We start from the raw sequence: 121,896 nt of genomic DNA, 5'->3' as shown, positions 1-121,896 counted from the left end.
CTGTGTATTTTTATACACTGAGATACATAAAAACTGCACTTGATAACCAAGCTATTAAAGCGCTGCTAAGATCTGATGAAACTCGCTCTATATTTATCCACTATGACTACCCTGAACCTTTTCTTGCTTTTGTTGGTCTCACCATTATTTAGAGTCCCAGTCCAAAGAAGCTCTCAGTATAGGATTGATTAAAACACACTGAACTAAATTCTTTATTCTGTAAAGCAACTTTTTTCTGAATAACAGGCATATATTTTTACACCGTAGTAACAGATTGGTATGATAACTATGATTTTTTCAAAAATGACTCCACTACAGCCTTTTTTATATCTGAAAATAAAAACTTAGATACATTTTTGATAACGTTTTGACCACATTTCATCCCAACCTACTTCCATCTCATATCCCCTAATCGGTGCATATATTTTTCCAGGTAACTGAATAATTTGGTCCATTATGGATATAAATAATCAAAAAATATTAATAAAGGTTATTACATACATATGCTATTATGTGTATATTATATTGCACTGAGGTTCAGTTCATTGCTTCTCTAATTTCCATTTGTGCCAGTTGAGTGTTAATAGAATATTATGACAGCTATTCAAAGTGCAATAACTTCGATAGACCCTGCTGGTAGATATTTATTGCAGTTGTTTTTATAGCACACTATGAGTAGATTAAAGAAATTCAGATATAATCATTAGTTGTCAAAGCTAAATGAATTGATTTATGCCAGGCAGCTACTGTACCAAAACAACCTAAACTGCAAAATCATAAAGAGTCAAATTACCTTCACCTTCTTGGATTCACTGAGGAACTCATAAAAATTTCGACATAAAAAGGGGGCAGCAATTGTGTTGGAATTATTAACTATGCTTTAATATTGATTGACTTATTTATTTTTTTGTGTGCATTTTTAAAGGTAATTCATGTTGACATTATCGCCACCTGCTGGCTTGTTTGGGTATTTTGGCAGTTTAGAGAACTTGTGTTTTCTTTGATCCACCGAGAGAAATAGCCCATATGCAGAGCAGTGTTATCAGGTTAACTCTAAATGTTAAAAAGTCATTTAAACAGCTCTATGGACTGGACTCTATGCTCAGTTGGACGGGCAGTTAATTAGGCTGAGGTAAATTTAAGTGCTTTTTTTTTGTTCTTTAAAATTGAAAATGTTACAACACAACATTTGGCACTTAACAACAAAGTCTGTGAATGAGAAATGATCCAAAAAAGCCAGATCTTCCTCATCAACTTATTGCACGAGCATTTCATAGCACAAAAAGTACATATAAAGTCACGTTTATCACACTAATCTCGCGGCGACTACACCATAAGAAAGGCGGACAGAAGCACTTTTACATAGCACTGGACCAAGTCAGTCCACAGAAAAAGCTGCAGTACATAATATATTAATATATTTGTAGATTTTTTTTCTTAAATATACTCTTAAATATGAGATTTTACAGGAAAAAGAGAGAAAAGAAAATGGTTACCGGTACATTCATGACAAACATTTCAGCCATCAACAGGGAAAGTACAGGAGGACCTGGAGAGAGGAGTCTTATAGATCGTGGCCGAGTCGCTCGATTTCCTCGATGAGGAAGTCGATGTCCTCAAAGGTGGCAGCGGGGTTGGAGATCACCATGCGGAAGAAGTTCACCTTGTCCCCTTGCGGCTGGTAGCTGACCATTGTTGTGCCATACTCCATCATGCGAGCTTTTATGACTGGAGCAACCTGAAATACAGATTCAAGCACACTGATCATCAACTTCTTCTATATATGTACCCTATAGTACTAGGAATAGTTTTTTACCTTTACATTTGCATGAGCCTGAATGAAAACCAATCTTGTTAAAGACTTTAGGACATTGTTATACCAGCTTTTAATCTCTGCGACAGTCTCTTACAGAGTAAATTAGGGTGATTTGGAAGGTAAACCTCTTTTATTTCTTTTCTTAAGTTGTTACTATTTTTTTTATAAATTTCAACAGGACTGTTAATCCACTGTGTAAAGTTTTTAGACCTAAACACTATATGTTTTTTTTCTTTATTGGTCGACAGTTCAGTTTTTTTTCTTTTAAACATACTCTGCACATACTCAACATACAGGTCAACATACTCTGTTGACCTGGTCAGTGACAGATGATTGGTTGGTAAGATGAAACAATGCCTTTCATGTGACATTTCACCTGCCAGGTGATTCACCAAATTCTCCAAGTTTTCTAAACCTGAAATAAGGGAAACCCTGTGTTTTCCGGTTCACAGAGAGAGTTTATTCAACTTCTGTTTCAGTCACTGTAGTAAAATTCTCCCCAGAGCTAACCTACAGCAGGTTTTCTTCAGTAAACTCAGAGCTCTGTCCTCTGTCTTCGCTCTCCTTACAGCCAATCACACTGTTTTATTTCCTGATTTAGTCCAATTTTTGTTGTACTTTTATGCAGAGGCAAAACAAAAAAAATCCATTAGACACATTAGGTGTTACAAGCAAACATTGCGAGTCCATTTGTTCCATTTCTTATTAAAGAACGATCAACATTATTCCACAGAGCAGGAAATATTATAGGGAGGATTCGACAGCTCGGATGACAGGATATGAGATTTATTTGTTTTTGGTTTGTTTAATATGAGTGACATGGGGATCATTTTTATTGTTATTTATTTGTTTTTACAGTAAGTGAAGAACTATTGAAATAATTTTCAGATTAAATGTAAATAGATTAATTAATGCCGCGATGGGAAAGGGAAATACTTTAGGGTTAGGATAAGGATTAACTCGGCGATAACATCCTAATGAGCCTACTTGCACAATCTGAAGCCATTCTATGGGACTGATAACTGCTAATAATGACCATTTATTGGAATGATAACATCCAAAGCTGATACATGTCAAAATACCACTTAAAATGTATAAACATTTCTAGTTATATAAAATGTAATTCCTACTAGTATCATTTGGGTATTTTACTTTGGACTTCACCCTTCTGGAAAACATCTACATCATACATCCAAAAGTATTTTTGTCAAACTGTATTCCGTGGGGCTGGTCGTGCCTATATATCCTATCAGGAAAAGGATTGTGGGGAATTTGTTTTGATGCTCGGCATCAGACTGGAACATTGGGAGCTCCTTATGCAAAATGAACTAGCGATAGGAAGCATCCTGCTTTCTATTTTCTGTCTCCTCTTTTATAAACTCCCTTGGGAAAAAGCTGACTTGTCAGGCTTAATCAATTCCTTGTTTACTCATTGCATGCGCAGTATCTCCCAAGCGATCTTGTTCAGTAGTGTAAATAAAATGCTTTAATTTGCCTAAAAAAACAAAGTGTGAAACAGAAGTTAAACTTGAAAAGCCAACATTTTGCCATAATTAATTCAGAGAACCTTTATATGCAACCAGAGGGAGCTACTAGCGTAGTAATTAGTAAAGTCATAGTACGTGACCAGGATCCTTTGAAGTACAGAAAGGTTTGTTTAAATCATCAGGTTTTAGTTTGCTAGGCTGACGAATATATTTTGCAGGCGTCCCGTTGCAGTTGGCAAGGCCATAAAGTAATCAACTTGCAGCTGATTTTCTTCAAAATCCTCCTCTTTGACAACTTTCCAGTTCGCCTCATCAGAAGAAATCATTAAGGCCGAGTGGAGATGAAGACAAAGCTCCTCCAGCTCAGGTTTTCTCCTTAAAGCCCTAATGGTTTAAAGTTACGTCATCTGTTGAGTCACAAAGTCTGGGGAAAAGAGCAAAGATGCCAAAACAGTCGATCCATCCACTGACGCACGGTCTCGGTTTGATTTCAGCAAGACGTTAGGATATTAAACACCTGCAGATGGCAACAATTTAAGGCTGTAAGATTCAGAGGGAAAGAGTAGCAGAGTGATGGCTGTATAGTGGAAAGACAAGCCGTCTGTTTGCTCTAAGTGTCAGTTATTCATTCTTGATGCTGCTGTATTAGCTAACAGCCTCACCTCCATTTAAGGAGTATTGCAGTTTACTATCGCTCGTTGAAAAGTGTTTTCTAATGTTAAGTCTTTGCACTCCCCAATTATCGGGACATGTGATTGTGGCTGTGGACATAAATGACAGGCTTGTTGGCCACGTGGAAGGTGTGCTTTACAGATACCGCAGCCTGGCCTCTTATCTCAGCAAACCCACCTTGTGTAAGCGCTTCTTCTTCTCCTCTTTGTCCTCCATGTAGCGGATCCCAGGGGGGAGGTACCAAAAGCAGACGTTGGTGTGCTGAGGCTGAGGAGGCACACAGGAAGCAAGACAATAAGAGGTATAAAAGCACAAAAAGTAAAAAAAAAAAAAAAACATGCAGATGTGCATTTGTTCTGCGGTTTCTTTTTACTTCTCATTTTGCATTTATCCAGAGTTCTGAAACATTCTTCGTTATATTTTCACCAGACTCAATTCAGCAAAGCTGTTTTTACGTTTTTTATTGTAGCAAATACAACATTTACTGTGAATTAACCCTTCAATCAAAATTTCAAGCCAATGGTGTTACTGGAATCCAAGACCTTATTACTTTTGTAATTTTCCAAATATATGTATATTTTGATGGCAGAAATTACGATCTATGCAATAACGAGAAACAGCCACTTGCCCTAAAATGTTGAGAAAAATAACAAAAGTGTTTCTCTAAGAAATTCATGAAAAACACTCAGCTTTTCTTTTTTTTTGTTACATCATAACCTTAGAGCTTTAATGCTGTTACAATAACTTACATTTTTTACTTTTTAAACTTGGCTTATTAAGGTTTTAACTTTACTTTTCAGCTTTTCAATTAGCTATTCAGCTTTTTTGTAACTTGCTGTTTTTTCCAACTTAATTTACAGTAGGTAATAAATCATTCAAGGGTGCATCTAATTGGTCAAATACCAAAATAATACATACAGCTACTTAACAATATCTTTGCTAAATAGCTGGATATAGATCTTGTGCTTCTAGACCTCAATGAGAGACGGGGGGGACTCCATTTGTAAGGGGCATGCAAGTTATAAAAAAAAAATGGGGACTTGCCCTAAACTCCAACTTTTTCTACAGTGGTCAGGCTGATTTTATGTGGGTTTATAAAAAGAATGAAAGATAAATGTATGCATGGATGAATTAATGGACATAACTTTCGTAGAATGTGATCCAAAAATAAAGTGTGGAAATAATAATAATAATAACTTTTCATACAACATTTAATTCTTATCCAGGTTTTTCCAGATGGACTGTAGTGGAATCCTGTTTATCCTTATTAACTGGATTGAAGAGTTATCTAAAAATTTTACAGATGCTTTAATAATTCTGAAAGAATATTTAAGAGTATAGTTATGTATTCTGTTTGTTCTTTGTTAGGACAGTTTGGATTGTAAGAGAACAGTCAGCACAAGGAAATCATTTAAAGAAAATGTTTAACTAAAAAAAGAAATAGCATCGTAGTTAACGGGGCTGCTGGTCATTTCCCCTCTCGTCATTTTGTACTTAAGCTTTGGTCTTTTCATTCCCACCATGCATCAGTTCATCTCTTCTTAGATCTTTTTAAATCGCTTTAGGAACCAATGATTAAAAGTGGACTGAGACTACCTCCTTGTTTTGTTCCACAGCCGTGTGCTGTGTTCACAGCAAAACAAACAAACTGCACTAAGGGTGGAAACGACCACAGTTCATTTTAAATTAACTCAACACCTCAGGTGTGAAAACACCCTCAGATGCTTAGATGAAACTGGAACATCTGTCTAACTTGAAATTACTCTGCAAAAGGAGTAAAATGCAGAGTCTCTGGTTTAAGGCCACAGCAGGTTTCTTCTAAAATGTGCTTACAGAAACCAAATATACTAAACTCACCATCAAAAAGGAACCTTGCGAGCTTTGACAGAGCAGGAAAGAGTGTTTTGTCAATTTTCCTCACATGGGTTCTTGGGTCTTTGGGCACCTTTGGGCATCTTGAAACTCTCCAAACTTATCATTCCGTTTTGTTTTAGTTTTTTTTTTAGTTTCTTTGCGGCTGCTGGCAGAGCATTTACATCAAAGACCATGTTCTGGGTGATTTGTTTTACTGCCTTGGACAAAATGATCCATTTTTATTCATAAAAAAGATTCAAATAAATATTTATTTGTTTTCGATATTATTTAATAATGATTTAGTATTTCAATTTAACTATTATACTATGATTTAATGTAAGACTACTGTACAGTTTTTCCTTGATTGATAAACCTCTGTTCCTGAAAAATGGAACACTTGTCCCAAAATACTCTCTCTCTCACTGCTTCGACATTAAGTGTAAAAAATTATGTCTCCAAAAATGCAACTCATAATTGAGTCAGAGGGACCATTACAGCCCCTGACAGCCTAAAATACTTTGACATTTTTTGAATATCGTTTGCTCTGACTGAAATGTTTGTTCAGATGAGAAATTATGTGCAGTCTTTTTCTAACAATGAACCCTTTTTTGGGAGCAGTATATAATCATGAAATCTGTCCAATATTTTGACAACAGAGTTTTGTTTTTTGAGAGATATGTGCAGTTAGTTGAGTATAGTCGATGGAATTTAATGACTATAAATTCAGAAAATATGTATTGCCTCTGGGATCCCAATATAAATTCAGACCTGCAGTTTGCCTTTTTTTTTTACTTCTTGTCAGAAACTAACCGTTCATTTCAGCAACTGAGCATCAAACATAGTGGTGGTAGGGTGATGATATGGGTCTACTATGCAGTCTTGGGACATGTGTGACTAAACAGTTATTTAATGAGTTGTTTTATTGGGTAATGCAGCAGATTAAGGGTCAAAAGCACAGCAGCTCTCTGTTTTTATTAAAGAGGACTTTCAGTCCAGATCAGGGATACAAGCGGCTGAAATACGTTTTCTCTGCAGTGTGTCTGGGCTCCCCCTTAGAAATAGGGTGAGAAGCTCAGTCATCCGGGGAGGATGACTGAGCTCCTCACAGTAGAACTGCAGTTGTGCAGTTTTTTGATCGGGCTGACTTTCAGCTGGCGTCATGTTGCATAAATGGGAGTAACGAGGGGCGAGTACTGTAGCCTCCCACGACCACCTCCCTATCAGGAATCATGAGGTGGGGAAAAAATCTAACAAGTTTGAAATTCAGTCAGCCGTTGGACAAATCCTGCTGTTGAAGCAGAGCTACAAGCCGATTTACCAGAACCTCAAGCACTGCACATGTGCAGACAATGGAGTGCTTCTTCTTCCAGATTGATCAGTCCGACCAGCGGCATCTCTCTGCGCCGAGTCTACCTGTCTACGTCTGGTTTTTTGGTCATGCAATGTGAACAGGTAGATCGGATCAAAGCGTTGCGTCGCACAGTGTGACAACATGCATTGTGAGCCGTAAACTTTTAAACCCTGCAGTTTCATCATACAGTTTAAGTTGTAGCTGCGTGCAACAATTGAAAATATTAAACAGGGTATGCCTCCTGGACACCTCCCTGGTGAGATGTTGGATGGATGGATGGATGGATGGATGGATGGATGGATGGATGGATGGATGGATGGATGGATGGATGGATGGATGGATGGACGGACGGACGGATGGATGGACTTTCAGTCGTCCTTCTAAACCCAACTTAAATATGGTTGTGATGCTTCAGTTTGACCTGAAACAGCTGCTTATGCTTCATTTCATGCTGTCAAAGGTGGAATAACCCTGTTTTACACTAGGCCTGGTTGGTTTGGGGTGCTTTTTTTTGTCCTAATGATTTTTATTTTTTCAGTTCAATTCAATTAATTTTATTTACATAGCGGCAATTAAGAACACATGTCATCTCAAAGCACTTTACATAGACAATACTGTCAGATTGGTTAGAAAAAAGCAGTTGACTCCAGAACATTGCATTTTGTCTTTGACTCTTCAGCAATCCCTCACCATTTTTGCAAGAGATTAAAATCCATTTGATCATCCAAAGCATTTAAAAATGACAAAAACTACAAGACGCTCTCCATCTATTCTCGCAGTAACTGTATCTTCACTTTTGCTGTATAAAATATTACTACCGTGGCTATACAATAAAAATGTTTTACAGCTGCTGCAGTATAAATCACTTTCGCCTCTGAAAGCTGCATTCCCGGCGTCTGACAGGTAGAACCACTTGATGTTCCCAGAGAGCTCCTAACTGCTCTGGTTTTGAGCCGTTGACTTAGTGAAGGACTGCCTCCGGGTGGAAAAGCATTCATTACCGAGGGAAGAAGCAACCATGCAGACCAGCCTCATTTACACAGCTGGGCTGGTCCGGTTTGTTCTACTTTCAGCCTCTGATTGATCTAATGGCTCACCGGGGGCTAGAGTCACAATAAAACCTGGGTCAGTGCCCAACGGACAAGGCTTTTCCTGATAACACTTCCATGTTTTCAGTTTCTATTGAGGCTCAGAAGGCTGAAAAAAAGTCATGAAACAGTACAGAGCCTCCATTATGAATGACTGTGTGTCCAAAAAGCGGTTCTTTTAACAGAGTTTCACCTTAAAGTCCCCTGTCACCCCCACATATGGTTGTGTCATCGTTTGGCTTTCAGGCAGAAGGCTATTCATATGCATATCAGCAATTACAGACTCTTATGCTATTCATTAAACATAATAGCAGCACATTATACCGCAGGCTAGAAGTAACAATGGCAGGCATCCAACACAAAGCTAGAGCACTCAGTGTGCCAATCAAGTCACCCGTAATGACACTGAGGTAAGATCGAGCTACACGGACCAGCGCTTGCTTATTTCCCTCAGGCTGTGGATGAACGGAGACTTACTTTCCCATCGAAGACCATCTCGTATCCTTCTCTGTCTTTGATCTTGTTGTACAGGTACTCAGACAGCTCCAAGCACTTGTCAATTTGAGCTTCGAAGCCAATAGTGCCCTGCAGGGGAGAACATTTGGTTGTGTAAGGCTACTGTTCAATAAAGCATCTGATCGAACACTCATTTTTTGTACCATTTGATTATCCTTTTTTTATTTAGTTTTTAATCAAGTAAGAACTACAAAGAATGGGCATATACATGCACTCCTTTGTTTTCCAATCTATCTAAATTAAATTATATAATAGTCCTTATAAGCATCAAGCTAATTTAAATTGAATATATGTTGTTTTGGGATGTCTACAGATGGGATATCATCTTCTTTCTTGGCCCTTGCAGATTTTTATTTAATATCACTTTCATTTAACCAAGAAATATAAAAGCATCTCTTAAAAGACAAAATTTAAACGTAATTTATCGACTTTTATTTACTTCTGGCAGACAATGGCAGATCAAATTATATAACATCCTTTCTCATTAACCCATGCTAAAATCTTTATTGGCACTAAATCTATTAAATCATTCTTTTTTTTGTAGACATGTTTTTTTTTTCCAAATTACTGCTCTTATTGTCAGCATTTATCTTTAATGATGAGGTCCTGCTCTTTGTGACTGGAAGGCCTCTTTGCTATCACCCTGCTCTTTAGCTCCAGCAGATTCAGGTAAAGACTCTGATTGGACCGCTCCAAAATGTCTATATTACCTCCAGTTAAAAGAATTATTACAACATAATTCCAAACCTAAATCTACTTAATGATTTTAGGGCTTAATGGTTCCTCACTGTACCTACATAAATGTTTTATCATTTTTTTTCTCCACATTCCTTTAATATTGAATAGGATATTCATCAACTTGCTTCACTTCTTAAAACTCAGTGTTTTGTTTTAATAATTTTGTTTGAGGTGACTTAGTAGGTTTAAAAAAAATATATTGCTGATTTAATTAAGATAAAATCAAATAAATTACATTCATTAAACCCCCTGGTGTCTACTGTAATTGCTATAAATGCAGTACTACTTTGTTTATAATTGACTTTTATTATCCAAAAGTAATTATTTTACAATAGTACTGCTCTTCTAACACACCCACACACACACACACACACCTTAGCTCTCCACATGAGCCACAGCTTAAAGATGTCCACGTGGCGTCCACACTGCAGCGCTTTGTCCCCAGTGTCGTAGGAGAGGTCGTAGTGTTTGTCCTGCTGGAAGAGGTAGCAGGCGTGCATCTGGTTGCAGCTCTGCATCAAACCCTGCAAAGTCAAATCCAACAGGTTTTAGTTTAGCATCACCTAAAGTAACAGGAAGACCGAAAAATAAAGGCTAGTTTTAAGGGAAGCTGAAAAGAAGGCTACCTCCTCTCTGACAAGGAGAGCAGAACACTGCAGAGGGACGGACATCATTTTGTGTGGGTTCCAGGTCACAGAGTTGGCTCTGCAGTCAATAAGACCTTCAGTTAATCATCATGAAATATCAGAGAATTTAACATTTTGGTCAACAGGAAAAAAAGAGAAGCTCACCTCTCCACACCGTCCAGTTTCCACCTGTGTCTCCTGGACATGAGAAGACTCCCTCCCCACGCTCCCTGAAGCAAAACACACACTGATCATTGCTGATGCATTTTCTTCCTTAAACAGAATTGTTGTTATTAATTTGTCTCTCAAATATTTATTTTTATATTTTTTAACTACACAGCCACCAACTTCAATAATTAGGAATTTTTTGCATAATTTTTAGCCACACAGCCTCAGAAACTAACAAAAAACTGTCTCTAATCTCTGGATAAACGGCTGATAAAAGTGAGGCCTCCATCACATGCTTTCTGTCCCCATCAGCAGGATTCAGGTACAATTTCTACCTGGATATCCAACCACTTTAACAAGTGTTATAGGCAGGGTTTGTTTAAACACATTAGTTTTCCTGACACAGACTCAACTTTTAAGAACATTTCAAGCATTCTCATAACTTTAGAAGTCCAATACCGAAGGTTTATTATCCAGACCAGTTTAGATTTGAATTTGTCCTGTTGGAACCCTAAATATATCTTCAAGCAGGTCATTTAAAGTAAATTTGATTAATTTAGAGGTGGATAACTTCTATTCTGTGCAATAAACCAGTACATTAGGAAGCACAAACATTACAAACAAATAAAACAGAAAGAATTACAAAAAAGTTAGAAATGTGGAATAAAATACTGTAGTGCTGAAAATTAAAAATATTCCTGTATCTTTCCTTTGGCTTAAAAAAAATGGAACAGGTGAGTAACCGAGCTGCTTTTAGAGACTAGGTGATTCGACTGAGAAATCCCAGTCAGTCCAATGTTTATATTTAGATCCTGGAACATTTAAGAAGTACTTAGTCAATGACTTCGGGGATCTACCATGCACCCAGCAACTGAATCATATTAAAATGTATTAATATCTTGAAAAATAAGTAATAAAAGTCTAGAATCTGTTAGAGGATAAGAAGAATAGGAAGCTAGTGGAGAAACATTGACACTAGCGATTGGAGGTGTCAGTTCCGAGATGTCATTTTGAACCAATAGAAGCCACTAAGAGAGACCAACCTAAACAGCATTGCTTTAATCAATTGCTAAGTTTATCAAAGCATTTATTACCTTCTAAAGATCAGCACGGTTTCAAATGGTTTGTTCCAAGATTTGCTCCATTGTAACAAAATAAAAAAATTCAGAGCTGTGACAACAGCGAAGGTTTACTTACTGAATAATCCATTTAGTCTTTATTTATTGACCAACAGAAAAGGTTGGTTTAAAATTTTTTGACTGCAGAAACCTGATGAAGAAGGAAGTGATCAATTTACTGTCAGGTGATTTTAAAGAGAGGCATATTTGTAGATCACCTGTGTAGTCGTGGAGAAACAAGTGTTATATCAACTCCAAGAAAAGAAGCCTAGTGGCAGAATGATACTACCTCTACCATACCTAACAGTTAGGACCCAGGTCTTAGTTATAAAAGCCTCACTTTAACCCCTTGAAACCAAATTTAAATGATTATGTCCAAGTAGTTAAAGCTTTGTTTTATTTGATCCAAGAACCTTTTATAAAATATCAGTCAAGCTTCCAGTTTTGAACCTGGTGTGTCTTTCTGGCACAATTCTCTCACAATTGCACGCTTATCCACAGTTTCTTCAACAGTTTATAAAATGTTTGAACCTTGGTGGGTCATGGGTTAATTAGCTTACTTTTACCAGAATATAAGGAAAATAAAACTGAGACACAAATGGATGTTTTACCCATAAAGCATGATAACTTTCTGATTAATCGGTCCATAAAAACAAATAAATCAAGATTTGAGTGAAATGCATCAGTAACGCAAAGAAAATATTCAAATATCCTGGGAGGAGCTTTTGATGGACACAAAAAGCATGATATTTTTTTTCCACCTTTCCCACACTGCACAATATTGAACATGAATCCTTTTGCACACCATCCACATTTTTAAATGTCATTCAAGCTGTTTGGTGCGTCATCACTGCATTCAAATGCATTAAACAAAAAAAGCATTATCCATAACTTGGATAAACGCAAGTTTACAAATACCTTTACAACAACTACCATAATATTATTCTCTGACATTTTAAAGGCCTAACTTTATAAGCTGATGATAAAAGGATTTTGAGAACTTTTTGTTTAGATTCCTTTTCCTGCATTGTCTTGATTTGACAAACACCCTGATTTTCCTTCCTCGATTTCTTCAAGTTATGTATAAACATCTTCAGCTTAAAAATATCCTGCTTTATAAGGAGCTGTCTATAGGAATATATTGATTTACAAGGGTTGGAAAATCCAGAACTTGCAGCAGAATAACTGATTAAAACAGCATAATTCATATCTTCATGTGTCATCAAGGAGCTAGATTGGGTTCATTATAGTTACAGAATGATAGACATGACCATTTGTGTGTCTTAATAGAGGTGTCCCCTGTCAGGGCTACTTCACCTCCATTAACAGATAGAGTTCTTTGCAGGGAGAAGGCTGGTGATGGCGCAGTCAGGGGGAGGAGATGATTTACAGCCTCTGCTCCAGTTTTTCTAATCTGCAGTGTTAGAGAGGAAATGGCTTGCTGCCTATCTGGGTCAAACGCACGCAGACGGACATAATAGATTTGTCCAACTCCATGTAGAGCTGTGTGGCTCTGCATGTGCTTTTACTAAAATCCCCTCCTAAGAGCAGACGCTGTGCGTCACAGATGTGTGAGCGTTTCAAGGGTCTCTACAGAAGACATTAACATTTAAAAGTACATCTGTTTTAGACTCACATCCACATGAAACCAGACGTTGTACTTTTTGCAGATGTCGGAGATGGCGATGAGGGGGTCGAAGGCTCCATACACTGTTGTCCCAGCTGTTGCGCTCACAAAGAAAGGTACGAACCCCTGAGGTGGAAAGGACAAACAACACACATCTTGTAGAGCGCCTTATTATAACAATCTGAGTCAAAATTCCTCTCCACATTATAATCATCATCATCATCATTATCACCAGGGCTGTTTCAGTTCAACGGATCCCATAAAACCAATGCTGTATGAAGTCGTAGCCATCTATTTATAGCGGGGACGTAAACGTGTTACCTTCTGTTTTGCCTCCAGTATTCTCCTCTCAAGGTCGGCGGGGATCAGTTTACCGCTGCAAAGGACAAAAAGGCTTTAGATGTTTTTTGGGGGCTGCAGACTCATTGTGTAAAACTGATGTTTTATATGTGCAAAAATGCCAAATTAATATATAATCTTGAATAATAAAGGTAAAGTAAATTACAAAAGTGTTTATAACTCTTGAATTATAGTCTTTATATTATTATATCATATTAATTTGTCAAATTTGAAGCCTGTTGTCATTAATTTAGGTCTTACAATAGCGGCTACCTTTTAATGTAGGTTTGACAATAGCGATATAATGGTGTAATACTCCCTTTTTAATCTCTCTGAGACTGAGCCTCTCCTTTCCAGGCATAACTTGGAATCACTAATCATTGCTTTCATAACTTCTGGCTGAGTTATTTCAGTTGTTTATGCAGTCTGGTCAGTCTGTCCTTCTATCAAGTAATCCAAAAAGCAGCAGCACGATTCATAACAGAAACAAGAGCACAGCGTTCTGGTGAATCTTTGCTGCATGTCCTCTCCCTCTCTCTTTCAACCTCTAGTCTTGACAAAACTTAAATAAAAGACACTAATATAAAAAAAAGTTTTTTCTTAATTGTCAAGTCATTGGAGGCATGTACCAGCATGTTTGTCAAACCTGCTGATTTTTTTCTAAATGGAAAAATACAGTTTTTAGCACTGTGTGGGTCTGACATTTATTGCACTGTTTAGTCTGATTTGATCATACTATATTAGTGCTTTTAGGTTTTTAATTGTTTTTCCTTTTTCCCTGTGTTGTGCCTGTTGTGAAGCCCTTTGGTTGACTGTTTTATATAGTGCTATTTAGATTAACAAGTAATGAATTGGTAAATACAGTCACCAATCTCTGTATTTTATAAGCAGTTTTTATGAAAAGCAAACACAAAGTACTTGATACCCAAAAATAGCTATTTCTAGCTGTAAAAGCAAACACAAAACATACTTTTTGTCCCAGATTTATTTAACTTATAGCAGTTGTGTTGTGTTGAATATTTACACTAGCTTTAATCTAGTTGAATTGTTATTTTTAATAGGTATTATTTGTTGTTTCAATTTCCATTTTTTTAACCATACATTTGACAGGGCTTGAGTTCAATAAATAAAAACCTATGCAACTAACTGGTACCCCAAGTCACTGGGATAAATTGACTTTTTTTGGCCAACGGGAAAAAGGCTATGTGTGGAGGCAAAGGAAAGCATGGTGGAGGCAGTGTGATGCTGTGGGAAGGTTTATCTCTAACAAGAATAGAAGTTGACAGGAAGAGACAAGGAGCTAAATAAAAAGGTTGTAGCTGAAAGGCTTCAGACAGAGAAGGTTCAACTAAAGTGACTAAATTTCAACTACTGGGTAGTTTTTTTGAAAAGCAAGTCACTTCCAGACTGAGTTGTATGATTTGAATTGAGTTGAATGATTAATAAATAGATATTCATTAAAAAAAACATCCAAGCAAAACCCTAAAAATAATAACATTTCCCAATAAATAAAGTAATAAAGAGGTACACATTTGTGAGGTGAAATTGAATGCGCTCCTTGAATAAATAGCATTTTACCATTCATCAACCTTTATGCAGATCACGCTTTCAGTCCCAATGCCAAGAGCCGCCGCTCCTTTCTTGATGGAAAAATGGCTCTGTGAGATGACAGAAACAAAGCGGAATGAAAGCCCAGATCCCCACAGGTGGAATAAATCTGTGAAAACACACTCGTGATGACATATTTGTGTGTCATTTAACGGCTGTTGTGCTCACAGCATCTTTCAAACGGCCTTTAAAGATGAAAGAGGTGACATATTAAGTGACAGATGCACTCCCCACCTTGCGACCTTCTGTGTTTGCTAAACATTATGTTAGGTTATAGGACCACAGGACTGAGCAAGGTTTGTCGTTGCTTTGTAGAAAAGCCACAGTGAAGATGAGAACTGGGCTGGAAAATCTGACATTTGGTTTAAAGGAACAGTGTTCATTGTTTGATGCTGGGAGGACATTTATCTGAATCCTTACATGTTCGGATGTGAAGGCCACCAGTCTGGGGACAGATGACATTCCTTTCTCCTTCACTTCAGGGAACATCTTAAAACGGGCCAGCAGCATAGCATACATGTTAGAAATAGCACCACCTAGAGGAGACACAGACAGAATTGATGTTGGGCCTCCAGCTAAGACAAAGGGTAACTCCTTTGTTTTTTTTTTTTTTGTTCAATTAAAGTTAAATCATTATGTTATGATTAAATTTAAGCAACTTTTAGTATAACCTATTCCCTTCACTTCATTTATCACAACAGAATAGTTAAAACAGCCAAGTTGAAAATATAAAGAAACAGTTTTACATGTAAATAAATTTTACATTTTGATTGAGCTGAAACTAAACTTTAAAATGATGCCAGGATGAGAAATAAAGAAATAAGTTAAAGTGCAGTAATTGAATAAAGTGCACAAAAAATGTACAGAATGTGCTAACACAAGAGTCTAGGCAAAGACTTTCTCATGTTTTGGCACAGCTACAAACTGAAATGCATTTTATCAGGGTTTCATAACACAAACTACTGCTTAATTAAAGTTTAATTAAAGATGAATGTTTTTCACATTTTAACAATTTTTTTGCTCAGCATTTGAAATCAATTCTTCATAGAACTACCTTTCTTTGCAATCACAGTTGTTGTTTTTTTTACTAGCTTTGCACATTTCAAGACTCAAGAAATATTTATTTCTTCTTCTTTGAGCAACAGATCCAGCACAGATCAGATGGATAGCACACTAGGTTTAAAATATATTTAGGACTGTATTTTGTATCTTAAAGATGATTATGGGTTTGTTTAGCTGTTATTTTATAGGTCCAATTGAGCCACATTGCACGCAGGCAAAATGTTCAATTTTGTTCTCATAATGTTTGCCTGGTCTGCAGATTCATAAGCTAACCCTGATTTAATGTTGATTGGTCTTCCTGAAGTTGTTTATTCAGAAAAACTCTCTGATACACAATTAAACTTGTTCTGTATTTCCTATAAACAGTTATAATCAGCATATTTGTACATTTTGTATTTATTTATGTACATTTTATACATAAATAGTTGTCATTTTTGCTTTGTTAGTTAGGATGACTAAACTTATTTCTAATGGCTTAATTTCAGAATACTGAGCGAGAATGATTTAATTTTCCCTAAAAGGAAAATTGCATAAAGTCCAAGAGATTTTTTTGTAATTTTCAGAGTGCTTCAGTGATGATGTCAGTTTTTTTTATGCTTCTGAATCATAATTCACAATATTTGAGCTAAAAACTCTAAAACTATGGAACCTCAAAGCAAAAATATTTAAAAAAAAAACATCAGCCACAACATAAGGAAAAAGGTGTTCCATGTCATTTCATCTAGACTGCAGGGAAGTGACAAATTATGTGTCATAAAAGCATCATTTAAGGTGTAAAATGTGATGATCAAATGCAGAACAAAACACAACACTGACTGTAGATGGTATGAGAGTGTAACATCAAGACAAGTCATTTACCGACAGAAACTAAAATGCCACACAGGGAGGAAGAATCAAATTATTCCAAAAGCAACGTAAAAGGTTTGATTAGAGTTTTCCAGTACACTCAGATACAAAGATGTTAAATTTGGTAAACATGTCCTATGTTTTGGCCATAACCGCGGAAACAGTTCTGTATATATGATGATGTTTGAGAATTCTACAAATCAGTTTTTCATTACTCTGATACTTAGCAGAGATAAATAATGTTGGTCATCCTAAAAGAAATTTGCAATATTTAGTCTCATTTCATGTAAGTAATTTCTCTACTTATGTAGATTATGTGATTTATATTTGCTAAGTAGATACAAACCTAAATACATTTTTGCTTTGTTTTTAAATGATATGTTTGTCCTCATGACAAATGTACTTCAAAACAATTCTCATCAGCTGATGCCTTTTTCAAACATCCAGGTTCACATTAATGCCTTTGTTTAGTTCATCATTTTCCAGTTTCCATATAACATTTCTACTTTACATATATTTCATGTGCTGTAATTTATTTCTACTTCATCTAAAACATTAAGAGCAAAGATACAATATTTTCTTATATCTATTTTATTCAATAATCTATGGTTAGTTTGGAATAATTGCAGCAACAAGGATTTAACTTCTAAATCATGCTCTATCTCATCTCCTTCTATTGCATAAAATCTTAATAACAGTTAGCTTTGTAGACTTAGATTTAGACAACTTTTATAGTCTAACGAAATTTCATTTTGTACAGTTTTCAGAACATTTCCATTCCATAAAGTGCAGCTGTGATCAAATATAAATAGTGTGGTGCAAAAATGCATTGATATGAAAGTTCAGAGCATTAATACACGGTGTAATTATGCAGAATTTTGGTTTGGTGTTATCAGTGTGATTCAAAGTCTATGATATGGTTTGGAGTTTTCTCAACAGTTCAGCAGCCTTATGGAAGTGGGGAAGAAGCTGTTGCAGAATCTGCTAGCCCTGCATTAAAGGCTGCTAAGCCTCTTTCCAAAGGGCAGCAGGGAGAACAGTCCATGGTGGGGTGTAAGGGGTCATTGATGATGTTACTAGACGTTACATGTAGCTGTAACATGATGAGAACTTTTCAAATTACTCCATCAAATGCATTCAAGAAATCTTTTAGGAAAATCAAGCTGATTTGATGTCCAGCTTTGGTTTTTGAATGCCACCACCAGGAGTTATAGTCCCCTTCCCCTTCTGCTCCCTAAACAAATCATTCTGAAAGCTCCCGTCATCAACACGACAAAGAAGATCTGCTGTTTAGAGAGCAATCTAAGGGAATTCAGCGGCTCAGGCCTAACAGTTGCAGAGCTTCTTTATCAAACTACATCAGACGAGTGAGAGCGTGAGGAAAGGGTGGTGCATGCTAATAATAATAATAATAATAAAGATTATATGCTAATTGCCCTCGAAACTGGTTCCATTTTAATCATCAAAATTCAAATTGACACATTGCATAAGAACAGCAGGGTCCATTTTACATAAATAAAGAAGGGAAGGGGGAGGTGCTTCACATACCAGGTGAGAAAATGCCGTCTCCTCGCCCGTCTGGCCAGCCAATGATCTCCCTCATCTTCTTTAAGCTGACGTACTCCAGCAGCACGAACACGGGAGCCACCTCATAGGTGAACCTGTGTTACACAAGACGCGTCACAGGCGCACACAAAATATGGTGCAATTATGACTCATCAGCCCCCAAAAAATAAGATTAAATTGGCTGGAATTGTGTTTATTTTATAATCTCAAGATTAAAAAAAAAAAAAAAAAAAGGTAAAAGGATAAATTTAGGAAAATGTGAAAATTTGCTCTTTGCACACTATGTTATTTTCTGAGTTTTTCCATAGTGCAAGAATATTTTGTGTAAGAGTTGCATTTTTTTAATAAAACATTTTTTTCCAGATATAATTGGTACAATAAGAAAAGCAGCTTCATTCTGCAATCTGTCAAACCTCCCAGAGCCAAAGAGTTTATCAGCCTGAAAACACACACATCCAGAATTACCTTCTGATTAGTCTGAATTTAATTTCAGAGCTAATTTACTTCCTTTGAATCCCTATGAGGATAAGAGGTTAAGGGGGGAATAATAGGCAGAGTTGGGAGGGGTAAAAAAGGGTGAAAAGGGGGTGGAGGGGGTTCATTTGTCATGAATGGGTAAATAAAAAAGCTGCTATCAGCTCCTGCAGACGCAGAGCAGAGTGCAGAAGGATGCAGCAGGAAATGGAAATTCATTGTCATCACTGTGGTTATCAGCACTCTCCATCGTGCTGAGGCAGGCCACATATACTCACATGTTGGTGTTGGCCGTGGATGTCAGCCAATCGGCTGCCAGTCCGACCATGTCTAATCCTGTGGAGAGCTGATTGAAGTACCTGGGGTGGGCTGGAAAAGGGGAAGAAGGAGGAGGAAAGAGAGAGAGAGAAGGAGGGAGAGGAAGAGGAATGCAATTTAAAAAGGCTTTTGTTAGGAAAACTGCAGAGAAAGGAGCAGAACTGTCATTTCAGAAATGCTTTAATTACAGAGCAGGAGCTGAGATGCAGAGAGGCTTTCTAAATCATCTGAGCGAATGGTGAAAACATTCACTGGTGCAGCGGGTGCAGTTGGGATTTATTAAAGGGTAAACACGCCCAAAATTTGCATCGGTGTTTCATAATCACACGCTTTTTAAAGAGACAGGAAGAGCGGTTGAATTTGTCTACATCAACATGCACATTCCGCCATTTCTAATCATTATTCATCCTTTCGGTGAGCTGTAAGAATACTTGAAATATATACCTAATATATATAAAAACATCTACTAGAACTGATACATGCATCAAATGAAGCAATAATATATTATTATATGATCAAAACAGGCCATGTTCCTTATTTACAGTTGCTGAAATGTGTCTGATTCTGCTTCTATAAATGTGTCATCCGGCAGAGAATAATGGACTTGGCCTATGATGCCTGATTATTAGCCTATTATCTGCCGCCTGCTGAACCAGATTTACTGCGCCGCCGCATTTATCGGTCTGGTGGCCATGCAGCAGCAGCAGCAGCATGAGGAGGAGGAGGAGGAGGTGGAGAAGGAGGCGAGGGGGGGAGTAAGAAAAGGAGGACAAGTTACATGTCGTCTCTCCTTCCAACGTGATATTTTAGTATCTAAAGGCAGGAGCAAAGCTTTGGAAAATAAGGATACTTCAAATAATACAATTATAAAATACACACCATAATAACTCCCCTCAAAAAATAAAGTAGAAAATGAAAACAGAATGTATAGATGCAAGCCCTACCCAAAAGATTTTGTTTAACAAAAGCATATATCTTTGATATCATCTAAATCAAGCAGCTTCAGGAATGTCAAACAAGATTTAATTCATTGCCCGAATGTATTTAATTTATTTCCTTTTTTTCTTTGCTTCAACAAAAAAATTTTTCCTTGTTTTTGGATTCAAATAATAATGTCTCATTGTTACAATCTGCTTTCAGGCCTTAATCAATTAGCTACACAAATTAAAAAGAATTACGTATATTATGTGCATGTCGCTGAAAAAAATAATGCAACTGTTTTTGGCATTTACTTAATCATATTTAGTTACTTTAACACAATTTTTTTTATGTCCTACCCTGCTAAAATGAAACAGTTGCGTTAAAGTGAGGAAATATGATTTAAAAATGGGGGGGGAAAGTTGTATTTTTTTTTTTTTTTTTAGTGTAAGTGTTAATGGTTTAAGATGTAGCATAAAAAATAATTGAATAAATATATAAAGTGCTGACCAGTTTTGATGGCGTATTTGAGAGTCGCGCGGCAGCTGATCAAGATGTCATCCAGTGTGGCCGGCTCATCCTGCAGCTCCCAGTTGTTGAGCTGCAGCAGCTCGTTGGGATAATGAAAATCGATCACTTTAGTTTCCCGGTCGAAGGACTCGACTATGTAGGCCAGTAAAATATCCACGACCTCCTGCAGGAAGGTCATCGTTTTTGTGTCTCCGTCCGTTGCAGGCAGCAGGTCTGAGAGCATTGGAAAATGTAAATGAAATGTAACTTTATCTAAGACAGATTATATCTAGATGTGATGGAATTCGTGAGTTAAAAAATTTTCAAACTGGATTTTGTTGTTAAACTATCCACCTTTTTACACAACAAAACAATACAGACATTTGGGTTTCAAAAAGGTTATTTTTTTTATACCTCTTTTTCTTAACATCCTACAGAAGATCAGACTTAGGTGAAGGTGACCTCTGAGGGAAAAAAGAACCCCCCTCAAAAACTATTAAAAATATGTAAAAATACGTCCATTATTTGATTTTTAAACAGAAACATTTTTCATTTATTTATGTCTTTAGTACAATTATAGCTTTTATATTTTATTCAAACGAATAGTTTCACATTATTATAAAGGCCTGGTATTTTTTTAAATAACAAATAATTTCTTTTGAACCCTCTATAGACTATTATGGCTTGGAGGAAAAAAGGGCCTTGATTTTAAAATATTTGGCTTATTAAATATGAGTGACAGTTTAAACAAAGGGAATTGATTTTTCGTTGTGTAATTAAAATGCTACTGTTTTTCTCGGATTAGATTATTCAGTTTTGCAGCATTTGCAGTTTATACCTGTTGAATAGAGGTCTGAGAAGCCCACATCCACGCCTTTGGTGCAGGTGCAGGCTTTGTTGCAGCCGCAGCTACCCGCGGCGGGCTGCGGCGGCTGCTTGGCTGCCGGCTCGGCGGGTTTCTCCACCTCCCCGACATTCAGCAGCGCTATCGGCATGAAAATTATAACAAATAATATGCAAAATAAATAAATAAACGAATAAAAAGAAAACGGGAAAAAAAAAAAAAAACAACAACAACAGAATAAACACCCTATAACAGTCTGCAGGCCATGCATGAGATAAAAAAAAAAACACCAGATTCATTGCAGACATACCACATAATTTTGATCCAAACCCTCCGGGTAATTTCTGGGCAGCTGCTTGGCACCAAGCCCTTGCTGGAAGAAATATGAGAATGTGCACACTTCAGATTATTTCTGAAACTTTATTTTAAAGGTAAGAAAATAAAATGTTTAGGATCAATTTAAAAAGCGTCCTCTTTGAGTGCAAAAAGAAGAAGTGAAGGATCGGGCCTGTCTGCTTCTTTTAGACAAAGCGTTGGCATGACTGGTTCGGCTCCAATGAGGTTTCCGTGAAGCCCTCCAAAAAAAAATTAGACCAAAAGCCACTCACTGGTACTGGGGCTCTGGCTCCCGGTGTTGGCCCCCGCATTATCCCCGCCGAGGGACCAAAAGCCGTGTGAAGCCATTTGTCGCCGGTGGTTAGGAGCTGCAGGAGACGCGGGCGGCAGACGCAGAGCCCATCCACGCGGAGCTGTCCACGGCCGCTGTGGTGCTGAATGTGAGCAGAGAGCTCTCTGCGCGCCTACAGACGCAGCCGCGCATCCGACTCACCGCTCCGTGCGGCGGGGGAGAGCGTCAAAGACACAAAACACAAAGAGAGTCCACAGGTGCAGGAGGCATGGAGCAGAGTGTGCGCATAAAAATCCGCAAAAAAGCGCTTTTTTCAGTTGGCGCAGGCGCTCTCTAAATGCATAAGAAACAGAGGAGTAGCTATGAGGAAGTTCTGAATTCAGGAACTGTTTCAAGGTTACCTTACACCTTTTCAGACACAAAGAAAAGCACAAACAAACACACAGAGAAAAAAAAATCAAGTGTTGATGTGGAGAAAAACATCCAGAGCTGTCTGTAAATATGCAACACCAGCCTTGCCGAAAAAATCAGGTCAGCAAAGAAATCCCTGCGTGAATCACTTCAGGGTCATGACGAACCGCGTTGCGTCGTGCGTCGTGACTCCGTCCACCCCCAACATTTTGTCCCTCATGATCGCTTAACTTACCCTCCGCACAGGCACAGAATGCCAACTAATTCATCTGCCCGGCAATTACAGACCTATTTCTTTGGCGAGCGGCTGCTCTAATTGCCCGCCTCCAGAGGAGGAAACTGTGGGCGGGGAGGAGAGGAGAGGAGCTCTGTTCGAAAACACAAAACAGCAGGCTCATCCTGCTCTGTTGTTGCGAATTCGCGTCTAAAATATTCAGAACATATTTACTTTAAGAGCGGCCCTGATTGTTGCAGTTATTAATGCAAAAGATGTAATTTTTTCTTAAAGAAAACAAAATTTCATTTTTCCAATATTCCATATTCCATAGTTCTTCAAACTACTTTGAATACCCCTATAATATTAATTATAATCATAGTAAATCCAAATTACAAGCTGAGAGAAGTTTAAAAATATTGGTTATTTTTAGATGTAGAAACAATTCAAGTGGATTTTTGTTTTAAAGCTTTTATTAACTAAACCTGTCAGGTTCTAACATTTACAAATTTTGTAAGAGTTTTTCCTCTATTTATGGGTTCTTGTAATTCTTGAGCTTTTCTCTCAATTCAATCCCCTAACCTGTAAAAGTTCTGTGATAGCATTTTTCTTCATTATGAGGTTGTATATGACTTTTCCATGACTTTCACAAAATTCAACAGAAGAAATTAAATACTCATTTTTGGCTGTAATCCTGCTTTTTACAGTAAGTGACAAAACTGGTTTTCTATTTTAGAACTCTATTACTCCACAATGTGTTAAGGGAAATGCTCAAATAATGTTTATTCCCTTCAGTTTGTGATTTTATCTAGAAAGCAGATTAGGTTTTAATATGTTCCTTTTAAATTTAATTAAAAAAATAATGATAAGTGATAATATCCTGCACTTTAGGCTTCAAACACACACACTATTCCTAAATGTTCTAATTTTAACAACATATGTCCATAGTTTCATCTCTAGAAATACATTACAATACTAGCGAAACTTTGTCTACTTCTATGGAGCTTAAAATCTCATTTAAAATCAACCCATAATACAGAGTTTACACTTCCTCACTGCATTTAACCTGTGAATCTTTTGAAATTGCCATCAATGTTTAAATTTTTTTTTAAAGTAAGTATGTCCCAAGTGAAATAGACCTTGTCACGATTGCTACAATACACCTTATGTCCCCTCTTTGAAGTGTGTTCTTGGTAGAGTGCATTTAAGGGTTTCAGAATTGGGACAACAGGTTTTTAATAAACTTGCACCTCTGTCCTAACTGTGACATCCAAAAAGGTGGACCTGTCAATGTTTTTGCTATCCTACAGCTAGAAACTATTTTAAAACTACAAAAAGTTTGATATTTTCACATGCAAATATGAATTATTTCAATTATTCCAATGTTTTTCACATTTCTTCAGCACTGAACTTCCCATCACTGCCTTATTTTTGACTTTTTGCAACACACAACATAAGTGAATGGTGGGTAATATACTTTAACATATTTTGCTTAGATGCACTGTTGCAAATGTGTCTGGAAGAAAAAACACTATAGATAACTGAGACCGATTGTGCACTTGAACCCATTATTGGAAACATTCAATTTAGGGAAACAACGGTGGAAGTTCATGTATCAAAACATGGCCATAAAAAGTGGGAATCACCATAACAAAGAGTGACTCAGCATTTTATGGGATTCTAGTAATTCAAATACATTACAGTCCTATTTTTTGTGATCTTTTAATTGATTCCTAACATGGCTTTGTCAGTGACTTACTTTAAATGTTTTTATTTCAATTAAGCTTAGTAACATCTCAACAGCTTATCAAAATAAGAATTTAAGTCCAGAATTTAAAACGTAAAACAATGAACATCAGCAAAGACTACCATAACAATTATAACAAAAGAATACAAAGTTAATAACTTAACACTGAATCTAGACTAATTTCCTATTTAGGCTATCAATAGCACAATAGCACAGTTAGCAGATACAGGAAGTTAAAGTAGCAGCTTATAACATGGATCTATTACTTTAAAGATGAAAATTGCTATGGGATATGCATTTATGATATAACACATTGTAAAATGAAAAGCAATGTAGTTAAATAATATATATATATATATATATATATATATATATATATATATTTTTTTTTTTAGAAAAAAAGGTGATTTAGAAGATGAATTATGGAATTGTCAATGATCAGTGAATCTTTATCAGTATAACAAATGCTAATACCCTTTCTGTAGTTAACAATGTTTTTTTGGCATGTTTCCACCAGTGTTATAAAAGTTCATCTTTAGTATTAAACAAACAACAGCAAAACAAACTAAGAATAGATGACCCCTTTGCCATTATCCTCTGTATTGGGTTCTACAAAAATAGCTTTATCCTTTATAATCAACCAAAACTTCTTGGTAAAAGCTTCTTTTTTCTTCAATCTGAAAGCGATTTTAATCCTTTTGGCCAAACTTTATTCATTCTGAATAGCGCAATATTGAGTTTTCTGGCTTATTTTACTAAGCCTATTTAGTATCTAATATCTGTTAATCTAATGTGTGTTCTTTGTGTATTTCCTGTGAGCCTTTGTCAGTTATTGGGGGGTTTTCTGACTACCGCTGTGGGAGTGTTCCTTCTCTGAAATGTCACATAAAGGTTATGGTTTGAATCTGAGGGAAATAAATGCACGATGTGTAAAAGAGTAATATTACAAATCACATGGGCTAGGTTGATAGCAACCTGACATTTTCCACAAAGGATTATTTTTATATTTAGATAGTATATGTGAAGTAACAACAAAGGGAAAAAAGGGGATTGGCATAAGATAGTCTAAGTATATGTTAAAAGATAAAACACACAGGAAACGGGGGATTTTAAAATACTTTGTTTAAAATAGGACATTACAATAGGATTACACTTTTTCTTTAACATGACCAATCTGACGTTTATTTTCCAAAAGAGTATCTTTGAAAATTAATCAAAATGCGAAGTTTAGGAAAATGGACAACAGCTTCATATCTTTCCATGTTTAAAGAGACAATACAAATTCTAAATCAATGACTACATTACAGACAATATAAATAAATCTTAATTTACAGTAGTTTTATTACATGCAAGTTTGTTATTTACAATTCATTGCTGAACAAGAGCATTTCAAAAACCACTGAAACATTCTCTCTGCAGGAAGCATTACAGAGATATACCGTTAACATGTTTAATATCTCTGCAGGAATGCACTGCAAAGACTGTATCGGATTTTCTCCGTTCAGTACTTTTTAATGAGCCTTCGTCTCTGCGACGTCTTCCTCAGCAGGTGCCTGAAATCATACGGATTATCTCCACTTCGGCTTTCTGTGGAGGACATTCTGAGCATGGAACGCCTGTAACACAACAGAGATGTGGTGCTATTAAACATATAGGGCAGTATAGATGGGAAAACAAAAAAACATGCAGAGGAGATGCTTGTGAAGATTTAAACATAAAAAACAAAAAGTAAATAAAAAAGAGGGATATCCAATGATTGATGTTAGGGATAGTGAGGTTTTCATATTGTTTTTCATCTTCTACCATTCATCATCTGATCTATCTGAGACAACACAAGATAGATGTTCTCTTTGTCCTTTTAGAAGCAACTCAGAGCATCTATAACCTTTTTCAAAATGTACATTTCTGAACAACTTGGTTATGTAAATAAAAAAAACAAACTACTGTACTATGGAATTTGTTAAAAAACGGATAAAAGATTGCTGCAAATCTGTCAACACCAACATGAGACATCGTTAGGCTATACTGATGTGTTAGAGGCCTTTAAGTTGAAACATAAATAGAATTACAGAATCTGCTATTTTTAGTTCTCCTAAAACAGACAAAATAAAATTCACACAAATATTAAGAATAATGTCCAGTTGAATGTCCAAATGAACACCTTTTTATTTGCACTAATAAGGCAGGAATAGGAGGAGTTTGCAACCTACACAGAATAAAATGTTTGTTTTTAGAATTTTCAGAAATAAAACTTCCATAAAATATTAATTAAAAATAAAGGTTTAAGTTTAAAGTCGCTTAGGAATCTATAAATCATCAGTAAAGCAGAGACTAGATCTAACCGTGATCTTAGTCCTTGCATGTCATTTTAACAGTAATGCTTTTTTCCTTTACTGACAGAAAATGCTGAGGCCAGAATGGTGATACCCTCCTGCCATCCAGCAGGGATGGTGGCAAGAGTTATACAGGAAGACTTTGCACTAAAACTAACTTAACTGACCTCAGTGCTGTTTCAGAATATCTCAGACCAGTGGCCCGAAAATGAGATCCGGGATAGATAAATGAAAAAGTGGGTGTGCAGACTGAGACTTCTTTGTCTATGTTCACACAACAGGAAAATATGACCAGGTTGGGATATTTTTGCACACATGCAACCCCACTCCCCACCCAACTCTTCCTGGTTCTAAAGACTTTTAAATCTAAATCATACAGGCAGTAGCCTCAGGGTTGTTTAATATATTAGTAGTAAGACCTTGGAGAAGAAAATGTATTTTAACAAAACATCATAAATGAGTATCAAGACATGCTGTAAGTCTAATTCCAAAAAAGTCCTATATTTTGCACATTTAAATATGGAGTTGGTTAGATGGCAAATAGTTCAGTAGGGGACTGAGCACTCATCCATGTGGAGCTCCAAGGTTAACTATAATGAAGGAGGAGAGGCTTGACAGTCTGTGGTTGGTGGAGAGGGTGACATGGATCAGCTTTTTAATGAGGATGTCTGACAGGATGCAGGGGCACCAGATGACTTCAGTTATACACTGCATGCTACATAGACCTGTTTTTCACATATGCATGTTGATGATCTTTGCACTAATGACTGGATTATTTGTTAATTTCTTCCACCTGCTTAACTCCGCCCAATTTTCATTTGCTGTCATCTGATCCACCTGTTCCAGCTTCTATTTAAGCTGCCTGTTTCCAGCCATTAGTGCCAGATTATTTGAGCCGAGTGTGAGAGTTCTCTAGCGTACCCAGTAGTGTTTAAATAACCTGATCCTGACCTATTTCTGTCTCTGGACTCCTGCGTTTCTGTTTGCCCCTGTTCCAGTCTGTTTCTGCCTGTTCTGTGTTCGGACTGCTGTTTGTATTCTGCCTGTTATGACCCTTGATCTGTCCCCTGACCCTGGCTTGGATTTTCCCTTCGGTACCTCTTCGTCTTTCTGATCTACTGGCCTGGACTTTTGCTTCTGGTTCGTCACCTGCTCTAGATTCTAACTCCAGAATATTCTGCTCTTCCTCTGCCTGCTGGCTTCCGCTCATCAGTCTGCACTTCCCCACACCTCGAACTCTCTGGGAAACTCCTGCTGCATGCTGTGGAGAAATCATCCGACTGGTTTCCACTCCTTCCTCTGGACACGGACAGAACTTAATAACAAGAGATTCCAGTAAGCTGTTCCCTGCTGATGAGCCGCAGTACTCTGAGCTTTCAACAAACCTTTTTACTTTTACACAAACCTGTCTGCCTGAATTCTGGGTCCTACTTTCTAACCCTTGACAATACATGGTGATGAGAATCAAGAGATGGTGTCAAATGAGCCCTAATATGAAGGAAGTCAAGCTTTTTCAAAAGAACTTCATAATGACTGAGATCAATGTGACCAGACCTGTAACTATTTAGGTCATTGATTACTTTTCTTTAGGAATGGGTAATATAATGGATTTAACTTAAAACTTACGTTGCTCCAGATGTTTCTGTGTTTTTCTCCAGATTTTTGTCATTGGTAATATTTACAACAGGTTGGCACAAAAGGTGTGTCCAGAAGACTGGTGAACGTGCAAGGGGTTCAAGGGAGGGTTGTGGTCACAGCTGAGATCAACAGCGGCGCAGTGATGCAAATTTACCGTGCAGAGCTATCCTGACCACAACAGTTTGATTTCTGTCAACCGTCTTCAGCAGAGAAACAAGCAATGGCTGGAAGGGAGGAAGGCTTTGTGTAGGAGTTCACAAAGCTCTGGTAAGTCTCTGAAACGTACTAGTTTCAGAGACTCTGAGTAATTTCTCTCCTCCGACACACTTGCATGAGGACCATCAGTAAATATCTTAACTACACGCTCTTGATAGAAATAAAAAACTAATAATGTTCATGCCTTGTGATCAACTGGGACAAAATTAATGTTGCAATATTATTTTAGACGAGACCAACTGCTTTTTGTCACATTTTGATGCATTTTCTTTTTTTAATAATTTTATCTCTTTATATTAATGTTTTTATTTTCAATAACATTTAGGTCATTTGACTAACTGCCAAGGAACTAATGCAAAATTGTTTAACTTATTGTTCATCCCTAAGGGAACCACCACTCCCAAGCGTAAAGCTGCTGATATCACTTTTTCTTAATTACATCACATCCCGCGGTAAACCAATAGCAAAAATCAGATGTAGTGACCCCAAATCAATAATCCAAAATGATGATTAATAAAATGATCAGCCTGTTTACCAGGAAGTGGTGCATCCCTTGCAGTAAATTAGGGAGTTTTATTATTGCTTCCTAGCAGAATATACCTGTTGTCTTGCTTTGTGAGTCTTGGAGGCTCGGGTTCACTGACAGCCCTCTCTCTCATCTGTCGAGTAGAACCTGAAGATCTTTGCTCTGTGGACGTCCGCCTGTCCCCATGATGACTCCTAAGGGTCGATCGTCTCCTGTCCATGGACTGTCTTCTCTCCATTGACTGTCTCCTCTCTACAGATTGTCTCCTCTCCGGTTTCCCCCTGACAGCTGTGCTCTCGGTGGCCATGCAGGGTTCGGACCTGCTGGTGGACAGGGTGTGGTAATATTGGTCATCCACATCAAGCAGCTTTCCAGGACTGGAGATCAAAGAGAGAAAAATTGTGAGATTAGTGGATTTTAAAACCTTACCAATTCACAACTAAACCCAGAATAAAATAAAATGTTCTTATTATTTTTTTAACACAATAGATCTCTGCTCTTGACTGAGACATATTGGGAAGAGATGTTAGGTTGAGCATCGTATTGGAAACTCTCCCTTGTATCCACTAATCTGCAGCTGTTTCAAAACTTTGCTGTACGTCTATAAATCAACGCTAAAAACCCATGTTTTTTTGAACGGCCTTTGACTGTTAGTTTAACTGTTACCTGTTATGTTTCACTAAGTTAAAGTTTGTGGTCCAACTCTTTTTATTTGCTTTACTACCTGCTTTTATCTTTACTTTACTTCTCTTTATTTTTTTCCGCTTTTGTTTTATTCTAATGTTTCATTCATGAAAAGTACTTTGAATTGTCTTTGTACTGAATTAGAATATTAGAATAATTAGAATTGCCTTACTGAAAGGTGTCATGATCTCGGCACTGATGGCTGGCCTAATTGCTCATTTCATCCACCTGCCAAACTGTGCCTGGTTTCCAATTACCACTCATCTTATTCACCTGCTGCTGCTTCTATTTATAGTCCAGTGACTCAGTCCCAGTCATCGTGGCCAGATTATTGCTGATGCTCTTGTTCATGTTCTCTGTCTCGGAGGCCAGTGAAGAGAGGGTTTTTTGCATTTCCTAGTATTTTGGATTTCCTGATCCAGTTCTGCCTCTCATTTGAGCTTGCCTGTTACCGTCTGAACATCCTACCTGAACTATCTCTAAACTCCTGGAACCCCCCAAACCAGGCTGTTCCTGTTCCCATTGGCATCCCTGACTGGGCTCCGGACTCCTGGACCTCTAAGCCTTCCTGTTCTGATTTGCTTCCCTGACCTGCCTCAGACTCCTGCTTGTTCTCCAGGGCTGCAGCTTCTGGGACACTCTGGGTGGTGCCTGCCGCATCTCCTTGGTAGCCCACCGGCTGGATTCTACCTCGTTCTGTCCTTTTTCATGACAAAAAGTGCTACAGTATAAATGGGTTCCATGACTTTTACAAAAAGCTGTCCTGACTTGTATAACCAAAACTCATTCTTTACTTGCAGAAATTATAGTAAGAATATATTACATTTCCAACTGGTTTCTGGGTGTAACACCAGTGTTATGGAATAACTGAAAGTTTCCAAGATGTTCCAGGAGGCTGCATCCCTCCCATCATGATGTATACTTCAGAGACAGACTGAAAAGCAGCTGTTGCAATAAATTGCAGATGCCTGCAGTAAAGCCTTCTTTCTTGCTTTTCCTTCTTTGAGACCTTCCCTGAAATTTACTATCATTTATGCACAGTACATTTCACTTCTTATCACCAGTGCTTTTCTATCGTCTATCCTCCTTTGCCGTCACCTCCATCCGGTGCTGCCGTCGTTTCTCCTGACCTTCTCATCCTTAATGATGCATGTAAACTGCTCCTGTCCATTCCTGGCTTTATTTATTTGCTAACAAATTATTCCCTTGATGTTTAGTGCATCGTTGCATCGTGTGGTTGGTATGTGTGTCTTCCTCAAGCTGTTGTGATAAAGCACCCTGGCCTCTTACTTGCTCAGCCATCCCTATCTGTCCATCTTCACCCCCTCGCTCTGGGTGGTAAACTCACCTTGCGGCTTGTGCAGAACATACATATGCATGAATAAACACATGGACACACACTTTCACAGAGGTTCATCAACTTACGTCTTAGAAAAAAGAACTATAACACCCATTTTGCAGGTCTGATAAATTATCTAGATAACTTGAGAGAGTCAGTTAAAGAGAGGATGAGTTTGTTGAGACCATAATTAAGTTTAAGTCTGGAAACATTCAACATATCAGGCATTTGGCCTTCCTTCAGGCCAAGGTATAAAAGTGATATAATATCTTAAAAAAAGTGAATTGAAACAAGAGTAATATGCTTACTCTTCTTTTCTTGGCTTGCGTTTATCATCCTGGACAGATCTCTGTATGGGAGAAGAGAGAAAATCAAGTTTTAAAATAAAAACTGAAATAATATTTAAAAATAATAAATGTACAATTACTATCAAATTAAATTAAAAGTAGAAAATTACAAACATTTACAACAGAAATACTTTAAACTTTGTCCAAAATGGTGCCAGAATATCTTCTTTGGCAAGCATTATACAGCATTACACAAACACAATCAAATGACCGTTTTTAATGCATGAAAATAAGCTTTTAAAATAGAAAGAGGCACATATTACAGTTGTTGGCTCATTTAGAAAGTTAAAACTATTAAAAAAGCTGTTCTTATTTTGGGAAGTTTAAAGAATAGTTCTTATTTACAGAAAATTAACATTACAAATAGAAAAAATTATTTCTTGTAGATGTTCTTTTAGGCCAGTGGAACATTTAATTTTATGTATTATGGGAGCAGATGGAATGAGAGATGAGATGGAAGAGTTTGTCATTTAAAGTTATTTTTCAACAGCTGGCTTGAAATCCGGGGAAAAAAATTGTGTTGTGTTTCATCAGCTTTAAATAGTTTCACCAACTACCAATAAATATTCAAAAGATTATCTCTTTGTTGTTTTCTAGTTTAATATAATTGACAATATGAAAAGATTTTCCTGGAAAGATTTTAAAAGAACTATATTTAGTTAGGATTGATTCTGTATAACTGGATACAAACTGGACTGTGTTTTGCAAAGTACCCTGAGCCTTTTTCAGTGTTTTATCTTGCAAATATAATTTTCTCTTGAGAAAAATACACTAAAACATCAAGGCTCCTCCTAATAATAGAACAATACTAAGAAATCCTCTGGAAATTGATAACTGGGCTTCTAAGTGACCAATGACTAGACCAAAGATTTTGCTACAGTACATACATGTAAATGTAATCGAAACATAAAATTAATGGTGTTATCATCCATAAAAGCACTTTTGCTTAATTCAATCAAGAAGTGAATATATGAATACCTTAATAGGATCTCCAGTTAACTTTAAAGTTTTACAAGCTAGTTTTATAGAAGACCTAACATCAAAAGTACAATGCAGATTTAGGAATTTTGTTTGTTTTGTTTTAAGGTTTAAGGTTACTTAATAATTTGTCATACCACAGATAATGAAACGATTACAATATGAAAATATAGGACAGCAAAAAACAAAATACTTTAATTTCTAGGATGAAAACCATGTCCCATGTATGAAAAACATTTTTTTTCAAACACTTCAGCAACATTAGCAGTTAAAGCCCCACCAGCACAATCAAAATACAAACCAATCAATGGTGCTCTGTTAAAGGCAACAACTGGGAAAGCAATTACCGCTTTGAAAAGTTTGTTGACAAAAGCATCCTGAATCAATCACCATCTTTTCTGCTACTCACATGAATGAGCGTGTAATAAGTGGAGTCCTCCGGTGTGTTCAGGGTCTTTGGTTGTTGCGTTCTGCGGGGGGTTCTTGAAAATCTCTTATCAGCTGAAAAAGTAACAAAGGCATTTAAAAACATCAGGTGGCAGTTCTGCAGTTTGGAGCTTTAGCTCGCTGAAATATATATATATAAAAAGAACAGAGGCAAACACATTTCTACATCCTCTGGTAAAGGAAAAAGGAGAGACCCTCTCTCTGTGTGTGAGGGGCAGTTCGTTTCTGTAAGCTTAGGCTAATCAAACTATTATTAATTATGATTCCAAAGTTTGCAACTCAATATTTAGCTTATTTTCATATAGATTAATGCAGCTGCTTTTTTTCCCCACAAAGACATTCAAAATAAATTAATTCTAGATATACATAAGAATTAAGAAACATTTGAAAATCCATTACCACAAAAACAATAATTCAGCGAGTAGATACCAAATATCCAAAGATATTCTTTTCTGTTAGAAAGCTGGTTTACATAAGACATACAGTTAAAGAAAATACAACCAGGGGAATCTCTTTAATAGACAATATCTTAAAGTCATTTTTTTTAGTAATTCAGTTCAAAAAGTGAATCTCTGGTATTATATCAACTCATTAGACACAGATAGAAAGGGTAAAAAGTGTACAATCATGCCAATTTTTATCATTATAGATTATTGCTAATAATTCTAAAAATCTAATTGAAACCAAGGTTGCTTTAATTGCAGGTTTTAGTTTGCCAACTTTGTTGGATCTGTCACCTCTCATACTTATCTTGACAATACCGAATAGATTCTCTTTACAGTTAGTCAGGCGGTTTTGTACCTTAATCAAAGACAGCGTCACCATGGTCATTGAACCAGAATTTGGTTTCTTTGGCAGTGTGAACCTGTACCAAGATCAGTTTGATGACATACTTTAAATTTCCCCAGCTGCTCGTATGACTTTACACTTGATAAAACACAGTCAACCAAAACCAGCAGAGGACATGGATCCCTGAATCATCATATGAAAATAAGAATAAAGAAGCAACTTAATCTTTAATGGCAAGTGTGTATATATTCTATATTTATAAATCTTTACATCTGTACAGTTTTGTCTAAAATACTGTTCAGAGAAGGTCATTATTTCAGCAGATGATATGTTTTATAGTCAGTGTTCCACTACTCTAGATAATGATTCAGTTACGAAATAAGTTGACGATTATTTAAATAATCATTTAATCATGAGTAATGAATGCAATGAATTATTTCAGCCCTCGATGAACCTTAATAAACTTTATATTGTGACTGTTTTCTCTCCCCATAGACTCTGGGCCCATGTTTTCCCAATGAAATGTAAAAAGGTAGATGCACCTGTCTGCTTCAGGTGAGGCTAGGTATAATACATTTTAGAGTAGCGAAATTCTGAAACAAATGTGGAGTGTGGTGGCCTAGTGGTTAGGGCATTGCACTTGGATCCCATAGGCCCTGAGCTCAAGCCCCACTCCTACGGACTGCTACTCTGGATCCCTGAGCAAGACCCTTAACTCCACACTGCTCCCAGGGAGCCTCAAAATGGCAGCCAACTGCTCCCCAAGGGGATGGGTTAAATGCAGAGGGTTTATTTCATTGCTTTGTACTTGTGACAGTGTAATGACAATAAAGTTGAATTCTATTCTTAACTGTAACCATCAAAACTGAGACAAACACATGCAACTGAAATATAGGATAGTGTGATAAATAAATCAAAAAATTTGATTTAGTCTTCAACTTATCTAAATAAATTACGTTTTAAATTATATTCTATCGTTTGTTGAACCTTTCTTTCTTTTTTAACATGTCAAGAAAAACAGCAAAATTACAGCATGAAATATTCTGATTACTATATGCAAAACATAAAAGTATTGGAGGACATGCCTTAAAGCTGCAGTCTGTAACATTGAGGAGAGAGCAGACTTCGACTGAAAATTTGAAGAAAAACAGGTTTCACGCCACTCCCCCACCCTCTCTGCTTCACTCATGCCCCACCTCCAAGCTCCACCCCTCTCACAGCATCTGCGCGGCTACCGCATGCGACCAGAATGGGGGGGCGGGGGGGGGGGGGGGGGGGGGGGGGGCGGGGGGGGATTCAGCGTGTGTGAGCTGTGATTGACACTCCATCAGACGCTCCTCTGGCTGTGATTGGTTGTTTTGACTCGTCCCGAATTATTCTTTCCAGATTGAAATACAGGCAGTAGGCGGTACCAATTGAAGCAGTTTTTTTCACAGGTTACATATCACATGTACTGCTGTCTGGGCATAGGGACAGTTTTAGCCAGTATGACAAAAAAGTGATTTTTAAAAACTTACAGACTTCAGCTTTAATGAAGATTTCTGCAATGTTTGAGACAATTACATCTTGAGAGTGATCTTAGAGACAATTGGATCTTTTTAACCAGGAAATGACATTTGAGATGTATTTTCCCCACATTCATGAAGTATTTTTTTTCTAGTGTTTTTTTTTTACATAATTATGTGTGAAACAGCTGTTTAAAAAAAGCTTCCCATAAATTCCTTATCATCCATGTTGTGCCTGTCAAGATGCACGCCTTCTACCTGAGCTTTAATTTGTCATAATTTCCCTCATCGCTCTCCTAGACAGTATCACTCATCTATGTTATTGCAATTATAAACATATTAGACTGACCTTTGCTTGCTGTTTATTATTAATGTGCAAACTGGCAGAGAAATAATCCATCATATGCAGAAGCACCCAGGTAAAGAAGATGAAAAGTGTCAAATGTTATTAAACAACTCCATCCTAAAGGTCATTCTCTTTCAAACAGTCGAGTAATGCTAAGTTTAAACATCGTCATATTAATTTCTGCCATAATTGTTGGCTCCAAAAACATGATTAATTTTGTTGACCTTTTCTATGAAGAATAGTGGGGCAGACATTCCTCTGCTTTCATTGCATGTGGCGCTAATGATTCTGGCTGAGCTTTTTGTGTCACCGCAATTCATGTGGACAGATTAGCTCTGTGTTTGGGAAAAATATTCTTAAAGATGGAGACATGTTTTATTTCCTATGCTGGCCCCTAGAAGTTACAGAGATAACTGATTGTGTTTAACATCAATCAATGTGCTGTGCTGGAGGAATGTCTGTAAAGGGCAAAAATCGTAAAAAAAAGTCTTTATACCATGTGGGCTGTGAAGCAAACATCTGAGCTTACCCTAGCACAAACAAAAACACCCCCAAAAGAATAATTTGATGTGATAGTAGAAAAGTATGAAAAAGTGTTATTTCAAAGTTAAGTTGTTTAATAAAGAAAACTGAATTTGAATTTTTTTTGTAATTTTTTGGAAATTGTCAGGACATCTTTTTTTTTGGCAGTGGGTAACAACAGAAGCTAGGTTAATAACGCCACTGTGAAGTTTAGAGAAATTTTCTTCTGCTTGTGACATTTCATGGGCATTGCGTTATGCATAAGTTAGGCTGCCATTAGACATAAATTCTGGACTTGTTATAAATACACTATGTATATGCTGAAAATTGAAAAAAAGTGCATAGAAAGTTCAGCGTATGCCAGCCTTTTAGAAGATTCTGGGACGTCGGCATAAGCTGGCTAAATTGTCATGGTATTACAGCGCCATAACACTGACTGCCTGTAGCTCAGAGAATAGACTTTAAAATCCTTCTGTTAGTCTATAAATCACTGAATGGATCATAACCTCAATACATAACAGATCTTTCGTCAGTGTATGAACCTCCCAGACCACTCAGGTGTTCTAGTTCAAGCCTACTCTGTCCACACAGAACTACTGTAGAACTGTGGCTCAGAGCTTCCAAAGGAATTAGTAACAGCTGAATAGCAAGTTACATTTGTAATACTTAATTCAAAGTAGTTGATAGATTGTAATATTTCTGAAGTGCAGAAACCTTGATAAGACATTGTGAACAAGATTTAAATCATACAAACATCAAACAAATTGATAAAGATAGCAATATTATTCCATTATCTCCATCAGACACCCAAACCTATTTAAAATATCTCATTTGTGGTGCCAGCTAAATTTTTTTTAACAACAAACGTACCATTTTCTGCTTCTCTCACTCACCACAGTGAAACCAATTACAGTTATCAGCTGTGCAAATCTAATTTCACTTCAGATGACTCATCCAGTAGCAAGGTGCTTCCTGTTTTGGCACTTGACTTTCTCGGCTTTCCTGATCTAATGAAGTTGCATGACGGTGGGAATGGAAAAGGAAGCAGGGCCTTCATAAAGTCATTATTGGATCGAGAAAGGTTGCAATTACATTTCTGAATAGCTCAAGAGAAGAGCAAATATAGCTGGAAAAAGATCCAAAGGCTGATTGGATGAGCGTCTCTTCCTGTCTCAGATTTTAGACCTTTACTGTTAGTGTCTTTTGGGGTTTCTTAGGGTTATTTGATCTAAAGTCGTTACCACCTTGAGTTATATCTATGTAGTGTTGGCTAAAAATGCGTGGAGTGTAAAAATCTAAATTATTTGCCTCTAAAGTGAAAATATTTATTATCAGAAATAATAAAACTTTTAACAACAAAGCCCAACCTTGACATTAACCTGGGTCATTGTCTGCTGGCAATATGAATGATGTTTATTACTCAACAATCTGTTTCTTTCTAAGCCAATCTCACTTATCTTACCTGACTGGATCTGCGGGGTGTAGCCATTGATTGCTTTTCCTCTAAGAAACAATACATTGTTTTCCGAATTTGATTGATGCACCTGGATGATCTCGCTCAGCTTTTGCTGCAGGGTTGAAAAGTCCTGGGAAGTCTTTTCAATCTGTTGAAGAGATTAGAAAAGACATGACTAGAATAGGAGCAAAGTTTCATCCTGTAAGCAAACTGAGCTGTTGAAAGAAAATATGTTATTAGTATTTTTGTAGTTGTGATGAGAATTTTAAATACACTTATCATTGACCTTAAGTTTCACATTCATTTAGGGACTAAAAAACCCCAAGCCTATAATTAACTGGAAAACTGGAAGAAAACCAGTGTCTCTAGTTCCATTTCAATTACAGATGTTTGGAAAACTATGTCGATATTCTTTCAATGCAGAATATTTCATCTTTACACAAGGCAGTAAGGTCCAGTTGCAGTGACGTGAAGAAATGGTTTCTGCTAAATATATTTTTGATGCGACTGAAAAGTCAGCTCATCAAAGCATATTAACTTTTCATTAAAAAAAACGTACGTTTTTTCAAAATTGCAGCGTTTACATTTAGCAAATTTATTTTAATTTGTTTAATTACAATTTGCACAGTTTGATGGTTAATGGAAACCCAGCTGCTGTCTACATTAAAGCCAGCTTTACGTCTCCATGGACTGAGAGGAGGCAGCCAAGAGACCAGTTTGTGGAACAAGGGCCAAACCATCACGCTGGAAGAAAATTGTGAAGGATGCTCAGTTCCTCGTGTACTGACAGGGATGCGACTAAGACTGAAATCTTTGGTCCAAACTGACCACCTGCACCTTGCCACATGGAAAACATTAATACTTTAAAGAAAACATATTATGATCTTCAGAAAAAACAACTGAGTTGTTGAGTAAGATTAAAAAGAAAATATTTAAACATTTTAAACTCTTGTATCTATCTATAGTCTTGTGTTCATTAATTTATGAGACTTTATGCAATAGCAAAACATTTAAATTCAGTGAAATAGCCTGCTTGCTGTTTGACTAAGCTTTGTCTTCACAATGACAATTTAGAGCAGCAGATAAAGACCAGATCAATCTTTCCTTCCTAAACTCTGACCTTCCATCACTTCAGAACATGGTCCCAAGATAAACAAGCTCTTTTGCTTAAAATAGAGATGTATTCCCCACTAGCATAGATCAATTTACCTCTATGCATTTAAGAGGTATAGCATTTTTTAGACCTGAGTCTGCAAAATGATCAAGGGGAAGTTAAAGGTGGCACAGAAATGCCAAAATAAACACATTATCAGCAAAAAAAGCAAGGCCATGAATTACCAAAGCCATACTCTACTCTGTCTATATCTACAGGTTAAGAACGTGTTCATGACTCCTACAAACTGGATCTGTGGAGGAAACCAGCCAACTACAACTAACTCTACGAGTTGTAAGCTATGGTGAAATATTCAAGCACAATTGTGCAAGCAATGTATTGACAGATACAAAAAGCGTTTGGTTAATAGGCATCTTGGTAAGAGATTTTCAATCCAATTTCATCATGTTCCTAACTGGCACTGTACCTCTTTGGAGAAGCTCTCTAGCTGCTCGGCTTCACTCCTGGCTGCCTCCTTGTTGGCCTTAAGGTTCTTCCTGTCCTTGTACCCTCTGAAGTTACTCTGGATCTTCACAGCAGCATGCTCTTCCTCCTGTCTTTCTTTTTCAAGGTCTCCCTCCTCTTTGCGTTCAATAACCACATCTGTAACATCCAGTGCCTCATCCCTTTCTTTGGCATCCTGCGCCGTATTGTCAGGACTGGCACTTCCTTCGCTGACTTTCTGCTGTGCTTCTTTTTCAGCTTTCAGCTTCTTACGGTCCCGATGACCTCTGAAATTACTCTGAAGGACAGTTGCTGCTTTTTCCTCATCTGGTCCCTCTGGACTTGCAGGTAAAATGCCCTCTTGGTTGTCAGGAAGGGATTCCTCTATCTTTGCACCATTCTCCTCCTTTTTTGATTCCTTCTTGTTTTTCTTGGGAATCTTTCCTTCCTCCTCGAGTCGTTTTCTCTCCTTATGACCACGGAAGTTACTTTGAATCACTACAGCTGCCTTAGTCTCCTCTGGGTCATCAAGCTTGGCATCAGTGGAAGAAACATCTGCTCCAGGTAGAGCCTCCGTTGGTTCTGCCTGCTCCTCTTTCTGGCTGCTTCCTATCTGTTTCTTAGCTGGGACCTTCCCTTCTTGCTGTAATCTCTTCCTCTCTTTATGGCCTCTAAAATTACTTTGGATAACAGTGGCTGCTTTGGTTTCCTCCTCTAGATTGACAGCTTCATCTCCTGGAGCCTTTTCCTGTCCATCTACATTTCCAATGTCTGCGTCCTGAATTACAGCTTCATCTATAACTTCTGTGTTCTCCTCATCTTCTGGTACCTGAGTGTTATCACTATCATCATTTTCCTCCGCCTCATAGGTGCTCTCATCCTCTTCTTCATTGCTCTCCCCCTGATTATTAGCTGTGTTCTCCTCTTTGCCTTTGGCAGTGGTTGCCTCAGGTTCCTGTTGCAGATCCACAGCCTCATTTGGTATCTCCAACTCGTTGCCAGCCAGTGTCTTTTTCCTCTCTTTGAACTTTTTTCTCTCTTTGTAGCCTCGGTAGTTACTCTGAAGAACCACTGCTGCTTTTGCTTCTTCCTCCTCATTGTTGTCCTTATTAGAGCCTGTTTCATCAGCACTGCCTTTTGTGAGATCTGGCACCTGTCCCTGCTCTTCTTTAAGAGCCTTCTCTGCTCGCTCCTTCTCTTTGGCTTCCCTGCAAACAAAATCATGTCTTTGTCAGAAAGCATGGACAAGATCTCATTTGTTTATGTTACAACAATTGAAAAGGCTTATTCAACAATTCAGTCTGTCCATTTTTTGGATTACAGACCAAAAACTGTGGTTATTTTGTCTCAGAAAACCCTTTTGACCTGTTATATACATATGAAGAGGAAGGAAAACCATGCCTGGTATTTAAAGTTTTCTTCACATCTAGAATATAGATACTGTGGTATAGATTTGTATTTTGCCTTCTCTGAGTTTGATCTTTGAGCAGCTTTTCTGTGCCACAACATAAAGCTGACTTCACCATTGCTAATGTGGGGATGTGTTTAGGGTGTTATCGATCACATGTTGAACTTGTCCCCAATGTGAATTGCGGCAGGTTGCATAGGTGACATTGTGTGTCTTTCTTCACCAATGTAACATTCTAGATTTATTTAGGAAAATTACAGATTCTTAGAGTGAGTGGTCGTCTAATGGCTGTGTGGTAAAAAAGGTTTTCCTGCCTCAGCTTTGGATCTTTGCTACTTCTCCAGATCTACCACTGACCTCTTGGCTTATACTCTCATCAATCCCATTATAAGGACCATGTAGGCACCATTTTCTTTCCATGTTTAGATAGTTGGTCAAACAGAGCTGTGTAAAATATCCAAATCTGGGGATATTTTTTAATAACCATGGTTTAAATTTCTCCATATCCTATAGTTTGCTCCGTTACTTGGTCTTCATGATGCCGTTTGTTCCCTAAGTTTGTTAATAAACATCTAAAATCTTTACAGGATGGCAACTGGATTTATACTATTAGATTCAACACTGATGGACTACTTACTTATATGTTAGCTTAAATGTTTATATTTGTATTTTTTTATTTAAGGTTTGTAGAGCAGACTAAGCTCAATAGCATGCCTCATTTGAGATATCTACTGATGTAAAAAATCTGCTTCACAAGATTTTCAGCAAATCTTTATGTTGATCCATCACATAATTCCCAAAAATGATAAGATTTTGGTTTTAATGAAATGAAACAAAAAGAAGATGAGCAGGTATGAATCTTTGCGAGGGAATAATGTAATTTAAATTTCTTCTTCTACCGTTTTCGTTGGAAGCTTTTCCGCTCCTTGTGCCCTCTGTAGCGAGCCTGGATCTTGGTTGCTGCCTTGTTCTTCTCATCTACCAACTCCTTGTATGACTTTCTTGCAAGAAATCCCTTGCAAACTGAAGCCAGCAATTGACTGGTTTAGAAAGATCAAATTTACATGAACAAAAACCATATTTTTTGCCTCCATGAGTTACTTACCAGCCTGAAATTGGATTATAAAGGCTTCAAACTTTGCTTTGCTTTTATCGTCCGCTACCTTCTTCCGGACTTTTTGACCTCTGTAAGCTGCAGACGAAAGCATGGATCAGTGTAAATTCTAACAGTTGACCATGTTTTGAGTACAGGACCTTAGTGAAGACTTAACGGACCTGACTGAAGCACTAGAGCACTATGTTCTCGCTCTTTGAGCAGCCTCTGGTAGCGTTTGGCTCCCAGCCAGCCTCGGACAGAAGCTTGAAGAAGGATGATCCTTTGTGTTGCCTGCTGCACCATCAGATTCAGATGTTCGACGTGGTAGTATTTCAAGAACACCTTTGAAGCCCAACATAAATTACTTAGACATGGTTCAACAGTTGGAGAAAAGAGGAACGGTTAAGCTTTATTATTATTAACATTTGAGCAGGGATTCTGCTTTGATTTTTAAGTTGGGATCATCCAGATTGCAGTTTTTTTCCACTGAAATTGTTGATAATAGCCCTATATTTTCAAAAAACGTCCATTTAATTAGTTCATTCTAGGGGTGGGTAGTAACTAGTAACATTAAATTTTACATTAACTAACATTATGAAAAAAAATAGGAATAGTGTTACTTCTTGTGAAGTATCACTACTCCAACTTTGAGTAATTTGTAGATCAGATTGTTATAAAATAAACAGCAATTTTTTATCCTGTCAATGTATATATACATTTCTTCCTGTACAGATTTATTGTTAGTTTGTGTTAGTTTTATATTGAAAATATATGGATTTAGAAAAGTGTTTCCTCTGCGTATTTTTTACTATTTTGTACCTTGCACATAAAATCTGTTGCTCTACATAATTCTAAACATTATGAGCCAATAATATGCTGCTATCACCCAATATTATTCAATAATTAAGTAGCCTTTTCAACAAATACTTTCTTTACTTTTACTTAAGTAATTCCTTGGATAAGGATACTTTTTACTTTTACTTGAGTAAAAAAAAAAAATTTGAAGTAGTGCTACTCTTACTTGCGTACAGTTTTTGGCTCCTCCAACCATCTGCATTAACTTTGCAAATTGCCAGTCAAATGCTAAATCAAGGTCTGTTCCACAAATTCACATTCTTTCTATTTCAAGAAAATCTAGTTGATACATTTAAATAAAATATGATTATAATATATTTAAGTTATATAAATCTAAAACATCAGTCAAAGAGAATCTATCCCAATCACTGATAATTAAAACTGATCAACAGTTTAGGTTTTAGATGTGATGCATGCTAGTTTAGCTCCTAAATATATGATCTGTTCAGAGATTATTTTTGTGCACCTTAGTTTTCCCCATTGCCCAATTCTCCAGTTTAGCCTTCTCCAGTATTGCAGCGCACGTCTCTGGAGTCGCAGCCGGCTCCTCGTGAGCATTAAAGGCCAAGATGTAGTACCTGCAGGATTCAATGCATTTGTTTATTTGTGAGTATAAAAAGTGTAAATATTCAGCTGAGCTTCCACGGTTCTTTAGTGGTAGTCTGACCTCTTAATGAAATTAGCAAACAAGATGCGGTGAGAGTAGCCCTGTCGTCTGATTTTGGCAGTTTCCAGGACGCCAGTGTATCGCAGCTGGACCAGAACCTTCTCGCGGTCGAACTTGTTTGCCTGGCGATCATTGTTGGGTTTGAGGCAGCGGACAAAGTGAGGCTGCCCCGCCACCATCTTGGATAGGAGGTCCATCAGAGAGTACTGTGACAACATGACAGAGTTTAATGAGAAAAATCAAGAAAGCGAAAGAATCTCAGAAAGAGTTAGGAACATGTCACTTTTATCTACATTAAGCAGGTTGGTTCAACTTAAAAGATAAAATACAAACTAAAAATGCCAAAGTTACCATATTTTAAAGAACTTATTCAGAGTTTTAATGTCACATCAGGGATCTTGCCAAAGAACAAAACTTTACAACCAAAAGTTAGAAATATAATAAGTGTGTCCATATATTTCTACCAGATGGTAGACTAAATATAACAGACACTATAGCTCTTAAGTCCATCTGGCTTATTTGGTTCTATATATAACTATTTAAGCTGAGCTTTTTTTTATTTTCACTTCTATTTTGCTTTATTTGGGGCTTTTTTAAGTGGTGGTATTTTTAAAAGGACGTTGAGTCAAACACAAACAAAGGGTTAATTTCAAACCACTATCATGCATTCATTTGCACGGCAAAATGGATACTGTAGCACAAATCATCTGAGGCTGCAATAAATTGATTTGTAAAATTAATTTGTTTTAACTTCATATAAACTACATCTATAGTTCTGATCTACATAAATAAAAAACTTTATGATTAAAGGTACACTGTAGATGGTTTGACTGCAGTGGAAAATATTGATGGCGAAATTTTTATTACTTCACTGAAAACAAACAACAGCTTAAAGCTGGGGTAATTTCTTACTCTGAAGTACGATGCCACAGTTTGTGTCTTCATGTTGGTTGTTTCTCTTGGGTGGTAGGTGGCATCAGAAGGCTCTGATTTCTGAAAAACAAATGCAGCGAAAAAATTAGCAAATTGTATGCTGTAGTATATTTCCTGCTGCGTTTTCCAGGAGAAAACATTTTGCACACTGAGCAAAAAAAGCTGCATAACCTCCCCTTTCATCAGGTTCCTCAGTTTGACACCTGTTCTTCCTTTGATTTGACTTGGCTCTGGATAGATGTCGGTAACAGTGTACCTTTTTCCCCATCCAAGACAATTTGCAAGTGGTAAAGATGCAGTCACAAAGCTTTTTCAATCTGTTGTTCTCCATATGGCATTTTACTGCTTCTGCACTCAGATTATTTGCAACCACTGTTCTCCACTTACATTGCTCCCACTGATGAGCGAAACAACTTAAAATGAATTAATTATAATCTCAAGTTTTCAAGTAGTTTAGATTATAATAATTTTAGAAATTATTATAATTATTATAAATCTCAAGCAGTTGTTTTTAGGAATGCGAAAAAAGAATACTTCTCTGTTCTTCCACCACACATGGAGACGTGGACTTTAACAGCAAACGGAATAAGCTACAGATGAGACAAAGACTAAGCAAGAAAGGAATATGAGGAAAAAATCATCCTGCTTATATATATAAGCCAGCATGAACTCTTCAACAATCTGCACTGCAAAAAATAGAAACCTCAATAAGTTATTTTTTCTTAAAATAAGTGAATTTTTCCTTGAATTGAGGACGTAAGTAAGACACTTTGCCAATGGAACAAGACAATTTCCTTTTAAAATAAGAAAAAACTATTTTATCGTCTTATTTCAAGTAAATATTATCTAACTATCTTATTTTAAGAGTAAAAACACTCATTCCATTGGCAGATCATCTTATTTACCTGCTCAAATTAAGGGTAAATATACTTAATTTAAGAATTTTTTTACTTATTTCTGGATTGTTTTTGCAGTGTGGGCTTTTTTTTTCCTCAAAGCCACTTCTGATCAAGTCTCATACAAAATTGACTTCAATTCCAAGTGCCATATTGGCAAACAGGACATGTTGAATATATGAATAAATAAAAAACATCTAACAAAAATGAATACAAAAAACAAAAAGTGTGACAGTTTTTATAAAAATCTAAAGGCCTCTCAAATGATCGAGTAGTCACTGGATTATTTGGTAGGATAAGGATCCCTGACATGTTGATGGCATCAACTGTATCTTTTGTCTCTTTGGAAAATCACCAATCACCTTTTGAACTTGCACTGTGTCTTGAAGAGGCACATCGAGCAAGCAATGTTTTTCTGGAGTGTGCTTTAATATCCAAGAAGGCTGCAAGAGATACAAATGGACAAGTGCTAAAATGAACAGCACCCACTAACTGAACACAACTGGTTTACATCTAATGCTAATAAAGTGAAGTGGATACCATTATACATGTATTCCAAACTCAAACAAAAAAAATCACAAAACTTTTACAATTAACAAAAGGACACAGTGAATAGCTAGAGATTTTTGACAACTAACGGGAAGGATGTGATAATAAATCTACATCTAGATGCTAGCAGAAATGGGTAATCATTACTGAGCAAACCATCAGCCTGATACAGTTTGTGCTTTTTAAACTGTTCATTGTTGCCTCTTAAGAGGCGAGCTTTTGATGAGCTTTTCAGGCTCTAAGATATGCAAATGAATGGAAATGAATTCAAGACCTCGTCAAACGCAGTGCATCTAGCTTCTGTCAATTGCTTTGAGGTTAGTAAATCGCCTTGAGGCTTACATTTAGCAGACAGTGCAGCCGTGTACGAATGCAATCTAAAGCAAATCACACAAGTAAATACCATAATTAAGTTGCCTGGAGGGGTTTTATTTGGAAGATGCTAAACAACAGAGATGGTTATTGAATGCTTAGACTGAAAAATTGACATTTTAAATATTGTAAAGTAGATTTTTAGAACTTTGAAGCTTGTTTACCAAAACTACAATGGATTGCAAATGTATTCGCACTACCTCAAATTTTCCAGATTTCAAGTTCAAGTACATAATTTCCCTATGCACTGATCCACTCACCAGTGCATAGGGAAATTATGTAACAAAAAATTGTGCAGGATGAAATACAGAGAATAAATAGGTCAGAATCATTAAAATAGCCCTTGTGCATTGCATGTGGTTTGCTCCAAAAAATCTGGGTATTGATTAGAGTGACTGTTGTGTTTTAAAACCTGTTACTGAGAGCAAGTTTGTGACCCCTGTGCACTAGTTCAAACACAAGGTTGTTCTGGGTGAGTTCAGCCCCCCATAATACTGAGTGCTCCCTTGAGACAGAATGTTCTATAGAGGTCCTTCAGGGAGGGAGGAGAAACTATGTTGTCTTTGTACAGATATGCTGTAAATCAGCAAACTTTAAATAGAGCAGCAGTAGAAGACGTTCAGCAGTAGGCTCGGTTGAGCCTTATGGAAACCATCAAAAGTGGAGATGATGTTGAGCCTGATGGATGAAAGAGCACCAATGGAGGTCTGAATCCATGTCCACAGGCGTCAAATACAGGCCTTATTCACACAAGGCAGAGTTTGGGTGTATCTCACAAAATTCTTTGTCAAATAGTGGATCCTGTCCAGAAGAAGTGGCGGCAAAGCATCATCATCAGCAAACTTGAGGATTGTGGTGTTACTTTGGCTACTGATATATTTATAGGCTCACACAGTTTACCGGGGGCCAAGTACACAATCCTGTGGTGTTATCATACTGCAACCAAAGATTTTTGAAATTAAATTTATACATTTTTTAAAGAGCAGCATAGAGTAGCTCAATTACGTGACATGGAAACAAATGATGCATTATTTTCAAATGCTTTTCATGAACAGACATCTGAAAATTGTGGAATGTAAATTACATTTAGTCTAACTCAACACCGTGTTCAACCAGTGTTCTGTTGCTTTGCACATCTAAATAAAAAGGTTCAACTATTTTGTTTTTGTAATGCAGCTAAAGCTGATGTAGAATACATGAACTGTGTCTGTGAACTTTGAATGTCAATTCCTGTCACAAATCCTTATTTAGATAATCAGTTCCCAAATGTTTCAGCCTGTGACCCCCCCAAAAAAGGCCAAAAAGAATCAAGAACCTGTACAGAGTGTACAAACTAAACAAAATTCTCCAAAAGTCATAACCGTGACATTGAATAATAAGATATAAAATGTTACATATCAGACCAAAAAAGCAGTAAAACATTTTTAAAAAATTAAACGGTAAATTGCATTTAATTCTGAGCATTAAATGCAATATGACACATTTTTTACCTCTGTATTACCATAAGAGTATCCTTTTATAAGGATATTCACGTCTAATTATTTTGCAACATATCTTCTGTCCCTTTTGTCTCTCCATACCATTAAGCGGTCAAATCATGATGAAAATAAGCTTATAGCTCCGTCTTTGGTGTTTTGTGAACCTCTTTTTTGCGAATTGATCTAAATACACATCTGGACGTTGACTGGACCCTCAATACCAGGGGTCTTCGACGCTTTCCAGGCCAAGGACCCCCAAACTGATGGCGAGATTGAGCAGGGACCCCCTAATTATATATATTGAATGAAATTGTGTTATATCAAACTGGTCCGATAGTCACTCAATTAGATGGAGTAATGTAATGAAAGTAATTTCTCCCTGAGATTATTAAAGTATTTCTGATTCTGATTCCTCATTGATGGGACAGGTGTTGAATGAAATGAATGAAACGGTGCCCAGCTTGAAAGAGCTCCTGCGTGTTCCTGAATGTGTGCATTGATGACTGAAAGACATCTTCTGCCTCCATTTATTTGTTTACTACAGTGTGTTGAATTCATGTTAATGTGGAGTTAAAGACATTTCAATTAGTGGAAAAAATTGGAGGGGGGAATATATATATATATATAAAAAAGCCTAATAAACCAAAACTTTCGCAACCCTCATGCAGTACCTCCATGGACCCCCTAAGGGTCGCGAACCCCCTGTTGAAGACCTCCGCTCTTTACTATTCCTTTATACTAACTCTGTCTGTGTCTTTAGGGGGATTTCCTGCCGAAAGGTAAACCTCCACTCTAGTCCCAGTTTTTTTGCAGCCCCTAAAAGGTTTTCTTCCTGAAATATCTTGTATCTGACTCCATCCATCTGCCTAAAAGCTATCAGCCTCCTACTGTTTCAAAATTAGGCTTTTATGATTGTGGTTTTAAAGTTTTAGTTCTTCTAAACATTGTCCAAAATATCCTGTTATTGGAACACCCTCTTTCCCATCACATGTTCGCTGTGACCCTAGATGCCTTCTGATACACTGTAGTGTCCACTCTTCTGATAGGGCGATAACAATATCAATATGCTGGCTTCTCGGCTCAATGGCCAGGACATGGAAAGTTGTCACACACTCTTTCCATTATCCAGTTATGACTCTTAAAAATTGGGATATTCTTTTATAATTTAACAAGGCTTTAAATTCTTTCACTGCTTTCTTCTCAACCTTGTTTTCTATGTTGCTTGGTCTTCACAAAGGCACTGAATTTATTCTCAGATAAAAAGATGCAAAAATGAATTGCATTTACTAATAAGGGGAGTTCATGCCAGACTTTTGAAAATTGAGGAAAGAAACATTTTCTGTTCTTCCCCCTCAGAATCAGGCATGACATTGTGTTTCTACATCAACTGAAATCCAATTACTTTGATTTAAATTGGTGGCTGTAGAGGGTATGAATACTTAATCTTAATGCAGTGTAGTTGTTAGCCTGAGGCAGGGTGCTTTTAATGCAAATCTATCTCAAAGAGAGATCCAGACACCAGATAGTAGCTAAAAACAAATGTCATATCAGGAAGAAGGAAATGACGCTTCAAAGCAACAATTACAGGAGCAGCAGGTATGACTATGCTCAAGTGTATCGGTTCTAAGGAAGCGCTAATAGACCTAAAAGGGAAATCTGGATGTGTTTTGGAGATCTCTAAAAGGAGGAAAGATTCCTGCAAAGAAGGATATCCATAAAAAGTTATGTTGATTACCTCACTAATAGAAAAAGAGCTGTATAATGTAAGCATCCCCATCTTGAATGAAGGAAGAGCAAAGACAGAGAAAAAGATGGAAGAAAAAGGAGAAGGAAATTAATAAACCAAGCATGAAGCGACAGGAGAAGAAACAGATACTTCTGGACAAACCCATCAGTATCAACCATTAGTTTAGATCATTTATTGATTGTCATAGAGGAATAAAAATAAAATAAACCTAAAATGTATGCTTTAGTAAAAAGTTAAAAGAGATGATGCAGCAATAACATTTCAGATAATGTTGTACCTTGGCCAAGGTGATGGTCCGTGTAGGTGTCCGCGGGCCTTGCATTGTGTTTGTGCCTTTACCCTTAGTGTGGGCAAGGTTACCTGCAAAATAAACAGTGGATAAAGGAGGAGTGCATTAAATTACAGTTTCCCTAGAGAAATTACCCTCAATACCGTCCTCAGAGAGGGTTTAGTTTAAATGCACATATTTACTTTTTACAGCACCTATTCACTGAAAGTAAACTTTTATAAGACATTTTAGAAAATTTTTAATTAGGATAATCAGAAATTTGTTGTGTTTTTGTTTTTTTCAGCCACACCAAAAGCAACCCATGCTGCCAAGCTTAGGAGAACCAGTTTGAAATTATAACAACCTATTTTTATGTGTAAACATTTGACTCAAGCCACTTAATAAATCAATAGTTGGCCTAACACCTGTGAGTTTGTCTTAATGATTAAAGTGGGTTTCATCATCTAGTTTGATATTCTACAGTAGTAGAAGAGCGACTATTTTTGCTGCTCCCCTCCTGTCCATGTCCTATGTCTCAGATAAGGTCTCAAAAACAGCTGCAGAAAAATTAAGTATAGTCCTGTCTTTAAGTTTTATCATTCTGAATGCAAAATAAAAACATTTTGGAGGAATTTCAATCTTTACACTCTTACTTGTGACTGCAAAGAGATATGTCATGAAAGAGATAATCAAGTCTTATGCCATGACCTGTCAATTCTTGATTTTCATTTACTACAGGATGTACGTTTAGTGGCTTTATAGGCCACAATTAAAGAAAAAAAATGTTTCAAAAAGCCTAAATGTTCTAACTCATTATACTTGCTTCCTATAAAAAGATACTGCAGGCGACCAAGCTGCAGGATTGGAGGCCAGAGCCATTTGCCTTCACATTGCATTACAGATGGTAAACAGTCCACTGAGCTGCTTCTTAAAAAAAAATAACATACTGGTTATATATTTCTTTACTTCGTAAGTGATTGTTTTATAAAGAGAACTATGGGTAATATCCCTGCCATGTAAAAACAGAGACGACTCATTCTCATTTCTGCCTTGCTTTAAAGCACAGTGCCAAGCTTTGACATTTTGTCAGCTGAAGAAAGACGGAGCAAATAAATAGATAGATGGATTTTCTTTTACCATACTTATCAGAAATAAAGAAAAACAATCATAAACCAGTGGGAATTATTGTAGTAAAGCATGAACAATAAGCAGGGTGGTCTATGAGTCAGCACTCATTCTTAAAGACAAACAGCAACCCTCAAATAAATGTAAATGATTGTGTAATTTTCAATATCTCTGACTTCATTACTGCTACTGAGCTACAATTTAAACAGACTTTTTACCATTTTGGAAAACAAATTGTATTATATAGTATTAAAAAAGTTTGATTTATGTTATATCCCTAAAGAACAATTGTTGCGATGCATCTTTCAGTCTCATGAAATGTTTCTTCGTGTTAGAGAAGCTCCAAGGCTGTTATTATGACGACAAAGAAACTATTGCTGGATTCTTAAACTTCCTACAGAGTTCCCAGATAAATCTTTTATCTCACAACCAATAGTTGTCAGGTAGTTTTATTTAGTTTCCATAATGCTGCTATTAGTTTTACCCGTTATGGTGAGAGGATGAGTGACCAGTTTACGGATCAACTCGTTTTCTGATGACCTCAGGAGAAGGATGATATCAGCTGGGAGCGTCTCTCTGTTCTTGGCCAAGAAGCCAGATGCGTTGTAAATGACCTTAAAGTTCACAAGGTAGAAAAAAAATATTTTTTAAGACAGGAAGGTATCAACTACAAAAAAACAAAACTTTACAAAAGGCATTTTTAAGGTAACAAAGGAAGACTTACCTTCCCCGCATAGTGATGAATACCAAAGCCAAGATCAACCCTTTTAGGTCTCCAGAAGCTTTTTGTTTTCAGATTATCTTCAAATTTCTCTAAAATACAAAAAAGTAAAACATTCAACCAATTACATAACTATACCATGTACTACAATTTTTGCTCTTTATTTGGGTGTAACTTACAAAAAAGTTTTTTTTTTTTTTTTCAGAATATGAATTATTTTGTTTATAGAACCTCCATAAATGTAACACTTTAATAAGTTAATACTGTAAATAAATAAATTTTTTTAAACAAATAAAAAATAATTGCATGTAAAGTATTTGAATCTACACTAGACAGGAGCAAGGCCACACTCCTCCTGATGGACTCACCTACGAGTGTTTGGTCGGTGGCCTGTGGGAAGCGGCTCTCCTCATCCAGCAGGGACAGCAGCCCCATCGGCTTCTGCAGGAACAGGTCCAGGAGAGGCCGGTTGTCTTCATACTCAATCATCCGAGCATCAACCTCTTCATTCAGGTACTCATCCTGATCAGGAGGGAAAATCATTTAATTTAGGACTTCTTCTTTTTTAACTTTTTTTTTTTTTTTACTGTGTAAACTTAAATCACCTCACTATTTCAGTTTTTTTGGTTTTAGTTTATCTCTCTTTTTTTAATTTAAGCTCATTTCACGTATGTCAAGTATAGCCTAATAACCTGTAATTACCCTGTAAGGAAGTGCTGTAGACCTCATAAATATCCTGCCCCAGTTGCTATTGGAAAAAGTATATTTTTCCCAGTCTGAACATATAGATGTAAAGTAATGTGTCGGTGCTTTAAAAAGTAACAGAAAAATGCCCAGGACTGATCGAAATGGTAAGACTGTGGAAAGTTCCTCATTGGTTTGGAGTTAGTACCCTTTAAAAAGCATGATAAATACATGCATGAAATTACCCTGTAAATATGAATGTAGTTGTAGTAGAGGTAATCATAAGAAATTGTAAGTAATAAAAAAAATACCCTGTAAGCAAACTTTGGATAGCAAACAAGCCTCAGAAAAGTAACCTAAAAGCAACTTTAGCATCAGTTAGTACCTTCCAGGACTCTACAGGGAGCAGTTACTTGTAAGGACCTTATACGTTTAAGTAAAGTATCCCTTAAGACTAGGTGGTGAGAAAATATCTTTATAGTAACTCATAAGGAGCTTGTGAGCTACAGTACAATCTCATTAGGAAACTGTAAGCTGCAGTTAAGTACTCATTTAATCCCCTTTAAGAGACCTGTGGGTGCTTCATTGTGCTAGACTGAGCAGGAATGACTCAAACGACAACTCACAGTTTCCAAAAAAAAAAAAGCTGTTTAATGACAGTCGTAAGGTCGGAACACGGAGAATCAATCAAGAGGGCAGAGGTAACCAAAAGCACCGGGCTGAGGCAAAGTCGAAGCACAAAAGGTTCAAAGATCACTACAGGCTAGAAAGGTGGAAAAAGGGTTGGAAGACCTGCTGGAAGAAACAAAGATGAACTGGCATGGAGAGAGGGGATCAAACTGCCTAAATACACAGGAGGAGATGATTGAGGGCAGGTGTGTGCAATCAGGCTGGCTGGAGAAGTGCAGGCAGCAGAGCTGTGGCAAAACAAAGCTGCCACAGCACATTAAGAGACGCAATACCTGCTCTAGTCAAAAAAACATGCACTTATGTTAAGAAAAATGTACTTAGATTTCATTTGCTTGCAGTGTAAGTAGCAATAGGATCCTATAAGTAACCAGCTAACACCAAAAAATAACCCCAAAGAATTGTATAATGCTTAAGGTGAGTAAATTGACCTATAAATGCACTGTGAGTAGCCATGAAATCACATCAGTAACCTCTAAAAATCAGCACTTCAAAAATAGCAACAGATTTTCATATAGATCCTGTCAATATAAAAAAGTGGCTCATAAGTAGCATCTAAGCATATCTGGAATACCCTGAAAAAGACAAGGAACTCCATAAATATGCAGTATGCATCAGTAAAGTGCAATGCAATTGTATAATTAACCTGCAGGAAGCAGTACAGTAACCCCTGAGCACATTTATCTATAGCAACCCCTGGATTTCCTTGAAGGACACAACAATGTTGTTTGAGGGCCGAAAACAGCAAGAATGTATTTTGTAAAAACCTGTATGTAGCATGTTTGTAACTACAAGCTCTGTTAGTAAAAATCCTTATTCCATAATTAGGGTGAAACATTGCACGATTGCATCTGGCTTTAATTATGTTAAACTATTCAAAGATTTCATTTCAAAGGAGATCGCTTCAACTTAACTCCTCCATGCCAGTGATCGGTTGCCAGGGCCAGTAATCCTAAACCTTTCTTTAGGATTAGCAAACATTAACCCGCCAATAAGGAAAGTGGCAACTTCAACCCGTAGCTTTAGTTTCCCTTTACTTCCTTAAGTCAGAAGCAACGCTCTAAGGTTGGTTCATGTTCATCCTTCTATTGTTTACTTTTTGTTTTTTTGGCTAAATCTACCAGTAAGAAACCATTTCTCAGCTCTATTATGTGATTTTCGCTACTATTCCTATTTTTGTGGACTCCTTTTATGTCAACATGAAAGGCATCATAACCAGAAATAGATATTTTAATATTTTGGATCCGTCAAAATCTACAAAACTGTTATTCATATTTATATGATATATCTTTTCATTTTTCAATAAAATCAATAATGTTATTAAGCGCCACGCTAGATGTTCTGCTAATGTATTATTTTGAAAAATTAGGCGTTTTAATTGAAAAGTTGTAGCTACGACCTAACTAAATAAAACTTGATTCTGTATTATTTTCCTATATTTTAATCAAGTAAAGCACTTTGCATTGTCTTTGTACTGAATTGTGCTATACAAAAAAAATTTGCCTTGCCTCGCCTAACATTCCAGAATTATGAATCTGGTGTTTTATCCACACTTTTCAGCAAAATTTGATTGGGGCAAAGTGGCCTAAATCTCAGCTACACTCATGATAAAATACAGTAGCATTACTTTGGACACCTAGGAAATGCTTATTAATCTCAGTACTGAACATTTCACATATGCTCTCAGTGTACATTCAGTCGGCAGAGGACAATGTATTTCTGGGCCTGGTTCCAACAATCCCCAAGAGTGAATTTAAGTCCAACATTAAGTGTCTCCAGCTCCTAATAGACCCTCATTTGGGATGATTTACTGCCCCGCTCTGCGGGTAGGTCCAAATCGTTTAACATTAGCAAACCATTCTGTGACCCCCCTCAAGGCAAACACTCCCATGAGACATCACAAAGGGAGAATTGTGAAGCTCAATCTGCCATAAAGATAGAGAGCAGCAGATTTTAGTGAAAGCTCTTAAAGCTCAGACAGACAAAAGACGTGTTAGTGAGGTTTAGATGGAAATGACTGTGAAAACTGCAGACAGAGTGCTTTTAGTTGGAAGGATCCTCAGCTGTAGTATTTGATCTAACTGATGGGGTGTGTTGTTTAGATGTGACTCTACCTGCTCCCAAGCAAAGATGTGCTGGTTGAAGTAAAACTGGATCTGCTCATTGGCGAGGTTGATGCAGAGCTGCTCAAATGAGTTCTTCTTGAAGTTTTCAAAGCCGAAGATATCCAGAATGCCAATGTTCAGGCCCTTATCATCCTCCCTAGAGTTGAGAAGAACAACAAAGAAGCCGATTCAGCCCAGTTAGAACCATGCCTCCTTGTAAAGCAAACGCTGATCAATTCCGTTCTTCTGAATTTAACAAGGAACAAATATATTACGTTTTTTAAACTATTTACAATCGAAAACTTGTCTGAAAAATTCTTCTCACACTTTCTCTTTAAAACGTAAATTAAACTGATTCAACTAAAAAGAATACAGATTTTCTTACAGCTGCTATGATTCTGATTTAACTGTACAAGTTTAAAGTAATCAGAGTAATTAAAATATTCATTTTGGGGTTTTAACAATTTATTCTAACTGGTAACTAGTTGTTGTTTTTTTGTAAGGCACACATAAACTACTTTATATCTGCCCACAGAAACTGGTTAGTAAGCTTTATTGAAAAATAACCCATACAAACCTCATTTGTAGCAAAACATAATCCCCCAAAAAGTTATAAGTATTAGTAAAGTACTCAAATAGACTGCAGTAATGCATCCCATAAATACCAGTTATGAACTTTGTTTTTCTTTTAAGGAAGCAGCTATGTACCCATTGTGACCCTGACAGCAAGAAGAAATTATCATTGTAGTATCCTGTAGTGTTTCTGGGTTTTGAATGTATTTTTGTTAACAGTTAGGCAGATTGCTTCAAAAAATATTTTGTAATATATTAAAATCAAAATGATAAAACTAAGATTTCTATCAATCTCAATACTTTAATGGTTTGTAATACATTTATATAAATCTTAAAGTTTGGGTGAACTATACCTTTGAGTGCATTTTTTTAACATCTATTATTAAACTGCACAAGAAACACATATACTTTTCATTGGCACATAAAAACTTTTGGCACAATACTGGCTGAACATTTGAGCACTCTTATTGGTGGATTTGGCAGAGCTAATCTAAATTGTTTTTTTTTTACAGGTCTTTAAGCATGGTCCATTACTTTTGATAGGTCTGAGGTTTGTGCTTTTTGAAGTTCATTCAATAGCATTTTGAAGCTTCCCAAAACTAGTTCAGACCATTACTTGGAGTCATTTTCCTGTTGCAATGCTCAGCTGTATCCAAGTTCCACTCTACTTACTGTCAGTATTAGCATTTGGGATGTCTGTAAGCAGTCCTGGAACCACCAAGTCAACTATATGCATATATGATGAAATATTTACTTCAACACTATTAATTTGGAGTAGTCATTTATCATAAAATATTAGATTTTTCTTTCACCTCAGAAGAAAGATATTTGTATGTAGTATTTGGATGCTGTATCACACCATTTCTGCACATTAGGAACACTGAACATAGTCTGAGGCAACTGCAGCTGGATAATGCATTTTACCAACATACATTAGCTAAAATAATAGACAGTGGATACCACGCTGCAGGCTACATCTTCTCAACTTTGAGCATAAATGATCCCGGTCTGCCTCACATCACCAATTGCTGATCCAGGAAAGTGGGCATTTGTTTACCAGGAGTGGTACAGTAGGTACTTCCAGGATGGTACAAGTAATCCCTTTCCTACAAAAAACTGTGATGGTCTCTTTTTTCCAAAATTGGGAGGGGCTGTTGCTCAGAAAGCAGAACTCATGAGGATAACTCAGAAATGCATGAATTAAATCAAATACCACTTTGGGCATGATTGTGATAAAGGAATACCAAATTATGTTATTTACAAATAAAAAAAAGTTTGTTTTGCATGATGCAGCCCTTGTGTTTTTTTTTAACTGGTAATTAATGGAACACTTCATAACATGACTGAGGGGAACTAGAAAACTAACGGTTTCATAGTCAGATGGGACGGACAGCAAGCTGTCTGGTCACAGTAAGAAGAAGACAACTTGTCAGAGTCAATGAGAGGTTTTCTAAACAAAGTGTGCAAACAGTGTGCAAGCTGTCAATAGCGCCAGTGTCAGCTTAACACTGAGGAACTTTATTTTTTGCCACTGGAACTACTGGAATAGATAATAAAGAAGGACAATCACTATTTTTCTAAACTTCACCTTAAAATACAGAATTGGGTGAACAAAAAAAATGTTACAGACTGGTGTGATATTACACAAATGTAATCGTATTAATGTGTGTCTGTTCAGACAACAGGGTTCAACCATTTTTTTGGTAAGTGTGGGAGTTAAATAAAGCTTCCTGGTTCCAAAGCTAATTTGCTGTTGTTTGAAATAAAGTACCTGACTATTTTAGCAATGACTTTGATTCATAATTTTGTTTATGAGCCATGGACTATTTCCTGAAATTCACCAATCAATGTAAGCTTTACCAATTCTGGCGACAAGCGCTGTCATCTATCTCACCAGGACTACTATTGAGGCTTTTAATGGAAATCAGGGAGCTCTTCTGCAGCATAGTGAGGGACACTGATCTAAATGTTATTAGGGCTGTTTGTTTTTTGTTTGTTTTTAATAACTGAGCTATATGTTCAGGGTAATTAGAAGAACAGTTGCATTTTAATCAAACTTTTGCAGTGTTATTTTTGATAAATAATGAAATTTAACAGAACTAAAAGTTCAAAATAATATATTCATCCATATTACAACAAATGTATATGCTTATACTTAACCTAATAATTCTAAGGCATATCCAAGGCCCTTATATAAGTAAAATATTCATTAAATCATTCACGTCAACTAACAACAAGGTGTCCCTTTATAACGACTGCTTCAATGGGCTTCCGGGTTACATATCTACATATCTTTTCTTTGCATAACTTAATATATCAATTAAATAAAAAAACGCACAAAAAAAAAAAAAGGTATCCCTTTTTCTGCTGCTGGTCTCACCCTGGTTGACTGTCAGGCCGCAACAGTGTGTTGATCCGGTTCACGATCCAGCTGAAGAGCCTGGCGTATAGAGCCTTCCCCATAGCGTCCCTCACCTCCATGGCTTTCTCCACCGTGTTGGGCCTGACGATGGTCTCGCCCCGGGCCACAACACAGTGGGATGTCAGGGCTTCCTGGAGCTCGTCTGATCGGATACGTAGTAGGGATGCCACTGGCAGGAAACACAAGATAGGGGATGTTTAAATGTTTTCAGTTCAAAACTGGGTGAAGCAATGTGCAAATGAGCAGGAAAACATTGCTATTTAAAAAATGGATTAAAACATTTTGATATAACCAGCCTAGAACATGTGCTTCTATTTAGAAAAGATTATCTAAACCACGCAGTGCAAATCTAATTATTATAAAATGTGTTTGCAAATAATTTTCAGTAAATTACATGTCTCTGCTGATGTATAATTTATTCCTCAATAATAGTGTGCTATATTTATCCTAACTCCAAATGGAGCTCTGTGCAGAGTTAATGTAGGAAGGCGAAAGAGGGAGAGGGGCAGAGAGCAGAACAAATTTACAATCTCCTCATACATTTAGTGTTCGACTGTATTCTCACCGTTCTCTAGGACAGAAATGTTGGTGATGTTGCTCTTGTCAGTTTGGTGTTCTGAGGCGACAGCAGAAAACTCAATGTCTCCTGAGTTAAGGATGGCAGCCAGAATGCTGTAAACGCTGCCCAGCTCCTGTAAAAATGAAATATAAATAGCTGCTAAAAATTTAACTCTAGGTTTTTTTTTTTTATATACTACGTTCAAGAAGCCAACCCTTCTGGGGATCCTTTTATTTTAATTGGTTCCTTATAGATATACAGGTTTTCTGTAGTCCTTCAAAGCTTTCTTTGGAAGCTTTGTATTTTTTTTTTCTTTTTAGCTTTTTGATTTTTATTTATTTTTTGTTCCTCATTCAGCATATTTATATGCACACAAATCAGGATATTTCCCTGAGAAGTAAGACAAATTTATTGTAAAAACCAAAAACCTCTCTTTCCAAATGGGTACATTTTCAAACAAATGAAAATGGCAAAAATTGGATTATCATACAAAACCCACACACAATTTCACAAACTATAGGCCTTTTTCTCTTGTTCCATAGCTATCCAGAACTTTTGGAAAACGCTGACAGAAGAACTTAGCTGATAAACGAAAACTAGATTCTGAAAGTCTTTATGGATTTAGATCGCAGAGATTCACTTCTTAATTACTCCTGTAATTAATAGAGGAAGTCAGTAGCTACACAGATAAAAAGAAGTATGCAGTTGGTCTGTTTGTTGATCTAAATAAACATTTTACATATTTTATGACAATATCTCAATAAGGAAACTACAGCAATGTAATGTAGAGATGCTTGTTCTGGAGTGGATGAAGAGCTAATTAAGTAGCAGATAACAGTTTGTGAAAATTAGGTGATTAACAGTCATCATGCTTAGACTTGTGGTATCCCCCAGGGGTTAGTGTTAGGATGAATATTATTTATTTTTTCCATAACACACATATTAAAGTTTGCTTATAACACATATATTTTGGTTACAGGTGAGCGCTTACAGCAGCCTTTGGAGGATATCACACCAGAGTAGTATAGGCTAAAAAATCTGGTTTGAAAAAATAAACTCTCCTTGAACCTGGAAATGTTCCTGTTATTAGGAAATCATAAAGGAAATTAAGATGTGAAAGTCAAAATAAATGGGCTAGAGTTGAAAAAAGGAAATGAAATAAAATTCTCAAGCCTGAATATTGAATATTTTAAGATTGAATAGAAGCCTCATATTAAAGCTAATGATCTAAAAGCATTCCAAACACATCCTTTAATGTTAACAGATTTTAACACACCTGTGCAACACCTACCATATATTAATCAAACAGCTGTGCATGCTGCATAAAAGAGCCATCAGAATAAATCATAGGGCTGTGCTATCATGACCACACTAATCCATTATTCATCAATCCCTGCTTACTTAAATTCTCTAATCTCACAACTAATGTGTAAAGCCAGAAACAGCAACTGGACAGCATTAGAAACTTTTTGAGACAGAGTGAGGGTAAAATTATAGGGATAATCTACATTTCAAAATCTTAAATCCTCAACCAAACATGAAAAGAATTTACATTCCAATAAAGTATGGAACAAGCACAGTGTTGAATTAAAGCATTTCCAATACAAGACTGTTTAGTAACAGGCTCCAAATGATTTTCTTAAAAAGATATGCGATGGGCAAAGGGTGGTGAACATCAATGGGTACCCTTAGATGGGTTTATAATTTTTGTGCTATGATTGTGGTTGGTGAGCTAACAACTGTCAGAATGAGGCATGATGTGTGTAGGCATATGTGAATGCCTATATGTTTATATGTACACAACCTTATTTATTTGCTCAAAAAATTTACTTTTGGAGCAGCATGGATTAACAAGTTGTATAGGAATGAGGATTTTTTTTTTACTGGTTTGTCTGATATAGAATGATTCTCTCATTAAAGTACTGCATGCATTTGTGTTTAGCCAACCTAATTAGATGCTACTGGTTTTCCTAATGATTGTTCTGGATTTAGTTCCATTCTTTTCATCAGTTCTGACAAAAAAAACACATCTCGGCATTATGAGGCTCTCACTTCCATGTTTCACTAATGTTATGCTAGAAATGAGATGTGCTTAATATATTACTTACTTAAGGGTATCACATATATAAAAAAAAAGGCAAATGCATATACCCAAATTAGAGTGACTTAGGGACTAAGCGCTGCTTTATATAAATTAATACTCCTGGAAATAAGATTTATTTTTAGAAATAACCTTAAATAGTCTCAACCTTAAATTGTGTTTTCTGTCCAAATGCGTTATCTTTAGCATATTAAATAAATACATGAATAATGTTTTGTCATTATAGAAATGTACGGTGAGTTTATAGTTAGAAGGTGCCAGCTCCAGAGACAGTGCAGACAGTCTATGATATACAATATAGAAATACATATTGGGTTATTTACAACATATACAATACAAACAAACATAACCACCATAAAAACAGTGCATAGTAGAGTTCAGCGTGATTATTGCTTTCACCAAGAAGCTGTTTTCCATTTGACTAAACAATAAATTATAGCTTCAACTTCATGAAGTGGATCAACTTTTTTAAATGTAGGCTGTTGTAATTATTCCAAAAACTCTTTTACAGAATCCAAGGAATAGCTGCAAGTTTTCAAGGTATTTGCTGCACTCCACACAGTTGAGTCACTTTCTCCTTCTTTCCTTCTCTAAGTGAAATGGATAACTGCAGCAGTGCACACGCGTTTTTATGACGTAATAATTATAAAATATTGTAGATAATATCTTTGCCTTCCACAATGCCATCATATAAGCACCTTCTGCATGTAGTCTGGCAATCTGCAGTAGATAGGGGGTTATGCTATTTAGTCTTAAAAATACTAAATGATCGGTTTTGACCAAAAAAACATTACCAGCATCTGCAAGAACCATTTCATTTTTCAAAAACAGCAAAGCTTAGTGTTAGAGAAATATCTTGTTCAGATCACTAAAGTGGTTCAAGTGTATATTGAGTATGTTTCTGTGATTTAAAAATTGAATGCTTCTTATCCTGATCTTTATCTACCCTGAAGTCCAAGCAAGTGATAATTTTATAAATACGGATACCTTAAATAAATAAGGATTGCTTCTTAACAACAAATATATGAAAAAAAGGTGGCTTTATATATTACGGAACTTGAGACCTGTAGTGTCCTTCAGAAGTTTTTTCATGGTGGTTTTCTTGAGAAAAAAAGTTAATTTTCTATTTATTTAAAGATAACAAAAGCTGTTTTCTAGTAGTCATAACGAGATGATTGGTGTGTGTTAAAACTGATTACTTCCTTCAATACCACAACAGCAGTAGATAATTTTTAAGTCATGGCAGCCCATGTGTAATTCTGTTAATAATCCTGTGTTTAACTTTAAGGTAATGAGACAACGTTGTTAGTTTGATGATTTGCTTCCATTTCTGATTCATAATCAATTAGACCTTTGTCTATGGCGCTTTAACGCCAGTGTTTTCTGAACAGCCAAAGTGTCACACCTGTAACAGGTATAAGACGCATTGACCCCCACAATGAGTCCAGATTCAAGATTTTTATTAAAAAACTAGTCAGTTTTGTTTCTACTGTATTCCACGCAATCCAATCATCCACCATGACCGGACAATGAGTTAAAAGAAAAAGGAAACTAAAAAACTGATTATTTGCGCACATGCGGTAACGTGACTGCACAACTACAGGCACCGCAGGCATGGATGGACTGGAAATCCAGGGCTGTTGGCCAGCCTCATTCATTACTCATACAGGTTAATCATCTCATTATCTCAAGAAGGCAAAGGAAAAAAAAAAGTTGTGTATGACCACTCTCGGCTTCCGTAGTATATGGCTCTTCAAGCGATTTTTGTATAAAAACATTTATGAATTAACAAACTAACTAAAATATTCCCCCCAAAAAATTGAAAGCAGGCAAATAAAACAGTCAAAATGAAAATAACGACCTTGAAATAAACCTTTCAGTAGATATGTAGTTAAATATGTAGTTAAATCCCTGTAGAAGCAAATCACACTGACAGAAGTGATGCACCACTCTGCAGCTCCAGCTCCACAGAGTGCTTATAGGATAAGTGATATTGACGTACAGATCCCAGGAGAGGTCTGGTCTTTGAGGCTCATTAGCCCTCTCAATGACGACACCTTGCTGCCAACATGTGTTTGCTGCTTTATGCTACATAGCAGATGAAAAAGGGAAAACATATTTTTACCTAATTTATCAACCACATTCTACTTTGCAGAGAAATCCCCTCTAATCGAGATTATTTTCATTTTGTTTGATGATCTGTAATACAACAATTGAGTTTGGGGTCTGGGCCATGAGAGCCTGAGATCTATATGTGAGGGGTGCAGGCTTGAGGTGGGGCTTCTCACAGCTCTGTACCCAATATTCACTGCAGCAAATCATACCTCCAGGGTGAATCCTATGACTTTGAAACACTGCTCCACTGCATCAAACTGCTCCTTGTAGAAGGCATTGCTCACAATGTCAGGGCCTAACTTCATGTGTTCAGTATAAAGATACCTGCAGAACAAGGAAAAAACACAAAAGTGAGGGCTGGGCTCTTAAAGAGGGCAAAGTAAACAGTTTTTGGAGTAAAGGAGACATCTTACAAAAATTAAAACCTACTTAGGAGTCTTGCTGTCAGACAGTTTATAGTGGGCAAGCTTCTTCCTGTCAGCCAGACCAGCATAAATATAGTAGAAAATATGGAAGTTCTTCTCACCCCTGTGAAAAACAGAAAATCATGTAAGAACACTGAATTTGATGTGATTGTTTGGTTTGGTAAGGCACTGATGGGTTTAAGGCGAAGTAGTGAATTACAGTGTGAGGACAGGGCTTAACCACCAAATTATAACTGGGATTCACACTAATAATGTGTTGTTATAATGCAATGGGGAAATTATTGCCTGGTCATTATTCAAAATGGTTTATTCAAGTGAAGGAAAAATGAAAGAAAAATTGTGTTAAAGGGAAAAAAATGGAAAACACCTGCAGACCTGGTCAAAAATGTCAGCACACCCTTTATGCAATAATGTTGTTGTTGAAGCATCTTTTGATTCAGTCTTATTATTCATTATTCTAACAAGATCCCACATATTAATAGGAAAAAAATTATCTTCTCTTGTCCAAAGCCCTCTTCCCCCACATCTCTCTTTTGTGACATTCATTTTTAGACTTTTGATTATTCCTAAACTTTTCCTTCCTTGGCATAATTTGTTTTAAGGCTAGGCTTGAAACTATCCTTTTTGATAAAGCCTATAGTTAGAGAAGCACAGCTTGTACTCAGCTAGCTCTATAGTTATGCTGCTATTGGCTTAGCCTGCCGGAGGACACAGGGAACACTTTTCACTATATTGCTTCATTCTATCTCTATTCTCCCATTCTGCAAGTCAGTTCTATAATCATAGTAGCTTTATCTGGATTGGCCCTGTTTGGCTATGAGCCCATTCTGTGTCAATGACACAATAGAAGCATATGTCATCGACATAAGCTCATCTTGGAGCAAATCCTGCAGAGTCAAAAGCTTGATGCATTCAGCCAGTTTCCTTAGACAGAAAATCTATAACCAACCTGACTGTTTGATCTGGTTGAATTATATCTGTAAAGCTCCTTGAGATGGCAGGTTTTGTGCATTGATGCTATATAAATAAAATGTAATTAACTGTAGTAAATCATTTATTTGCTGATTTGGACTTATGCCTGGACTTTGAGTGATGCTAATAAATAAATTTAAGTTTAAAGCCAATGGCTCTATGTTACCCACACTGACATAGAGCCATTCTGGGTATTTTACTGAATATTCTATCTATTCTTTTCAATTCCATTCTATTTTATTCTATTCTCTTCTATTCTATTCTATATTAAGTGATAGGGGTTTCTTATGCAGTGAAAAATAACTAAGTCTGGGTTTGGACTTTTTTTTCACTAATCTTAATGAAATGTGTCTACTACACACAAAAAGCATCATATTCTCCTGTTTTGATCTTTTTTGCAACACACACTATGTTTTAAAGAATCTGCAGCTTAATGTGGAGCTTCTGCTTTCCTAATAAGCTTCAGAAAATCTAGCTGTGCACAGGGCCTCCTGCCAAATCAGCCCACTCTGACCCTTGTGTCCGTCTATTAATGAAATACTTCAGTGTGTCTTTGAAGTTCTGCTCGCTAGAAAACAATCTTTGATCAAACAAGAAATGGGCCTCCCTCTGCACTTGACCCGGTCTGATCCCCAGACACCTGATAAGAGGAAAAGACGCAGTGACCGAAGTACAGGCCAAAGGAAAATGTCACCTGTTTCAAATGGGTAAGTAAAGGTGAAAGGAAGGAAAGAGACAGTCCATTACACACTGATCACAGCCAGCGAGTCGAAACATAACCTTTGTGGTGCTGTTTTCTCATTGGGTGATTTGAATTTCTATGAATGTCAGTGCAGATGAATTTCACAAGGGTACAAAGACAAGTCAAGAACAGGAAGAATGAGGTGTTTACATTGCTTGGTGGATGACTCTGGATTTCTCCAGCAGGTACTCTGAGATCTGCGCGCCGACCACTGTTCCACCATTGGTAAACTTCATCTCCAAGTACTTCCCAAAGCGGCTGGAGTTGTCGTTAATAACGGTGCAAGCGTTTCCGAAAGCCTCCACCAGACTGTTGACCAGCAGGATTTTCTCTTGGAGCGTTCGATTGTTGGCCTAAATTAAAACATTATTCCAGTACAGAATGGAGGAAATGAATCCTCTTAGCACAATAGTACAGACTGATAGAAAGGAAACTGTTTAAGTCATGACCGGCACCAAACAAATTCATCATAATAAACTTTCCTTTTTGAACTGATCATTTTTGAAGTGAAAGTTAGTGAATATCTGCAGTCTCCTGCACAGTTAATTTTTTTTGTAGGTTTGAATTTGTTTCTAAATTAATGCAAATGTAAAAACAACACTGATGATGATTAAATTATTCTGTCAAAGTGATAATATTTCAATAATTTCTTGAAATCAACTCAAAGAAAGAAACTATTCCATTAAAAAAGGAATGAAGGAAATTAAAAAACAATCAAATTAGTTGAAACTGAAAATATTTTTTAGGGTCACATAAAAAAAATTAAATTTACTTAGATTGTGGTTTAAACATTGCATGCACTATTCTAAACTGTTAGTTTCAAGAAAAGCAGAATATAGAGAATAAAAAAGATGATCTAATAAAGATGATAGTTAATTTAAGCACCTTTCCGAGGACTGTAAGCTGCTGCACCAGCAGATGAGCGCTCTCCGTCTTTCCTGCTCCACTTTCCCCACTGATCACAATACACTGAAAATCACAAAAACCAAGTTTAAAAGACCTACATTAAGACTGTAAAATGCATCTGCTTAAACTTTTTTTGTCACACCGTTTTAGATAAAAATAATATAATATCGTAATAATAGCATATAAATTTGATATCAAAGATAATAAACGTAATACAGAATTTTCAATTAGTTTATATTTTTAAGAGTAAAGAGCCTGTTTATACAGTACATAAATGACTAATAACCTCATAAGCCTGGTTGTCTCATTCTCTGCGATAACAGCTACCATCGAACATTCGTGAAAACCGGCAAAGTGTTTTCTATCTAGCGTTAGATAGAGGTGTTTACCCTGCTCTTCAGCTGTTTCAGTTTAATCACACTAAAAGGTTTTTGAACATAAGCTGCCTGTTTGAGGTCACTCCTAAATTTCTAAAATGGGTTTAATTTAAAACCGTAATTAGGCTTGTAAAAAATGTTTTATTTATTCAGTTTATTTCATCTGCACAAAACCTTCAGACTAAACTGAATCAGGTTGCACTATATTCTCCTTTTTGAATTGAGTCCATCACTTTGGATAGTTAATCCTGGTGATTAAGAAACAAAGCGGCCCTGGACCATCACACTACCACTGCCATACCTAAATGTAGCTTTGAGATCCTGTTTTGGATAAGTGTTACTACAGTGTACAGTAGTAAGAGATTTAACTTGTCAGTCAACAGAATATTCCCACAAAAGTCTTGAGGATCAACAAGATGCTTTCTGGCAAATGTTTGGATGGATCTTTATGTTCTCTGTTTGGTCAATAGGATTTCTTGTTGGGGTAGTGGGTGGGGAAGGTTCTAAGTTCAATTCTCTTCCTGGCTTTTTCTGCATGGAGTTTGCATGTTCTCCCTAAACATGCGTGGGTTCTCTCCGGGTACTCCCGCTTCCTCTCACAGTCCAAAAAATGACTGTTAGGTTAATTGGCTTCACTAAATTCTCCTTCGGTGTGTGTGTGTGTGCATGGTTGTGTGTCCTGTGTGTCTCTGTGTTGCCCTGCAATAGACTGGTGAACTGTCCAGGGTGTAGACAGGCTGGAGATAGGCACCGGCCCCACCGCAACCCTGACTCAGCAGGAGAAAATGGATGGTCTTTATTGTTGTGGATTCATTAACACTGATCATGACTAAACCAAGTGAGGTCCTCAACAAATAAGCTGTTACCGTATTTTCACGACCATAAGGCGCACCGTACTAAAAGGCGCAGTCTCAGTTATGTGTCCCATTTCTGTATTTAACACACACATAAGGCGCACCGGACTATAGGGCGTGTTTTTTATATACAGGTACATGTCCTCTACTACCTTTAAATACCTCTACTGCGTATTTAAAAATACAGCGGGGGCAAAACTGAGTATGACTGTGATTTATTCATGTATTTATTACAAAGTATTAATCAAACCTGGCAGCTGGCCATGAGACAGACACATCGCAGATGACACAGCGCTGTGATCACTCCTAAATTAACTTAAAATCCTGAAACCTGCCGACAGAATATGTTCGCTTTTATTACCGGCATCCTGGTGCCTGCAGTTTAAATTATTTAGATGAAAAACACCTGCCAGCAGCCGCGGTGAACGAAAGGATTTCTACTGTCGGCGCACCGCTGGTATGTGGGGGTCTGAGCGCCTCCGACAGAAATAGATAATCTGAATGAACTGACTGCAATTATGAAGTTTTCAGGTGGACTTTCTCACTTAAAAACATATTAAAACTACTTTATTCCCACTGATCACAGCAAATATAGCTGCAAGATTTAGATTATTTAGATGAAAAAACACCTGCCAGCCGCCGCGGTGAAGAGGAGGAGACGCGCAAAGAGGCTGCTGTTGAATTAAGTTTTCAGGTAGAAAAATAGAGCGGGAGCAAAACTGAGTATGATTGTGCTTTATTCATGTATTTATTACAAAGTATTAATCAAACCCATCAAAGTCATCATCCTCTGTTTCTGAATTAAACAGCTGCGCTAAATCAATTCAATTCAATTCAATTCAGTTTATTTATATAGCGCCAAATTCACAACACATGTCATCTCAAGGCACTTTACAGTTCAACCAGATCAAATTGATACAAAGTTTTCTATCTAAGGAAAACCAGTTGATTGCATTGACTCATTGACTCAAATACAATCCCCCACACTAAGCATGCTTGTAGCGACAGTGGAGAGGAAAAACTCCCTTTTAACAGGAAGAAACCTCCAGCAGAACCAGGCTCAGTGTGAGCGGCCATCTGCCGAGGCCGACTGGGGTTCAAGGAGACAGAAGCAGAGATACAAAAAGCAGCTGTAAAAGGCGGCCCCGTCCAGGAAACATACAGCCAGGCAGACGAGCTCCAAGGCAGCTCCCATGCCAGAGGACGAAGAAAGCACATCCACTCAGTCACGGTCAGAGAAACAGGACCACACTGGAAAACAGGCCGATCTCCAACATCTATAAACAAGGGTGTTGATAGAAGCAGCACAGCTGATGTTTCTTTCCAGGATGACGTCACAGCCAAACAGGAACAGACGAGGCAAAGCTACTCTGAGGAAAAGCAGAGAGAGCAGAAGGTTAGAGATTGAACTAACAGATTCTGCAGAATAGGAGAACAGAGAGAGAATGAAGCAGAATGATGAAATGGGGGTCCCTATGTCCTCCAAAAGTCTAAGCCTATAGCAGCATAACTATAGAGATAGCTCAGGATAACCTGAGCCACTCTAACTATAAGCTTTATCAAAAAGGAAAGTTTTAAGCCTAGCCTTAAAAGTAGACAGGGTTTCTGCCTCACGGACTAAAACTGGTAGTTGGTTCCACAGGAGAGGAGCCTGATGACTAAAAGATCTGCCTCCCATTCTACTTTTAGAAATTCTAGGAACCACTAGTAAACCTGCAGATTGAGAGCGAAGTGCTCTGTTAGGAACATAAGGAACAATCAGATCTCTGATATAAGATGGAGCTTGGCCATTTAAGGCTTTATATGTGAGAAGGAGGATTTTAAATTCTATTCTTGATTTAACAGGAAGCCAATGAAGAGAAGCCAGGATAGGCGAGATATGATCTCTCTTTTTAATTTTCATTAGAACTCTGGCTGCAGCATTTTGGATCAGCTGAAGGCTTTTAACTACAGTTTGTGGACTTCCTGATAGTAAAGAATTACAATAGTCCAGCCTTGAAGTAACAAATGCATGGACTAGTTTCTCAGCATCACCCCTGGACAGGATATTTCTAATTTTTGCAATGTTCCTCAGATGAAAGAAGGAAATTCTAGAAACCTCCTTGATATGGGACCTAAATGACAGGTCCTGATCAAAAACAACACCAAGATTTTTTACTTTATTATCTGAAATCAGTTTAATCCCATCCAAATGAAGTGACTGGCTAATCAGTTTCTTTTTCAGAGACTCTGGTCCAAAGACTATAACTTCTGTTTTGTCTGCATTCAGAAGCAGAAAGTTAAGAGTCATCCAGGTTTTTATGTCTTCAAGACATGCCTGTAATCTATGTAATGGGTTAGCTTCATCTGGATTTATAGACAGATATAGCTGGGTATCATCAGCATAACAGTGGAAATTAATCCCATGCTGTCTAATAATTCTACCAATTGGGAGCATGTATAAAGTAAAGAGAATTGGTCCTAGCACTGATCCCTGTGGTACTCCACAGGTAACCTTTGAGCGTGTTGAAGATCTATCATTAACATGAACAAACTGAATTCGATCAGATAGATAAGATTTAAACCAGTCTAGTGCTGTTCCTTTAATTCCAACAAAATATTCAAGTCTTTCTAAAAGAATATTATGGTCAACTGTATCAAATGCAGCACTAAGATCCAACAGGACGAGCACAGATACAAGTCCATTATCTGAGGCCATGAGAATATCATTAGTGACTTTCACCAGAGCTGTTTCAGTGCTATGATGAGCTCTAAAGCCAGACTGAAACTCTTCAAAAAGTTCATTATGGTGGAAGTGATCGCAAACTTGTTTGGCAACTACTTTCTCAAGAATTTTGGATAAGAAAGGAAGATTGGATATAGGTCTATAATTGACCAAGTCATCTGGGTCAAGAGACGGTTTCTTAAGCAGAGGTTTAATTACAGCAACCTTAAAAGCTTTAGGTACATATCCCTGTAACAGAGATAGATTAATCACATCTAAAATGGAGGAGGAGATCAAAGGGAATACCTCCTTAAATAACCTGGTTGGAACTGGATCTAACATACAAGTTGAAGGCTTAGATGAAGACAATAATTTTGCTAATTCAGAGAGTTCAACTGGATCAAAGCAGTCTAAACCCAGTTCAGATTCCATGACTACCTCAGGTACAATCGCGGATAGAGGAGTGCTTATGATCTTATTTTTAATAAGATCAATCTTATTTATAAAGAATCCCATAAAGTCATTGCTGCTAAGAGCAGGTGGAATGGACGGTTCAACAGAGCTATGGCTCTGGGTGAGTTTGGCAACTGTATTAAAAAGAAATCTAGGATTATTCTTATTCTCCTCTATTAATGAGGAGAAGTATGCTGCTCTTGCTTTACAAAGGGTCCTCTTATACAGCAGTAAACCCTTTTTCCAGACTAGGAAGGACTCTCGCAGGCCTGTGGAGCGATATTTTCTCTCCAGTTTCCTAGCATTTTGCTTCAAAGTACGCAGCTCTGCATTAAACCAAGGAGCAAGCTTTCTATTTTTAACGGTTTTCATTTTCAAAGGAGCTGCGTTGTCTAAGGCAATACGCAGAGAACTAGCAACCCCATCAACAAAATCATCAACCTGTGAAGGGGAATAAGCTAAACTTTTGCACTCTGCAGCACTGCTCAGTGACACAGAGGAGAGAGAAAGTGAAGCAGATTCTTTGAAATTTATAACTGCACTATCTGATAAAGATCTACTAAAATTGAACCTTCTTTTGGGGGAGGAGAACTCTGTTAAAGTAATCCTGAAGGTTATTAGAAAGTGGTCAGAGAGGACAGGGTTGTGAGGAAATACTGTTATTTCTTCACATTCTATGCCGTATGTCAGCACAAGATCCAAAGTATGAAGATGAGAATGCGTGGGACTATTCACATTTTGAACAAAGCCAATAGTGTCTAAGATAGCATTAAAGGCTGCTCTTAAGCTATCGCCTTCAATGTCAGCATGGATGTTAAAATCTCCCACTATGATGACCCTGTCAGTATTTAATACCAAATCAGAAAGGAACTCTGAAAACTCATCTAAAAATTCAGAGTAAGGACCTGGTGGACGATACAAAGTTACAAAAAGAAGAGGTTTTCTTGCCTTGAAATTTGGATCAGGGAAATTAAGGGTTAAATGTTCAAAAGAGTTGTAGGTATTAACTGTTTTGGGAGTAATCAGTAAGTCAGACTGGAAGATTGTTGCTACTCCTCCTCCTCGCCCAGAACTTCTGGGGATGTGAAAATTTAAATAGCTTGAAGGAGTTGCCTCATTTATGCTCACATAATCCTCTTGCTGCAGCCAGGTTTCTGTAAGGCAAAACAAGTCAATGTGATTATCACAAATCAAGTCATTAACTAGTAGACTTTTAGAGGAAAGCGATCTTATGTTAAACAGACCGCATTTAATTGTTTTAACTTTTTCCCCAATTTGAGTTATTTTGATTTTAATTAGATTATCATGATTTACTCCTTTGGGAATCTTTGCTAATTTATTAGATTTTGGTCGTGGGCAAGACACTGTCTGGATGGAGTAAAGAGTGGGTAACAGTAGAGAAGCTGCAGAGATGTGTGTTAAACTACAACTCTGCTTCCTGGTCTGCACCCTGGGTGGTCAGGGTTTTGGAGGACTAATAAATGTGGCCAGATTCCTAGAAAGAAGAGCTGCACCATCCAAAGTGGGATGGATGCCGTCTCTCCGAATCAGACCAGGCTTTCCCCAAAAGGATTGCCAATTATTAATGTAGCCCACGTTGTTTTCAGACATGCCAATTTCCCCTTCTTCGCTGTCACTTTCCGTGCAACGCAGCTCCTCAGAAATAATGCCGGCTTTTGCGAAAGCTTGAAGAACAGAGCCAGCAGACACTTTAGTCCAAGCATCTACAATCCATCCGCAAACTGTGGCGTAACTTGCCCGGCGCTGCCTTCCACTTATCCTGAAACTGTGGTCTCTGTCGGCCATCCATCGCTCCCAGCAGCCTTACTTTGAACGGCCGCTTCACACCGATGTCGAGCGGTTGAAGTTCCTTTGTCAGACCCCCCGGGATAACGGCGAGCACAGCGTTCATTGATTCACCTTTTTTTTCACATCGGCTGTGAGATGGGCACGCAGCGATGGTGATGCGTGGAAAAAAACACCTGGTCTCCTCACATAGGCTACACCTCCCTCAGCTACGCTTTCATCATCTCCTCATCCATCCAGCCTTTTCCATTTGCGTTATTATCATTTGTCATCAGAGCGCTGTGTCTGTCTCGCTGTCAGCTCCCAGATCAGCTTCTCTGATTGGTTGATGCGGCGCGTCCAGCAGCAAAACTTAAATTTTTCCATCTCGAGCAGCAGCAGCGCGTTGGCGGTGCGTCAGATGCTTAAACGATCCCGACGTGCTGCACCTGCGGCTCAAAACGCGCTGCAGGACCTTTTGCTGCACCTATACGCGCGTCAACCATTGACTTTGCATGTAAACTCGCTGCTTCTGCTGCACCTGCTGGGTCCGGTTCACACCGATGTCGAGCGGTTGAACAGCAAGCACAGGGTTAATTTGTTTCCCCATGTTTTTCACATCAGCTGTGAGATGGGCACGCATGGAGTTACAGATTAATGGTAATGAGTGGAAAAAAAACACCTGGTCTCCTTACATTCAGCCACTCTTTCATCATCTCCTCAATGAGGTGGTCTCAAAAGTCGCAGTTACAACACACATAGGGCGCACCGCACCATAGGGCGCACCGCACATTTTGAGGGAAAAAAAAGACGTTTAAGTGTGCCTTATAGTCGTGAAAATACGGTACTTTGTTTTTTCCCCCTCCTGGATCAGTCTTGGGTGTGCATTTGGAGTAAATTAAACAGGTTAAGCAATCCTGGGGATATTGACTAACGTTCCATTTTCTCCTTGTAGTTTAATGGTACCCCAAAGCATTATGGGAAAGCATGATGTTACTTCTTATAATCTTGCAGTCAACTATCTTGTAGATATTTAATTATTTCCTTTCATTTCTTAATTTTGGATCTTTTTTCCCCCTTTAAAAGCATATTTGAAAGTCTGTAGAAAAGAAGATAAGCACCAGCTCCTTCACGACCCTGATCACAAAGGTACAGAAAATAGATGGATGTTTGCTGATAATGCATGATTATGTGTAATCTTTAAGTGATATAAAACATGAACAAACGAAATCTGCATGAACACATAAATTGTTCTGTTTTTTCTCAGCAGTGTATGTTCTAACAAGTAAGTTACCTGATCGGTGTTGTATGACACCATTGACTGGTAGGCAACGTCGGCCACTGCAAAGATGTGTGGAGCGTTGGCCGTGCGCTTAGCCCCAATGTACATCTTAGTGTACTGTGAGAAACAGAGTCAAGAAAACATTGAATACTGAAATAACTTATCTTAATCAGTACATGTAGACGAAAGGCAAAGGCAACATACTGTATGTGCTCAGAATTGGGAAGGTAAACATTAGACATGATGAATAAACTGTCAATTATGGTAAAGAAGAGGGAAAATGTAAATAGCAAATAAAAAGTGGAGATTTTTGAGTTTTTGAAAAGCAGCAGTGAATACATTTCGAAGCACATTTGCTGTGGAAGAATAAACAGGAAAAAAGTGGCTATATTTTCTTTTTACTGACCTGAGGAGAATAAATTTCCATTTTATGGAAGGGGTTGACTGCAATCAGTATGTCTCCAACATAGGTGTAAATCTGATCTCTGGCATAGCGACTCTGGAGCTGCTCAGTGACTGTGTTCTGACCAAAAAAAAAACAACATTTCCACCTGAATTATCATCAAGGTGATAACATAATCATAAAATGAATGAATAGTTTACATCCCCCCACCACCTGTTTAATCCGTGCATTCTGTTTGAAATCAAAGCCATGGGACTACTGCTGTGTCAGGATATTGTTTTCATAAAAGTGGTGATCAATACTGATGTCTAAACACCTCCAGGTTAATCAACAACAGCTGAGCTCCTGAGTTTGATGGATGGAGAAAAATATCCGCTGGCAACAGAGCCTGATTGCATCATTTGATACTTTAAACCAGGAACCAGAGTTGATAAATTGCTCAGTGAAAAAACAAATAAAAAAATTCAATAATATTGGCATAACTACAAATAGTTTGCCAGTACTTTCAGAGCAACCTTACAGGTCTGAGTAGAGCTCATTTATTCAGAGCAGGTACAGAAGCCTCACTAGAGAAGAGACAAACTGCATAACAGACGTAAATTACTATTTCAACTGGGAACAGTTTTAAATTGTCATGGTGTTAAAATCTGCTGCGTTCAACTCTTTTATCCCCTGCAATATTCAGCTTTCTGTTGCTATTTATTTTTTTACCTCATCTAGGACTTCAAGGGTGGCGAGGTCGTCCACCTCGTCTGTGTCAGCTTGCGTCTTCATATGGCTTCCTTTTTTTGTGTGGATACGTTCATGCCTGAAATTCACAACAAAATGGATGCAGCTTAAATTAAAAACAGAAATTTGTTAACAAAAAACAAGGATATCACCTTTCTTAAATTGCTATGGCACTTTATTTAGATTTAGATCAGCAATGGCTTTAAACAATGTTGAATGTCAGCCACAGATCTAAGACAGAAATGGTGTAAATCTAAGCTTAAAACACAAGGAACACTTCTAGTTAAGTTAATAATGCTAATTATTAAAGTAGAGGCATGTTTGTGTAGCTTAAACACTGATAATATATTTATATATTTCATCTTTCTATGTAATAATTCAACCATTTGCCCAATGTGAGGTCAGCAATAGATTAAGAACCAACAGTGAAGAAACCTAGACTCCAAAAAAGTTCTCTATTTCTATTTTGCTGAGTCATGATATAACTATTAGCATAACAATATTTGCATATTTTTCAAAACAAACATAAATATTCTAAGCTATCTGAAAATCTTTACTCAGGTTGTCTAACTTTTTTACTTTGTGGGAACGCTCAACATATTTTAAGATATACCTTTATCTAATATCATACACCTATTTTATCATTTAAAACATTTTCTAGCCTTAATTTATATTTTATTTCTGCAATAGATTTGACCAAATCTGATTAGTTGATCATGAGAATAATTTCTAATGATAAGTAAAACTATTAAACCGTTCCTTCCATACTTGGTAAAAATCTGATCTAATAAAAAAAATCTAATCAAATCTGAAATATCTGGTAAAAATCTACAAACTTTAGTGCATTCTGTTGGGATTTAATGCAATTTTAAGGATGTCCTGCTTCAGTCCTCAAGGGCAGGCATCATGCAGCTTTTAGTTGTGTCCTTTCTCCAACACAGCTGATTGAAATGGCTGAATTAACTCCTCAGCAGGTCACCCAGCTCTGCAGATGCCTGCTAATGAGCAATTTATTTGTATAAAGGATTTCAAATCATGTAAATCTAAAACATGCAGGACAGTAGTTTTTGAAGAATGACTCTGAAATCACAGTAATAAAGCAAAACAAAATAGGGCATCATTTGGAAAGGGGAAAAAAAATATTGCAATTAAGCACACTAAACTGCACACTGAAAACTGATATTGACCTTGAATCTCCATCTGATCTGACTGTGCATTGAAAATCTTGCAAAGACTAACTGCAAAAGAGCTATGATTACTGTGAATATCGATTCAGCAGAGATTTAACTAGGGGGGCTTGGAAAAAGATGCATGTCACACTTTATGGATTTTCTTTTCTAAAAAGAAAGGAAAAAAAACCCAGAAGAAACAAGCAGCATTTGCCTCCCCTTCAAAAGTATACACTTTGTTTAGTATAAAATCCCAACAAAATACATTTAAGACAATGACTAAGCAATGCATTTAAAATTATATTTCTTCAAGGTTTAATAAAATTGTTTTTGGTATTTTATAGCTAATCTACACTTGCTATGTTGTTTAAAACGAAAAATGCAATAAGAGTATCAAAACCAATCAAATTATGACAAACAGCCTTAAACAATTAGCCTTTTCTACAATGAGGGGAACAATATTAAACTGTCTATATCAGATAATGCAGATATCTGGTAAATAAAAAAAAAAAAAAAACACGATCACATCTACAGCAGAATCTGACTGGACTAAAAAGCTTCTACTGTGGCATATATGAAGCCACTAATACATCCATTACCTGTCATTACTGTCTGTACGTCTGTCTGTCTTTCCATGATGGCTTTAATGACAGAGATAGGATTAACATATCATGATCACACAAATACAAACCAATGTGTTACACACAAAGCCCAGCTAGCACCTTCACCGATGCAGCTGCAGGATTGAGGTGATGTTTGTTTGGGGACGACGGGGCTTGTAAAACATCCAGAAAGGAGGGTAATTTGGATTATACAGCCTGCAAAGGCTAAGCTGCAGTGTGCCATATAAAACCGACTGACATAAAGGGGGAGGTTAGTTCTTTTTCAGGGGGTTTACAAGCAAAATGAAACATTTGAAGGTAGAAATGCAGGACACATAGATGACAACTTGTCATCCTTGTGGGTACAATACCTTGTTTTTTCAATTAATCCAATTTGCTGATTGAGATCTATGAGTTCAATCAGTTGTTTCTGCAGGATTTTCTCTCTGCCGACAGTCTGTTTGATGAACACATGCTGGAGCAGGTCTAACACATTTGGTCTCAGCTCAAAGTCCTTTATCAGACATCTGTGAGGCAAAAGAAAAGAAGAAGTGCATCATATTTGCATTACATTTAAAAAATGTTAATCCTCTCAGGAGCAGTGACACTTGCAGCCACACTCACTTGCAGATAAAGTCATTAAAGTCATCTGACCAGAGCTCCGGCTGGTGGAGAGTAGGCGGGGGGTTTCTGTTAAAGGAAGAAATGGAAAAGATAAATAGATAGATAAGATGGGATTTAAGTGGGTGGAGAACAAAGGCACCCAAGGGAATGATGGAGTGAAATCTCAGCACTGGACCAATTTGTCACTGAGGACATCAAGAAGTGTCTCTTTAGGTGAACTGAAGTAATAAGTTACCTGTGTGTCTGGGTGGCATGGACATGGCTGATTTTTCTAATGAAAAACACATTTTTTCTTTTTCAATACAGATTTCCATAAAAGCTTCTACTGGAAAAAATCCCACCAAAACTGTTAAACAGACACACTGAGCACTTTTGCCTTAAAAACACTTCTTAGCAGTCAAATGACTCACTATAATTCCTCGTTCTGCTTTAAGCACCTTTTTACAAGAGGGTTTCTGGCACATGGGAGGGAAGTCAGTGCTGCCTGCTAATGCATGCGGCCTTACAAACAGCAGCTCTGACAGCGATAAATTGCCCTAATGAGAGGGCATACATCTCCTGTTTATCACACAAAACAGCAAATATAGACAGTAGATGCATCAGGCATTTATTTGGCCTGTGTTCATCTAAGTAGCGACTATTAAAGAGTTTTTTTTATTTTGAACACAAGCAGGATTTCGTAGAAATGAAGCGAGATGACGAGCAGGAGTTTTGCAATGCCTTATCACAATGCTGACGGATTTTTAGTATACATGCAATATACTGTTTATAATAAAATGTGCTTGTTTATTCTAATTGTATGTCAGAAAGGTTGTGGATACTTATAAATCATTTACACAGGATAAAGTTGAGTATAAGATTAAAGTTGGAAGTTTGCTGATAAACACCAGTTAATTTGGGGGGCTCTGTTATAGTAAATGATTTTACTACAACATGATAGAAACATTTTTATCATTCAACATTGACAAAATGTAGCTTTATATTTTTAAAAGATTCAGTTGAAAATGCTTATGTTTTCCTAACATTCAGGCAGGAAAACTGTTTAAAATGAGTTTCCTTGGGCATATGTATGCATGGAATAACACAGCAGTCCCCCCTCCCCTGCTTGTTGCTGCTAACTGCAGGTCAGTTAGCTCAAAGAAACACAGAATAGTTTGTCTTTAATTACCATGTCCAGATAATGTGTCATTTTGTAAACAATGCTTCAACAAAAGAGTAGAAACTCAAGGGATAGCTACTTCATTAGCTGAGTAAATACAGCTGCTAATTGACAAGCCAATATCAGTTTTTATACCCCTGGTATCACTCTATAAACTCTACAAAATGAAGAAAGGCAGAAAGTAGATCGTTTTTTTTTTAAATTAATAGTTAATTTTAGATTCTAAATTCATTCCTTGGATCATTACATTAACAATGCAACTAGAGGTGGGCATTCCCACTTTGCTGCTCATGATACATCAAGTTAATCAAAAGGAAGCATCTGTATCAATTACAGATACAGATACTTAAATTTGGGAGAGTTTTCAATTAAATAAATAGGTAAACCCTAGAGATGAGCGAGGCATCTAAAACCTTTAATAAAAAATGAACACTTTAGTGTCATCTTCATAGAAAGACAACTGTGGCCAAAAGAACAGTGCTACTACCAGCTATTCTTAGAAACTGGAGGGAATAAAATTAACTGTTTAAAAAGTAGAAATTCAGAAAAAAAATAAGGTTAGGATTTAGTTTTATCATTTGTAGGCCCAATTGATTCTACTCCAGAAACTCTCGTAAATGTTGTTTCTATTCACACAGGCTCAGAAATGAAAGCAGCAACAGCTAAACTAGTGTGTGTTTATAATGCTAACATTTCATTAATATCAAAATTTTATTAAAGAGCATGGCTAAACAAGTGCAACTCTAAAAGTTGTATAGTGTAGTTGTTATTATGTATAACAGTATAAAAAATCCTGGCTGTAGTGGCCTTTTTTTATGTGATCATTTAGGAACTGTAATAAGGAAAGAGGGAAGGAACAATGGCGTAACTATCTGTAAGCAGAGTATGCAGTTGCTTAGGAGCCCCTGACCTCTTAGGGGCTTCGTCATTGACTCCTGGTAGGCCCCCTATGCAATTGTGGACTAGGACGTCTCTTTCCAAATGTAATGGTGCGAAAAATTAGACTTAAACCCACCTGATACTAGATTGACTGACCAGACCTTATTTATACCCCAACACAACACAATACGACTTGGAATTATGGGTAATCCAGAGCGTAGATTAACTACTTCATATGGGGCCCACCCAGATAATGTTGCTTACGGGCCTATTGTTGTGTCATTACGCCATTGGGAAGTCTTTCTGGATTGAGATTCAAACCCGGTACGGCAACCAGGGTTATCTTTTCTAACACATTGTGACGTTTAACAGAAACATCATGATGAGGAATCCAAGACGAATGTTTTTTTGGGGTTTGGTACAGCAGAACATGATAGCAGGTATGCACAAAATAGAGTTTTAAGACATTGTTTAATAAATCCTTGAATGTCCAGTCTATCACCTGGATCTCTACTTAAAGCTCTACTTCTAAAAGAGCTTTAATAAACATGTTTCAAACTATATATACAATTTAAAGCAGAAATCTAAAGAGATAGAAAATGTGATTAGGCTTAGCAACATCGATATGAGGGAGCTGACCTCAATGAGCTAATGCTCATGTAATCAAAATAAATCAGACAGAGAGGTTGAGCAAATGCCCACAGCATCTCTCTTTCTAACTCTGCCTGCAGAATAAAGCCAGAGCTGTGAAAGGAGGGAGGTAAGGAAAGTGCAAACAGAAAGCCTGCAGCTCTGGCTGCAGCCGTCACACAGATTCAGGGAGGTCTGTGTGATGGCTCCTGTAGAGCACGACCCCCACGGCAAACTCTTCTTCCCTGGGACTGCATGTGTATGCATGTACACCTCTGGTCATTGACCGACACAGAGCAGATTGGATGACAGCAAGTGAAAGTGCTTATGCAGGTCTCACAGCAGATGTAGAGCGATAAACAATTAGGTTTTCACCTTCAGAAAAAAACAACAACAGATGAGTTCATGGGAGCTGGGCACCCAGCCTCCCCCCAAAGGGATTCGTGTTAGGTAGTTGGATAAGCTTTGGCAAGGAACATGCAATAATTAAATCAACAATAGGCATATTTCTAATTGATATTAAATCTAAATGCAAAAGAAAAAGTAAACCTTCAATCGCAGATCAAACTTTGATAATTTGGGTCACATTTCTATAAAAAGTATGTCTTTAAAAACTATCAAAAGCGCATTGTGTAAATTGGATCATTATGTTTGTCATTTGGTTATATCATATTTAATGGCTGCAGTGTTCAAACTTTCAACCTTGTGGAGAAAAATCTGCAAGTTAATTGTATTTTATGTCCCTACGTAGCAGTATGAACCTTTAAAAACTTAAACACCAAAAAAAGGCTTTTACTCTGAAGGTTTTATTTGAACCCGTTGAGCAATACCCGTAATTACATTTAAGTGAAAAAGGAATACATCACATATTTTATTTACGGCAACAAGAACAGAATATCAGCCACTCTTTATTTTAGCCAAGCATAATAAATAGGATCAATCAAGTAAATCTTTGAGGAATAAAAGGTGATTTTAGGATAATTGGATCTCTGAAACCTCCAGGTTTACTTTTATTCTTGAGTCAAGGTCTCTGACCACATAAAATCATTCCAGGGGCCAGACATGGCCCACAGACCACACTTACAACATAATTGGATTTAACTTTTTTTTTCATAACTCAGTCTAGCATAACATGTTTACAGGTTGGCACTGTTAGTTCTTTATGATACAACAATCAGCAGCTTTTTCTTACTCACTGCTATAATAAACGGGGGTGAGCTATAATTAGAGCCCAAGATGGCTGATTATAATTATGAATCGAGGCTTACCTAGGGATTTTAAAAAGGGCTCTCATTGGGTGGAGGTCAGAAAGAGGGGGGTCTCCATCTCCCAACTCTATAGCGGTGATGCCCAAGGACCAGACATCACACCGAGCGTCGTAAGTTGAGTCCAGCTGCTGCTCACAAGCTATGACCTGCAGGGAGAGAGCGAAGAGCAGAAGCTGTAATGGATCACATGCAACTCTGAGCTTAGAGTGAAAAAAAGGGTTTTCAGTCACACAATTTCCTATCTTGCCACATATGTTGGTGTTTGTAAATATGCATTTTTATATATTTTTGCTCTCTATGGTCTGCAAAGAGCATGTAGATTTTTCTTGACTCTTACTTAAGCAAGTTTAATTAAGCAATTAGCAGGTTGAGGTGAGTGAACAGAGCACCAATGTTGCTACAGAATAGGTTATGGTGTTCTGTTGGGTCATTGCTAGATTTTCGTCACAACCTGCTTAGATAGAACCTGTCTGACAACAAGATGGAGGCTAAAACTATTAGCAAAACATTATGCCCTAATAAAAACAATTTCAAAAGCAGAAGAGAAACAAAGTCATGTGTAACATCTATCAGTGATATTGCATAGAGTTACTTTTCCCTAAGGAGACCTAAACAAAATTTAATCAATAACAAACCATGAGTGCTGTTTGTACAACATAGAATTATTACCTAAGCTCAAGTACACTTTGGTTATGCAGTTGAACAATGCTCCAATAAAACATAGCAATTTTAAAATAGGTATTTTGCGTGATCTAGTAAAAGTACACTCTTAAATCCAATTGAGCAGCTGTGGCATGACCTTAAACCGGGCTCTGTGCTGGAAAACCATCTAAATTGGCTGAATTTTTTTTTTAACAAAAAAAATCATAAAAACTAAAGAGAGGCAAGGTTACCCCACTGTAATGTAAACATGCAATGTTCTCCATGCAAAAGTTGATCGCAGCTGTTTTGAAATAGCGTGGCACAAACAGATACTAAGTATAGATGTAGCTTTTTTGTCACATATGACAATATTCATTTGGATTGCTGCATTTCCTTTAAAAAAATTTGATTATGGTTTAAACACACCGATGTTTACTTCACCTTACTTTACTGTGCGTAGATGCTCTGCTTCAAAAACATGAAGAAATCACATTTACATTTATGAACTATTAAGAACCTTTGATGAAACCTCTAATAAATAACAGGAAACTGCGTCCTTGAAAGTAAAGGTTATTTTTATTCTCTGTATCTAAGCTAAATCTTCTTTTAAGTTGAGCAATATCAGAGGTCATAAAAGGACTCTCGCCGCTCAGCCAAAAGCAACTACTTAACATCATGTACTCAGCAAATTGAACACAGACAGAGGCGCACACTTCTTCAGTCAATCATACTTGTCCTGGGGGTAAACATGGTACCTAATCTAAAACATGAATCATCCGAGTGGGAGGCATGAATGCACATCCACAGAACAACCCCCCTCCACAATACATGCTTTGGTATTATTGTAAAATGCCTGACATCTAAACAATTTGCTTTCCCTGCTCTCGGTGAGTATGTATTCAGAGAAAATTAGGAAAGAAACCATTGCCATCTTACCGGGAGACACACAAGTACTCATGTGTGTCAAAGCAGAAACATGCATTATCACATTTCCTCCCACGATTTGTGAAAACAACAACAAAGTCAGAACCATGACCATTTATAAAGCTTAAATTAGTAAAGGGAAACAGTGTTAGCTTACAAAAATATCCACTTACCCTGAAATCAAACTAGTTATGTCTTCTTCACCTCTAATTCACTCAGCTAAGAGTTGTTTGGCGAAAGACAGAGCTTCAAGCAATGTTCTTTCTTCAGACTTCTTCGATAAACATGCAAATTAAATGAAAATCCTTGAACGACTAGTTATTACGTCACTCCACCTGTGGTCTAATACTTGGTCTGCACAGCATGCAAACGGTATGGAAAATTAGCATTTCAATTTGTGTGTTAATGGGGCAGCATTCAGACAGACAATAGACGAAGGAGCAGTGGTTACATAGTGTGTTGGTTTAGTATAACTCTATCCAGCAAAGGTTGCAAATGACTCCTCTGTTTTCCTCTAGGTAAGCTTTGAGGTTAATTGCACTAATGGCTGGTTATGTGATGCCTCTACCTTTGTGGTTTTTTAGAGCTGTTTCCTCATTCAGTCCAATGAAATTTAAATGAAAGGTTAAACAGGTTTGCTTTCCAAAGGATTTACTTGGTGGCTATTCTATTTCTGAAGACCAAGGGCCTTACATACTATGATCCTAAGGATTGTTAAATTGTTAAGTAAACACAATATTACAAATGCAATCATTAGGCCTATAGTTGGAATTGATAACATGTGCAAAAATATTCTGTTTAAGTGGGGATTTTGCGTCTGCTACCTGCCATCACCAGATTTCTGGAGAGTGTAGAGTAGGTTTATTATGAGTGTCTTAAAGGCAGACTCCTTTCATAACAGCACTGCACACAGATGGAAGGTGTTGTTATGTGGAGAGAGAACAGGCAGAGAAGAGGGGAGGACTTTAAGGCACAATCTTGTCTGAAAGTGGATCTGGATCTTTCTGAATGTTGCAAACAGTAAAACACTCCATCCAATTTTTTTTAGACACAGGAGGCAAAAGTAAAAGTAATTTTTTTCTTTTTTTTGTTGCTTTTTTTGACTCAGTATGAGAATTATATAAAGGGAAAAACTAGTAAGTATGCAAGAAGCAGTTTCCCAGCGAAATAAAAACATTGGGTGGACAATGTGTGTTTTTTTCTTTGCTGTACAGTCTATTTAAAACTTTAAACTGCATGCTTTCACAGCCATTAACATGACTATTTCTATTCTATTCTATTCCATTTTGATACTTGATACTTTGTTAATATTGAATTGAAATTATATTGTTATGTTTTTACGTAGAACTTCATTTCTTGCACTTCTGCTGAACACATCACGTATGCTAACATGTTTATGTTAGCCTATTTAGCAAGCAACACAAAATATTATTGCAGAAAATGTGTATATATATATATATATATATATATATATATATATATATATATATATATATATATATATATATATATATATATATATATATATATATATATATACACATTTTAAGGATTGGCGTCTTTGTAGAAAAAAAAACAACAGAAAACTGCTAAAAATTCCCAGATTGGAACAGACACAAACTCTATATCAGCCTACTATAAAAATGAAAAAATGACATGAAAGTGTAATGACCTAAAATGGTTACTTTTAAATGTAATCATTTGTGTTCAATGACTGTATGTACTTTGGGAGCATTGAGCCATGGTTAGATAGAACATGAATGATGGAGGTTGCCATTTTTCTCTGCACATTGTGTTTGACAGCGTTATCTCTTTGATCATTATGAACTGAACTGCCCACTGGGATCTGCTCCAGGCTAATGTAGTGGAAAAAGATGAGGCTGGGGGAGCATTTATGAGGCCGTTTTCATGTACCTCGGGAGCCATCCAGAAGGGAGTTCCTACTGAGGTGTTTCTCCTCAGACGGGTATTTGTCAGCTGGGCTGAAACACCTGCAGGGAAGAAAATACACACTTCAGTCATCTTAGCCTCAAGGCTCGGTGCAGAATATGCATTGCATCTGTCTATTTATGTGTTTTGTTTCTTACAAAGCTAAGAGCTGCAGATGAAAGTGATGATTTGTCACAATGGTTACAGAAAAAAAGAGCATGCTGCTGAAGTGTTACAAGGAAGCTTTTAAATCTGCCGTGTATTGTTATAATAGATTTGTTACTATAGTGGCAAGTAAACAAAATAAACTGTACATACAGAAAGAAACATTAAAATGATTGATTACTTTGAGTTACAAATTTCTTTCTGGCTGCAGATGACTTTGTTGGACATCTCAAGAACAACATTTGAATATAATGTAAATGTAAACAGCCCTGGAAGGCTGCAGATACTCCACCATCTTGCAAGACAAGACGTATCTTAAACTGTCAGTTTAGATATTAGAAAAGGGTGTAAGCATCTGTGACAGAAACTGAGAGGTAGGGAAGGGTCCTACATCCTTATTTGTGGCATAAATATCCTAGAACAGATTATGCTGACTCACAGATGTGATTTCGGTCCAAATCAGTGTCAGACCATGTTGGGATATGTCCCATGGCCAACTCTTGCTGAAGAAAGAGTAAAACCCAGAAACAAGCCCAGTTTCCAGAAATATTAACTGCTGACGCATTGAAGGTAGCGTAGGTGGGACACTATACTGCTGCAGGAGTAAATAATGGAAAAAAGGGACTTGGTTAAAGCTATTTTGCAAAAAAAAGCCAAGTCATAACTGTGCAAAAGATAGAATATTCTTAAGCTTGAAATAAATTTCTGTGCAAAACTTTTGGATTTGGACTTGTAGAACAAAAACATGGGAAATAAAAGATGCACCCACTGAAGATTTTTATGGTAAAATGCACTTAAAAGTTTCAGATAGAACTAATTAAAATAGCCAATACAGATAACCTGAATTAATGTTGTGTTTTTCACATGACAATTTCATTTGTTAAGTACAAAAGCTACCAAGAACAATGGGAAATATGCCAAAATATGACTTTCCCCTTTTTAAATCACCCTTGAATTGTGATCACCTCAGTTTCTGAACTGTAAAAGTAAGGAAATAACTGATTACCTCTATGACTATATAAGGTAGGCCAAAAGTTCACCCCAGCTTTAAAGGAATTAACGAAGGAATGTGAAACATTCAGAGGGATCTTGGACAAATTAGCCTTTGTGTATTATACCCCAAGAAAAAAGAAATTTCCTTCACTATAATTCATACAGGAAGTATTTCAGATTATATGGACACTGCAATGGGAAAGTAGAACAGGAAAGGAAAAAGGAGAAAAGATGAAAGAAAGCGGAGATAAAAGGGAAACAACGATAAAACATCTTCAGTCTGCTTCATCACATGCAAAGAGATCTAAAAAGAACAGCACAGCCAACGGATACAGTATAATAGATACAACAAAATAGATCCTTGATACTATTGCTGAAGTATATGTAGTATTATTTAATATGACATGCGTACTGTGGTAGCTGAAGATAAAAATATGGGCTTTCTGTGTGGAAGTGAATCTCTAAGTACCTGGAACCAAGCACCTGTAGTTGTTTGTGAGAGTGCACTTGTGCATGTAAAGTTTATCCAAAGGGAAAATGCCCAATGCTCAAAAACCAACCTGCTTCTTTGTGAAAATGTCATTGCTCTCCAAAACCTAATATCTGGTTTAGCCTATCTTGAGATTTATTTGAGTTTCCCATACAGGACGGGAAAACAATGATATCAGATTCCAGATTTTTCTTCATCCTGACATAAAGGGGGCTTTAAGGAAATCAGAGCCTTTCATCACAACGGTTAAATGTGTTATGACATTATCCTGAAAAACTTATGATGATGATGAGTGCTACTGGCTCAGCAGATTTCTACTGTAAAACCTGATCTTGTGCACCTTCCAAATCACCACGACAGCACAGGATGGAAGGAAATCCAGAGCAAAACGTCTCAGTGAGAAACATCAGAGAGGATTATAATCGTGTGTAGGAGGGAATGTAAGCAGAAAGCTGACACATGCAAATCTGGAGACATTTACATCACCTAACATCAGTCAAGCCAAACTCATAAAAATATTAATCTGATTATCTTCACTCATTTATCAATCACTCCTAAGCCCGTTGCATGGACATATGATTAAGTTGGAGTAAGGGTAAGCAAAACAACTCATGCTAAAGCTCCGTCTTTTTTCACTACATTAGCCAGGAGTGGAGCCTGGTGGGCCCCACTTAATAATCATTACAGAGATAAGACTGACAATTAAAATATTCATGAGAGAGCCATGAAGGAAGATCTCTCCTGATTCTTCCACTGCTCTTTTTGGTCCATCTTTTTGCTATTTAGTGCCTCCGTTGGTGATGAGTCACAGTAGGGGCTTTATCCCCTCAGCTGCTTAGTGAAGCATCCACCCCTCCACATGTAAAAAACCCACATTAATCCCAGCACGATGCAGAGCAGAGTAAGCCTCCAGTCGTTTGTCTTGAATCACAGTTTTCATCAATTTGCTTGTTGTGACAACTATCATTCTATCACCCAAACCGCTCCATCAATATATATTCACTGTATAAAAATAGTATAAATCAGACTAGAAATCATGTTTTAGATGAAAAATAAACTTTTGGAGAATTCAGTAAACTTATACTCTTAAATAAACAAAGATTATTGTCTGCAAACAATGGGAATGCATAGAGGATGGTTTAGTGCGTATCTCATGGTTGATTCACAAGATTCTGGTAAGTAGAGGCACAGCTGTATTATTATTAAGTCTTTTAAATCAACACCACAAACACACAGCTTCCTTATCAGAAATCACAGGAAATCATAAACCATAAGTCATCAGGAAGATAATTTTGGGCCTCGGCACGTCTTGTTCATCCTTTGGTTTGGGTACATTTTCAAAATGCCTGAGAAAATGAAATGGTCCTAGTCAGAGCTGGTAAAGAGTGTCATTATTCACAAAGAAGTGACTCCTGCACCCAGAAGGAACATAAAAAAAGATCACAGTTGACAACGGAGGAAAAAAAGACTATTGTCCCATGGCTAGATGTATTTAAAATAGAGGTGTTTCACCAACATTTACAATGTTACATTTGAAGAATAGTACGGATGTAATGAAGAGGCTTTTTCATGTTGTGGGGGAGTTTTGATTCATCAGTTGCTATAAACAAAATGAGTTTAAGTGGAAATATTAAGCTATATCTCAATACATCAGCCAGAAATGAGATGCCTTGGTTTAAATTGGTCTTCTCAATGGAGGACGACCCTAAGCATTATTTACAAAAGAGTTCAAAGAGATAACAAAGTCAAGGATTTGAAGTGGACATCACAAAGTCCTGATCTCAATCCCATAGAAGTACAGCAGATAGGGGCTCGAAGTGAGGAAGGCAGCTGACAACCTGGAGACAAACACACCAGTTCTGTCAGGAAGAATGGGCCAAATTTACAGTGAATTATGGTAAGAAGTTAGTGACAAAACAGAAACAAATATTGGTTGTAGTTTTAAAGGCAATTCTGTTAAAAACTAATTGCTTGTAAACGTCAGTATTTTAAGTAAAGCATATCTGTCAAATATTATAGAAAATAGAAATAATGTTAGCATTGTTGCCTTAAACAGCTAGTCTGATTTGATGCCAGAGAGAGATCATGTAAATATTTGGTTTTAGTTGTAAACTTAAGCTCTCTGCATGGTAGGACTATATTTTTTTGTAGCAGGGATTTAGATCAGTATCCTGCAACCTTTGTCTTAACTCAAAACATAAACCCAGACATAATTACAAAAAAAGGAGACAAGTTGAGATTATAGCGTTAAATATTAATCAAACGCACAAAGCTGAAGCTACACAAACTTTGCAAGACTTCTTGGGTCCCAAACTACTTCACACCAACTCCTTAACTCTGCTGCTACATTTTTGGTGTTTAAGCCAAGCGATACATGAGTCTTTGAGCAAAGTGATGCACCTTACATATAAAAGGCAGTGGTAGCGGCATCTCTTCTGCAGAGAGTGCATGTTGAATGACGAGAAGCCATGATGTGCTACATCAAACCTGGCACAGGACGTCTTCTATCAGAATGACACACAGCAGTTTGAATATATGGGAAAAAAAAGTGTAGTTCATTTAGCTTTCAAATAGTTCTGGTGAAACTCCTTTTCAGCACCCGAGCTTTCCTTTGGGTCACTGAACATTTTTTACATCTCGCCCTCAGTTAGTGAGTTTTACATAATGTGTTTCCTTTCAAACAAACTGCAGCCTATCACAACATCCCTGGAAGTTGCAAAGCATCTCCAGAGAGCATATGTAGTGATTTTGCCTAGGCACTCACTGGCCACTTTATTTGGAACGTTTTCTCAACTGCTTTCCAACAGAAATAGTGAGTCAACTGTTTGCATCTCAGAGATTCAATGTATTTCAGCATCCAGATGGACTGAAAAGGACTTGCTGAATTTTAACCTGAGTATCAGAATGGGAAGGATAGACCATCTACGAACAAAATGTTTAACTTTGAAGGAAAAGGAGATAGACCACAGAAAAAGTATTTATATGGACAATAACAGGTTGGAAAAACATGCCTGGTTGGATAAAGATAATCAGTTCACTAATTAAATGGTGGCGTCACTTGTTTCCCTGCGTCATATCAATGATTCCCACTAGGAGTGCTGTAAATGTATAGGGGAAAGATTCCCACCTTAGATCTACAGGAACTCTGTGATGCTTGGCGAGTGTTTGAGTCAGCTTTAATGACTAAGTAGGTTTAGTCTGTGCCTCACAAAGCATTCAGTGAGTTCTGCTAATATAATCGCTTTAAAAGGGGCTTTTAATTTGTGGCCTAGTCTGCCTCTGCAGCTTTGTTTTGCTCACTGTGGATGTGTGAAAAAAAAACAAAAACAACAAACAGCAGTTTTTTTCTCGACGATTTAATGATTTTATCACATTTTTTAGAACTTGCTCTATACCAAAGCCTAAATGTGATTGTTGTCCTTTGTTACTTTTTGTCTTATAAAGCTGCTTTAGAAATAAACTTTATGTACGTCATACTTTACTAAGTTATGTTCCACTGAACTAAATAAAAATTCTCCATCAAGCAACAAATAGAAAGTTTTGAAGCATCCAATGCATTTTCTTATGAACAGCAATATATATATATATATATATATATATATATATATATATATATATATATATATATATATATATATATATATATATATATATATATATATATATATATATATATATATATATCATAGTTTTTTGTATTGGCCAAGTTCTGACATCTGATTTTGAAAATTACAACCTTTTTCCCTTTTCATACATATTACATTGTTTTCACAATAGATTTAATCTGGGCTTTATTACGTCTTTAGTTCTCTGAGTTTTTTTAAAACTGTTTACTCTATAAATCTTTATACAAACCCTTATTTATTGTGTTTTTCAAATAGCTCTTTTCAAACAGACATACCGATAGCCCCCATGCCCTTCTAGTCTTTTCATATTTGGTCTCCTAATTAAATACTAAGGAAAATATATAGTTATAAATATTTTTTAAAAATATTAAAAGTGTGACACATGTTTACATTCAGCACCCTCACCCTTAAACCCCTAAATAGAATCCAACCCAACCAATGGCCCTTAGAAGTCTGGCAATTAGTACATTATTTAGTCTAAGTATAATTTGGGCTGTTCTAATAAGTCCTCTGGGGATTATAAAATAAAACATAGCAAATATACAACATGTCAAGAGATTTAAGCCTGAATAGGTTTCAAGACGACATGTCAGTCCATCAGCAAAGATCACAGCGCAACACAAATATGTATGCGACACGACGAACATCTGGAAGGTGAGTTTCTGGTCAGATGAAACTACAGTAAACTGGAATTTTTTTTGTCTGAAAATCATTTCTCCTTAAACACGTCTATCCCTTCAAATACACCCGGTGATGGCAGCATAATGCTCAGGGACAAGAAAACTGGCCAGATGTAGTGACAAGACAAACCTTGATTTGTGGAAAAAACTGGATAGAAACAGTTAATGGGAGTGTGAGTGAAAGATGGAAAACCTGATTAGCCTGTTTTTAATCCTTCAAAACTGTGAGCTGGTGTCATTAAAGGAATTTAAAAGTTATCCAATTCAGTCACCCAACTATAGCTGTTCCCATTATTTTTATTTTAGGTGTTTGGAAAGGTTAAGCCCAAATGCACTCCTGGAGGTTAAAAACCAAAGCGACAGTAATAATTGTGGTTCACCGTGAAGCCAAAGTGTCCTGACATTAGCTGAATTGTTTGGACTAGATCGTAGACTAACAAAAATTTAAGAAATGTTTAAAAATCAAATAAAAAATGAAATGCTGTCCCTTTAATAAAATATCAACGATTAAACATTATCTACGAAGTTATACTGTTCCAAAGCTCTGCAATAAACTGTGAGAGTAAAACAGGTACGATGGTCATGCTGAGCATTAGTGAATCCATTAAAGGCCCCTCTACTCCTCTTTATATAAGAGCTGCACACTCTGAGCTTCAAGAAAAGGCTTTTAAGAGAAGCCCCACCATTAGCAGACAAAATGCAAACCTACACGCAAGTTGAACGAGGTGGTGGGGTGGATTTTATTTGTCATGAAAACAGGCAGCTGTTTTTATTTTCCCTTTACAGCGCCTGAAGAAAACTAGGGGTGAGTCATCGCCTGTAAATAGTCAGAATCACTTTGCCTATCATGAGCTCTTCAGTTTGGTTGCCTCATTTGGTTAAGAAAGCTGAAAAAGCAAATGAGCGAAAGCACAGGAAGAATAGGTGCCCTTTGCTGTCTGGGGAACAATAGCAAAGATAGGGTGTAATGAAAAGTGTAATCATCAGCCGTGCTGTTGAGCTGGTGTAATTTTGTTTCGTCCTCTCAAGGAAACTAATTGGCGGTGCAGTTTATTTGGCAGGCAGCTCTCAGTAATGGGTTTGACCCTCTTCTGTTAAACAGAGCCAGAACACAATTTGGGCGGATAAAAACCAAAAAGAAACATTGTGTTAAAGAATCTCTCTTCATACCAAAGTCCACGAGTTTGATCCCTCCATGCGTTGTCAGCAGGATGTTATTGCCTTTGACATCCCTGTGGATGGTTTTGTTGATATGCAGATGCTGCAACCCCTGTGAATAAAAGATGTTAACATTTTTTTTTTTTTTCTTTCAAGCACCTGTCAATATAATTGCCCAATTTATACCCCTTTACAACCCCTCCCCACCATCATGTTCCAACCACCTCCCTTACCATCAGAGCTTCATGCAGAATAAAGGCAATAATGGCTTCTTCCATTCTCTCTCCTCTTTTTAGCATGCCTTTGGCCAGGTCTGTCACAGAGCCACCATTGCAGAGCTGAAATCAGTAGAAAAAAATGCAACAAAGTCAAGAAGGACAAAAGAGCAAAAAACTCAACATGACTCAGCTCAAACAGTTCAGCTTATGCAATATTTCCAATCTATACAGATAATTTTCACATAAAGAACCACTGAAGGATGAAACCAGAAGATTTCAGGGGGAGGAAGAGTAATTCTGTCAGTCTACAGAGGCTTATCCTCTAGTGTCAGCTTAGTGGGGAAATGTGCACGGTTTAATCTGAGCTTTAATGACTAAGGAGGGTAAACATGCAAATTGTCCTAAAATATACTGTGTGAAATCTTCTCAAAGTAAACATTTATATTAGAAAAACTGTAGGTAGGGCTCATTGATTATGTATATTATTATTTGCTCTCGTATTGATTTGTCTCGGGATGCTTTAAGCTGTTTAGTTCTAATGGTTAGATTACAGTTAATGTTAGTAAGCTCACCAAGATAAAAAAGTTATTGCATAAAACCAATATAAATGCAGAAATGTTACATGATGAGAATTTTTTGGTCAATCTAATCACTGGAGAGGCAGTGATGACGCTGGCTACAAGAAACGTAAGATAAGAAGCAGGCAATGCTAAGAACAGACTGGAAGGAAACCCTGAACCAGGAAAAGGTTAACAAGCAGCAGAGATGATTGATGCAACGGTTTGTGGAGATTCTTAATGTGTGGTGCTGCAGATACACTCCATGCTCATAATGGTTGGTTTCCATTTCTGAACCTGCTCTGCACCGGTGGGCTCGGTTCTGCATGACTCTGCACGGTTCAGCTAGTTTCTAAAAGAACTCAATATCATTAGAGTCGTCATAAAAACCAAAAGGGTAACATGATGTGATTTGTAAGGGACACAAAACATAACACAAAAATGGAAGCAAAGACAAACCTGCTGCTTAGACTATGACTCTTAAGGGGTATTCACCCCAGCTAGTCCTTTTGCTCTGTTTTTTTCTTTTAATTGAGGCAGATTGTTTTCAAATTTTATTTTTTTGTAAATTAACTATAAAAAAAGTCATTTGTGATTATCTTAATCTTAACAATCCAATGGATGGATATGACTTGGAGCACAGATGCAGAATTCGAGTAAAAACTATGCTTAATCTAATATGCTGCATGTAGCACCTCTGTTCTGCAGATTTGCACTATTAGAGCTCCAGAATCACTGCAAGTGTCCAGAAAACATCATTCAATAAAGTTTTGCCACATTCTACTTCCTTATCCTATTTCGTTTCAAAGCAGTTGGAGATCACCTTTCAGGTGGGTTTGGTCCAGATAGGATTTTTGTTCATATTCAAACCTGCAAATAAGGTCCAAATCAAGGGAGAAATCGAATCAGGTTAGTTTAAAGTGGGCAAATTTTGGAAGGTATGATTATGCCATATATAATACTCAAAGTAAAAGCAGTACAGAAGAGCTGAAATCCACAGAGGGGTGAAAAACTGAAGCACAGGAGAGGATAAGATAATGATACCTGATGCTATAGCAGACATACACACAAAAATCCCAGTGAACAAACAATTAATGGCTGAAGATCTTATAATAACAAGAGTGCTATGTATGTTTTTGCTACAAATCATCAATTTTTGTGTCTTAATGAGTTTCCCAGTGATGGGATTTTTTTTCCTTGGTTTGGTCAACTTGCAGTTGGAGTACAATTTCAAAATGTGTGAAATTATGTCTAGTTTTCTCTCAAAGAAATAGCATTTAGCCCTGTAACAGCAAGGTAAAACTTTGAGTGAGTGGTACCCTAAAATGAAGAAGACCATTACATTGTAGGAGAAAACAGCTTAAAGACTATTTCTAACAAAAATGAATGGCAGAATCAGATCATTCTAATATAATCCATATAGCATAAAAGCCTCACATTTTGAATTGAAATAATGAAAGACATTGCATTTTGATGAGATTCTAACCTATTGTGGTGCACCTGTATTACTGACAGATTTTTACTGCAATATAAAGATCCTTGCAGCAAACAGGCGCCAAGTGTTTTTCCTTTGTGTGTTTGTAGATGTTTTCCTTTTTTTTTTTTTGATCTGCAACACTATATGGACTCTACTGGCAATAAATATCTCTCTTGGAAAATTACAGTAAATTACCCTGTGGGTTGCCTTGGCAACAATAATAACCCCTAATTTGGGCCTGTCTTCAGGAGATGCCAAAGGTATAAGAGAAATAAAAACATCAAGGATGACAATGTGCCAGAAGCTTGAAAGCAGAGAGGGTTGATTTTATCCGTAAATGTCGCTCATACAAAGAGACGTTCACTAGGAGTGGTTTAGGAATCCCTTGTCACTCATAAATAATACTAAAAAATGCTTATTATTATGGAGAATATTTCACTTGTATTGTATATTTATACCCATTACTGCATGAGATGAATGACCACTCTCTTCTTTTCAGTAATTAGAACAATGATTCACTTTCTACTGCCCATCTTAGGACGAGGTGTCAACCTCAAAAGATATTCATAAACATTCCTACAGTATCTTCAGTCACATCCATTGGGGAAATACAAATCAGCTCCCCACAACCTTTACTACTAGACTTGCATGTAGCTTGACTGCAGTTTGGAAAACCTTCTTCACTGTCACTTTTTCCGATGCAGTCATCCCTGCTATCCTATACTCACGTTTCTGAAGTATTATAAATTTCCCTTTTTTTAAAATCACAGCTGTGCTCAAAGTTTGCATGGAAGGCTCGACCTCAGTGGACTGCAATCAACCATACTGTAAATGGTCCATGCAGTGCACTGCATTGATGTCATTGTTACAGACACATCCCACAGGGAGGAGGCCTAGGAGATGACCCAGGGAATGCTAGCATAGGATCACCTCAGGCTGCCCCCAGCAGAGCTGGAGGAGCTGTCTGAGAGTGTGGAGTCTGCTGTGCCCGCAACTTGGTACCGGATAAAGAAGAAGACTAAGAATAAGAGTATGAGTACGATAAGTGCTCTTTGGCCACCATTAGATAGCAACTGCTTCCCAAAGGTGATGCATTAAATCTGATTTCTTATTTATTGAATTACTATTCATTACTGCCCCCATGTCCACATTAAGGCGATAGATGTTGGTCCCGGTAAAGACTTGTTTTTTTGGTTTGTTCCTAAATACTTTTTTTTTTTATTTCCCACTAAATATGGTCCCATTTGAACAAGTAACTATACAATTATTCTGCTGACTGACAATAGCAAAGTGGAGATTTTTAGAAAATGTTTTTTCTATCACATTAGGTGCAAAGTTACACAGCTGCAAAAAAAAAGAATATTTTACCAGTTGTAAAATGTGACTGAGTTAGCGTGATGGCGTGGGAATGCTTTGATGCTGCAGGACTTGGAGAAAAACAAGCAACAGAGCCATGTGTTTTGCAGGCTTTATTAGAACATCCTGAATGAAAACATCCAGTTGTCAGTTCATGACCTTAAGCTTCGACATCAGGAGAGTATTATGGTTTTGGAGTGGGCTTAACAAAGTCTGGAGTCAAATCAAATATTGTAGGGAGACCTTAACTAGACCTTTTATACAAGGAGACCCTTCAAAGAAAATGTAACAATTCTGCAAAGACTAATTTCCACTTAGTGCACTGGTATGAAAGAAGTTAAGGTAGAGTTACCTACATTATCTTTGACTGTTGGTAAAATTAGGAAAAGTTTCAGTGTGATATGGAAGTGAAATGCTTTTCACAGCACTGAATAAACTAACTGCTAATTTGATGTAATTTTGTCCCATTTTAGTTGTACCTTGTAAGAGTCTTTTTCATTAGTTTTTCTCACTCTCTCCCAAACATTGAGTAGAACTTATAGGCCTAGCTTGTATGATAAACCTCAAACAGAAACATAGAGCCTAGGGCAACAGGTTCAGCTGATGTCTTCAAAAATATTTCTGTTTATTTGTTGCTGAGAGTCTCTGGCCTTGAATAAGAGCTGGCATAAGGCTTTAACACTTTACCACATCCATTTTCTACCCATCTATCAATTACACTCTCCATCAACAACCCAGAGGGTCCTTGTCAGATAGATAGTATGCATTTGAACCACTGTAAGAGTAGTTTAGTCACTTCTACTCTTCTCTATCAGACATGCAGGCAATCTGCAGTCCAGCATTCAATACTGCTGAGGGATTTCACAGAGAACTCAGGACTTCAACAATTAGCTGCAGCGTACATCAGCCCATATTAGGTGCCATCATAATTAAATAATCCAGGGCAGAAACAGAGATCCACATTAACTTGTACTGTGATGTTTTAAATGTTAGTGGAGATATAGGTTTGTGGTCTTAGCAGCAGAGCTCACCATTGGACATCAGAGCTGGAAATTAACATTCATCTGCATGCAGGTTACACACGCCACATTAGATGCTTCAGGGATTGTGTGATTTGAGTTATATTTAGTGACCTTTAAAACATTTCCAAAAGTGATCATGAAGACAATGAGATTTAAGTTTCATTTCAATTTCCGTCATAATCATGATGACTTTAAAAGTTTTATTAGATCTGATATTTAGACTGTGCCATGCTCGAGAAATTCATTTTAGATTAATTGATAATCAGATAAGGCTGAGATGTTAGATTTTGATCACATTAGCGCGGGAACATTTTTAAATCTGTTTTGACAGGATGATCTCTAATGATTTACACTGAGAGAAGGATGGAGCAATGCAGAGCATAAAGCTAAAATGCAAAGCTCTTTTTTAAACAAATGCTTTTTTTTTGCTAGAAAATGTAAGCAGTACATGTTTCTATGGTTACCATGATAAAGATTTCAGGCAAAAGAAATTTTGATAGGAAGGGACAGAATGTTTGATTGAATATTTCAAAGCCACAGTTTTCAACTTTTTTTGTACCTTAAAACCAGACACGTCTTTACAATAAGATTTGCAGAAGGCAAATCAAAGCAAAAAAGTTAATCCCTAAATACAATACAAATGTATCTTGATTAAAACAAAACTTAAAAATTCTGAATCAAAAATAGGGTTCAAAAATTTGTTTAGACTATACCAGGGGTAACCAATTAAAAATCAGCAACAGAATATTACACTGAAACAAAAAGCAGGTTTTTATGCTTCCATGTTATATATTTGTTATAAATATGAATTTTTGAATTAAAAAAAAATGTTTTTTGAAGTAGAGAACAACAATAGTCCAGTTTGGTATATAGACAATTGCCTGATTCACATACTTTACAAAACACCAGAAATTAAATTGTTATATTTTCTTTTTGATGGCTAAATGAGAGCAGTTGGCTTTATGCTGCCCTGCAAGGCTTTAAAACTAGGTTTCAATGGAGACAAAGCCATTCTCAAGTACATATCAAGGTGCTCATTTTGAGCCTGAATCAATATTTATTTTTGATTATGTTCATGGTGGAGAAACCTGCTTCCTCCTGTAGGTTGACCCAAACATACTCAAAATGAGCAGGATCATTTTTGAGCGCAACATTTCACTTTTCTCTCACCAGTTCACCGCAGTTCTTCCAGCCGTTCAAACTTTCTCTGTTTTCTAATTCTCATCATCTTCTCCTTTTTTCCCATTGTCCAGCTTGCTACAGGTTTGCCTGCTGTGTCTAAAAGTAGCAGAAGCAGCAACCCAGACTGACAACTCATTGGCTAATTTGTCAATCAATCAATCAATCAATCAATCAAATAATCAATCAAACTTCCTTATTGTCAACTACAATTTACATTGCAATCGAAATTTCAGTTTCAGTACAACTGTTCATCACAATATGTCACCTACATTCGGGTGGGGGGGCTGAGAGGGGGGAACGGATTAACTGAGGCCATGCGTGCCACAGAACGCTGCCATTCTGCTGAATGGCAGTGTTCTTATGGATTGCCAGGTTCCCACCGGTTACCTGGCTTCCCAGGCGGTTACCTATAGTGCTGCCCTTTATCTCTGTGGATAGGTAGGAGCCACATTGGGGAAGACAATTTACCATATTAACCATATTATTACAATATTATTAAGAGAAGCAGCGCAAGTGAAGTTAGACAATGTCGCCGGACACCATGTGGTAATTGATAAATGTTTTAAATCAGGTTGGGGGTCGGATTAGCCAGCTGGTGCGTCCGGATCCGAACCATGGACCTCTGTACTATACAGTAAAAGAAAAAAAATCATCTGTTTGAGTGAGAAACATAGCAGGATGCTGGAAACCAACAAAGTTTCAATCTAAAACCACTCTTGAAAAGAAGAAAAAGTGACAATTTACAGGTATAAACTGAAATAGAAAGCATTAGTATAAATAACTATAAAGCAGATAAGCACAAAAATGTATTTGTTGTGTTTGCATAAACTCTTGGGAAAAAAAAGGTTGATCTTATCCAAGCTAACCCTAACCACAAAAGCAATTTAAACCTTTGATCTAAGAGTGCCGACAGGGCAAAATTTATCTAAAAACCCATTAAAAAACTTTTTGATTAATTCAATTTCTTTATTTCTCTAAGAAGAATTTATCTTTGGGTTCTGTTTTTAACTGGCCCAAGTTCTAAAAAAAAAAAACCTAACCTTTTTTTTATGTGAACATAATAGAGTACCATGATGAAAGTAGCCAAGAAAAGCAAAACAATTAGATCCCTCTATTTACTAAACTTTCATCTATATAATTATCTTAAAATCAAACTGTTTAGCATCAATTTCTGGGTCATTCAGGTTCACTTTCCTTCCTTCATGTTCTGTTAGTTTCGAGAGAGGTTTTAGTTTCAAAGATTGGAGCGAATGCCGTGAATATTAAGTGGACCAGTCTCCATTTCAAATCAGGTCAGGTGCTCGTTTAGTCATGTAAATAAATACAGTCCATCAAAGACGAGCAGAAGAAGTAGATGAAACAAACCTAAAGATGAAACAAATTTAAAAATTGATTGATGTTTAAAAAAAAGAAAAGGTTGTATTTTTTTATCTTTAATTCAGCATTAATGAGTGTATTGTTTGAGGAAAATGGTGTGTTTGTGCACACATTACATTTTGGATCATGTCCAGAGGCAAGCTGCTCGATTGTTCCTGCAGCCTTATCATTTTCACTGGCATTAAAAGGTGAGTCTAAAGGAGGATTAAACTTTTAAACCTCATTGTTAATTAACACCCACAGAAGCTGAGGCAATGAGAAGTTTACAGTTGATCTTATGCAGAGCCACACCAGTAGACATTAGGGGTAAAAAATAAAAAAAAAATTGTTTGTTTCCTTATTCACGGTGTATGTTGCTAAAGTAGAATTGATCAAATATCACCAATTATAGCAGCGTTCTCAAGTTTCTTTGTCGTCGGCTGCTGGTTTTCTGCTCATCATACTCTGTGATACCGTATCCTCCCTGCTTGAAATTACATTTTGTTGCAAAAGAATCATGTCATTTTGAAAAACTTAAATGAAAAAACAATTGTCAGGTTATTTTAGATTAAACATAAAGAAAATAATTTTTTACAAAAATAATGCATTTGTCACAGCTATTAGTAGTCCCAACAGCGCAATTTGTTATATACTTAATATATCTTATATTTTACTTCTCACATTGATCAGTGTCTTTAAATTAGTTAACTTAAGGGTGTGGGAGAATGAATGACCAGTTTAAGGCCACCGCTGCATCACAATGAGATTTAAGTTTTCTATGGTGTATTTACAGAAAGAGGCTCCTTTGGTTTGCTTTTTGTACCAGGTCACAGAAAAACTTTGTAAACTAAGCAAGATATTACTGTATCACACCTAATGATTATTGCTCCACTCAAAATTGCTGCTCTATGTTCTTCATATTTCAATGGTATTGTCAAGGAAAGCTCCTTAAGTGTACACTTTACCAGTTTTGATTTTGTCGTTTTATTAACAGCGTTGATGAATGCATGCTGCAAGCCAAAGAAGACAATATGCTTTGCGTGCCCTGACCTACCCTTGCCAACCAGACTGAATTATACGAAGCGTTAGTCAGTCTGGTAAACCGCTATTGCTCAATCATAGCATGGAAGGCAGGACTTTACGATGCGCCGCCTGTGGTGACTGCAACGGAGCAATATGATGCCCTTTCTGATTCCCTAAGGGAAATTTAACAAAGAGCATCTTTGCTATTTTCTGCTTGATGTGTCTCATAGACTACAAAATTACCAAAACACAGTGCATCGCTTGAAGTTTTTGCATCACCTCTGCAGTTATCTGATTGGTTCCAACCTGATGACTTTGGCCCTGTTAGTCCTGTCTATGAAATCCAGCTCTACCAGCTCTATACCAGAGTTATACACCTGATCCACATTATACAGACAGCAACATTACAAAAATGAAAGATTATAGGTATGACGTTAGTAGTGCTACAGTGTCTAAGTAAGTCCAAAAAAGCATATGTTTGTTCTAGATGGGTGGGACCAAACTTAGTAATTTGAGGTTTATTGCAGCGAGTCTTCAAGGTCCTGAAGTAGGAAAGCAGTCCAGAACTAAAACATTGGATGAGTTATCATTCTCAGAATAACTTCAATCAGACGAACCCTTCAAGGAAGGTCTACTAATTTCCCATGGATTCTAAATAAGTTAATAATGGCTCTCACTGTGGGCTCCCCAAAAGAAACTTTTCAAACTGATCAAAGTCAGTGACTTTGTGTCTCAACTTTTCTGAAATTCCTTCAGATTGGGGCATGAAGCCTAGCATTTTGCGATGTCTTTGCAGACTTGTTGTTTTAATAATCTGGGCTGGATAGATATTCAACCAAAAAAAAGATATGGTTGATCACAATTCATTTATTTTTGTGCGAGGGGAGTGATTACATTTTCACATACTGACAGTGTAACCCTAAAATCCCACCATCCACAGTGACCTGCTCCAGACCTCCTGCGAAAAGCAAAGCCTACAGCCTCCGCTGTTCCTCTCGTCCTGCTCTGCTCCGACTTCCTCGGGACGTGAGGAGAGCATCTGCAATATCATTATTAACTTCATAGGGGTAAAACATGTGGTAATGATCGCTTAATCTAATATGACATTTAAAAAAAAATCCCCATCAGCATCCAGCATATGTGCAGTTTTTGAGCAAATTTTGTAACAGCGATAACTAGGATCATACAAAATTGGTTAGTATGAACTATGTTTGTTCTCTACTTCCAAATTCAGCATCTCCTTATCCATGCCTGCGATAAGAAGTTTGTTTTGAAGTTGTCAGATTCTCTTTTGGAAGTTTTGACTGGATTTGATTAAACTTTAAAGCCTCTCTGTATTAAATACATATTTGATGGAGATGAGAAATCTGCTTCCTGGTATGTTGAAGTACCAATAGTTTGCATCCAATCATTTAATTAAACGGTCTTAGTTTTTGGGAATATATAAGAATTATGTTCTAATTTGTACGTAAATACTGAACTGTCGTTACTATATTTTAATTTGACAAATCTGATCTTTGTCCAGTTCTTTTTCCTGTTTTGTTTGCAATCTTGGATCTTGACCTGAAAGGACCAGAGCGGAGAAAAAAATTGCTTGGCTCCTTATTTTGGTGACAGACGGAGAAGATGTACGTGTACAGTGACGTGTAGAAGAGTAGCAGTGGATCTGGAAATGTTCTCATTGATTAAAATGACGCACAAGTACTCCGCATGACTTACGTGAGAGTGGTGGAGTGCTGACGGAGTATGTGGAATCTGGGGTAAGGTGGGACCTTAAGGTTCTGTGTGTGTGGGTGCTCTGGCCACATCCCAGAATGATGGGCTTCCTTTAGGTGGCTAATGGCTCCCAGGATTGTGCCGGACTGACAATGGGCTATAGAGAATGTGTGTTGGGTGTTCTGAAGGTCTCCCATAGACTTTTTCCAGGGAGTCTTGCTGCTGGGACTTGCCCTGAAAGGCCAGGTACTGCAGTGTGGTTGTTCAGGCTGGGCTTGTGCCCTGCATCCAACTCCCTCCCTTGCTCTTGTGGCTCACGCATGACCTACTTCTGGGTGTGCTTTATGGCTGCCCTGGGGTGATGCATTGTATTTGGCTGTCTGGTACTACTGCAACCCAACAGAGCACTTTCCACCAGTCCTTTGTTACTCTCAGGTGCTGTATTTCTTAAATCGGCCCATTCATACACACATATATACAAACCACAAAACATATAATCTAAAACTCTGAAGCTTATAAAAACATAGGTTACAATTAAATCAGCGTGGCCTGCCTAATAATGATGGATCAAGTCTGGATTTCATAAAGTTAAACATGCAATTACTGCAACTTTGACGTATTCCGTCTACTGAACAAAGATGCCATGCCTGAGTTGTTGTGATTTGTGGTGAATTTCTCTTCAAAGATTCTTTTATTTTTACTTTTTAAATATATATATTTTCACAATTTTGTAATATGACAGAAGAGGGAACAATATAAAATCAAATAAAGAAAAGTAGACTAACGTGGTTAAAAAATATGACTTTTCATAAGCAGCTTTTTCCCCTCATTAACATTTTTCTTTGATGCAACATGGGTCTTTTAAATGAAAAGCAAACCCAAATCAGTGTCTCCAGTTCAGTTAGAGAACAAAAGTTACCCAATCATTGATCTCTTGGAAGTATTTTTAACCTCACTAAGCCAGCTTCCGCACATGAAAGATTGCTCATTTCTGCCCACATCTGCAGCCATAAAGGAACGCACTACAGAGTCAAAGCCAAAAGCTCCAAGACCTCAATAAAGCGGCTAACAAAGAAGAGGATGCAGCTTTCTATGAATTCAGCTCATAATGAGTGGTCTTCTGTGCAAAAGGCTCCTCTCATTCCAGCAAGAGGATGGAAAATTATAGTTTCAAAAGAAGGAACAGTAACCATGGTGAGTGTCCATCTCTCTACGTTCTTTTCTGTCATTTACCTCCTGACACTCGATCTGTACCTACTTCACACCGCTCAGGCACATTAATAACCTCACAGCACCGACACAGGCACTCACTAAACTGTCAGGCAGTGATTTCAATCTCAGCATTAGCCACCAGAGTTAGAATGCTGCAGGATTCTTGCAAGGGAAATGTGCAGTCAAGGAGTAAACAAAGGTCACATGATATTTGCATAACAAAGGAAACATGGCCTTTCTTCAGTGGCAGTACTTGCTTGAATGGTGCCCTGGCTAGGCACTTTCTTACAAACCCAAAAAACTTAATATTTCTTAAAAGGACACATAACTTCCATCTATCCATACTCTACCAAAAGTTGGAGAACACCCTGAACAGGACTCACATCAATCATAGAGACAGACAGCCATGCACATACACCTAAGGGCAATTTAGAGATGCCAATCATCCTAACAGTCATGATTTTAGACTGTGAAAGAAATGGGTACCCAGAAGGAACCCATGCATGCACAGAAAAAAAAAAAAAAAAAAAAAAAAACATGCATAATTAGTACAGAAAGACCTTAAACCAGTATTCAAATCCAGGGCCTTCTGGTTGCAAGGCAACAGTGCAACAAACTGTACCGCTGTGCAGCTCTGGATAGACAACTTTATTTAGATACTGAAATATGCAAAGTCCTTACCTTAAACACAACAACAACAAAAACTAAACCAACAGAGTAAGTTCTATGATTAGCTGCTGATAGCTATATAAGCAATAGAGGTAAAGGCTGTATTTTCTAGCCTTCTAAATATTTATTTTTCAAAATTAGCTGCAACACCCTAGATCATTCCTCCCAGGGCAGTGAGCCCTATTTCCTATATTACAAATCACTGCTGCCTTTAAGCAAGCACCACCAAAGAAGGTGAGGTAAAATGTATTTGTGATAAAAGATTGTATTTATCTCATGTTTTTGCATGTGTCCTTCTTTAATTTTGCATGACTTCCGAACAAGGCATGCTCAAGGATCTGTGTAAAGGTCTGGAGGAAGAATGGTAATGGAAAGGACTAGAAACACAAGATGGAAAGTTGAGACTATCTGTTGGTACTGCACAGCACAGCTGTTGTCAAAGCAGAACACACAGTGATTTGATTGCAAACATATAGAATCCTCCTTTAGCAGAAAAAAGACCAACATCACAAAGATCACAGGACACAGAGCATGACAATAAATTGTATTTCTTGCGTTTCAGCTGAAAAATGTATTGCACTACAGAATGTGATGCAGATATCAACATATTAAGGTTGGGGCACAACAACTCTAAATTTAAAGCATAGGGTAGATTTGAAAGGTATTCCGGAGGCTATAGTTTTAAGTCCTTTTTATTCAGCCCTAGCCCAATGGAGGAAAAACAGGTCCCCATACAACAAAACCTTTACTGTACTAAACTGTACAGTTTTTTTGTTTTTGTTTTTTCCAGATGGCCTTAACCAATAAGCTATTATTAAATGCAGCCATTGTTTGCAGCTTTTCTTAACTTGCAGTTTGTTTTGCTTCTTGCTGCATTTTCCTTTTGAATGTGTTTTTCTGTGTGTTGATATCATTTATCTTTTTTGCAGCCAGTATTTTGTTTGCAAAGCTTGTCTCTATACTGTTAAAATTTCTTCTTTGCTGCATTTTTCCTTTATGTGTTTTGGGTTTGAATAATTTTTGTGTTTGCAGGACTTTTTGAACTTGCTGTGAATTGATGCATTTACATGGCCCCCATATAATTCAGTCTTGTGTATCAGAGATTCAGCTTCCCTATACAGTTAAGCTACTGCTTTAAAAATAGATTTAGGAAATATTAGGGCAGCAGTTTAAATTAATACACCTTCGTTTTACTTGAATTACATTTTTCTTGTGTTGCTGAATCAAATTCTTTTGTTAAAATATATTTAGTATAAAATATATTATAGTTCATTTGATGTCCCCAAGTTTGTCCTGAGTGCAGGGCTAAATCAGTAAATTAGTAAATGAGTAAACACCGATATTGGATATTTTGCCAGATCTCATTTTGTTCTCATCTGAGCAGGGCCTCCATTACACGCTTCTCTAAAACCTAAAATTTAAGAAGACCGTGTGGCGGCAGATAAAAGAAGAAAAACTGGTGCTGGAGGTAAGGGGTTTTTACATGTACAAAGAGAAGTAGAAAATGTTCTTGAAAAACATAGATTCTGTATAACAGCATGTGAAGGAATGTAAAGCCAATTGAAGATATCAGCCTCAGATGTTGTAAAGTAATCTGCAGAGACATCCCTAGGGTATAGAAATCCCTGCTCTGCTGCTCACTGTAAAGTCACCCCTATAATGCGAGCTGGCATAGGACCAAATCCCCCAGGTGGCCTGTAAGTAAACTCCTGGGATGCCCATGGTGGCTAAAACTCTTACACAATCCCTGCTCAGGCTGAGGTGCCAACGCAAATATCTAGCAAGACACAAAATGTACAATCAGGCTTTTACCATGCAACCAGGCACCACTGGCCATCCATAAAACGCTGGTTTGTTATCCTTACCTCCAGTACAAGCCACAACTGATCCCCACATTTCAGATCCTTCTTGTAGAACATCCCATAAAACTTGACAACATTTGCATGGTCGGAGAGAGCTTTGAGGATGTTGTATTCTGCCTCAATCTCCTCATCTATATCCTACATAATTGAAGAACAAAGATGAGTTAGAATTAGAAGAATCACATTTTCATTACATCATATCATTAATATCTTCTCTAAATGGACTACCTTGACAATTTTGTATGTGAAAGAAACATGAGACGTGTGGTGCACCTCTTCAGTTATAGAAGGAAATGAACAAATTAAGGTTAAAAAAAACCCAGATCAAACCAGTGCTCCGCTTGACTCCTGTGAATGTCGAATTTGTGTAATTTCATTACCAACTGGATGAAATATATAATTTTTTTTTTTTCAGAATCCTACAAAAACTTCCAAATTGATTGATTCACTAAAATGGTAGAATAAATTTTAGGTGAAACTATCTAAATATGAATTGCAAAGTCTGATAACAATAGTCTGCAGCTTAAATTTGAATTTACTTGATAGAATAAAAAGCTTCATATGAGTTTTTAAAGAGAAAAAAATATGCACCACATGTTTAAAATAAACAGTAAAAAGAAAATTAGTTCAAACAGAACAGGAAGCATCAAAAGTTTTTTATCATGCCTGTGTTCAGGTCTGAAAACCGTGACATTATCAGATTTTTGTTTGTTGCTCTACAAACTAAAATAAATGCATCTCACTAATTTGGTCTAAAATTGTGTTCTGGCTCAATGAAGAAAGAGGAAAGACAGAAAAATCAGGACAGCATAAAAGAAATCCTCAAGGCTAATCTGCTGAGATGATTTTCCTATTGTATTGAAAAGACGAGGACAGTGTAAGAGACTAGAGTTTATGCAACCAGAGGCTTGAGACCAACCATATATGACTCAGCGTTGATTTTCAAGTACACTTCTTTAGGTAAACGCATGATATAATATTTTAGTGTCTGACTCAGCAGGTTGAAAACCCACTGTGTTTTCCAAAAAGAAAGACATTCAGAAGCAAATGATTTCTGGTCAGATATGTCCTCATTTGTTTTGAGCAATCTCATTTTCTTTTTCTCCTGCTATTTTTTTCCAAAATGTTTTGTGTCCTGACTATTCAAACTGCCACCTCTACTTATCAGATGCTTACTGGACCAGTTTAACAACCAGCTGAAATACCTCAAAAATATGTAAGGCTCAACTACTATCTATTGTATAAAGATAGACATGTTTGGACTTTTTGAATAAGTGATAAAGATCTTCATATGTGTAAAATATTTTTCTTTTTGCTTTAAAGGGCAGAACTATGTTCTTGCTTAACCCCTCCTGGACATAAGACTATCTCTTGTCTTCAAGGACTCAGTGACTCACAATCTAGAGTATTTTTATTTCCATGTACTGTATGTAAGCTTTCTGTACCGCCGCCATCAGGATATGGATAATTAATCTACACATTTATCTGATAATATCAGTATTGAAAGATGCAAGAAAACAAAATGTTTGTACTGTATAGGGGTTTGAGCCCCACTTAGTTAGTGGTATATTTAACTGACCACAGAATTCTGTGAGGAAGTTTATTCAGAAAGAAAAGCAATGATTTGCATGCATTACCTCCTCTTATAAGCCAGTTAAACGAAAGCTCGTATTGCTTAAGCCAGTCTCTATGGAGTTAACCTAGAATTTTGTTAGAACATAAAGATTATCATCCACTGCATGGACATTTGTCTTCTGATTCATTTAACTAAGTATTATCCCAGGAATTGTCTCAGAGAGGTACAGTAAATTTTTTGTATTTAAACTGTAACATTACATTTTTTATTGCTTCTGTCAACAGACACCATATCTATCTTGGTGCAATTTGGAGATGTGTGTTGTTCTTTGCAGCTGGAGATCTTAACTCAGTAGAAGTGTATTGGGTTGTTTTGGGTTATTTTTTTTTTTATTTTTTTTGGCCTAATTGAAAAGCCAGACCTAGTTCAGAAGCTGACAAAATCTGAAAACAAAAATTCTATAGTCTAAGAACAAACTTATCTACTGGATACTGACAGCAGGAAAATGCAAAAAATTAAAAAGCTCACCATATTTAGATTATTTACACTAAATCCAAAACCATGTTCTGTATGGATATTGCTAGAATCTCCATAATCAAGAGATGAAGGATTTTCTTATATCCCTTATTAAAGTATTGTGGTTTACTACCTTGCAAACATGACTCACATGAATGGGATCCAGTATCTTCACGGCTGCTTTACTTCCATCCTTTTTGTTCAGTACCTTGTAGACTTTCCCATAGGTTCCTTTTCCGATTGTCTCAATGATTTCCCAAGTGTCAGTGGGATCCGGAAAATTGTCAAAGACAATTGATTTTCCTGATTGTGGAAACATCTTCAGGAGAGATCTCCTAAACAATTAAAAAGAAAATAAAATAAAAAATAAAGAAAGATTATGTATGACTAATTAATTAATTTTCTTGTCTAGTCTAGTCATTCCTTTTCCTGGTTGTCAAGAACACCCTGTCTATCTAGACAGGGTGCTCCTGTCCACATGTGGACAAGAGCAGGATGTGTTCGATTTCAGAGGCTAAATCCTCCAAAGACCCGGTCTACCTGGACTGGGTCCTTCGAAGTCAGCGAAAATAAGGAGGCTTGAAGGATTTTGGCTATGGATTCAAACAGAACCAGCCTTTAAAGCCTAGCAACCGTTATAGCTGACACATAAAGCAGGCAAAGAATGGATGCATAACTTCTCACTACCTCTCTGGGTGCTAATAACATTTTCGAGGAGCTTCATCAGAAGTATTGTTGTTGCGAATATCCTATTTATAGTCCCCATACTGCAGATATTTGGAATCTGAGCTTAAATGTCAGCCAAACCTGTTTGCAAAGGGGCAGATTGATATCTTTCAATTAACCTAACATTATCCATCACATATCAGACTCTAAACCCATAAAACAAAACTTCACATTTTCATGCAATTCAGACTGAACCATTCACATACTTGGAATCATATTTAACTGCACTTACAATATTCAGCACTCTTCGGTGCCATTTACCTTTATTCTCTGAGCATAACAAGGAGTCTTACAATCTGAACTATCATGTAATCGGCTGACAAATTTGGCCTTCGGAGGAAGCAGCTCCTGAGTTTCAAATTGAGCAATCGAACAGGTATATCAAACTTAAATCCTCAAGGGCCGGTGTTCTGCAACCTCTACATGTGTCTCTGCTTCAACACACCTGACTCCAGCAGAACTTGAATGCTTCTAGGGAGATAGTTAACCCATTTGATTCAGGTCTGTCGAAAAAGTAACACACCAAAAAGTTCTAAGATATTGGTGCTTCAGGGTTAGAGTTTGAAAAACTTGAATATAGATGAAGCAATCTCTATCTACATGTAGAGGTAGAAAAAAGAGCACTACGGACAGAAGCATCAATTATTTAATCTCTTTATGTTACACAAACAGTGGCTGCTAGCTAAGATCTAAGCACAAATCCTCATTTAGCAATAATGACGGGATTTAAGAACAGTTTTCCACATTAACCAACTGTTCAACCAACTAGAGGGTAATGGTACCCAACTATTTCCATAAGTACGTTTAGTTTAAATCAGATAATGACCCCTGTATCGTTATGTAGCCTTCAAAGACCTAACACTTTGCTAGCAAAGGTTATTGGGACCAAACATCATCACTTCAGTTTTTCCTCGTTTAAACCGGACGTACACTGTGCGTTTTTTGGCGCGATTTACCAGTCTTGTGAGAATTTTGGGATCGGGCCAACTTTCAGCCTGATCGTGCGTCGTGAGGTGTACAGGGTGTAACGAGGGGCCTCAGCCTCTCACAACCACCTTTCACAGGAGAAAATCAAACATTTGATTTTCTCCCGACAGTCATAGGCAAATTGCTCAGTGGGCATGCGCAAACGAGGATTCTTCTTTTTCTTCTTCCTCTCAGATGTAAACACAGAAGCATGACGGGGATGCAATGAGTGAAATGGAAATCTTTCTGTAAAATTGACAGACCGTAGTAGCCACGTTTGCTCAGCCATGTCTTTGTCCAAATATGTTGTTGCCTTTTCTTTTTAGGGCTTTCAGCACAAAATTGCACAAATTGCCAAGGCAGAGCATTTCACTCCAGTGAGCTTTGTATTCCCCTTCTATTTGTTTGGCTTCGGGATAGATGAGTCAGAGCAGCTCCATCTCACTGCGTAGCTGAGTCCGACGTGTTTTTTAGTCGTATAGTGTGAGCAGATAGATCGCATGATAGCTGCACAAACATCGTGAGCTGTGAACTCACACTGTAGGACAAAACCCTGCGGTTTAGTCTTACAGTGTGAGCTGCAGCTGTGTGCAACGATTGAAAAAATCGCACAGTGTATGCCCGGCTTAAGATATACAAAGTAAAGAGGCTTTAATGTCATTAAGGCATGCTAGCAGTGGTGCAAAGAAAAAGGATTTTTTCTTTGTAAAAGGCGCATATATCTGCCTATCATCAGCATTTAAATGATAAGAGATGCAGTGGCTTCTCAGGATGGACCTCAGGGGCAGTGAGTACAATGAACTGAGATAGAGTCCTAACCCCATAAGGAGCGGGAGAGGAGCTAGATTCGTAGTTTCCAAGGCTCATTCTATGATTTCTATAGGAAAAATAAAACCTGAACTAGTCCAGTGCCGTACCACCAATGCCAACAAGGTGGTCTAGCAGAGACACTAGAGTCTTGTGGTCTACAGTGTCAAAGGCTGCTGCCAAATCTAAGAGGATGAGAATTACAGGGTCAATAGAGTCATTTGCTAAGAGGATGTCATTAAAAACTCTTAACAAAGCTGACTCAGTGCTATGCAGAGATTTGGAAGCAGACTGAAACACCTCCAGGACACCATGTTCTTCTTAAAATGACTTGAGTTGAGTGGAAACAACTGTTTCTAAGATTTTACAAATAAAAAGTACCTTAATGATGGGCCTGAAGTTTGCTACTACACTGCCATCAAGGCCAGTTTTTCTTAAGAAGGGGCTGGACCACAGCATGTTTAAAACTCAAAGGTACAACTCCAGAGGAAAGACTACAGTTGATAATGTCCAGAACTCCCAGGGCCAAGGGAGGGGTGAGGTGCTAGCGGGATGACCGGAGCGGAAACAGAGAGATTTAAAGCTCTCCAAAGGAGCCGACAAGAAGTAAATAAGGGATGTATCCAAAAAATAACATTGGTGTATACCCATGTGGTCAATATCAAAAATCCTAATTCAACAAATTTTGTTTACAGCTCTGAGCGCTACATGTAGTGAAGTTATTGTTGTTGCTACTCTATACTTGCTGCAGTCACATTTGATTGTAATCGCGATCTCGACGGTTAGAAGGTTTTCAGCTCTGTGCAGCCGTAGCATAAAATGTCTGCCTCCATAAATGCATGACCCACTCCTATATAATTTTAAACAGCAATTTCTCAGGGAAACACAGACATGAAGACTGAGACTCTCAGTCTGATAATAACATCCTCTTTATAATACACTGCATTTCTGTCAGTAAATCCCTGTAAATATTAAACCCTGTGACTTTAATTGCTCAGTTAATAAAAAACAACAACATCAGCTACCATAACTATGCAGACGACACACAGCTTTACATCACCATGTCACCAGGTGACTATGAACCAATTCAAGCACTGAGGAAATGCTTAGAAGAAATCAATGCCTGGATGTGCCATAATTTTCTTCAACTGAATAAAAACAAAACTGAAGTAATAATCTTTGGACCAATAGAGGAGAGATCTAAAGTTAGCACACAGCTTCAGTCGCTTCAGCTAGTAACCACTGATCAGGCCCGAAATCTAGGTGTAGTACTGGATTCAGACTTGAACCTCCAAAAGCATTTAAAGACAATTACAAGGTCGGCTTTCTATCACCTGAAGAACATTTCCAGGATTAAAGGACTAATGTCTCAGCATGATCTGGAAAAACTAATCCATGCGTTTATTTTTAGTCGAATCGGTTACTGCAACAGTGTTTTCACAGGTCTGCCTAAAAAGTGGATCAGACAGCTGCAGCTGATCCAGAACGCTGCTGCCCGTGTCCTCACTAAGACTAAGAAAGTAGAGCACATCACCCCAGTTCTAAAGTCCTTACACTGGCTCCCTGTATCTCAGAGAATAGACTTTAAAATACTTCTGTTAGTCTATAAATCTCTGAATGGCTTAGCACCTGAATACATCACAGACTTGCTATCAGTTTATCAACCCTCCAGACCACTCAGGTCTTCTGGCTCCAGCCTGCTCTGCATACCTAGAACCAGAACTAAACATGGAGAAGCAGCATTTAGTTCCTATGCTCCACTTATCTGGAACAAACTTCCAGAAAACTGTAAAAGTGCGGAAAGCCTGAGTTCCTTTAAATCAAGACTAAAAACACATTTGTTTAGGATTGCCTTCGACTGTTCTAGTTAAACAATTCAACAAAAACATGTTTTCTTTAATCCAACTGTTTTTAATATTATTTTTTTGTTTCTGCATTTTTTATTTTATTTTATTTGTTTTTTATTTTTTCCTACTTGCTTTGATTCTGTTTTATCTTCCTGTATTTTAATCATGTAAAGCACTTTGCATTGTCTTTGTACTGAATTGTGCTATACAAATAAATTTGCCTTGCCTTGCCTTGCCTTGTCTCTTATAGAATCTGTCCCAAAAATCAGCAGTGCACCACAGGGAACAGATAGACTGACAACGAAATCGTATTAATCAGCATCGGTTTAAAAAAAAAAGTTTTTTTTTAGTATCAAGGAATGTCTGTGGGATGTCTTTTTGTTTGTAAATGTGTGTTTAATAAGCTACTTTACTATAACTAATGACACAAAACGGTCTTAAAATCAATCACTGAACTAGTCTTAAAAAAATTACTGTATAGGTGACCTTGCAAAACAACTTTCAAATTTATTCTCTAAACATTTAGCTATGACAGGATTTGTTCCATTCAAAGTCAAGATCTGTTCAGTAGACTGATTCCTGAAGAGAATCTTATTGAAAGCTTGGAATACAGTAGACTATGAACCGGAGGATTACGGTCCACTTACCATAATAAAAAAACATAATGATGTGCTTAAAAAAAAAGTAGAATAACTTTTGATAACCTAAGTTTATAACCTAAGCAAAATCTAAAGAAACAGATGGTTTAAACCTTTTTATTTGTATTCTGTATTTTGGATAAGGAGGAGATATCCGAAGACAAGCCTTTTACCAGAAACACTAAACCTCTTGGGTGTTACTACATATAAGGAAGTCATAGACCTATTTCTAATTTTCGCTTCTTTCACAGTGGGACACATCTATAGAATCAGGAATGACAGCCTTTTTAGTTTTTATAATGAAATCAATGGATGTTAGAGATACAAGAGAAAGAGAGATACAAGAATATAAATATGAACGCTTTAAACTTGTATGGATATGTTCAGAAAATAAGATCAACAAAACAATTAAGCAAAATATTGTTTAGACTTTTATACTTTCAAACAAATGTACTCTCAATGGTATCCATTTGTGCTTTACACTGATCCTACCGTCTACAAAACTTCTGTTTAAGCTAAAATTGAATATTGGAAAAGGTGACTGGCACTTACATTTTTCCCAAGTTAAGAAACGGGACATTTTGAGAAGACAATTAATCCATTTCTGAGTGAAAGGCTAGCATTGAAGCAGACCCGGTCTGGCCCGGCCCTGAGAGGAAACTGCAGAGGAGGAGCTAACATGGGAGCTAATCTCACCAGCAATTCCCCTGCTCAGGGGCTGCCATTGGAAACCTTCTGTAAGTAGTAAGAGCGGCAGTGGGATTAACAGGAATTAGCTTGTGTTGCAGCATGAGCCTTTCCCTATATAGATGCTCATTCATATTGGAAGGAAAGCTGTTTACACGCCTAGGGCATGCATTGGTGCAAAAGGCCATCTTTATGTTTAGAAATCTATATGAGCTTCTCTCTCATGCCTACTCAGGCTTTGTTTTATCTAAATCAATTATCTTCACAGTGATTCAAACATGAGTACATCTGTGCGTGTAGGAGGATAAAACTGACGGATCCACTGATTATATTTCTCAGAAATGTTATCAGCCTTTATCTGCTTAGAGCAATTAGACTCCTATGTGTGAATCCCTGTGCAGGTATTTGCACATCTTTTGTACTGAACCAAGCAATCTGCAGATGCCCTCCATAATACATCACTGCCTTTGCATGTGTCAACACACTTTGACACACGAGACAGGAAGACGAAACCTGAAGACTCACACTGGACACCTCCAACCAGAGCGCAAGCAGGCTGCAAGGAAATAATCCCTCAGAGAAAACAGTATGTGTGCCTATGTCTGTTTGTGAAGGGTTATCTAACCCCGTGTGCCCTGGAGCGCTGGCTCGATGTCGCTTTTCATTAACTGTGTTTGGACGTGGCATTAACCACAGCCTGTGTACAATTGCACATATAATGAGCTACACATGTAAGGCTCAACTACTATTGTATAAAGATAGACATGTTTGGACCTTTTAAATAAGCGATAAAGATTTTCAGATGTGTCAAATATTTTTCTTTTTGCATTAAAGTGCAGAACTCTTACCTGAATGGAGACCTTGAAGAAACTATTGAACCAGAGCTGCTTTGTTTTATCTTTTTCTCATTCTTTTTCTTTTCTGGTGACTATAGAAAGAATTCTCTATCGGGGTTGTTAGGCTTCACTTGTGTATTTTTGGGCAGACCATTGATTGATTTATTGCTGCCATTGCACTCTCTCTTTGTAATCTTGGCCAATTGTTTTCAGCTATTTATTTGCAGGGGTAATTAATTGACTTTGGCTTCTTTCTTTTTTAGTCTTTACCATCTAATGTAGACATTGATCGGTTCTTACGTGTGTAGCTGTCTCTTTTGTGTCAAAGTTAATTGAATACTATTAGCATTGCGGAAGTTCTTTTGCTTTTTCATGGTATAATGTATACCTGACTTGGGTTTACTGCCTTTATCTGTCTTCTATTGTGGAGGAACCCACTGCATGAGATAACTTTACTGTTAATTTTGTGTATTTCTCTGTTTTTTCTCCTTTAGAACAAGACTCATCAGTTCCAGCCCATCTAAAAGGTCAACTGACCTGCACCTTTTAGATGTGTCTCTGCTTCAACACACGTGAGTCAAATAATCAGGTCATTAGCAGGTCTCTGGAGAACTTGACTGCATGCTGAGGAGGTATTTCAACCATTTGATTCAGGTGTGGAAGCAGAGCCACATCTAAAAGGTGCAGAACGGTGGACCTCCTGTACAGGAATTGAGGAAGCCTGCTGTAGAACATCCTGAAAGCCCAGTATGCATGCCTTTAACTGTGTCTCTTCCCCGCAGGAAGTTATTGATGTAAATTTTTAAAAAGAAAAAACTAATGTGTCTTGTATTTTCTATCTAAACTAGTCCTTATCCTTTACTCATTTTGCTTTGTTTAGGTACTGTTCATACTAGAGTGTAGTAATTGATGGCTACACTGATCACTGATCTCTGTGCAGCTTTTACTTTTTCAGAGAAGTTCTATATTGTCAACATTGGTTTGTTGGTGTATTTAATAATGACTTCCCCAGAACAACCATCATTGAACCTATATCAACTGTGTAAACGCAAGTGTTTAAAACACACAATTACAACTATATATCTATCATTCTCTCTCTCTCTCTCTCTCTCTCTCTCTCTGTATATATATATATATATATATAATATATATATATTTCAAAATAGAGAAATCATGAATTATAACTGTATTTTCACTCAAAAAACATAAATAAAAAGAACATTGCATTTGGTAAAGATAGTTATAAAGTTATTTTATCTGTGTTTAGCGTGTTATCTTTCCATTTGAAAGTTTGCTGTGATTTAGTCTTTATCTTTTTTTTAGTGTGTAATATAAAAAGTACTTTTGGCCCAATGTTTCTTTAGTTAACTGTGTCTTTTTTACAGGATATACTGATAACCTGATTTTTGATGATACCATTGTATATGCACTTTTTCTTTCTTTATAAAAGTACTTCTAGCCAAACGCTGCCCTTGATAGACATTTCTGTTTTTTGGAAGAATGACTTCAGGGGTATGTTGCCACCATGAACTTTATTTATTTGTTCCTTTTTGTGAAGTGTTTCTTCTTCTTCTGTGATTAGCAGTGCCTTTTTACCAAATTAAATTTGTGTTTGAGATATTGTTTTCACTGTGTATTATCTTTTTTTTTTTTTTTCCGGTGTTGTTCCTTTTGAAATGTGTCTAATTTCTGAAAAAAGCCACTGAGAAGGAAATTCCTGCTATTACTTCCTTACAAGATACATCCAAGTACGAGACTTCTTTTTTTGACTGTTTACTGGAGCAAGTCAGTTATCATTCTTGCCATTGTTACAGCTTGCCAATGTGTGCAATCTTTCTTTGTCTTTCTCAAAGACAGTGCCTCTGACTGAGTAATTTATTGCTAAGAAGTATTTCTATTTTAAACAAAGCCACTGACCAAAATGTAGCTTTCATTCGACTAATACCGAGCCTGGTACTGGCTCTCATTTAATACATCATATTATAATTTGAAACCAATTGGACAGCATGAGAGCAGCACAGTGGTGCACCGTTACACTGCTGCATGAAGTCATGGATTTTTAATGTTCTCCCTATGCACATCTGGGTTCTCTCTGGGTGCTCCAACTTCCTCCCACACTCCAAAAACACATCTGTTAGATTTACTGGCTTATCTGAACTGCCCTCATGTGTGATTGTGTGTGCATTGTTGTATGTCTGTGTTTCCCTGCAATGGACAAGCAGCCTGCCCAGGCTTTCAACCTCCTTTGCCTATAGGCTGCTGGACATAGACACCAGCTCTCTGTGATCCTGACAGATAAGCAGTGGAAGATGGATTGATGGAAGGACTGCTGATATTTGATTCAGATTTGATTATCTAATTTGATTATCTTTGAATAAATTATTATGGACCAAATTGTACTTTACTAAATTAAAGCTGAGACTATAAAATATATTAATGCAATGATCTGCATATACATTTGCCAGCATTCAGTAATCAGAGAACAGATCACAGGAAATTGTTTGACTTTTTGAGCAATGTCTCAATTAAGCATTTGCACAGATGGGAAGTAACGAAGTACAAATACTTCGTTACTGTACTCAAGTAGATTTTTCTGATATTTTTACTTTACTTTACTACTTATTTTTATGGCGACTTTTTACTTCTACTCCTTACATTTTTACACTAATATCTTTACTTTCTACTCCTTACATTTAAAAAAATTGGCTTGTTACTTTAGTTTTGAATAATTTCAATGGAGTTACCGTTATTATTTTTCACGTCATCAATACCAAATTCAATCTAATTGGATGGGAATCTGATTTGCATTTGACGCACCACTACAAGATGAATCGACAGATTTGGCGGTATTCATTCGCGGCAAATCATTGCAGCTTGGTGGCGGTGGCGTTAGCATAGTAGTATGGACGACGAGATGATTGAAAATGAACACAACGGAGATCTAGTCCTATTGGCAGACATCCATTTAAAATGTAGGCAACGGCATGAAAAAAGTGGTTTCTACTTTTACTTTTATACTTTAAGTAAATTTACAAGCCTGTACTTTGTTACTTTTACTTGAGTAAAGAAGTTTAATCAGTACTTCCACTTTTACCAGAGTATTTTTTAACACAAGTATCTGTACTTGTACGGAAAGTGAGTACTTTTGCCATCTCTGAGTATTTGGGAGGGCGTGAAGAAGTAGTCCAGAAAACATAGAAAAACTAATTCCTTTTAACAGTTTGCTGTTAAAAGGAATCATCTAGAGATGAAAGAAAAGAATAAAAAGAGGCAACTTGTTATATATTTTAGAGATTTTTTCAAATGAAATCACATCAAGATGACCTCAAATGTATAGATAAACATTAATTAGAATAAGCCACACTGGAAAACATCCTAAAATAATTTCTTACATCACAGACAATGCTCAAAGTCTTAACAGACATAATTAATATTACTTATAACTAAATCAAGATCAAGGACAGGCACACACATTGTGAGGTCAAATATGGTTATTTAATTTTAAAATAATCTATTCATTTACTGACCTTTGATGATTGGTGTTGAAAAGAAGAGTAAAGCAGGGAGGGTACCAAGATAGTTTGAAACGAAAACTGTGAGCATGCAGTACGGCTGAGCCACTCCCAGAGCTTGCAAATTAGGAATCCAAATGAAGGAAGAATGCATGTTTGACAGGACAAAGAAAGAAACAAACATGCATTCCTACCAAAAAGTACACATCTTGGTTACATATTGATTTTAAAAAAGTATAGATAACTTTCTGTTTACTTACAGCTTTTTGAATGATTCAACATCCCTGATGATCAGATGATAGCAACACCAGCCATTAGAGTTGTCCTCGTGTGGCCATGCACGTTCATTATACATTAAAGATCAAAAATAAGGTGAGCGTACTTGAGTTATTAAACCCCAGTAATTAGTTAAGTAATTAGTTTTAGTCCGTACAGTAGCCAGCAGCACAGCGTGTCTGATAGGGTCATAAATTAGCCCGGAGGAAGATAAGCTAACAAGAGCAGCGAGGGGCAAGTCAGGTGTAACAGGCCATGACTTCACAGGGGTGCTCTCAGCATCGTTTAGCAGTGTCCCATTACACGGGTAGGGCAGGGGGAAGGAGCTGCTCAGAGGCTGAGCTGGAGCTGACCTGAGAGTTCTGCTCAGAGGGCTGCAGTTTGACACATCATCTCCTTCAGGGTGACAGGTATGGGAAAGTCTAGATTTACCTGTAGTAGGAGAATAAAATGTTATTTTACAAACTTTACTCTTGCTGCATGGATGGATGGATGGATGGATTGATGGATGGATGGATGGATGGATGGATGGATGGATGGATGGATGGATGGATGGATGGATGGATGGATGGATGGATGGATGGATGGATGGATGGATGGACTGAAATAAATAGAAGGTAAAAGGAGCCCCTCTAACTTTCCTCAGAAAAGTCCAAAAACCATCTTAAAACACTACAAGATCTTGATCAAAAATAACTGGTGACCCAAGTCTTTTGCACATTATTGTTAATTGGAAACCTTGTATCAAAACTGTGTTTGACATCTAATAATCTTAGATGATAGTAATTATGAGAAACTGCTCCCATCTGTGTTTTGATGTGTGAAATGGTCTTTGAAACAAGGTTCGTTTTCCTTCAGTTGTCTCATTTGTTTACATTAATAGCACCTTCTATTTGACAAAATTTTGCTCAATTATCCCTCCCCGGTGTACGCGGGAAAAGCAATACATGCGGCTCTCATTTACTCTCGGGAAATGACTGATTCTGCTTAAACCGTCAGAAACTAATTGCCGTGGCACCGAGGCTGATAATTTAGCATTCAGACTAAGAGATGCCACCATGATTATTTTCCCCCAAACACTCAGAAGTATGTTATGTCAAAACCAGACTCAAACTAGAAGAAAATAACTCAAAGATGCTAGAGATGGATGTTAACTCATTTAAACTTATCTAAATACCTATAACATACATGCAATTGATAAAATATCTTAAAGCCAATGAAAAGAAATTCTGTTTTGGACTGAAAGTCTCCAAGAAAATTTCAAGTAAATATAACAGAAAAATTAAACAATGGCATTGATGCTTTAGGTAAATTACACAAAAGAGCTTTCTATTTAGCTGGTCCAACCAACACCAATGCTTTTGCTTAAACTTGGTCCGATCTGGCTTAGTGATGAGACCTGGGCTCTCTTTAGAGACTTTCTGGATGTATTTATTTGGTAGGAGATCCTAAAGACTCATTAAACACAAAAACACATTAAGAAATCAAAAAAGGGATGTGTTATTTAAAAGTCCAGATCTAGTGCAGCGGTTTTCAATTTTTATTTTGGTTGATCATTAATCTTTTTTGGACAAAAAGATACAGCTTCACATCTGCAAGAATTTGAATTGTTTAAAAAAGTAGATAATATCTTGATTATGTTTTCTTGTTTAAAAGAGCAGTCAAGAGTTGATCTTGACCGAACAATCAATTTAACATTATCCATAATTTAAAGTGGTTGCAGAAAATTGTATCAATATTAATTTACTTAGAAAAAAGTATATCATCAGAACAGCAATAGAAACAATTTTCCAAACAATTTAATGTTAACTCCTATAATTTACCTAGCATATAGAATAAGACATCATCAGCATAGATAAATACGAATGTTTTTGAAATACCAATGTCCAAGGCAAAAACATATGGGGAATATGGGGATTCAGAATGTAGAAAAAAGGTCCTTTGAGGAACACCATGCCTAGTAAGACGGTCTGCATTGGTAAATTGGAAAAAGAGACTCATGTTTAAGTAAGTATAGTTCAATTGATAAAGTTTAACTTTGAAACCGAAAACCTGTTTAAGTCATAACAACTGGATATTATGATACACAGAGTAAAAAAAATAGGTCTAAAAGGGCCTACATGTAAAAAGAAAGTTCCAGTTTCATTAATAAGTATAGTATTTACAATAACTGCAGTCTAGAGCTCTCAGTGGTGCAATGGGTAGCACTGCTGCCTTGCTCCAAGAAGGTTCTGGGTTCAGTTCCTGGCCTGGGATCTTTCTGCATGGAGTTTGCATGTTCTCCACATGCATGCATGGGTTCTCTTCAGGTACAAATGGTAAATGGCATGTACTTATACTGTATAGCGCCTTTTTTCAAGTCAGGAGACTTGACCAAAGCGCTTTACACTACATTAATTCACCCATTCACGCACACACTGATGGTGGCAAGCTACATTGTAGCCACAGCTTCCCTGGGGCTCACTGACAGAAGCGGGGCTGCCGTACACTGGCGCCAACGGGGACTCTGACCACCATCTGTAGACAATGCAAGTGAAGTGTCTTGCCCAAGGACACAACGACAATGAAAGTCAGAGCCGGGGCTTGAAGCATCAACCCTTCGATTTCAGGGCAACATCCAACGCCACTGCCACTCCAGCTTCCTCCCACAGTCCAAAAACATTCTTGTTAGGTGTATGTGAATTGTTGATTGTCCTGTTTATCTCTTGTGTTGCACTGAGATGGACTGGCGACCTGTCCAGGGTGGACCCCGCCTCTCGCCGATTGACAGCTGGAGATAGGCACCAGCAATCCTCTCAAACCCCAGCTGGGATAAGTGTGATGGAAAATGGATGGATGGATAGTAAATTATGGTGATTATGCAAATACTACCATTTCCTACTAAGTAGTCTTTAACTATTTTGTCCCTATCTAAAAAACTTAATAATGATAAAAACTTTCAATGTCTGCTTTAATTTTTAGTATTGTTTAAAATTAAATGTGTTTTATTTACCTTGAAATCTGTTTCTGTAATCATTAAGGATTGTAGATTCAATTTCCATTTCTGTGAATTGCCTCTGGTTCCAAGGAACCACCTATCTAGTAGCCTGTTGTGGTTCTCCCACATTGATTAAGGAAGAAGGTCCAGCAGAGATAGTTCTGCCTGCACAAACTCAAGAAGTACGACCTACCACAGGAGATGCTAGCCATCTTCTAAACTATCATCCCATATTTTATGCACATCCATTAATGTGGTTTGGTTCATCTAGATAATAGAACAGGTCCAAACTACAATAAGCTACTACTGTAGGTCTGCAGGGCTGGCTGGCATTAGGGCTCATCGTCAACCTGTACAGGTCTTGGCCAGAAAAGACAACAACTAATATCTCTGCAGATAACCACTCATTCTGGTCATGGACTGCTTTGATGTCTACCTCCAGTTTAGCACTAAAGAACATTAATGGCAAAAACACACCAACACAGTGACTGGTCTGTCCCCCAGTCTGTTTAAATGATGAACACAATAGAAAACATCACAGCCAGGGTAGTCAGCTGCTCTGCTGGAAACATACAAGCATTTCACACTATTGATAAATGAGAAAGGATATATATACACATCTTTGTACATACTGCTTGTGTTTGATTGTCCTTACAAAACATCTTTACATACTGCTGTTTGTTGGCTGAATTGTTGATTGTGATGTTAGGAATTTTCTTGCTTGTGGTTATTATTATTGCCCACAACTATTAACATATACAATAACTTGTTAAGAAAACACATTTAATTTCCCTGTTGGATCATTAGCTGGATTTTACTTAACCATCAAATTGCGTAAATTGTAATTACCAAAAATAAATTTGCTAAATTGAAACACTGCAATTTCGAAAAACAAGTCTCGTTTTTTGATGGCACTGCAAATTTGAAGGAGACAGAGTACTTTTTATGCTGAGCGCTATGAGCATTAGAGCCGTGGCTGAAATATGGATGTATTTCATGTGTCTAAATTTGCAAGTTCAAATTAGCGGAATATCGACATAGTTCTGCAGACATTTTTAATGTAAACACAGCTTATCTAATACTTTTTTTTTTATTTGAATTGAACTGAATTTGAAAGAGAAAATATATATATATTTTTGTGCAAACAAACATGGCCAGAAGAATGTATTCTTATTTGAATTCCTTCATACATTTTTTGTCATTGTAAGCATTTCACATTATGCTGTGCAGATAGTAAACTTGGTAATGGTTACTGCAAATTAAAATGAAAATTAGCAGTATAAAAAGAAAAGAAGATGTCAGGAATAGGAAAAGAAACAAGACAACAAATGATTGGAAACTGACTGCTTCTAATCTTTACAGAGGATCTGCACACGACAGTGCCCCATCTATAAATATTCTTTTGGGTGCCCTACTTTCTACTGTAATAAATTTGGAGAACAAAGATGTCTTTGTCCATTAACACCACTTTGTGATCCCTACTGCTGGATTTATACCCCCACCCATCTCTGATGACCCCACTCCTGTATGAATGGGAGGGGCCAGACGTATTTGGCAAGCCAGCTAAAGTGTGACACCTTCAGGCTCATCCTCTAGGCTCCGACGAATGCAGGGTTCCAACCTCATTTCCTGCTCTGCTGCTTTACAAATGGCTCATGGATGCTGGACTGAGACCAAGAATA

At 37.1% G+C, this 121,896-nt stretch overlaps 2 protein-coding genes across 7 annotated transcripts; both read right to left on the bottom strand.

Moving 5' to 3' along the window:
- Positions 1-320: 320 nt before the first annotated feature.
- Positions 321-22,862, bottom strand: gad2 (glutamate decarboxylase 2). The gene is made up of 16 exons (XM_038307901.1): positions 22,155-22,862; positions 21,857-21,919; positions 21,541-21,687; positions 20,703-20,936; positions 19,235-19,325; positions 18,465-18,577; positions 15,429-15,544; positions 14,979-15,058; positions 13,383-13,437; positions 13,071-13,187; positions 10,314-10,378; positions 10,149-10,227; positions 9,897-10,046; positions 8,746-8,853; positions 4,153-4,242; positions 321-1,738 (listed from the first exon to the last, which is right to left on the bottom strand). Exons 1-16 carry the CDS (start codon positions 22,228-22,230, stop codon positions 1,565-1,567), a joined length of 1,758 nt encoding a protein of 585 aa, XP_038163829.1. The 5' UTR covers positions 22,231-22,862; the 3' UTR covers positions 321-1,564.
- Positions 22,863-25,650: 2,788 nt separating this feature from the next.
- myo3a (myosin IIIA) lies at positions 25,651-112,629 on the bottom strand. Of its 6 annotated transcripts, XM_038307931.1 has the most exons (38): positions 112,479-112,629; positions 107,094-107,277; positions 104,854-104,988; positions 91,434-91,538; positions 91,213-91,312; positions 84,074-84,150; positions 80,594-80,739; positions 76,658-76,723; positions 76,405-76,560; positions 76,031-76,072; positions 74,245-74,341; positions 73,537-73,653; positions 73,143-73,247; positions 65,655-65,738; positions 64,920-65,122; positions 63,060-63,158; positions 62,840-62,954; positions 58,421-58,547; positions 57,814-58,024; positions 54,870-55,017; positions 51,753-51,906; positions 51,388-51,476; positions 51,148-51,277; positions 49,548-49,630; positions 49,259-49,300; positions 45,487-45,567; positions 44,208-44,288; positions 43,296-43,501; positions 43,095-43,206; positions 41,953-42,115; positions 41,783-41,869; positions 41,577-41,700; positions 39,253-40,477; positions 37,679-37,820; positions 33,017-33,108; positions 31,591-31,631; positions 29,334-29,636; positions 25,651-26,162 (listed from the first exon to the last, which is right to left on the bottom strand). In XM_038307931.1, coding segments are annotated over exons 1-38 (5,589 nt in total). In that variant the 5' UTR covers positions 112,481-112,629; the 3' UTR covers positions 25,651-26,047. The 6 variants fall into 6 exon arrangements, with proteins under 6 accessions (XP_038163859.1, XP_038163861.1, XP_038163860.1 ...); XM_038307933.1 differs by lacking the exon at positions 45,487-45,567; XM_038307932.1 differs by lacking the exon at positions 76,031-76,072.
- Positions 112,630-121,896: the final 9,267 nt, after the last annotated feature.

Source organism: Cyprinodon tularosa, unplaced genomic scaffold, assembly GCF_016077235.1.
Source record: "Cyprinodon tularosa strain WSP-4 unplaced genomic scaffold, ASM1607723v1 ctg623, whole genome shotgun sequence".
Taxonomy (NCBI): domain Eukaryota; kingdom Metazoa; phylum Chordata; class Actinopteri; order Cyprinodontiformes; family Cyprinodontidae; genus Cyprinodon; species Cyprinodon tularosa.
Note: the sequence above shows the minus strand (reverse complement) of the source record. Positions and strands in the feature narration are given on the sequence as shown.

Bases quoted from the DNA above. Each gene is read 5' to 3' on its own strand.
- gad2 (XM_038307901.1), bottom strand. From the start codon at position 22,230: ATGGCTTCACACGGCTTTTGGTCCCTCGGCGGGGATAATGCGGGGGCC. The intron at 10,379-13,070 runs GTGAGTCTAAAA...GTTTTGCTTCAG, and splicing joins ACGTCTGGTTTCATGTGGAT to GGAGCGTGGGGAGGGAGTCT. The intron at 1,739-4,152 runs GTGGGTTTGCTG...TCTGTATTTCAG, and splicing joins AGAAGAAGCGCTTACACAAG to GTTGCTCCAGTCATAAAAGC.
- myo3a (XM_038307931.1), bottom strand. The intron at 91,539-104,853 runs GTAAGGATAACA...TACTGATTTCAG, and splicing joins AGTTGTGGCTTGTACTGGAG to CTCTGCAATGGTGGCTCTGT. The intron at 80,740-84,073 runs GTACATGAAAAC...CTCTCCCTGCAG, and splicing joins CCTTCTGGATGGCTCCCGAG to GTCATAGCTTGTGAGCAGCA.